Source organism: Hemiscyllium ocellatum, chromosome 16 (genome assembly GCF_020745735.1).
Source record: "Hemiscyllium ocellatum isolate sHemOce1 chromosome 16, sHemOce1.pat.X.cur, whole genome shotgun sequence".
NCBI lineage: Eukaryota > Metazoa > Chordata > Chondrichthyes > Orectolobiformes > Hemiscylliidae > Hemiscyllium > Hemiscyllium ocellatum.
This window is the reverse complement of record NC_083416.1, coordinates 8,324,235-8,468,097: the sequence shown is the minus strand read 5'-3', so window position 1 is coordinate 8,468,097 and position 143,863 is coordinate 8,324,235. Positions and strand designations below refer to the sequence as shown.

The 143,863-nt window shown below is 47.4% G+C and overlaps 1 protein-coding gene across 4 annotated transcripts; it reads left to right on the top strand.

Annotated features, from left to right (window-relative positions):
- The first annotated feature begins 24,735 nt into the window (after window positions 1–24,735).
- LOC132823141 (myelin-associated glycoprotein-like) lies at window positions 24,736–139,410 on the top strand. 4 transcript variants are annotated; one of them, XM_060836701.1, is made up of 10 exons: window positions 24,736–25,049; window positions 30,721–30,784; window positions 30,893–31,011; window positions 41,190–41,552; window positions 46,736–47,044; window positions 49,976–50,254; window positions 67,982–68,236; window positions 127,592–127,702; window positions 134,812–134,873; window positions 136,503–139,410. In XM_060836701.1, the coding sequence occupies exons 3-10, from the start codon at window positions 30,960–30,962 to the stop codon at window positions 136,635–136,637; spliced, it is 1,566 nt and encodes a 521-aa protein (XP_060692684.1). In that variant the 5' UTR covers window positions 24,736–25,049; window positions 30,721–30,784; window positions 30,893–30,959; the 3' UTR covers window positions 136,638–139,410. The 4 variants fall into 4 exon arrangements, with proteins under 4 accessions (XP_060692684.1, XP_060692683.1, XP_060692686.1 ...); XM_060836700.1 differs by lacking the exon at window positions 30,721–30,784; XM_060836703.1 differs by lacking the exons at window positions 30,721–30,784; window positions 67,982–68,236.
- The last annotated feature ends 4,453 nt before the right edge of the window (window positions 139,411–143,863 follow it).

Sequence of the window (143,863 nt, the reverse complement as noted above, 5' to 3'; positions counted from 1 at the left end):
AAAACAAGCTTCTGAAAATGTCTTTTCTGACTCCTTCCCTTGTGCGTGTGTGTGTGTTTTGTGTCTGTGCGTGTGTGTGTGTCTGTGTAATATTCAAGGACAACATTGCAATCATTGTCAGATTTATGATTTTTATACCCGTGCCTGATACTGATCTTAGTAAAACAAAGGTCGTGTGTCGGATGAACTGCCAGAGGAAGTGGTGGATGCAGATATGGTGACAACGTGTAAAAGACATTTGGGTATGTGCATGAATAGGAAAGGTTTGCAGGGATATGGTCGAGATTAGTTTGGTTTGGGAATGTGATTAGTGTGGACTAGTTGGACCAAAGTGTCTGTTTCCAAGTAGGACTTGATAAAGTTGGAGAAAGTGAGGACGGCCGATGCTGGATATCAGAGTCGTGACTGTGTTGCTGGGAAAGCACAGCAGGTCAGGCAGCATCTGAGGAGCAGGAGAATCGATGTTTCAGGCATAAGCACTTCATCAGAAATCCTGATGAAGGGCTTAGGCCCAAAATGTCGATTCTCCTGCTCCTCAGATGCTTCCTGACCTGCTGTGCTTTTCCAGTCATACACTCTCGACTCTGACTCTGTAAAGTTATGTGGGACAGTGCAATTTCAAACGATTACTAAAAGGCATTATTTCTCCAGGGGAATGACAATGATGCTGCTGATCAAATAATAATGACCGTTTAGATAATGCTTCACAAGTTGAGGGTTTGTGAGTGTTGTGTGTTTGGTGCTGTGATAATGTTTGCTTATTATCAATGGTTTCTTTGAGCTGTCATTAGTTGAGTCATACAGATAGGAGAGGAGCCTATCGCTTGCCAAGATCTGATCAGATTCAGCCCCTGTAAGTGAAAGGGTTTGCTCTGAACCATGTGGCACTTGTAAAGGTTGTGGCAGGATCAGATTGATGGGCTTTCCAATGTTGGCCTGCTTTAAATGTCGCCGATATGCCATCATTGTATCCTGACACAAGCAAAGTACAACTGACGCTGGAAATCAGCAGTTAAAAATCAGAAATTGCTGGAAATATTCAGGAGTCAGGCAACATCTGTGAAGATAGAAACACTCCCAGGTATTACACAGAGGGACATGAGGTTTTCAGACGTTTTGAACCTTTGTTCAACAAACTCTGTTTGGAATACAGCCAAAGCACGGGTAAATGTTTGCCATCTCCTGCGGGTTAGTGATGATGATCGTAGACTCGCAGCTGCTGATGTCTTTTTGTCTATCAAAAAACGCACCTCTCTTACACAGTACACAGTCCGGAGAGAAATGGGCACACAACATTCTCCCAAGGTGGGAGTGTGCTGAGTCTCACGAGCAGGTGCAGCAGCAGTGATGGAAACAGAGTCTGCTCCCCCCTGCCCCGGTGAGACTCATACAGGGGGGAGAGAGAGTCCAGTGTGGGACAGCGAGCCCGGCGTGGAGGAGAGTGAGGCCTGAGGTGAGGTAGGCCCGACACCAAAAATGGAGCCTGAGGATTGACAACTTTGTCATTGGCTGGGTCCAGCGCTGTTGGAGGGAAGACACCACGGCAACATCGACCACGGTGATAGACTCTGACGTTGGTGTGCCCGGCCGGGTGATGAGTCAGCCCAGCCACAAAAGCTGGCACCTGAGGATCAGCATCTTCCATGCGAGGTGAGTCTGGCAAAGGTGGTGGTGATTCTGGATTGGCTCTGAACTCGTATGTAGATGGACTTCTCTTTAAACTTCACCTTTTCATTTCCTTTCACTCTTACACTAACAAAGTGGTGCTGGATTACGGTGGCAAATGAAAGCTTTTCACCTTTGAAGGGCTTATCCCCAAAACGTCGACTCTCCAGCTCCTTGGATGCTGCCTGACCTGCTGTGCTTTCCCACTTTTGTATTTCACTGTAATTTACGCATGATAATAAACCCTTCATTCATTCACACGCTAAGTCTCTAAGGCAGTCAACTTCTATCAGATTACTGAGGAAAAATGGGACATTTAATAGATCAGCCCTTGCTCAGTACTGTGTTGTAATCGCTGCTTACGTTATCATCTGTGTGGATTTTTACAATGTTAGTTGCACGAGGCAAATAGAAGGAGAGAGTGAGGACTGCAGATGCTGGAGGTCAGAGTTAAAAACGTGTGGCGCTGTAAAAGGAAAGCAAGTCAGGCAGCATCCCAGGAGCAGGGGAATTGACATTTTGGGCATAAACCCTCCAATGGGAATAAGTTTCCTGATGAAAGGCTTAAATCCGAAATGTCGACTCTCCTGCTCCTCGGATGCTGCCTGACCTGCTTTGCTTTTCCAGCGCCACACTTTTTGACTGAGGTAAATACAAGCTGATGTTGTTGGACCCGTGTGCACTTTTCTAAAAAAAAGTGTAGAGTAGTGACGAAATTCAAAAACTGATAAATAATCAAACATTTTGCAAAATTCATTGGTTTTCAATGGCTTACACAGCCCCAACAGCGAGGTTGTATGACGGATTTGCTGTCACCTACTATTTAGATTAGATTAGATTACTTACAGTGTGGAAACAGGCCCTGTGGCCCAACAAATTCACACCGACCCGCCGTAGCGCAACCCACCTATATCCCTACATTTACCCCTTACCTAATACTACGGGCAATTTAGCATGGCCAATTCACCCTAACCTGCACATCTTTGGACTGTGGGAGGAAACCGGATCACCCGGAGGAAACCCACACAGACACGGGGAGAATGTGCAAACTCCACACAGACAGTTGCCTGAGGCGGGAATTGAACCCGGTCTCTGGCACTGTGAGGCAGCAGTGCTAACCACTGTGCCACCGTGCCACCCATATTTCTATCAGTAGGAGCAAAAACGTTAAATTGAAAGTCAGAATTCCAATCTTCACTCAGATTCATAGTGCTCTACAGTACGGAGACAGGCCCATTGGCCCAAACTGGTCCATGCCAACCAAAATATCCACCCAGGCTAACCCCATTTCCTTGCACTTGAGCCATATCCTTGTAAACCTTTCCTATCCATGGTATTTGTCCCAATGCCTTTTACATGTTGCTAATGTCCCCGCCTCAACCACTTCCCCTGGCAGCTCATTCCATATGTGTACCACCCTCTGTGTAAAAAAAGTTGCCTCTCAGGTTCCCTTTAATTCTTTCCCCTCTCACCTTAAACTGATGCCCTCTAGTCCTCGATTCCCCAACCCTGGGAAAAAAGACTGAGTGCATTTGCCCTGTCCACGCATCTCATGATCATATACACTTCTATAAGATCCCCCCCCACCTCAGTCTCCTATACTCTAAAGAAAAGGTCCTAGGTAAAGTGGGGATCAAACCCTGCAAATTCTGGTCCAGGAATGACACCACAACATCAAGGGCTCAATCTTTCTTTTGTATTAACACATTCATGAGATGTGGGTGTGGCTGGCAAGACATTTATTGCCTCTCCCCTCATAATTGTTGACAAGATGTTAGTAAGCTGCCTTATTGATTTGCTGCAACCCATGGGTGGTGTATGAGGTACTGTTGTGCTTATTGGAAAGCAGCTCTGGCCAACGACAGTGAAGGAGCAGTTATATTGTTCAAAGTCGGGATGGTGTGTGATTTGGAGGGTAACTTGGAGGTGATGGTGGTGCCTTCCACCCTTGTTTTTCTGGGTGGTAGAGGTTACAGGTTTTATGAAGTTGGCAAAGGAGCCTTGGTGAGTTCCTGCAGTATTTCTTGTGGATAGTACAAAATATTGCTACTGTGACTGAATATTGCAGGTAATGGAAAAGGTGCTAGTCAACCATGTTGCTTTAATCTGGAGGCTGTCAAGATTTTTGAGGGTTGTGTCCCCATCCAAGCAACTGGAGAGTATTCTGTCACACATTTGGTTTGTGGCATGTATGGTCAGTTCTGGTATAACGTGCGTTACTTCAACGCAAATTTGCTTTAACACAATTGAAGAATTTTGACCATTATTTGTAGAACTCAAACTTTCCTTATCTGTACTGGCTATAACGTGGTTCTAGCCCCATGGCACGGCTACTGTGTATTTTCCTATAACACGAGATCACATGAGAACGAACAATCGTATTATTTCAGTGCCGATTGTAGATGCTAGTCAGCCTCTGGGGTGTCAGGAGGTGAAGCACTCACTGTGGAATTCCCAGTTTCCGACCTGCTCTTGTAACCACAGAATTTATGCGATTGGACAAAGTGAGGACAGCAGATGCTGGAGAGTCAGATCGAAAAGCGTGCCCTGGAAATGAGGGTCAGGCAGCATCCCAGGAGCAGGATAGTCAATGTTTCGGACATGTGCCCTTCATCAGGACTGAGCAAATCTGTGCTCAAAAACGGCATGAATTTATGTAAGACTCTGTGATCTCACTTTTTAGATGAGAATCAATCTAAACATCATGGCATAGACAGAGAGCACAGGGGGCCAACACCTTCAACATATTCCGGATCAGTGGTGCTGGAAGAACACAGCAGTTCAGGCAGCATCCAAGGAGCAGTGAAATCGACGTTTCGGGCAAAAGCCTTTTTTATTCCTGATGAAGGGCTTTTGCCCGAAACGTCGATTTCGCTGCTCCTTGGATGCTGCCTGAACTGCTGTGCTCTTCCAGCACCACTAATCCAGAATCTGGTTTCCAGCATCTGCAGTCATTGTTTTTATCTTCAACATATTGTCTAACTATCACCCATTGTTACAGCTAACCTGAGAATGCAACTTTTTTTTAAAAAGGGTCTTGTGATTTACACATGAAAGAAGTGAAACTATCACTGTATTCTAACAGATGAAAGACTTAACAGACAATCAATTTTTCAATGTATAATTTCTGTTACATCACACTGTAAATTTTTGCTATAAATTCTGTGTGTTAGGATTGAACCGTCCACTACCACCTGATGAAGGAACGTTGCTCCGAAAGCTAGTGTGCTTCCAATTAAACCTGTTGGACTATAACCTGGTGTTGTGTGATTTTTAACTTTGTACACCCCAGTCCAACACCGGCATCTCCAAATCATCAGGAATATTTAAATGGAACGTCCAGTTCAGTTTCCAGTCAATGATAAGTTCCAGTTGATACTGCGGGGATTCAGTGATGGCAACACCATTGAATGTCGAGGAAAGGTAGTTAGATTCTCTCTTATTGGAGATGGTCAGTGCTGATACTGTGTGTCACTAAATGTTCCTGATCCTTTTTCCCCCCCATACTGAATGTGTCCAGGTCTTGCTGCATATGGACATGAACTGCTTCTATACATGAAGCGTCGCAAGCTGGAACTTCCTCACCAATCCAAAACTGTGGTTGTGTGAAAATCCCAGAATTCCCCTCCAAACAGGACTGCAGGGCTATCTATGCACCAAGGACTGCAGGTACACAAGAAGGCAGCTTAAAAGAGCAATTGTGGATTGGTATTAAGTTACTGACATGCATCGTGTGTACAGACACTTTAACGAATCTTTTACAGATACATCAAGAGTATTGGAAAATGCAGCCTTTAAATGAAATCCAGTAGAACTGAAAAATGCAGCACTCACTTTCCAGCTCTCGCACCACTCCCCAGATTCAAATTATAGCTCTGCTATACGTGGAGCTCTCGGGAGCTTGATCCTCATTGTAGATCAGCAAGATACAGGTCACAATTGTCTTTTGTTTAAATCAGAAGGCAACACAAAGGCATCTCTCTGTTTGCACAGTATGCTGTAAACTTTACACTTCAGTGCACCCATCCTTAATCCGAAACCAGTCTGAACTGTTTAATGTTTACCAGCTGTATCTTGAGCAAGTAACTGCATACATCTGTAAATGTTATCAGTTTTGGTGCAGTCGCGAAGTGCAGTGAGAGTTAGCCTTAGAACACGGGACCAACGAGAGGAAAGCTCCCTGTGAGGACAACAACCTACTGTTCTTACTGAAAAATAATCATATTCCCAACAGATGGGGGATGGGGGATTTCAAGACTAGGGGGAGCAGCATTTTTAAGGTGAAAAGAGAGAGATCTAAAGAAAAGGTGTAATTCTTTTACACAGAGGGTGGTTCGCATGTGGAATGAACTTACTGAGGAAGTGATGGATGTGAGCACAGTTACAACACTTGAATAGGAAAGATTTGGAGGATTATGAGCCAGCAGAAGGCGGGTGGGGCTGGTTTAGTTTGGGATCATGGTCAGCATGGACTGGTCAGACTGCAGGGTCTGGGTCTGTGCTGTGTGACTCTGTGACTCTGTGACATTCCTAGCCCTGGTCTCACCAAACCACTCAACACAGTACACCCCATTTCAAATTGTTGTACCAATGCATCAAAGCTCCTTTGTCCTCAGGGTTTAAGGTTTCCATTATGGCGAAACTAGTTTTCAAACGCAAAAGTCCTTCAGACCAGAGAAACACAGAGACACACCTTGGTAGTTATTGCTATATCTGTACCTTGCTTTCAAGAGAGTTGTGTCCTATTTGTAACACAATGTTATCGCTCTGTTGGGAGTTTTCAAATGAAAATAGAAAGCTCAGCATCTGGTCACATCTTCAGAGAGAGGAGCAGACAGTGCCTTTGAGCTGCTATGAAGACTATCTGGAAGTAAGTTAGCTCGCTGAGCTGGAAGGTTTGTTTTCAGATGTTTCGTCACCATGATTAGGTAACATCATCATTGAGAACCTCCAGTGAAGCGCTGGTGGTATGTCCTTTTGTAAATAGAGAGGTGGGACATACCACTAGCACTTCACTGCAGACTCCCACTGATGATCTTACCTAGTCATGGTGACAAAACGCCAGTAAATAAACCTTCCAGCTCAGCGAGCTAACTTACATCCATACCATCAACCTGAGCTACAATAATCTTCTCAAAACTCGCTATAAAGACTATTTGCTACTCCACCACATGAAGTGATCAACAAACCAGCATTAGACACTGGAAACGAGACAAATACATGTTTCATACCATCAACATCCACATCATTGTTCACAATGCTTCCAAAAAATTCAAATCATCTATTTCCAGAAAAATGGTGTCTCTTCATTATTGGCAACGATTGACAATTGACAAGGGACAATATGCCACTCCGGTCAGTTCTGAAAAAGTATGTACCAAGGCATGGGGAGTCATGATCAAATGTACAAAAGTACAAATGTAAAACTTTCCACCAGCAACAGTGTGTGGTGGCTCAGTAGTTAGGGACCTGGGTTCGATTGCACCCTTGGTAACTGTTTGTGAGGAGTCTGTACATTCTCTCCATGTCTTTGTGGGTTTCCTCTCAGAGTTTCATCCCACAGTCCAAAGTTGTGCAGGTTAGGGGATGGACTGGTCATGGCAAATTGCCCACAATGCTCATGGGAGTATAGGCTAGATGGGAATGGCAGGGTGGGTCTGGGTGGGATTGACTTTGAAGGGGGTCAGTGTGGACTCAGTGGGCTGAATGGTCTGCTTCCATACTGTAGGATTCTATGATTCTAACTCCATGCACAGGGTCAATCATGCTGGAGTGCATGTACGTTCAATCAGAGTGGATATGACAAATATCTTACATCCTAGTCACTGCTGGACCAGCATTTGCAGATATACCAGCATACAGTGACTGAACATTAGTCACAACCTATGGAATCAGTCAGGCATTAAAGACTCAGCAGTAAGTAACACATACAGAACTGAATATGAAAGGTGACTACAGCACTTTCTTCTGAATTAGTGGAGCTAAAATCTTGGTTCTTTTACATTGAGAAAGAAATGAAAGTTTAAGAGGAAAAGGCTGCATTGTTAGTTCAGGGTATTTTACCATCTCTGGGATGACAAAGTCTTTAGGAGATGCCTCTGCTCAGTTGGCAAAGTAAGTGAAGAGCTGAAAGAGGAAGGAAGGAAACAAAATGGATTACAACTTCTGCAGGTCGACAAAATCATGAAGGGTGTAGCCAGGGTAAATAGAGATAAGCTTTCTTCTGGGGTGAATGATTCAATAATGAGACGTCCCACTTTCAAGGTGAGAGCTGAAAAGTTTAAGGGGGATAATACACACGGCAAGTATTTTACAGAGAGTGGTAGGTGCCTGGAATGCATTGCCAGCAGAGATAGAAGAGGCAGGCACAGTAGATTTATTTAAGATGCATCTGGACAGATACATGAGTAGGTGGGGAGCAGAGGGATACAGATGCTTAGGAATTGGGCGACAGGTTTAGACAGTGGATTTGGATCGGCTCAGGCTTGAAGGACCAAAGGGCCTGTTCCTGGGCTGTACATTTTCTTTATTCTTTTGTTCTTTCTTCTTTATCAAGAATCCAATTAAAGGATTGATGGCTGGTCGAAAAATATGAAGCAATAAACACTGAAAATGGATCAGGTTCAGCAGGAGCAGCTACAGAAACACTGGGCTCAAAGCAATGTTGGAGAAAATGACATACCTACAAAGCCATGCGGGGATGCACATAGCTACATAACAGTCAGTTATGAGCCACTCATTCATCAGTCCCTTCAGAAACAAGTGCTGGTCATGATACTGCAGTGAAAGGACCCAAGCAGGTTTCTAGAGGAAACCAAACAACCACAGAAATCACAAGCGGAAAGGTCCAGACTTCAGAGGAAACAAAAATAAAGCAATGAAGAAAGTTGGACCCATCACAGCAGGTTATGAAAGAGAAAATGTACCAGACTAATGAAAGGTTAAAGCTTTGATAGAATTAGACCAATCCAGTGTGTAAGAACAGAAGATTCAAAATCAGCTGGAAGCTCTTGAAAGACAAAACAATAAATGGTCGCAACCACTCAAAGTGTCTTGTAGAATGAGATCAGTCAGTGGTTAATCTGGAGTAAAGCTCAGCTGTAATCCATCAGGACAGACACTTTCGAGAACAGCAACCTCTGTCCATGAAATTAAAGCTTGACAACAAAACAGGAATGACAGACAATATCACTGATAACTGTGGAAATCAATGGAACATTCTGACAAAAACATTACCACAAGCTCGAGATCTATTTGCAAATCATCCAGAGATTCATAGCCTTGCCGATAATAGCTGAGAATAAGAATCAATGTTTGACTTTGTCAAATGAACGATCGACCAGGCAAACTTACTTCACTTTTCTTCAGTAAGAAATGTGTCCCATATTCTATTTCCTTGGCATCAAGGAAGGTCAGGATATTTCAGCGCTGTTCAACATGTTCACTGAACTAACAGCTTCATGGTCATTTTCACCAATACAAGCTTTTTATTTTCAGATATTTTCAAAAAAAAAAGTTCAGAAAGATTTAAAAGACAACTTTTTTCACACAGAGGGTGATGTATGTATGGAATGAGCTGCCAGAGGAGATGGTGGAGGCTGGTACAATTACAGTATTTAAAAGGCATTTGACTGGGTATATGAATAGGAAGGGTTTAGAGGGATATTGCCAAATGCTGGCAAATGGGACTAGATTAACTTAGGATGTCTGGTCAGCATGAGCTAGTTGGACCGAAGGGTCTGTTTCCAAGCTGTACATCTCCATGACTATAATTACATATTTTAAAAATAAACACAGTGGTGAGATTTGAACTTGCCCTGTCTAGTTTGTTAGCCCAGCAGTGCCTCTGCAACAAGAATGCAACAGCCATTTAAGGATTTCTCTAGCCTGCTTAAGAACGGATACACTTCGATGAAGTGAGCACTCTTTGTTGAAGATATCTTCAAATCCCCATCTGTCTGTTCCTCCCACCATCTCCCTCGCTGTCTAATTCCAAGTGCTGCCAGGAGAAGGAGGTCAGTCTTCAGACAGGCAGGGATATGCAACTGAGCTGCATAGGATACCTGGCACCATTTCAAGATGGTACACTTTGCATGGGAGGTGGGCATTTCACTTTTCCCATGACAAAAGGGCAAAGTCAATAGAAGGACAATCAACCAATCCATCAGTAACTAAATAATTATTCACTCTGCCCACACTGTGCATTACCTATCGAATGCCAGAATGAATGGTCGTTGCCTTCTCCCGAGGATGGAGGATTTCAAGACTCGGGGCACATTTTTAAGGTGGGAGGAGAAAGGTTTTGAAAAAGACATGAGGGGCAAATGTTTTCACAGAGGGTGGTTCAGCCTTTTCCCTTGGGGTTGGGGAGTCTAAAACTGGAGGGCATAGGTTTAGGGTGACAGAGGACAGATTTAAAAGGGACCTATGGGTCAAATCTGTCATGCAGAGGGTGGGGCGCATATGGAATGAGCTGTCAGAGGAAGCAAGAGGGGACATAGCTTTAAATTGAGGGATGATAGACATAGAACAGATGTCAGAGGTAGCTTCTTTACTCAGAGAGTAGTAGGGATGTGGAATGCACTGACTACAACAGTAGTGGACTCACCAATTTTAAGGGCATTTAAATGGTCATTAGATTGTCATATAGAACATAGAGTAAAAAGTGAGGTCTGCAGATGCTGGAGATCAGAGCTGAAAATGTGTTGCTGGTTAAAGCACAGCAGGTCAGGCAGCATCCAAGGAACAGGAAATTCGACGTTTCGGGCCAGAGCCCTTCATCAGAAATTTTCTATAGAACATAGAAAATAGAACAATACAGCGGCTGGTACAATTACTTTTAAAGGGCATGGGTATAAGAATAGGAAGAGTTTAGAGGGATGTGGGCCAAATGAGGGCAAACTGGCCTACATTAATTTAGGACATCTGGTCGGCATGGACAAGTTGGTCTGAAGGGTCTGTTTCTGTGCTCTACATCTCTATAACTTATGACTATAATACGAAGATAACTGCCTCTTTGCAGGATTTCCCTCAGCCCTGACCCCTTCCACCAAGAAGCAGAAAGAGAGAAGTACATTAAAAAAGCATGACATAACATTCCTTCAAGTTAAATTCTTTCCTGATTGTCATTGTAGTTCCTTTATTGTCACTGGATACTGTGAAGTCAAAGCAAGGTTTGAGGGTTGGTTCTCAGAATGTCTGTTCTACTAGTCTCATTATCTTCAGTATGAAAAGGATTGGCATGTGTGTGGAAACCTTTCTTCAGTGCCCATTACCATCATCAAACATTTGATGCCATCCTATTCAGATGGAGGCGTTTGTAGACTCATCCATAAGGTGAGACAGGAGGGGTATGGAGGAGGGTTGGATGGTCACACAGTACCACTATTCTCAAGAATCCCTCTGGATGACAGTCAATTATTTAGAAACTTTGCGAGCAATTTAAAACCATAACTCAAAACAATGTTAGAGAGAAGAAGGCTGAGAAGTGACTTAATTGAGATGCATAAGATAATAAGAGGGTTAGATAGGTTGGATAGTGAGACCCTTTTTCCTCAGATGGCAATGGCGAGCAAGAGTGGACATAACTTTAAATTAAGGGGTGATAGTTATAGAACAGATGTCAGGTAGTTGCTTTACGCAGAGAGTAATAGGGGCATGGAATGCACCACCTACAGCAGAAATAGACTCGCCAATTTTAAGAGCATTAAAATGGTCATTGGATTGGCATATAGAAAATAGAACATAGAACAATACTATGCAGAACAGGCCCTTCGGCCCTCGATGTTGTGCCGACCTGTGAACTATTCTCAGCTCGTCCCCCTACACTATCCCAAAATCATCCATGTGCTTATCTAAGGATTATTTAAATCTCCCTAATGTGGTTGAGTTGACTACATTAGCAGGTAGGGCATTCCACGCCCTTACCACTCTCTGAGTAAAGAATTTGCCTCTGACATCTGTCTTAAATCTATCACCCCTCAACTTGTACTTATGCCCTCTCGTACACGCTGACATCATCATTCTAGGAAAACTACTTTCACTGTCTACCCTATCTAATCCTCTGATCATCTTGTATGTCTCTATCAAATCCCCTCTTAGCCGCCTTCTTTCCAATGAGAACAGGTTCAAGTCTCAGCCTTTTCTCATAAGACCTTCCCTCCAGACCAGGCAACATCCTGGTAAATATCCTCTGCACCTTTTCCAGTGTTTCCGCATCCTTCCCGAAATATGGCGATCAGAACTGCACACAATATTTCAAATGCGGCTGCACCAGTGTTTTGTATAGTTGCAGCATGATATTACAGCTCCAGAACTCAATCCCTCCATGAATGAAACCTAACACACCATATGCCTTCTTAACAGCACTATCCACCTGGGTGGCAACTTTCAGGGATCTATGTACATGGACTCCAAGATCACTTTGCGCATCCACACTACCAAGAATCTTTCCATTGATCCAGTACCCTGCCTTCCTGTTATTCTTCCCAAAGTGCATCACCTCATATTTAGCTGCATTGAACTCCGTTTGCCACCTCTCAGCCCAATTCTGCAGTTTATCCAAGTCCCCGTGCAGCCTGTAACATTCTTCCAAACTGTCCACTAATCCACTGACTTTAGTGTCATCTGTAAATTGACTAATACATCCACCTATGCCTGCGTCTAAGTCATTTATAACAATGACAAACAGCAGTGGTCCCAAAACAGATCCTTGTGACACACCACTAGTAACCGGACTCCAGGCTGAATATCTTCCATCGACCACCACTCGCTGCCTTCTTTCAGAAAGCCAGTTTCTAATCCAAACTGCTAAATCACCCTCAATTCCACACCTCTGCATTCTCTCCATCAACCTACCATGTGGAACCTTATCAAAGGCTTTACTGAAGTCCATGTATACCACATCACCTGCCCTACCCTCATCTACATGCTTGGTCACCTTCTCAAAAAACTCAGTGAAGTTTGTGAGACACAACCTGCCCTTGGTGAAAACGTGTTGACTATCTGAAATCAAATTGTTGCTTGCTAGATGATTATAAATCTTATCTCTTATAATACTTCCCAAAACCTTTCCTACAACAGAAATAAGGCTCACTGGTCTATAATTACTTGGGTCATCTCTACTGCCCTTCTTGAACAAAGGTACAACATTTGCAATCCTCCAGTCCTCTGGTACCAAATCTGTAGACAATGACGACTCAAATATCGAAGCCAAAGGCTCAGCTATCTCCTCCCTAGCTTCCCAGAGACCCCTTGGATAAATCCCATCTGGCCCAGGGGACTTGTCTACTTTCACTCCTTCTAGAATTGATAACGCCTGTTCGTAACTAACCTTGATCATTTCTAGTTAAATATCTCGTACCTCATTCTTCTCCTCTGCAATATTCTCCTTTTCCTGTGTGAAAACCAATGAGAAATGTTCATTTAGCACCTCTCCGATCTCCACAGTGTCCCCCTTCTGTCTTTGATTGGCCCTATTCCTACCCTAATCATCCTTTTATTCCTCACATACCTATAGAAAGCTTTCGGGTTCTTCTTTATTCTATTTGCTAAAGACTGCTCGCGTCCTCTCTTTGCTCTTCTTAACTCTCTTTAAAATCTTCCTAGCTGATCTGTAACTCTCCATCGCCTCATCTGACCCATCTTGTCTCATCAAGACATAAGCCTCCTTTTTCTTCTTTACAAGAGATGCAATTTCTGTTGTAAACCACGGTTCCCTTATCTTATCACTTCCTCTCTGCCTGGCAGGGACATACCTATCAAGGACACGCAATATCTGTTCCTTAAACCAGCTCCACGTTTCCATTGTGTGCATCCCCTGCATTTTGCTACCCCATTCTATGCATCCTAATTCTTGCCTAATTGCATTATAATTGCCCTTGCCCTATCGATAACTCATGCCCTGTGGCATGTACCGATTCCTTTCCATTGCTAAACTAAACGTAACTGAATTATGGTCACTCTCTCCAAAGTGCTCACCTACAACTAAATCAGACACCTGGCCTGGGTCATTACCAAGCACCAGATCCAGTGTGGCCTCCCCTCTTGTCAGCCCTTCGACATACTATGTCAGGAAACCCTCCTGTACACATTGGACAAAAAATTATCCATCCAACATACTAGAGTTATAGCATTTCCAGTCAATGTTGGGGAAGTTAAAATCCCCCATAATGACCACCCTATTCCTTTCACTCCTACCCAGAATAATTTTGCTAATCCTCTCTTCCACTTCCCTGGAACTCTGTGGAGGCCTATAAAAAGCTGCAAGCAGTGTAACCTCTCCTCTCCTGTTTCTAACCTCAGCCCACATTACCTCAGTAGACGAGTCCTCGTCAAAATTTCTCAGCCACCGTTACACTATACTTGACTAACAAGGCCATACCTCCCCCTCTTTTATTGCCTTGCTTGTTCTTAATGAAAAATCTAAACCCTGAAACCTGCAACATCCATTCATCACCCTGCTCTCGCCAGGTCTCCGAAATGGGTCACAACATTGACCCAGGTACCTATCCATGCTGCAAGCTCACCCATCTTATTTCAGATACTTCTGGCGTTGAAGTAGACACACTTCAAACCAGTTTGCTGTCTGCCAGCACATTCCTGTGATCCCGAAACCCTGTCCCTGTCCTTCCTACTGTCATCCTCCTGTGCACTGCAGCTACACCTCCAGTTCCCATCCCCCTGCTGAGCTAGTTTAAACCCACCTGAATAGCACCAGCAAATTTCCCACCCAGGATATTAGTACTCCTCTGATTCAAGTGAAGACTGTCCTGTTTGTACAAGTCCCACCTTCCCCAGAATCAGCCCCAATTATTCAAACACCTGAAACCCTCCCTCCTGAACCATCCTTGCAGCCACATGTTAAGCTGATATCTCTCCCTATTCCTTCCCTTGCTATCATGTGGCACGGGTAACAAACCAGAGATAACAACTCTAGCTCTCAGCTTCCACCCTAGCTCCCCGAAATCCTGCCTTACATCCCTATCTCTCTTTCTATCTACGCCATTGGTACCTACACGGACAACGACTTGAGGCTGATCACCCTCTCCCTTCAGGACCCCAAAGATACGATCTGAGACATCACAGACCCCGGCACCTGGGAGGCAACACACCAACCGCGTGTCTCATTCGTTCCCAACATATGGATGATAATGGAACAGTGTAGTTGAGATGAGCTTCAGATTGATTTCACAAGTGGGTGCAACATCGAGGGCCGAAGGGCCTGTACTGCATTGAAATGTTCGATGTTCTATGTACAAACCATAAGTTAAAGAAGAGAATATCCAACGCTCCTATATATATATGATAAGTTTATGCTTCTTTAACAAGGTAACTTTCAATGCCCTCACTTTCTACCATACCCTTCATATTGGTTGTGATATTGACGCATTCTCTTCCTTCTTTAGCACTAGAGTGCCTCCTCATTTAGGTCCACGCACCCCACCAACCTAGCCTCCATTCCCAGCACCATCCCCTGCCATCACCCACACCTTCCCCTTCACCTCCATCCAAGGCCCCAAAGGATCCTTCCACATCCAGCTGAGATTTTCCTGCACAACCAAACACCTCATCTACTGCATCTGTTGCTCTCAGTGTGGTCTCCTCTACATTGGGGAGACACAGCACCAACTGGCACAACATTTCAGAGCACATCTCCTGGATATATGCACCAAAAAAAGCTCCATCGTCTCGTGACCGAACACTTTAACTCCTCTTCCCATGCCGCCAAGGACATGCAAGTCGTGGGCCTCCTCCATCTCCAAATCTTTGCCACCCAATACTCTAAAGAAGTATGCCTTATCTTCCACCTTGGGACCCTGGAACCACAGGGAATCAAATGTTGATTTCACCAGCTTTCTCATCTCCTCTCTCACAAAGCCAACCCTCCAGCTGGGCATTGCTCTCCTGAACTGTCCCACCTGTCCATCTTCCTTCCCACCCATTCACTCCACCCTCCATTCCGACCTATCATCATCACCCCCCACCTGCATTTACCTATCGCCTTCCCAGCTAGCTTCTGCACTGCCCCATCCCCTCCATAATGGGAACCTCCCTCATTCTGATGAAGGCCTTATGATTGAAACATCGATTCTCCTACTCCTCAGATGCTGCCTGACCTGCTGTGCTTTTCCAGCACCACATGTTTTGACTCTGATCCCCAGCATCGGCACACTTTCTCCTGCCTCCTCATTGTGTCTATCCGGCATGAGGTCGGTGTCAGTTAAAATCATCGAATCATATAGTACGGAAACAGACCCTTTGTTCCAAACCAGCCATGCTGACCATGGTCTCATACTACACCAGTCCCATCTGCCTGTGCTTGGCCTATATCCCTCCAAACATTTTTTACTTATTTACTTATCCGGACATCTTTTAAATCTTAGTTGAGAGTGCGGTGCTTGAAAAGCACAACGGGTCAGACAGCATCTGAGGAGCAGGAGAATTGACACTTCGGGCATAAGCCTGTCATCAGGAGTGAGGCTTGTGGGCTGGGGGGAGGGCTGAGAGATATATGGGAGGGGGTGGGGCTGGGGTAAGGTAGCTAGGAATGTGATAGGTGGATGAAGATGAGGGAGAAGGTGATAGGTCAGAGAGGAGGGTGGAGCGACTAGGTGGGAAAGACGATGGACAGGTCAGGAGGGCGGTGCCGAGTGGGAGGATTGGCACTGAGATAATGTGGGGGGAGCGGAAATGAGGAAACTGGTGAAATCCACATTGATCCCGCGTGGTTGCAGGGTCCCACAGCAGAATATCTTTTAAAGTTTGTGTGAAGATTTGTAGCTCGGGTGCTTGTTGTAGTGGTTCTGTTCGCCGAGCTGGAAGTTTTTGTTGCAAACGTTTCGTCCCCTGGCTAGGAGACATCATCAGTGCTGTGGAGCCTCCTGCGAAGCGCTTCTTTGATGTTTCTTCCGGCATTTATAGTGGTCTGTCCTTGCCGCTTCCGGGTGTCAGTTTCAGCTGTCCGCTGTAGTGATTGGCATATTGGGTCCAAGTCGAAGTGTCTGTTGATGGAATTTGTGGATATATCTTTTAAACCTTATAACTGTACCAGTATTCACCATTTTCTCAGGTGTGAAACACTCTCTGTGGAAATAAAACCAGCCTTCATGTCTTATCTAAATCTCTTTCCTCTCAGTAACAGCAGCCTATCCAGCTGCGATAAGATTGACAAAGTATTGGGATTGAAGTCAGCTAAGAGTTAAATTTTGCGTATTGTTTTGTGAAAACAAGTATTTGCATTCACTGATTAAGGAATTGGCACTGAGCCTTCCCTTAGCTCACCCATGTTCTGCACTAACTGCCAAAACACAATAAATCACCTTTATTTACATAGTTGCCTCACTTTTATTTAATAAGGCAATCAGTTTGTATTGTTTCAACTGTGGTTCCAATTAAATGAATGAATTAGTTACCATCAGTTGTAAATTGAGTTCCATGGAACCAGCATTTTTGGCACACACAGCTGAGCAATCTGTACATGTGGTTCACAAATTTCCGCTGTGCGTTTTTGGATCTGTGAGTGCACTCAAATGTAAGGCTTCAGTGAACATTAACAAGGAGGGAAAAGCTGATGGGAGGAGAATGAAGGAACATGGAGAGACGTAACAGAAAACAAGAGGCTGAGTCTAGAAACTGACACCGAGAAGGGCGTCAGAGGCAACTGAACATAACAAAGTTAAAAATCACACAAAAATTCCTGATGAAGGGCTTATGCCCGAAACATCGAATTTCCTGTTCCTTGGATGCTGCCTGACCTGCTGCGCTTTTCCAGCAACACATTTTCAGCTCTAAAAATCACACAACACCAGGTTATAGTCCAACAGGTTTATTTGGAAGCACTAGCTTTCGGAGCGCTGCTCCTTCTCCAGGTGGTTGTGGCCCTTCGAAAGTTAGTGCTTCCAAATAAACCTGCACGACCATAACCTGGCGTTGTGTGATTTCTAACTTTGTACACCCCCCCGACCAACACCGGCACCTCCACATCATGAACATAACAATCCAAAATAATCAACACTGGGCAGAGTCATTTTCACCTTCAACTGGTTGGAAGTTGGCAATAGTGGATCACTCACTGCCACACTCTGCTCACATGCAGAGAAATTTCTAATCGCCCTGTTCAGAGTTGTTATTACACACATCTGGAGCAGGTAGAGACTTGAACCCAGGCTCAGAGAAACACTACCACCATGCAACAAGAGCCCTCTAGCACATCCATAGTGTGCCCACTTTATATTTTCTATTGACAGCTGATTGTGCTTAAATCTTGAGCTTAATTGTATGCTTTGCTCTGTTCCATTACCCAAATGAACTTTGTATGGTATGATTGGCGTGTGCTCCATGTAAAACAAAACATTTCACTGTACCAAAGTACATGTGACAATAATAAATCAAATCAAATAATAAATCAAATCAAATCAAAAAAGGTCCTGAGGGAAAGTAATGAGGTGAGCAAATGGTGGCTCAAGGTGGTTAGCACTGGTGCCTCATAGTGCCAGGGACTTGGGTTCGATTCCAGCCTTGGGCAACTGTCTGTGTGGAGTTTGCACGTTCTCCCTGTGTCTGTGTGGGTTTGCTCTGGTTTCCTCCCATGGTCCAAAGATGTGAAGGTCAGGATGAATTGGCCAATCTAAATTGCCCATAGTGGTCAGGGATGTGTAGGTTAGGTGCATTAGTCAGGGGTAAATGTAGAATAAGAGGTAGGTGAATGGACCTGGGTGTGTTACTCTTCGGTGGGTTGGTGTGGAGTTGTTGGGCTGAAGGGCCTGTTTCCACACTGTAGGAATACTATGATTCTACAAAAACAAACAGAACTAAACTTAGACTCCACTGTGACTTAGTACTGTATGCTATTGAAAAACCCACAGCCTGTGTGGGATATTACATTTTTTTGCAATGTTATTACGAGGTCAAAAATTTTAAAAAAGCACACAGAAGTATTTGGTTGGATAGGATCCCAGGACAATTTAAACGATTAACACGTTCAGATGGATTTGACGATAAGCTACTGTAATTAGCCTCAGCTCACAGTCTGGAAGTGGCCTAAACTCTCAATCAGCCTTCAGTGATTTATTAGGAAATGTCTACACATGGTGAGCAAGGAAGGGTACATTCGAGGTCGGCTGGATTGCAGCATGTGAATATTTAGCTGATAGTGATTAACGCTCATCCTTCAGTACGAGGAACAGGCATGTGCAGTGAATGTCCATTTGGGCTGTCAATAAGTGATGTTCAGCAATGAACAGGAACAGAAGGGAAAAAATGTTCATAAAAATCCAACGCTTCTGCTTTTCAAACCAGCTGACATGTGCCACAGTGGCTCGGCAGTTAGCACTATTTCCTCACACTGCCAGTGACCTGGGTTCGATTCCACTCTCGCGCCACTGTCTGTGTGGAGTTTGCATGCTCTCCGCATGTCTGTGTGGGTTTCCTCTGGTTTTCCCACGCTAGAACATTTTAGCACAGTACAGGTCCTTCAGCCCTCAATGTTGCACCGATCTGTGAAATCAATCTGAAACCCATCCAACCTACACTACTCCATTTTCACCCTTATGCCTTTCCAATGGTCATTTAAATGTCCTTAAAGTCGTTGAGTCTGCTACTGTTGCAGGCCGGGCATTCCATGCCCCTACTACTCTCTGAGTAAAGAAACTACCTTTGACATCTGTCCTATATCTATCACCCCTCAATTTAAAGCTATGACCCCTCGTGCTAGCCATCCCATCCAAGAAAAAAGTCTCTCACTGTCCACCCTATCTAATCCTCTGATCATCTTCTATGTCTCAACTAAGTCACCTCTCAACCTTCCTCTCTCTAACAAAAACAGCTCTGGTTTCCTCCCACAGTGCAGGTTAGGTGGACAGGCAGGAGGCTGGAGGAACACAGCAAGCCAGACAGCATCAGAAGGTGGAGAAGTTAACATTTCAGCTGTAACCCTTCTTCAGGACTGAGGGTAGGGATAGGAGGAGCTGCAGATGAAGGGGTGGTGGGGGCAGGGTGATGAGGTGGGGAGAGGTGAAGACAGGAAGAGGGTGCGACCTGGTTGGTCAATGGGAGGATTGAATCCAGTTGGTGGCAGAGAGGAGTGGAAGGGAGGGGGAGGGGCTGGGAAGGGAGTCATGGGATGGGAAGGGAGGTTATTTGAAATTGGAGAACTCGATATTGAGCCTGCCCAGGTGGAAGATGAGATGTTGTTTCTCCAATTTGGAGAATGGGCATGTTGGAAAGGGAGTGGTAGAAGGAATTGAAATGGGCGTTCACCGGGAGGTCCGGTCATTCCCCGTGGACCCAGCTCTGATACTTGGTGAGCCATTCTTTGACTTTACATCCAGTCTGCCTGATGGAGAGGTGGATTGGCCAGGCTAACTTGTCCATTGTGTCCAGGGGATGTGCAGGCATGGCGGATGATGGGAAATGCAGGATTACAGGGAATAAGTTTATGGGTGAGACTGAGAGGGATGCTCTTCAGAGCATTGGTACAGACTCAATCGGCCAAAAGGCCTGCTCCCACACTGTGCTGATTGTGTGCAAAAAGCTTCTATTATTTCACATCGAAAAATAGCAGGAGGAGACCCTTCGGCCCCTCATCCTATTCTGCCATAAGGAAATCACGGCCAATATGTGACCTAACTGGTATGTTTCTGTGCTGTACATCTCTATGAATCTATGAGTCTAACTCTACATTCATTCCTTGGCCTATGTATTCCCTATTACCTTTGAGCTAACTGAAATCAATCAATTCCAGATTGGCAACAGACAACAGCCTTGATTGCTGTTAACAGAAAAACAGATCAAGGTCTAGCGTTCTGTGCATGGAGGAAAGTTTCCTCACCCCAATCCTGGATGGTCTGGTGTTAATGTTGAATTACACTGCTTGTCTTAGAGCCTCCAAACTGACCCATCCTAGCTATTCTACACAATATCTTGCAATCCTCAATCAAATCGCACCTTCATCTTTGAAACTAAAGGGAACACAATTACGATCACCACCACGTAGTTTAACTCTTGACATTACTTCATCTCGGGAATGCGTGTGTTTTATTCATCAGTTCCTAGCTTGTGGACCTTGCTGCAAGGTATTTTTTTTCTGCCTATCTCTAACATTCTTTAAAAGGATGCTTGTGGACCACCTTCTTAAACCAGTGTTATCCATGTGGACCATTGTGGTAAGGTTGGGCATTGCAAGGCTTTGACTGTCAGATAATGACCTTTTGTCTCCTTGCCTCTTCCACCCACCACATTTCATCTTGCTCTTTAACATTCTGCCTCAACTTCTAACCCTGGAAGTGATCGGTCCAGCCCCACAACCCTCTGCCCTTCTGTCCTCTGTTCAAACTCTCATACATTTAGATTTGTCACTACACATCTGTGACAAAAAAACACTATTTCTGATACTAATTCTTGACTCCTCACTGATTGGAGACATCTGCATCTATTAACCTCAAGGGATCAAACGGGAGATGGTGGGATCACACTGAATGACAGGGCAGACTTAAAGGGCTTAATGGCCCACTCCTGATCCTATTTATTATGTTTATGTGTAAACTCATGCCATTCCTTCCAAATTTAAAATGTGCTCTAACTGAGGTCCAAAATGGATCTGTTGTTGACAGAAGACAGGAATGAGCTGCCAGAGGAAGTGGATGAGGCATAGAGTCATAGAGGGTAGAGATGTGCAGTATGGAAACAGACCTTTCAGTCCAACCCGTCCATGCTGACCAGATATCCCAAACCAATCTAGTTCCACCTGTTAGCACCCGGCCCATATCCCTCCAAACCCTTCCTATTCATATACCCATCCAAAAGCCTTTTAAATGTTGCAATTGTACCAGCCTCCACCACTTCCTCTGGCAGTTCATTCCAAACACGTACCACCCTCTGCGTGGAAAAAGTTGACCCTTAGTTTCCCCTCTCACCCTAAACCTATGCCATCTAGTTCTGGACTCCCCAGGGAAAAGACATTGTCTATTTACCCTATCCATGCCCCTCATAATTTTATAAACCTCTATGAGGTCACCCGTCAGCCTCCGACGCTCCAGGGAAAACAGCCCCAGCCTGTTCAGCCTCTCCCTATAGCTCAAACCCTCCAATCCCGGCAGCATCCTTGTAAATATTTTCTGAACCCTTCCAAGTTTTGCAATATCCTTCCGGTAGGAAGGAGACCAGAATTGCACGCAATATTCCAATAGTGGCCTAACCAATGTCCTATACAGTCTCAACGTGACCTCCCAACTCCTGTATTCAATACTCTGACCAATAAAGGAAAGCATACCAAACGCCTTCTTCACTATCATACCCACCAGCGTCTCTACTTTCAAGGAGCTATGAACCTGCACTCCAAGGTCTCTTTGTTCAGCAACACTTACCAGTGAGTGTATAAGTCCTGCCCTGATTTGTCCTTCCAAAATGCAACACATTGCATTTATCTAAATTAAACCTTATATAATTGCAACATTTAAAAAGCATTTGGACAGCTACATGGATCGGGAAGGTTCAGAGGGATAAGGGTCAAGTGCAGGCAAGTGAGACTCATTCAGTTCAGGAAACCTGGTTAGCATGGATGAGGGCTGAAGGGCCTGTTTCTGTGCTGTATACCTCTCTGACTCTAACTGGATTTTTTTTATCTAGATGCTGTCATCAGGTTTGTACAATAGATTTGATTTGAATTGGTTTAATTTACTATTGTCCCTTGTCCCTAAGTACAGTGAAAAGTTTTGATTTGTGTGCAGTACAGGCAGATCACAATATACAAAGACACAAAAATCAAGGGTGATAGAACAGAGTGAGGAATGCAAAGTTACAGTGACAAAGAAGGTGTACAAAATGCTAAGTCAACAATAGATGTGCTTCTAACACAGGGTAGCACAGGAGGGGTTTGGAAAAGATTTACATGGATGTTGCCAGGCTTGGAGGGTTTGAGCTATTGGGTATAGAACATAGAACATAGAACATAGAAAAATACAGCGCAGTACAGGCCCTTCGGCCCTCGATGTTGCGCCGACCGAAGCCTACCTAACCTACACTAGCCCAATAACCTCCATATGCTTATCCAATGCCCGCTTGAATGACCATAAAGAGGGAGAGTCCACCACTGCTACTGGCAGGGCATTCCATGAACTCACAACCCGCTGAGTAAAGAATCTACCCCTAGCATCTGTCCTATACCAACCCTCCCTTAATTTAAAGCTGTGTCCCCTAGTAACAGCTGACTCCATACACGGAAAAAGGTTCTCACTGTCAACCCTATCTAAACCCCTAATCATCTTGTACACCTCTATCAAATCTCCCCTAAACCTCCTTTTCTCCAATGAGAACAGCCCCAAGTGCCTCAGCATTTCCTCATACGATCTTCCTACCATGCCAAGCAACATCCTGGCAAACCTCCTCTGCACCTGTTCCAATGCCTCCACATCCTTCCTATAGTATGGCGACCAAAGCTGCACACAATACTCCAGATGAGGCCGCACCAGAGTCTTATACAACTGCAACATGACCTCAGGACTCCGGAACTCAATCCCTCTACCAATAAAGCCCAGTACGCCAAATGCCTTCTTCACAGCACTATTTACCTGGGTGGCAACTTTCAGAGATCTGTGTACATGGACACCAAGATCCCTCTGCTCATCCACACTACCAAGTAGCCTACCATTAGCCCAGTAATCCATCTTCTTGTTACTCTTACCAAAGTGAATGACTTCACACTTAGCTACATTGAACTCCATTTGCCACCTTTCTGCCCAGCTCTGCAACTTATCTATATCCCGCTGTAACCTGCCACATCCTTCTTCGCTGTCCACCACTCCACCGACTTTCGTATCATCCGCAAACTTGCTCACCCAGCCTTCAAGCCCCTCCTCCAGGTCATTTATAAAAATGACAAACAGCAATGGTCCCAAAACAGATCCTTGTGGAACACCGCTAGTAACTGCACTCCAAGATGAACCTTTACCATCAACTACTACCCTCTGTCTCCTTCCAGCCAGCCAATTCCTAATCCAAACCTCTAATGCACCCTCAATGCCATACGTCCGTATTTTTTGCAGTAGCCAACCATGGGGTACCTTATCGAACGTGGACTTATCTATTTTCACCCTTTCCAGAATTCCCTGGACCTCTTCCCTACATAACTCAAAGCCATCCATTCTAATCACTTGTGACTCAATATTCACATCAGCAATAATGTCCTGTTCCTGAGTGAATACTGACGAAAAGTATTGATTTAGTGTCTCTCCAATCTCCTCTGCCTCCACACACAACTTCCTACTACTATCCTTGACTGGACCGATACCTACCCTAGTCATCCTTTTATTCCTGTTTGAGCTATGTATATTGAGCTATGCTGAAAATGTGTTGCTGGAAAAGCGCAGCAGGTCAGGCAGCATCCAAGGAACAGGAGATTCGACGTTTCGGGCATAAGCCCTTCTTCAGGAAAGGCTTATATTGAGCTATGTTGAGTTGAACAGGCTGGGGTTGTTTTCCCTGGAGCATTGGAGGCTGAGGGGTGACCTTATAGAGGTTTATAAAATCATGGGGGGCATGGATAGGGTGAATAGCCAAGGTCTTTTCCCTGGGGTGGGGGAGTCCAGAATTAGAGGGCATAGGTTTAGGGTGAGAGGAGAACGATTTAAAGAGATCAGAAGGGCAATTTTATCTTGCAGAGGGTGGTGCATGTATGGAATGAGCTGCCAGAGGAAGTGGTGGAGGCTGGTACAATTGCAACACTTAAAAAACAGCTGAATGGGTACATGAATAGGAAGGGTTTAGAGGATCAAGTGCTGGCAAATGAGACTAGATTAATTTAGGATATCTGATCAGCATGAACAATTTGGGACAAATGGTCTGTTGCTGTGCTATTCATCTCTATGACCCTATGACTCTAAGATGGTGGGGAGCACTGAATAATGGTCACCTAGTACATGTGTTACACTCTACTGTCACCATCAATGAGGGAGCAGGTTGAAACAAATCCAACAGCTAGACCGCTCAAAACTGTGATCCACTTTGAGAACTACAGGCTGACTTCACCAGAGCAGGCGATGCCAGGGACAAACCGAGAGCTGGGGGAAGGATTAGCTCTGACCAGGGGCTGCATTGTCTTGAACACACAGAGGCTGCGCCTGCACTAGGCAGGACAAACAGTTGATTGAGAGTGGCCCACTCTTGGACGCACTCTCCCTCGCAAGCTGGAGTGTGCCCATCATGCAAACTGTGCCTCTATTGTGGATCCTTCTCACATTTCAGAAGTCTTTCTTTGTGAGTGGTGCGGAGTCAGTGGTGTGACACGCTGTCTGCATTGTACTATGCACACCCAACAATTCTAACAATTCCTTAAGGTGTTGGACATTCTACACCGCAGACGTGGACAATCTCCGAAGCATCCTCGTCAGGTTGGGAATTCTTATCATTTTGTGTTTTTTTTGTTTGTTTTATGTTAGCTGAAAAAGGTTGTAAATTTGAAAGAAAACAAGAATTTGAAAATGAGTGAGAACTTTTAGGTAACACCACAACATAGGATCAGTGTCAGAACGATTGATGCTATCTGTTATTATTTAGTTAACTGGGAAGGAAATTCATGTCAAAAGATAATTTAATGTGGAAAGATCAGAGTGAATTAGTGATTTCTGTTCAGCTCTGGCTAAGTGGAAAGAAGCTCTAAGTTCATTGACTAAACAAGGGAAGAAGTCTTGCTTTGTCTGTTTGTTCAAGACTGCAAAATGTCAAACTTCTGTGCAGAATTTCCATTTCAAAATCTCTCAGTGAATGGCCATTTTTATTCTGCGGTTTGCATTGATTTTGTTTCCCTGGTACATGGAAGGACTTACTCAGCCTTTTTGACCTTTGAAGTTATGACCAGTTGCTCAATCAATACCTCATGCAGCAGACAAGGAGACCATTCAGCCTTCATTACTGTGCCTTGGGATGAGAGTTTTCCCCCCACCCTACCCTCAGCACTTCTCTCTACAACTGTCCACTTCTTTTACTTATCTTTTACTTCTCCGAAATCATTTTAAATCATGCTTCTGTGAGTATAATTTGCAGTTTTACATGTCAGAAGCTGTTTTTTTTTAAACTTTAAGGGAAGCTATGTGTTTTTATGTAAATCTGATTAATCCTGCTTCCATCGGCAATGTTGGATTCACATAATCAGAAAATTTGGCTTCAGTTTTATTCTCTTTTCAATGCAATTTTATGCCTTGTGCTCATTTGTATCAAAGTGTACGTCCTCCCGATTGTGAAAAAATGCTGCGTGTTTGAACAGATCATCTTGTGATTGATTGAGACTGCTGGTGGCTAAAGGAAGACTTGCATTGATATAGCGTCTTGACAGGTCTCAGGACGTCTCAATGTTCATTATGACCATTGATTTTTTTTTTCTTGAATATAGTCACCACTGTGAATGTTGGGTATGTGACAGCCAGTTTACACAAGGCAAGATCCCATAAGCATAACCATGATCAGAGAGGATATTGGTTGAGGGTTAATGTTGACCAAGTCTCGACAGAGTGATCTTCCTCAAAACAGCACCATGCAGTCCTTCAGGTTGATACAAGCAAATTAGTTCGACTTGATCGAATGTTCAAAAGACAGATTCCAAAATCTACCCAGATTCAACCAAAATCCTAATGAATCAGAGAAGGGAGTGCTACCAATTGATACATCCATGATATCAGCTCTCCTGGTGAGATTAAACCAATGTCCCCATTGGAGCGTGTGGATCTAATAGGTTACTAATCCAGCAGCATTATCAATACTCCATCACCCAAATGGAGAAAATGTGCTACTTAGTAAATTTGACAGGTAAATGAATGACTTGCTTTTATAAAGTGACGTTCACAAACACAGGACGTCAACCTTCACCTTCCCAACCAGCGACAATAGTTACTCTCTCAATCATCTGTAACAACTTAATTTTGAAGTTGAAGTCTGTCTACCTGACTGCCTTGGACATCCCGAGCTGAAGAATAGTCAACCACATTGTTTTACAATGGGTGATGGAATTGAGTTTACTGTTGAAATGCCCGTCCAGATTGTAGTAGTCTACCACAACCAAATACATGACCTATCAATGCAACATGGGATGAGTGATACATTTCTGGGCAAGAGAATGGGAGTAATCATCGCTCCATCATTTTCACAATTAGAATGGAATTCCCAAAATATCAGATATTGTAATACCACTGCTTTCACAGATAAATGAGAGGGTGAGAATGCATGGGCCCCAAAGCTGTGTAAATGAAGAGCCTTAAAAATATAAAAATAACACGCTTTATTTGGGACAGTTTTCAGAAACAAAATATTCTTGAACCAATCGATCAGAAAAGCTCACGTTCATTTCACTGAAGAGGAATGGGTCCGAATTAGTAACCAATCTCTCTCTGCAATGCCTGAAGACTTTATTAACAGTCACTAGAACCTGAAGGACTTTGATATCTTTCAAGGCAAAGTGAAAACTAAGGCTTTCAATTTCGGGGAAGGTGAACCTTGGAGGAATGAGATAGAAATTGACAGTAGTTTGAATGTAAGGTGAATGCATGGATAAAACTGCAAGATGAATACTTGAAGCTGCTTGAATGAATATTGGTTACGTACATGACCTTTGCGTAAGCTTACTGGGCGAAAACACCATTTACTTATTAGGATAAATGAGCTGGTGTGAAACTGTAAGAAAAGATTTATGTGAATTGTACCAATTGTATTGCAAAACTAAGATTGTTTTCCATTAAATTTGAAAGGTTAACAGGTGATTTGATCAAACGTTTCAATATTTTAAAGGGAAAAGTTAGGTGTGATATCGAGAAACTATCTTCACTGACTGGCAATTCCAGGATCTAAACACTTGAGCAATAAGTGAAATTAGGAAACATTCCTTCACACAATATGGAGATGCCGGTGTTGGACTGGGGTGTACAAAGTTAAAAACACACAACACCAGGTTATAGTCCAACAGGTTTAATTGGAAGCACACTAGCTTTCGGAGCGACGCTCCTTCATCAGGTGATTGTGGAGGGCTCGATCGTAACACAGAATTTATAGCAAAAATTTGCAGTGTGTTGTAACTGAAATTATACATTGAAAAATTGATTGTTTGTTAAGCCTAACAGATGAAAGGCCTAACAATCACTTTTTCAATGTATAATTTCAGTTACATCACACTGCAAATGTTTGCTATAAATTCTGTGTTACGATCGAGCCCTCCACTATCACCTGATGAAGGAGCGTCGCTCCGAAAGCTAGTGTGCTTCCAATTAAACCTGTTGGACTATAACCTGGTGTTGTGTGATTTTTAACTTCACACAATAGGTGGTAAAGGCTTTTTAACTCCTGCAAACAGCTAAGCAGATCAATGGAAACGTTTAAAACTTTTTTTCTCTATTATCCTGATGTCTGAGTAATAGAGAGTAAAAGGATGTATGGAGTTAATTACAGATTAGCTATGATTTTATTGAATGGTCAGACAGGTTTCAGGAAGAGCTTCTCTTTCTCTGTTCTTAATACATCATTCTTGACTCTTCTGCATTAGCAGGTTACTTATCTGTATTGGATGAGCAAAAACTTTCCCCAATTAATTGTTGGCCAGACTGTAACCATCAATGCTGTCCCTGCTCCCAACTTGACTCCCACACTGTTGACTCTGGACCTCCCCCCAGCAGTGGGTCAGTTGTTAGTACTGTTCCCTCCCAGCACCAAGGGAGCCCTGATTCGATCCCGGCTTCAGATAACTGTCTGTGTGGAATTCGCATACTCTCCCTCTGCCTGGGTGGGTTTGCTCTGGCATCCTCCCACAGTCCAAAGATAAACCGGTTAAGTAGATTGGCCATGTTAAATTGCCCCATAATGTGCGGGCTCGGTGGATTAGGCATGGGAAACATAGGGTAAAGGGCTGGGATGCTCTTTGGAGGCTCAGTGTGGACTGGATGGGCTGAAAGGCCTCCTTCCACACTGCTCTAATCAAAGAGTAGCCCAAAGATTTTGGGCAACTTCACATTAGATTTTTTAAAAACTCCATCCTTTTAAAACCCCTCCACGATCTTTCATGTCCCTATGTCTGCAATCTCCTCCAACCCTGCAGGGCTCGGTGATATCCGCAACTCTGTCATTTTGGCTGTTTCTACATCCCTGAGTTTAATTGCAGCATCTTTGATGGCCAGACCTTCCGTTAGCCAGACTCTGAGCTCTGGCATATCGCTCCCCACTTTCTACCTTGCTGACAAGACATAAAAACCTACATCTTTAACCAAATCTTCTTCTCACCCAACCCTAACTTCTCCGTATTTGACTCAGTGGTATGTTTTTGTTTTATGATGCTCCTTTGAAAACACCTGAAAGGCCTGATTGCATCAAGTTGCTGTTGAGATCCGTAGCTTGGACTATTTAAACCTGGTCTCATCCTGTAATGCTTTCACTTCCACAGTATTCTGGAGATGAAGTCATGTTACCTGTTATCAGTGTCAAAAATAGAAGCAAAGTGCTGAAAGAACACTTCTTTATTTATTTTAATTAGTATATTGGTCTTTGCATTTTAAACGTTAAATATAAAAAAACTGTGAAGTCGAGCACCTGATGGTCATATCAGCAAAGCACAGAAATACTCAGCAGCTCAGACAGCAACTATGGAAAGGAAATCAAAGTGAACCTTTCCAATGAACCTTTCAGTGGCTCGGCTCAAAATATTAACATCCTTAACTGATAATAGCTCATTTTAACCTTTCTGTGTAAATGGCTCCTGCAGCTCAGCTGAAGTTTCCCTCGGGTTACTGTTAGGGTTAGTGATAGAGTTAGAGTTAGTGTTAGGTTTAGGGTTAATGTTAACATTAGAGTTAGGGTTAGTTGTTAGGGTTAGGTTTAAGGTTAATGTTAAGGTTAGGGTTAGGTTTAGGGTTAACGTTAATGTTAGGGTTAGGGTTAGTGTTAGGGTTAGGATTAGGGTTAGGGTTAGTGTTAGTGTTAAGGGTATGGTTAGGGTTAGTGTTAGGGTTAGGATTAGGGTTAGGCTTAGTGTTAGGGTTAGGGTTCGTGTTTGGGTCAGTGTTAGGGTTAGGGTCAGTGTTACGCTTAGGATTAGGGTAAGGCTTAGGAAGACAAGGTTGGACAGATTTTTAATTGGTAATGTGTTGTAGGGTTATGGGGAGATCACAGGAAAATGAAGGAGAGGAGCATATTAGATATGATCGAATGGTGGAGCAGACTCAATGGGCTGAATGGCCTTGTTCTGCTCCTATATCTTATGAACTTATGAATTTATACAGTTCAGTGATCCTTGATCAAGGAATCTATTGTACTGTTCGAACTGAGGTCACTCATTTGCAGGCTTAGATCAGATTCAGAGAAGGGTCTTGCGCTCAGTAGCAAAGATCTAAATGATCAACACGTACTGTATAATGCACAGACAGTTAGCAGCACACTGCTTAACTTTGTGTCACTTACCCCAACCCTAACTCTAACCTTAACCCTAACTCTAACCCTAACTCTAACACTAAACCTATTGCCTGTTAGCAGCTCACTGCTTAACCTTACGTTCCTAACCCTAACCTTAACCCTAACTCTAACCCTAACCCTAACTCTAACTCTAACACTAACCTTAACCCTAACTCTAACCCTATCATGAAACCTAACCCAAACCCCTAACACTAACCCTATATGATGCACAGCCAGTTCTTCCTTAAATGTACTCACTGTCCCAGCATCCACCACACTTTGGGGTAGTGAATTCCATAGATCCACAACCCTTTGGGAGAAGTAATTTCTCTTCAACTCTGTTTTAAATTTACTATCCATTATTCTAAGGCTAAAACTGAACATTATCCAGTTACATTATGTGAATGGGTAGGCTACAACCCGACTGGGCTGTGAGTCCCCCACAGTTGAATTGCCTGAGTGGTTGTCGAAGGGATCCACTCAGTTTCAGGCACGACACAGTCAACCCTACCCAAGCTGCAGGCACGGGGAGGACCTCAGCTGGAGAATATCTGATGGCAGGAAAGCACAACGCTGTTTTTTGTTTCGCAAAAAATATGTATTTGTAAAGTTTCCCTTTTAGCAAAATGTTTATTATTTCAGTCCCTGCAGTTCTGTGTCCGCAGGCCTTGCGAAAGGAGACAGGGGAGAGCAGCGAGAGCACAATGTGAGTTCAGTTCTGGTTCTGACAGATGTGGGAGTTCACTCAGCATCCATTGTTAAGCCTGTTGTAAATCATCTCTTTGTTCACTGTGGTCCCTTGTCTATTGTGCAGGTGTCAATGAGTCTGATTGTCCCCGTCTGCTGCGTGTACATGTCCCATCGAGGGTGAGATCTGCACCATGACCACATCACACTGGACCCTGGCACTTATAGTTCTATGTCTCATCCAGGGTGAGTATCCAATTCCACCAATAACTGTTCCGAGATACCAGGGTGCTATTGCATAGAAGACTATTCGACTCTTAGAAAGTTGCTACTTAGTCTCGCTGCCCTCTTCTCCACATTCTCCCATTTTCTCAGAGTTGAGCCAAAGACAGCACAGGGCACCACAGCTTCACAGTGCCAGGGAACCGGGTTCGATTCCAGCCTCGGTTAACTGTTTGCATGGAGTTTGAACATTGTCCCCGTGTCTGAGTGGTTTCCTCCGGGTGCCTTGGTTTCCTCCCACAGTCCAAGGATGCGCGGATTAGATGGATTGGCCAAGCGAAAAACAGGGTTCCAGGGATAGGGTAGGGGATGGGTCTGGGATGGGAACCCCTTCAAAGGGTCAGTTTGGACAAGTCTTCCCCTGTCAAGTGTGCTCTCTGTTTCCTTTCTGAAACTTACAACTGAATATATGAACGGTGCATCCCTGATCAAGACAATGACTCCATGAAAAACATATTACCTAACTATGCTCATCGGCTCTTTTGATGGCTACCTTTAATCTTATCCTTTATTTACTGGTATTTCTGCTTTCTGGCCCTTCATTATGATGGTGCAGTGTGCAGCCTGCAAGACAGAATGTTGGTGGAATCAGATGCAAGCTTTAAAGACGGAGTTTGATATACGCTAGAAAATGAGATTGTCAGCAAGGGAGTGGGTTAAGTGCAGGTTGTGGGAGACTAGGGCTAATTTGGTAGCTCAATAAAGGGGCTTGGACAACCATGATGAGCTAACCTCTGCTCTGTAAGACTCAATGATACTCCGATAGACTCCAAAAACCCCTCTGAATGCTGAAGGCTCCTTCTAAATCCCAAACGTCTTTGCTCTAAGAAGGAGAATCCCAGATTCCACATTCTCTTCATGTTCACGTTTCCTTTTGCTGCCACCCCCTTCCTGTCCTGACTGTTCCTGAGGTACAGCCCCATGGTTTATGATCACCTCTGCCTCTGTGGCCATTCTGACACATGTTGGCTGGAGATGGATGGGCTCATTCAAGAGAGGAGTCAAAAACCAGAGGTCTCAGATTTAGCTAATTGGCAAAAAAAAAACAATGACCGCATAAACAAAACTTTTTTTTTCATTGCAATAAGTGATTAGTTTCTGGGTTACGTTGTCCTCAAGGAGAGCTACGACCAACTGATGCACTCAAGAAGAAATCTTATCATTATCTGAAATGGGAAAAGATACTTCCAGGACCTGGGGAGAAGAGAAGTGATATGAGCTGAATTGCTCCTTCACAGATACAGGCATATCTCCTGTACAGAAACCATTCCTGAGTCTGAGAAAACTCAGAGCCTTAGCAGGGCCTGGCAGTGAAATCTGGGATCTGGGACCATAACTGAGAATTTCTATCCACCTCTTTCCCCATCCAGCCAGCCTTGCTGGGATGTCTGGGATTGTGCTGCTGATACATTACATGAGGACCAGACTACATCCAGATCATAGAAACATAGAAGATAGGAGCAGGAGAGGCCATTCGGGCCCTTGAGCCTGCTCTATCGTTCATCACGATCATGGCTGATTGTCTAACTCAATGGTCGAATTCTGCTTTCTCCCCATAACCTTTGATCCCATTCGCTCCAGGTGCTGTATCTAGATGCCTCTTAAATACATTCAAAGTTTTGGCATCAACTACTTCCTGCAGTACTGAATTCCACAGGCTCATCATTCTGTGGGTGAAGAAATATCTCTTCATCTCCATCCTAAATGGTCCACCCCAAAACCTTAGACTGTGACCCCTGGTTCTGGATGCACTCACCATCGGGAACACCCTCCCTGCATCTATTCTGTCTAGTCCTGTTAGAATTTTATAAGTCTCTATAAGATCCCCCCTCCCCCCACTCGTCTGAACTCCTGTGAAAACAATCCCGACCCAGTCAATCTCTCCTCACACGTCAGTTCTTCCATCCCCAGAATCAGCCTGAGAAACCTTCGCTGCACTCCCTCGAGAGCAAGAGCATCCTTCCTCAGAAAGAGAGACCAAAACTGTGCCCAATATTCCAGGTGTGGCCTCACCAAGGCCCCGTATAACTGTAACAGCACATCCCCACTGACTAATAGACTTCGTCAAAGGGCTGTTCTCCCTGAGGGGTTACACACTAAAAGGAGAAAGGATGGAGAAGAGAAATGCTAATTATTTTGTTGTTGTCAATTATTTAGTAGTTAATTACACCCTAAGGATTATGGGAGGTCCCCACTGGCTTCCAAAGGGCAATTAGGGATAAGTAATAAGATTAGCCCTGGTTTACAATGCTCACATCCTGCATAATAATTGAGTATTTCACTGTATTTTGGGTTGGGCATTAACAGGGGATTCACTTGTCCTTTGTATATAATAGTATAGTGAAACTGTGGTGGTGGTTTTGGAGATAAGAGTCATACAGAGGTATAGCACAGAAGCAGACCCTTCGGTCCAACTCATCCACGCCAACCAGGTATCCTCAACTCAACTAGGCCCTATTGCCTGTGTTTGGTCCACATCCCAGTTATGTGCATGTAAAGTGTATCTGAGCACATAAAAGCTTAACGTGTCCGTAAAAAGTGGGCTCCAATTCTATTGGCTCCCATCTGCTTCCTGGAAAGGAACAAAGATGGCAGACAGGCTGAGGTGCCAGTAAGACAATGGACTTCAACTAAGTTGGAATCTGCTTCTGGAGGGCGTTGGTAGAAAATGATTCAATGCTGCATGGATTTTGAAGGTCTTTAAATCATTGAACGTGGAAGGAACGGTACTTAGATTTATTAATAGAGACATAGATTACAAGATCAGCAAGGTGATGTTGAACTTGTACAAAACAGCTGAGGAACAAATATGGAGGGAGATCTCAGATATATGTAAGAATAATAGGGTTGTAATAGTAGGGGATTTTAATTCTCCAGACATTGACTGGGACCGCCATAATCTTAAGGGATTGAATGGTGAAGCATTTGTTAAATGTGTTCAAGATCATTTTCTTTATAAATATGTAAATGTACCTACTAGATAAGGAGTAAAACGTGATCTTCTCTTGGGAAATAAGGCAGGGCAAGTGACTGAAGTGTTAGTGGGGGAACACTTAATTCTGTTAGTTTTAAAACAACGATGGGAAAGGATAGACATTCCATAAAAGTTACAGTTCTTTATTGGAGTAAAGCAAATTTTGATGGTATAGGGCAGGAACCTTCGAAACTTAATTGACGTAGACCGTTCACAGGTGAAGGGATAACTGACAAGTGGGAGGATTTCAAAAGTGAGATGACAATAGTTCAGAGACAGTCTGTTCCTCGTAGAATGAAGGGTAAGGCTGGTAGGAGTAGGGAACAATGGATGAATAACGATATCAAGCTGCTCATTAAATATAAGAGTCATGCATTAGACATAGACAGAAGGGATCAAATGAATGTCTTGAAGCCTGTCTGCCATCTTTGTTCCTTTCCAGGAAGCAGATGGGAGCCAATAGAATTGGAGCCCACTTTTTACGGACACGTTAAGCCTTTATGTTGAGTTATTCTTAAGAGGGCAACCAAGAGATCAAAAAGGGAATGCGAGATAGCTTTGGCTGATAAGGCTAAGGATAAACCAAACATGTTCTCTAAGTACATTAAGAGCAAAAGAGCAACTCAGGAGAGAATAAGACCTCTTAAAGATCAACAAGGTCACATACAGATTGAACGTCCGGAGATGGGAGCCATACTAAATGAATGTTTTGTGGTAGTTTTTACTGTGGAAAAAGAAATGGGAACTTGGGGAAATAAGTATTGATGCTTTGAAAACCATGTCAAGAGTATATGCTGGAAATACACAGCAGGTCAGGCAGCATCTGGAGCAGGAGAGTCGATATTTTGGGCACAAGCCCTTCATCAGCTCCTGCTCCTCAGATGCTGCCTGACCTGCTGCGCTTTTCCAGCACCACACTCTCGACTCTGATCTCCAGCATCGGCAGTTTCTGCATTTTCTCCGCTTTGAAAACAGTGTACATTACAGAAGCCGAAGTGCCGCAGGTCTTAGAAAACACAAGGGTGAATAAATCTCCAGGACCTGATCAAGTGTACCTCAGGACGTTGTGGGAAGCTAGGGAAGAAATTGTAGGGCCCCCTAGCAGAGATATTTGTGTAATCTATAACCACAGGTGAAGTACCAAAGCACTGGAAGGTAGCTAACATTGTGCCATTATTTAAGAAAGGCTATAAGGAGAAGCCTGAGAACTATAGACCTGGGAGCCTGATGTTACTGATGGGTAAGTTGTTGGAGGTGATTCTGAGAGGTAGGATTTACATGCATTTGGAGAGATAAGGGCTGATTAAGGATAGACAACATGGCATTGTGAGAGGGAAATCACATCTCACAAACTTGTTAGAATTTTTTCAGGAAGAAACCAAAATGATTGATAAGGACAGAGCAGTAAATGTTGTTTCCATGGACTTTAGTGAAGTCTGCATGGTAGACTAATTAGTAAAGTTAGATAATGTGGGATTCAGGGAGAGCTTGCCAACTGGATATAAAATTGGCTTCATGATAGGAGACAAAAGGTGGAGGTGGGGAGTTGTTCTCAGACTAGAGGCCTCTGACCAGTGACGTTCCACAGGCTAGGAACAAATTACTATGGACGCTGGAATCTGTACTCACAGCAAAAAATGCTGGAGACCACAACGGTCAGGCAGCATCCATGGAAAGAGAGCAAGCTAATGTTTCGAGTCAAGATGTCTCTTTATCAGAGTTGAAGTGAAGTATGAAGCATGATCTCCAGCATTTTTTGTTCTCAGCGTTCCACAGGGATCAGTGTTGGGTCCACCTTTGTTTGTCATTTATACAAACGATTTGGATGAGAATTTAGGAGGCATGGTTAGGAGTTTTGTGGATGTCACCAAAATTGGTGGTGTGGTGGACAGAGACAATGACTATTAAAGACTATGATGTGGAGGTGCTGGTGTTGGACTAGGGTGGACAATTTTAAAAATCACACAACACCCAAGGTTATAGTCAAACAAGTTTATTTGGAAGTACAAGTAACGACCCGACAAAAGAGCAGCGCTCCAAAAGCTAGTGCTTCCAAATAAACCTGTTGGACTATAACTTAGTGTTGTGTGATTTTTAATGCTGTCCACCCCAGTCCAACACCAGCACCTCCACATCATAACCTTAGATAGCCATCTTCACTGTCCACCACACCACCAATTTTGGTGTCATCCACAAACCTCTTAATCATGCCTCCTGGTGTTGTGTGATTTTCAATGTTGTCTAAGATTACATCTTGATCATTGGGGCCAGTGGGCTGAAGAGTGGTCAATGGAATTTAATTTGGATAAATGCAAGGTATTGCATCTTGGTAAAGCAGGATTTATACAAGTAATAGTCGGTCTTGGGTAGAGTTGTTGAACAGAGAGACCTGGTGGTTCAGGTACATAATTCTTTGATACTTGCGCCACAGGTAGGGTGGTTAAGAAAATGTTTTGCATGCCTAATTTCATTGCTCAGACCTTTGAAGTATAGGAGTTGGGATGTCATGCTGAGGTTATATAGGACATTGCTGAGGCCCCTTCTGGAGTACTGTGTCCAGTTTGGTCGCTCTGTTATGGGAAGGATATTACTAAGTTGGAGAAGAATCAGAGTCGAGAGTATATCCTGGAAAAGCACAGCAGGTCAGGCAGCATCCAAGGAGCAGGAGAATTGACGTTTCAGGCATAAGCCCTGAGCCCTGAGGAATGACGCTTGTGGGTCAGGGCTGAGAGATGAATGGGAGGAAGTGAGGTTTGGTGGGTAGGTAGCTGGGAAAGCGATAGGTGGATAAAGGTGAGGGATAGGTGATAGGTCAGAGAGGGGAGTGATGGACAGATCCGGAGTGCGGTGCCGAGTTTATCAGAATGTTGACGAATGGCGAATGCCGCCGGGACATTAACTGCCTCAACCTGTCTACCCCCCTCCCCCACTCCAACCTCTCACCCTCACAAAGCGCAGCCCTCCAATCCCTCTGCTCCAATCCCAACCTCACCATCAAGCCAGCAGATAAAGGGGGCACAGTGGTAGTCTGGCACACTGACCTCTACACCGCTGAAGCCAGACGCCAACTCGAGGACACCTCTTCCTACCTCTCCCTCGACCATGACCCCACCCCCCATCACCCAAACCATCATCTCCCAGACCATACAAGACCTCATCACCTCAGGAGATCTCCCACCCACAGCTTCCAACCTCATAGTCCGGGAACCCCGCACTGCCCGGTTCTACCTCCTTCCCAAGACCCACAAGCCTGACCACCCTCGCCGACCCATTGTCTCAGCATGCTTCTGCCCCACTGAACTCATTTCTACCTACCTAGACACTGTCCTATCCCCCCTAGTCCAGGAACTCCCCACATATGTTCGAGACACCACCCACACCCTCCACCTCCTCCAAGACTTCAGTTTCCCCGGTCCCCAATGCCTCATCTTCACCATGGATATCCAGTCCCTCTACATCTCCATCCACCATGACCAGGGCCTCCAAGCCCTCAATTTCTTCCTCTCCCCACGTCCCCAACAGTACCCTTCCACCAACACTCTCATTCATTTGGCCGAACTGGTCCTCACCCTTAACAATTTCTCCTTCGAATCCTCCCACTTCCTCCAGACCAAAGGGGTAGCCATGGGTACATGTATGGGCCCCAGCTCTGCCTGTCTCTTTGTTGGCTACGTAGAACAGTTGATCTTCCGTAATTACACCAGCACCACTCCCCACCTCTTCCTCCGCTACATTGATGACTGCATCGGTGCCACCTCGTGCTCCCACAAGGAGGTTGAGCAATTCATCAACTTCACCAACACATCCCACCCTGACCTTAAATTCACCTGGACCATCTCTGACACCTCCCTCCCCTTCCTGTACATCTCCATCTCCATTAATGACGACAAACTTGACACCGACATTTTTTACAAACCCACCGACTCCCACACCTACCTGGATTACACCTCTTCCCACCCTACCTCCTGCAAAAATGTCATCCCGTATTCCCAATTCCTCCACCTCCACCGTATCTGCTCCCAGGAGGACCAGTTCCACCACAGAACACACCAGATGGCCTCCTTCTTTAGAGACCGCAATTTCCCTTCCCACGTGGTTAAAGATTCCCTCCACCGCATCTCGTCCACATCCCGGTCCTCCGCCCTCAGACCCCACCCCTCCAACAGTAACAAGGATAGAACGACCCTGGTGCTCACCTTCCACCCTACCAACCTTCGCATAAACCAAATCATCCACCGACATTTCCGCCACCTCCAAACGGACCCCATCACCAGGGGTTTCCCTCCGCATCCCTTTCCAACTTCCGCAAAGACCGTTCCCTCCATGACTACCTGGTCAGGTCCACGTCCCCCTACAACCCACCCTCCTATCCTGGCATCTTCCCCTGCCACCGCAGGAATTGCAAAACCTGCGCTGACAACTCCTCCCTCACCTTCATCCAAGGCCCTAAAGGAGCCTTCCACATCCATCAAAGGTTTACCTGCATATCCACTAATATCATTTATTGTATCCATTGCTCCCGATGCGGTCTCCTCTACATTGGGGAGACTGGGCGCCTCCTAGCAGAGCGCTTTAGCGAACATCTCCAAGACACCCGCACCAATCAACCACACCACCCTGTGGCCCAAAATTTCAACTCCCCCTCCCACTCTGCTGAGGGCATGGAGATCCTGGGCCTCCTCCACCGCCACTGCCTCACCACCAGACACCTGGAGGAAGAACATCTCATCTTCCGCCTCGGAACACTTCAACCCCAGGGCATCAATGTGGACTTCAACAGTTTCCTCATTGCCCCTTCCCCCACCTCACCCCAGTTCCAAACTTCCAGCTCAGCACTGTCCCCATGACTTGTCCTGCCTGCCTATCTTTTTTATCACCTATCCACTCCACCCTCCTCCCTGACCTATCACCTTCATCCCCACCCCTATCCACCCATTGTACTCTTTGCTACCTTCCCGCACCCTCCCCCCTGACCTATCACCTTCATCCCCACCCCCTCACCTAATGTATTCTACGCTACTTTCTCCCCACCCCCACCCTCCTCTCATTTATCTCTCTACCCTTCAGGCTCTCTGCCTGTATTCCTGATGAAGGGCTTTTGCTGAAATGTCGATTTTACTGCTCCTCGGATCCTGCCTGAACTGCTGTGCTTTTCCAGCAGCACTCTAATCTAGACTCTGGTTTCCAGCATCTGCAGTCATTGTTTTTACCGAGTTTGAGTTATAAGGAGAGGCTGGATAGGCTGAGACCTTTTTATCACTGGAGTGTAGGATGTTGAGGGGTGACCTTATATAGGTTTATAAAATCATGAGGCGTGTAGATAAAGTGAATAGCAAGGGGCCTTTTCCCTGGGCTGGGGGAGTTCAAGACTAGGGAGCACATTTTAAAAGTGAAAGGAGAAAGATTTAGAAAGGAAATGAGGGGCAATCCTTCTACACAGAGAGTGGTTCGTACATGGGCTGTTAGCGGAAGTTGTGGATGCAGGTACAGTTACAACATTTAAAAGACATTGGATATGTGCACAATCAGGAAAGGTCGAGAGGGTTTTGGATCGAACACTGGCAAATGGGACCAGTTTAGTTTGAGGGTATGGCTGGCATGGACATGTTGGTGTGTTTCCATGCTCTGTCTTTGTCTGACCTTTGTTAGATCTTAGATGGAGTCTTGAGTACAGGTTGAGGGCATAGCATTATAGGAAAGATATGAACGCATCAGACAAGAATGGTTCCAAGAATAAGAAGCTTCAGTGGTGAGGATAGATTGAAGAATTAGGGACAGAACTCCAGACCTGTCCATCACTCCCCCCTCTGACGTATCACCTTCTCCCTCAACTTTATCCACCTATCGCTTTCCCAGCTACCTTCCCCACCAAACCCCACTTCCTCCGTGAACAGAAGAAGCCTGAGAAGAGATGTGATTGACATTCACAAAATCTGCTTTGAATAGACAGAGAGCTGTTGTTCTCAGTGGTAAAATGATAAAGAGGTAAGAGGACGCAGATCTGAAGAGATGTGCAAATTTAAGTTAGGGTGATGTGAAGAAAAGAAAACTTTTTCACTCAGCGAATAGTTATGGTCTGGAAAGTACTGCCGGGAAAGGTAATGGAGACAGATTTAAGAGGATATTCGATGATGATTTGAATATAAATAATGTGCAGGGCTTTGGTGAAAAGGCAAGAGATTGGGACTGGGAAATAGAATGGGCCAAATAGAGTTATAGAGATGTACAGCACGGAAACAGACCCTTCGGTCCAACTCGTCCATGCCGACCAGATATTCCAACCCAATCTAGTCTCACCTGCCAGCACTCGGCCCATATCCCTCCAAACCCTTCCTATTCATATACCCATCGAAATGCCTCTTAAACATTGCAATTTTACCAGCCTCCACCACATCCTCTGGCAGCTCACCCCATACACGTACCACCCTCTGTGTGAAAAAAGTTGCCCCTTAGACCTCTTTTATATCTTTCCCCTCTCACCCTAAACCTATGCCCTCTAGTTTGGGACTCACTGACCCCAGGGAAAAGACTGTGTCTATTTATCCTATCCTGCCCCTCATAATTTTGTAAACCTCTATAAGGTCATCCCTCAGCCTCCAACGCTCCAGCCTGTTCAGCCTCTCCCTATAGCTCAATGAGTCCTACAGCACAGGGACTGGCCTGTTGGCCCAAACTGGTCCATGCCAAACAAAATGTCCATCAATGCTACCCCCAATTCCCTGTACTTGGCTCATATCCCTCTAAGGAGGAGAAAGTGAGGATTGCAGATGCTGGAGATCAGGGCTTAAAAATGTGTTGCTGGAAAAGCACAGCAGGTCAGGCAGCATCCAAGGAACAGGAGATTCGACATTTCGGGCATAAGCCCTTCCTCGGGAATGTTCGGGCATAAGCCCTTCAGAAGGGCTTATGCCCGAAACGTCGAATCTCCTGTTTCCTTGGATGCTGCCTGACCTGCTACGCTTTTCCAGCAACACGTTTTTAAGCTCATATCCCTCTAAATCCTGTCCATCCATGCATGGCCTCCTTTGTCCTATATTTATTCTGTGATTCAGCGAGTCAGACCAGCACCCTTTTATAGAATGTTGTCTCACACAGAACAGACAGAATCGCACTGAATCAAAGCCAATTGAGGAATACGTTGGATGACCTTCCTGTTTTATCCTCTCAGGGTCTGTCTGCCAGTGGTCTGTCTGGGTCGATGACGCTGTTCAAGCTTGGGAAGGAGAGTCCGTGATATTGAACTGTTCGTTCCAGTACCCTGATCCGATCCGAGACCCCTCCACCGTAACCGCCAGGTGGCTGAAGAACTCCCCCTTCCCCAATAACCACCAGGCTGCGGAAATATACAACAGCAGGGAGCTGGAGAATGTCTCTCCCGATGTGCAGCTGATCGGAGATCTGAATGAGAGGAACTGCTCACTCCAAATCGAAAACATCCACAAAGCAGACACCGGGATTTACTACTTCCGGTTCGAACTGGGCCAGGGCAACAACTGGTCTGGAGAAAATGGGATCAATGTCCAAGTATATGGTAACCTGGAATTTGTGCATCAAATTAGTTCGGGCATTTATGTAGTACCCTGCGCATCCAAAAACAACTGCAACATCTCCCAAAAAGATTAGATTAGATTACTTACAGTGTGGAAACAGGCCCTTCGGCCCAACAAGTCCACACCGACCTGCCGAAGCGCACCCACCCAGACCCATTACCCTACATTTACCCCTGCAACTAACACTATTGGCAATTTAGCATGGCCAATTCACATAACCTGCACATTTTTGGACTGTGGGAGGAATCCAGAGCACCCAGAGGAAACCTACACAGACAATGTGCAAACTCCACCCAGACATTCGCCCGAGACGGGAATTGAACCCGGGTCTCTGGCGCTGTGAGGCAACAGTGCTAACCACTGAGCCACCGTGCCACCCACAGATCTATGACTGTTCTTCAAAAGTGTGGAACGAAAACAGAAATTGCTGTAAGTTTCTGGTTTCGTTTCTGATTGACAGCGTCCACAGTGTTTTCGGTTTAAAAGAGTGGACCTTACTACAGGTCGTGCTGCTGTAACACATCAGTTACGTTCCTCAGCAACTGCACGCTGTTAAAAAAAATCACGCTGTGGAAAACCGTTACAGAAAATCACGCCGCAGAAGATCGCTATATCCGTTCAGTAGAAAGTTATCCAAACAGCATCACACAATTCATCGATCACACTATAGACAAATCACATTGATCACATTGATGAAATGTGTGTTACACCAGTAATGGCCTGTAAAATGTAGGAACAAGTAGAATACAGCAAAGTGACTGACGGGATAACCTGTTTTGAATAATGTTGTCTCTGTGTGTGACTCTTCTTGACCAGTTCTGGGATCTGTAGTGTAGTCTTCTGTGATATTTGACGCTGACTTAGTTGGTCAGTCTGAACCTGCTAACATTTTATTTGAAAGGTCTTCGACAGTGCAGTGTGCCCGCAGGGTCACTAGGCTTACAGCCCGGTTTTCCGCTCAATATCCAGAATAGGAACTGGATGGCACAATGGCTCAGTGGTTAGCACTGCTGCTTCAGTGCACCAGGGACCTGGATTTGATTCCCACCTCGGGAGACTGTCTGTGTGGAGTTTGCACATTCTCCCATTTTCCTCCGGGTGCACCAGTTTCCTCCCACACTCCAAAGATGTGCAGGTTAAGGTGGATTGGTCAGGTTAAATTGTTCATAGTGTTCAGGGAGGTGTAGGTTAGGTGCATTAATCAGGGAGAAATGTAGGGTCGGGGGAATGGGTCTGGCTGGGTTATGCATTGGAGGGTTGGTATGGAACGTTGGGCCTAAGGGCCTGTTTCTACACTGTACTGATTCTAAGATCTCACTTTCAGAATCACCCAATCATCTAAACTATGGCCGATGCTCTTAATGTGGGAAAGGAGGGGATCAAGTGTCAGGCATTTTCAAAGAGTTTCCACACAGCTATGGATTTTCTACTATGACTGTAGTTAATGGCAGCACGGTTGCAATCCAGGCCTTCTCAATTTCCGTCCCACCAGCATCCATATTCAATGGATCATTAGCTGCCATTTCTGCCACCTCCAGCAGGATGCCACATCCAAACACACAGTTCTGAGGAAGGGTCACTGGACCCAAAACGTTACCTCTGATTTCTCTTCACATATGCTGCCAGACCTGCTGAGCTTTTCCAGTGATTTCTGTTCCTGCTTCTGATTTACAGCATCCACAGTTCTTTCAGTTTTTTTAATGACATATTCCCCTCCCTTCTCCTGTCAGCATTCCACGGGGACTGTTCCGTCCTTCACTCCTAGCACCTCCCCACACCCCTACGCCACCTTTCAATGCCATTGCAGGAAGTGTAATACTTGTTTGTTTCACTCCTCCCTCCTCAGTATCCAAGGGTCCAGACACACCTTCCAGACGTAGCAGTGATTTACCTGCTCTTCACTTTGTCATGTTTACAATATTCGCTGCTCACAATGTGGTCTCCTCTACATCGGTTGATGAAATACAAACTATCTGGCTGCTTTGAGGAACATTTCTGCTCTGCCTGTAAAAGTGACCCCCCCCCCCACACACACACACACGCACACACACACACACAACCCCCACACCCAAGTTTCCAGTTGCCTGGTACCTCAAAACCCCATCACATTGCCATGGCAACATTTCAGCCTCAGGCCTACTTCCATGCTCCATGTGGTTCCACACGAGCTGGATGGACAATACCTCATCTTCCGCCCCAGGTACCTTATAGCCTTCAGAACTCAACATCGAATTTGACAACTCCAGAACGTGAACACACTCTTCCTTGTTCATTACCTACCCGCACCATTCCCATGTCTTGTTGTATCTGAGTTTGTCCCAACTAAGCCAACACATTTCTGAGCATTTAGACTTCTCATAAGGATCCTCAAGAACATTTATCACCCTCACAGCTTATCATCAGCAATCGCTTTGATGTCTCTCATTTTCACTTTCTCTCAGCACGGTCTTCATGCACTCTATTCACACATTCTCCAACCCTGACCCAAATAAATTCTGCACTTTCCGAATTCTGCTGAAGGGTAACTAGGCTCGAAACGTTAATGCTGTTTTTCTCTCTCCAGACTTGCTGGGTTTCTCCAGCACTGACTGCTTTTGTTTCAAAATTGACTGGAGATTACTGGCAACGTGCTGTTTTCCTGTGTCAACCTGTAGGAACTGCTCAGGATTTCAGCTGCTGGTTGGTGAATGAAGCACTGAGGTGATACATGGGGCCATGTGCTGGGTCCTCACTTAGGCTAGACACAGGCAGGAGGAGCTGGAAGAACACAGCAAGCCAGGCAGCATCAGGAGGTGGAGAAGTCAACATTTCGGGTGTAACCCGTGGGTCCTCATTTAGATCCAGGGGGACAATTCAGGGGATAGCAAAATGATATCGTAAGAAATATCACGGCACCTTTTAAAAACCTTGAAAAAGAGAAGCATTTGGGTGCCGCGGTGGCTCAGTGGTTAATACTGCTACCTCACAGTGCTTCAATTCTACCCTTGAGTGACTATCTGTGTGGAGTTTGCATATTCTCCCCATGTCTGAATTTCCTCTGGGTGCTCTGGCTTGCCCCTCATTGTCCAAAGATGTGCAGGTTAAGTGCATTGGTCAGGCTAAATTACCCCAGAGTGTCCAGGAATTTGCAGGCTAGGTGGATTAGCCATGAAGGAGGGGGTTACATGTACAAGGTTGGGGGGATGGTGGGATGCTCTTCGGCGGATCAGCATAGACTCAATGGGCTGAATGGCCTCTTCCTACACTGTAGCAATTGTATGTTTCTTTTCAGCTTTCCATTGGAGAAGTTGAGCGAAGAGAAATCCAAGGTATGATCAGAATCCCACATTAGACAATGGCACAGACAGGGAGGAGCTATTTCCCAACCCATCTCCCCATCTGTCTCCATCAGCATCTCACTGTGCATGCCAGGAGATTGTCAAAGATGGACTCAACAGGTGATTGGCACTCTTATTATCCGCATGGTACCTATAGGTATCCGAAAGGCAAAGGCCACAGTTCCACACCTGGGCTTCTGTTGACCCATGTCCTGTGAACCAACCCCCACCATAGCAAGTGTATCAGCTCTGCCCAACCACATCAGCAGATCTGCTTGGTGTATGTGACCAGTCAAGGTCCGTTTCAGTTGTTGGGGGGGTCACCTTGGCTTTCCAGCATTCATTCTTTTCATAGTGATTTTCCTCATGCTTCCAATGAGGCAGCCACCCAGCATTCAGGCTGCTCTGGTATTTCTGTAGCATTGTGGTGACCATTTGTTACATCCCCTTTAGAAAAGCAGCCTGACCTTGAATGGACGTGTAACCAAGTTGTACGGCAAATTCATGCAGAGTTAATCAGGAATAATTGTCCAGTGGAATAGAATATTGGGAAATGGCATTTGGGACATTGCTGCTGCCAGATCAATATTCCAAATGTTCTTTATCTATAGTAAACCACATGCTTCTGGTACTCATTAGTCAGTAGTGGTGGAACACTTCCAGCAGATCAGAAACCCAATGCTTGATTTACTTCAGTATACTAGATCATATTTATCAGACCACTTCGAGTACAGCTCCCTATAACTCTGATGTACTTGGACGCATGCTGTAATCTATTATGTCAGCTCTACGTGTCAACTCCAACAGCTAACGTGTAGCCTCTGACCATATGCTGATCAATTAAAGTGACCACTCATGGTATTGGTGTGCTCAGGAAGTAAACTGTTCATTTGAAATCCATCATTTTAATTCTCGATTCTAACTTTTCAGCTGAGTTCGCGCCAAACATTTATGCCATTTACCCTTGAGAAAAAAATTGCGTAATCATACAACATAGAGAAGACCATTCAGCCCATCCAGTTTGTGCCTGCTCTTTTGGAAAGCATTTCCATTTGTCCCACTCTGTTATGCCTTCCTTACATAACCTGCAAGTCCTTCTCATTGACGGTTTTATCCAGTTCCCTTGTGATACCATCTGCACTACTCTCAGACAATGGATTCTAAAACCTAACTGGCCTTTGCATAATGTGACGCACAGATAGAGTCAGTGGTAGTTGTCTTCTCCCTAGAAAAGAGAATTTCAAGACGGGGGGATGGGGATACTTGTAAGGTGAGAGGAGACAGATTTAAACAAGACAGAAGGGGCAACGTTTTGACACAGGGGGTGGTTCATGTGTGGAATGAATTTCCTGAGAAAGCGATGGATGTGGGTATAATTACAGAGTTTAAAGGACATTTGGATAAGTACACGAATAGGAAAAGTTTGGAGGGATATGGGCCAGGAGCAGGGCAGGTGGGACTAGTTTAGTTTGGGATTATGTTTGGCATGGACTGGTGGGACTGGAGGATCTGCTTCCATGTTGTCTGACTCTATGACTCTATGAGACGTCTGGATGCAAGTGACTTGTATTTTGCCTTTAGTGTCGCTAGCCCATCTCAGGGGATATTCACAATTAACTAGGTATGCTGAAATGGGGCATAGACCAGAAATATTCCCATAAACACTATCCAATAGTAACCAACTGCAATACCAGATCTAAAGCCTAGACCTCTGTTGTACATCAGCTGCACGTTCAGAACTGAGAATGTTATCTTCAATATCTTCAGTGCTTCACTGTTTCTCTGGATTAATAGCTTTGTGAAGTATCTATTGTTCCATAAGTGTGTTTCACTTTCTTACTCTCCAGGTCGCCCCACAAAGCCGGAAATACGTGTCCCAGAAGAAGTGATTGAAGGTGACGAAATGGTGTCTTTGGTCTGTTCCTCCACGAACATTGATCAAAGAGGCCGAGCCACTCTGAGCTGGGAAGGTATCTCCGATCTGACGGACTGGGTCCCCAGAACTGAAGAACAATGGGCTGGATACTCCTGGTCATTGACGAGTAATTTTGCATTCACCCCATCCTACCAGCACCACAACACGGCCATCAAATGTGTGGTCAATTACATACCATACCCATACTCAGATGAAACTGATGTAACACTACAAATAAGATGTAAGTTCAAGTGACTTTCAATTATAGACAATCTGGGGCATATTAATGGCTTGGATTCCAACGTCTTCTGTAAAGACTATTAATGGTTTGCTTATTTTATACCAACAAAGAATAAGAGTGGGCTACTCAGACTCCATGATTCAATAAAATCATGGCTGACCCGATTTTAATCGCAACTCTGCATTCCCACACACCCCTGATAATCTTTCGTCCCCTCGGTAATGAAAAATATACAAGAGAAATGTTTTGGAAGATTGATCACAATAGACACATACATCCTAGGACATGAGAATTCCGAGAGGCCTGGCATTCTAACCAGAATTCCATCCATAAACACAAGGATTTAGACCCCATCTACCTTCCCTTGAAAAAAAGAACCGGAAATGACATCACCCACCTTAAGAAACCAAGACCTATAAACAGAGAGGCGGGACATGCCACCAGCGCCTCACCAGAGAGTCTCACTGATGATGTTACCTAGGATGGTGTCAAACATCTGAAAACAAACCCTTCAGCCCCAACAGATTAATGTTGAGTAAATAGTCAATGCTTGCTTTTGAACTCTGGAATGGTTATCCCTGATTAATCATGTTGAATACTGATTTGTGCTGTTCCGGAAGTCAGCCCACTTTAAAAAAAATTAATCATATAACCATTTGTTGGATATTTTTAAAGGACATATTTGTGTTAGACAAGGGAATAAGATGTTATTGAGGAGAAGTGAGATTAGTCAAAACACAAGTAGACCCACCCTAATCTTTGACAGAGATGGCACTGTGGCTCAGTGGTTAGCACTACTGCCTCACAGAGTCAGAGAGCCGGGTTCAATTCCCACCTCGGGCAACAGTCTGTGTGGAGTTTGCACGTTCTCCCCGTGTCTGCATGGGTTTCCTCTGGGTACTCCGGTTTCCTCCCACAGTCTAATAATGTGCAGGTCAGGTGAATTGGCCATGCCTAATTGCCCATAGTGTTAGGTGAAGGGGTAAATGTAGGAGAATGGGTCTGGGTGGGTTGCTCTTCGGAGGGTCGGTGTGGACTTGTTGGGCCGAAGGGCTTGTTTCCACACTGAAATTAATCTAATCTATAAAGAGGGGCCTCAAGGCTCCTATTTCATGGTTATATGTGTTATGGTCAATGCTACAAAGAGCAGGCTTTGGAAAGCAAGTGGGCAGATATTAAAGAGGGGAATTAATTTGGAAGGAGGAAATAGTGTGCAACAAACTAAGAGAGAAAGCATACTTATATATTGGGACACAAGCCTCAGCAAAAGAGGAAGCGAATATCTCTCAGTTATAAATTCAAAAGAGTTATTAATAGATCCAAGAGGGAAATACGGAGGACTGGTTTCACCCTGTGAATTGTTAGAATGTGAACCAGAAAACCTTAAAGCAAATTGTTTCAATACCTTTAGAAGGAAATCAGGTGAGTGCCCAAGAGATATACTGAAAGGCTGGGAGAATGGAGGGAGATGCATTTGAATATCGACAACAGCAGAGTGGTTGGGCCAAAAACCTGTAATCAAATAAACACGCAAAAAAATCAGAAGTCATACAATAGCAGGTTATAATCCAACAGGTTTATTTGAAATCACAAGCTTTCAGACCTCTGTTCCTTCCATAAGTGAAGTGACTTCACCTGATGAAAGAGCAGTGCTTCAAAAGTTTGTGATTTCAAATGAACCTGTTGGGCTATAACCTGGTGTCATGTCACTTTGTCCACCCCAATCCAAAACAGGCACCTCCACATCACATAAAAATGTAGTGCTATCTTTAGTCGTGAGTGTAAGTATACTGTGGTGTCTTTGGTTTGGTTGGTACAATGTAGATGGGAAATGTCAGAAACATTGAAATTCATGGTTACAAGAAGTCAAAAGCCTATCTGATTTTGTACCTATTGCGATCTTTTCCCACAACTGGCACCTTGTGGCATGTGCCACCTCTACTGGTATGTGGGTCAGGGTAAAGGTTGTTTGAGTTAGTTCATTGCCCTCAATCTTCCTTTATGTTTGCATTAACTTGGGCTACTAAGTGCAGAATATCTACAGCAGAAGCACTGTTCTTAGATTACAAGAAGGTTTGTTGCACAAGAACATTAAGTATAACTACATTTAGTCATGCTTGCTTGCCCAGACCATCGCACAAACCAACCTTCCATCCACTGACTCCATCTACACTTCTTGCTGGCTGGGAAAGGCAGCCTATATCATCAAATACCCATCCTACCCCAGTAATACTCTCTTCCAATCCCTTCCATCAGGCAGAAGATACAAAAGCTTAAACACACGTGCCAACAGATTCAGGAGCAGCTTCTTCCTTGCTGTTACTAGACTTCCGAATGGACCTCTCAAATTTCAAATCTAATGTTGACCTTGTTTTTTACGCACCTTCTCTGCCACCGTAACTTTGTATTCCTCGCTCTGTTCAATCACCCTATGATCCTTGTATGTTATGACCTGCCAGTAGTGGGCACTAAACACAACATCTCATTGTACTTAGGTTCGTGCGACAATAATGAATCAAAATAAATCAAATCAAAACACTGGAATCTTAGGGAGCTGGTATAGAGACTAAGCCAGAGTGAGAGCAAAATTCCTTGTCTCCATCTGCAACTGTGTGACATCAGCAGAATAGGTATAACAGGAATATTAACCCTTTCAAAACCATTATCTTACACAGTATCTCTGACAGTCATAATGGTGATGCTGACACTTCATAGCTATAAGACCACAAGACATAGGAGTGGAAGTAAGGCCATTCGGCCCATCGAGTCCACGCCGCCATTCAATCATGGCTGATGGGCATTTCAACTCCACTTACCAGTAGCCCTTAATTCCTTGTGACTTTTTCTTAAACAAAAAAAAATTGCATAACACAGTGTTCCACATACTTTAAATATCACTGATCAGTGGTTGTTCTTTTTTTATACATTTAGACCCTCCAAAAAGCACAGTTCTTCTCGTGAATGCATCACAGGAAGAAATAAAAGAAGGTGACTGTGTTACACTTGTATGCGTTGGCAACAGCTTTCCTGAAGCTAACTATACCTGGTACAAGAAAGATCGATTCACAAATAGAACGGAAATTCTAAGTACAGTAAGCAGCAATGTATTATTCCAAAAAATATCAAGGAAGAACTCTGGATTCTACAACTGCATGGCCACAAATTATTTGGGAAGCAGTTTGTCTTCAGAAGTCGAAATCGATGTGCAATGTGAGTACTTGGATTTTCAAGTTTCCTGTGTTTAAAGGAGATATATCAAGGAAATGGTAACAGTAGAGATGAAGGTTATGCCTCTCTCTGTCTAAGCACCTTATAATGTGTATGTCCTTGTGTACTACGCTTGCAAAACAAAACTTTTCACTGTATGTAGATACACTTGACTAAAACAAATCAAATCAAATCACTATCTCATCGTATGCAAGTTGACTTAATTCCATCAGGTAATGTTCAGGAGAATGATAGTGAAACATGTTGAATTGCTGGTATACCCCCTGAACTGCTAACTCCCATCCTTTGCTTGCTGAAGACTATGCAAATCTCCCACTCTTCTGCCCTATCAGAATTGACTTTGTATTGAGGACTGTCCGAGAGCCTTTGTCAGTAAAACCCTGCCAGCTGGCAACAAACAGGTATACAGGCATTGAGACCATCAGAACAAGCAAACCATGGGAGCTCATCTAATGCAGCTTCATGTAGCCCAAGCATCCAGTCCAGGGCAGAATGTACACTGTTTACCAGTAGTCAGAGGTTGGAGGAGCAACTTTGTTTGAGATAGGAGCATTTGGCTTTCACTTCCTGCAAATAAACCTGCAAATAACCCCACAGAGGATCAATACTGTTCTGGATGTAGGTTTGCTCACTGAGCTGGAAGGTTCTTTTGCAGATGTTTCATCACCATACTAGGTAGCATCTTCAGTGAGCCTCCAGATGAAACACTGGTGGTGTAGCCCCACTTTCTATTTATATGTTTGGATTTCCTTGGGTTGGTGATGTCATTCCCTGTGATGACATCATTTCCAGCGGTGATGTCATTTCCTGTTCTTTTTCTCAGGGGGTGTTAAATGGGATCCAAGTTAATGTGTTTGTTGATAGAGTTCAGGTTGGAATGCCATGCTTCTAGCCAGTGATTCGTCTGGCAGCACACTGAAAACGTTTCCTAGTGTGGTGACGAAACGTCTGAAAATGAACCTTCCAGCTCAGCGAGCAAACCTACATCTAGAATCTCAACCTGAGCTACAAATCTTCTCAAAACTCAATTCTGTTATTTAGGGAAATGGTAACGCCACTGGGCCACGAATCAAGAGACCAAGGCTGATACCCTGCATCAATACAGATTGAATGAATAAATCTGCAATTGAAAGCTAGTTTCAATGACAGAAACTTCAAAACTCGAAGCAGGTGCAAGCCAATCAGTCAATTTAACCTGCTCAACCATTCAATGTGATCGTGGCTGCGCAATATTCATGGCCTTTTTCCCGCTCACTCCAAATAAACCTTTAACATCGAACAAAATCTATCTCTTTCTTTATTATATTCAGTAACTTGGTCTCCACAGCCTTGTGAAACAGAATTCCTCCGGTTCGCCAGCATTTGAGTGAAAAACTCTTTCCTCATCTCAGTTCTGAATGGCCTACTCAGTATCATGAGTCAAAAGTGAAGACTGCAGATGCTGGAGATTAGAGTCAAGAATATGGCGCTGGAAAAGCACAGCAGGTCAGGCAGCATCCGAGGAGCAGGAGAGTTGACGTTTCGGGCCAAAGCCCTTCATCAGGAATTCCTGCTCCTCGGATGCTGCCTGACCTGCTGTGTTTTTCCAGCACCACACTCTCGAATCTGATCTCCAGCATCTGCAGTCCTCACTTTCTCCTATTTTGTTAACATAGCAGACCCGTCAGCTCCTCAAACAGATAACCCAGATTTTGTCTCTGCAGTACACCATTGAGGTTCAATGCACTCAAGAACAATACCAGGTAATGTTGTTTTCTATTATTTTGTTCCCACTTGGGCTTACAATCATAAATGCTCCAAGCATTTCAACTCCACACTATGACAAAAAAAAATTAGATCATGAACAAACAAAGGATGAGTAACTGGCATTGAGAAGAACCTTCATTTTGCATTGCTTGAGTCAGTTCTATTTCTTACTCACTATTTGTGGTATATGTCGCAACCATTAGCTTATTCATATATTCCCCACAAAACATTAGACTTCCTGTGAGTAGTTTTCAGAATGATGAGTAACCTGAAAGAGTAACTGAGACAGTCCTCAACACATTCCATTCAACAGTGGTTCCAAATACTCTTAGATTTGTATTTATAGTTACATACGGCACAACTCTCTTTGAGTTCTTGGGTTCAATCCCACCTGAACCACACGGGCTACCATTCAACTTGAGTACTGACAGAGCATTCCTCTTGGTGGCACAGTGGTTAGCACTGCTGCCTCACAGCGCCTGAGACCCGGGTTCAATTCCCGACTCAGGCGACTGACTATGTGGAGTTTGCACATTCTCCCCGTGTCTGCGTGGGTTTCCTCCGCGTGCTCCGGTTTCCTCCCACAGTCCAAAGATGTGCGGGTTAGGTGAATTGGCCATGCTAAATTGCCCGTAGTGTTAGGTAGGGGTATGGGTGGGTTGCGCTTCGGCGGGTCGGTGTGGACTTGTTGGGCCGAAGGGCCTGTTTCCACACTGTAAGTCTAGTCTAAATTAAAAAAAAGTTCCAACCATTCTTATCTTGAAGAATATCAGGAGAGATGTCCAGGCCAGTACCGATAGGATTAAAGCAACAGGCTGGTTATTATTATAGAGTGGGGTCTTGCCTTGAGAAATGAGCTGTTGTGTTTCCAACATTATCAAGTTATTGGAGTTGAAGAGTACTTAATTGGCTGTAAAGTGCTTTAGCATGCCCTGAGGTTGCAATAAGGACTGTGGTTTCTTTTTAACCAAAATATATGTCGATGAAAAAATTGCCTTTTGTCAAAATGCTTCATCTTGCACTCATCAGGACAATTTGCAAGAAATACTAAAGGGAAAACACGGTTTGTGCTGTGTGAGAAGGGAGTGCTGATTGATTGGCAAGTCGAATGGTCATTGTAAATGGACCAGTTAATGATGATTGACATTTAACTGCCAATTTGTCATAGAGCGTGCACCAGTTAATGATAATTGACATTTAACTGCCAATTTGACATGGAGAATGCACCAGTTAATGATGATTGACATTTAACTGTCAAGGTTTTGTTTACATTTTAAACTAGGAAGGCTGATTGGTCAACTCATTTCCATGTGAAATGAAACAGAGAATGGCTGCCACCTGTTTTGTTGAGTTGAAATGGGTGCAACGTGTGGACATGTCCTTACATGTCATTGAAATGATTAGAGATTAATTGGTTTCAAATTGTGTATGCTATTGCAGCAATTATTTAACGGGGCTGTTTTGTAACCTGTTCAAGATCCGGATAGACCGAATGCCCCTATCTACACTGCAAGGATTCTATGAACATCTAATACAACTCTGGCCTTGCCAGAGACACTCATAGGTCGAGAGTGTGATGCTGCAAAAGCACAGCAGGTCAGGCAGCATCCAAGGAACAGGGGAATCGACATATTGGACATTAGTCCTTCCTGTTGTCAGCATGGTCATGATGTAACTGTTGGTTCATAAGTCTTTAAGTCTATTGCTCAGCTTTCGTTGGAGCAGTCAGTGTTAATACTGAGTTGGGTTTATGACCACGTACCTGGGGTCAGGGATTTGCAAATGGAATGTAAAGGCCAAATTAGAAGCCAAGTTTGTTAGGTCATTCATAATTCCTTCCTGCATTGTTCTTGCAGCTTGTACTGTACAGCTGATCAGTTCCAGGGTTGCAGCACGTTAATGTGAGATAACCAAATCCTGTTCTGCAATTCAGGAACGTGCAAGGATTATCCACACTTGCAAAGGGCAACATCGAGAATGCAAAAAGCAGTGAGTTCACAGGAGCACCATCCTGTTCAATGTTCCTTTCAAGAAATGCAGGGTCTGGCTTGTGTGTATGTGAATAAGGAACATGAGTGGGCCACTCAGAATTCAAATCTCGCCCTGCCATTCAATAATGATCTGATTACACCATTTTCCCATCTATTCCCCATAACACATCGCCCTCTTGCTTATCAAAATTCTAACTAAGTCTAAAAGATATCAAAGACTCTGCTCATGTCACCTCTTGAAGAAGAGAGTTTCTACAAAACACAACTTTCTGTAGGAAGAAAGGTTTTCAACACTGTTTCAAGCAGGCAAGCTGTTAGTTTTTCAACAGCAACCCCTATTTTTAGATTCTCTTACAAGGGGAGAGGTCCTATTCATGCCCACCTTAGCAAGACTGCTCAGGAGCTTAGATGTTTCAATCCAGTCATATTCTCATCTTCTCTTGTTGCTGCTTCCTTTTCATGGCTGGCTGAATATCTGGACTCCCTTAATCTGAGGACCTCATTCTCATATGCTACAACTCAAAAGAAAGGTCACCAGCACTTTCTTGAGGGCAGCACAGTGGTTCAATGGTGATCAATGATACCTCACAGCACCAGGGACCTGGGTTTGATTCCCGCCTCGGGTGACTGTGTCTGTGTGGAGTTTGTGCATTCTCCCTGTTTCTGCGTGGGTTTCCTCCAGGTGCTCCAGTTTCCTCCCACAGTCCAAAGATGTGCAGGTTAGGGTGGATTGTCCATGGGAAATGAGGGGAGATGGTCTTAGTAATCTGGATAGACCAAATGGCCTCTATCTACACTGCAGAGATTCTATGAACATCTAATACAACTCCGGCCTTGCCAGAGACACTCTAAGTCGAGAGTCTGGTGCGGGAAATTCTCAGCAAGTCAAGCAGCACCCAAGGAGCAGGAGAATCGATGTTTCAGGCATAAGCCCTTCATCAGGAATGAGGAACCATACTCTCGACTCTGATCTCCAGCATCTGCAGTCCTCATTTGCTCTTCAAGCCACTCATAACCCGAGAATGATTAACAAAAACCCCCTTACATGGTAGAAAGTCCTGCTCATACTTTCACAAGACTTCGTAGTTCATAACGAGGTTCTTTGTGGGCACGGCCAAGGAGGAAACATTGCTTGCTGATGATTCAGGAGTCTCCCCTTCACGGTTGATGGCATTTGCTGATATTCACCTTGCACTTTTTCCCCCCATTCCGTTAGGTCCCAGGCACTGACACAGGGGCTGAGAGTAGCAGCAAGTCCTCACCTCAGCGGATACAATGTAGTCCCTGAAAAATACAAAATGATTATTAACAAAATTAAAGCAAAATATTGGAGATGCTAGGAACCTGCAATAAAAACGAAATGCATCAGGTCAGGATTTGAACTGTTCGCCGCTGCACTCTGCCTCTTAGACAATTCAAAGTCCATGCATCCACACGAGGGTTGAGGTGACATTACATCAAGCTCCTTATATACACTCACACACATAACATCGACCCCATTACTCACATTAATCTCCACTCTGACATCACCAAATACCTCAGTTGTGTTTGCTGACAAGATTTGTTCTTGATAAATCCACACTGGCTGCTAGTTATTTTTTCTGCATGTAGCAGTTAGTTTTGTATTGAATTACAGGATGGAATTCATTCCTTCCAACCCGGCAGGACAACTCAGATGGTCAGGGTGGGCTCATGTGATTGAGCTGGAGGGTGTAGATTGGCAATCCTGGTGCTTACCCACTTTCCAACCTTCATGTACCCACTATCTGGTTTACATACAACCTTGTGGCAAAGCTGGTTTGACCCTCATTTCAGAGGTCTCTGTGCTGACTGAGAGGAGATGCGTTCAAAGGAAGATAATCCAGACACTCACTGCTGACCTATTCCCAGTTCTCATTTATGGTTTTAGCTGCTGACATAGTTTACTTTATCTCTGGACAGATCCAGCTCAAACTCTGAATCCTTACAGAATATTGGCACTTGCCCAATAATTGCTGAAAAGCTATTCCATCTATAGAATCTATAAAAATGAAGCATGAACCTTAATTGGATAATTGCTACCATCTTCTCAGTATCATTTGTCAAATGATGATCTAGAACAAGAACCATTGCTCTTTTCGACCTTTAATAAACAGATCATTATTGATAAAGGTGGTTCTCTCATTGCAGCTCAGACTAAGATTAACTAGTTGACCCTGGATTTGGATATTCTGAGAAAAAAGGATTGGACTCAAAACACTACTTATGTTTCTCTCTCCAGAGTTGTGTTTCTTTTTTCATCATTGACTGTCTGGATACCAGACTCCAGAGGGTCCAAAGGAACTTTTTGATGCTTGTTATAGTGTTACACATTATGCAGTCTGCTTTAGGTTGAAAATCTGAAACATTCTCAGGGAATGCTGGATAGACTGAGCAGGTCTGGCAGATTCTGTGGAAAGATTTCGAGGTGCCGGTGTTGGACAGAAGTGTACAATGTTAAAAATCATACAACACCAGATTATAGTCCAACAGGTTTAATTGGAAGCAGTAGCTTTTGCACCACTGCTCCTTCATCAGGTAGCTACCTCAGAAAGTCGGCACAGTGGCAAAGTGGTTAGCACTGCTGCCTCACAGTGCCAGAGACCTGGGTTTAATTCCCAACTCAGGTGACTGATTGTGTGAAGTTTGCACGTTCTCCCCGTGTCTGTGTGGGTTTCCTCCCACAGTCCAACAATGTGCAGGTCAGATGAATTGCATGTAGTGCTAGGTAAAGGGGTATGGGTGGGTTGTGGGTCGGTGTGGACATGTTGGGCCGAAGGGCCTTTTTCCACACTGTAAGTAATCTAATCTAAAGCTAGTGCTTCCAAATAAACCTGTTGGACTATAACCTGGTGTTGTGTGATTTTTAACTTTGTACACTCCAGTCCAATACCTGCATCTCCAAATCATGCTGTAGATTGACCAGTGACTGGCCTACCCTCCAAACTTTCACAAGACACTGGTCGAAGGAATTCTTTCACGGCTAATGTTTATCCTTCCGACTCCATCGCTGAAAAGCAATTATTTGCTCCTTTCTACTCTTTTTGGGATGTTGCTGTGTAAATATGGTCTGGCGCATTTCCTCAGAACATAAGAACCAGGAGCAGGAGTAGGCCGTCTGGCCCTTCGAGCCTGCCCCCACATTCAATAACATCATGGCTGATCTTTTCGTGGGCTCAGTTCCACTTACCATCCTCTCACTATAACTCTTAGTTCATTTACTGTTCAAAAGTCTATCTATCTTTACCTTAAAAACATTCAACAAGGTAGCCTCAACTGTTTCACTGGGCAGAGAATTCCACAGATTCACAACCTCTGGGTGAAGAAGTTCCTCCTCAATTCCGTCCTCAATCAGCTTCCCCTTATTTTGAGGCCGTGCCCTCAAGATCTAGTTTCATCCACCAATGGAAACAACCTTCCTGCTTCTACCTAATCTATTCCCTCCCTAATTTTATGTGTTTCTATGAGATCCCTCCTCATTCTTCTAACTTCCAATGAATTTATTCCCAGTCTGATCAATCTCTACTCACAAGCCAACCCTCTCAACTCCAGAATCAACCGAGTGAACCTCCCCTGCACCCCTGTCCAATGCCAGTACATGCTTTCTCAAGGAAGGAGATATTGCAAATCAGCAGGAACTACATTTCAGTGTACTTCCCCAGCTTTGAAACACTTTTTCAATGGCTTGAAGTCTTGAAGGTGCTACAGAATGGCAATCCTTTACTTCCTCCTTGCCGCATAGTATCCTTATTCTACGATCTCATTGAATGAATTGGTGCATTGCTGAAGATGTAATGATATACATCAGCAATGCTATTGGTGGCTCATTTCTGCATCTGTGTAATTTAATACCTTGGAACGTTTGCGTTATGAGCTCACAAATGTCAGATCTAAACGTCTGACTGGAGAAAACTCATTTCGCTTTGTGTCAAAATTCCATCAGCAAACATGAAATATTTCTGTCCATTTTAATTTCCCCTCCCTACTTCCTTTCTGACATGACCTTTCTCAGCCTCCTCCATTACCACAGGAAATCAGACCGCAAATTAGAGGAACAACGCGTCATCTTCCGCCTGGGCAGCCTACTAAGTTTTCCAATTTCAAGTAACCTCCCTTCCCATCCGCTGATTCCCTTCCCAACCCCTCCCCCTCCCTCCATTCTCTGTCACCACCTGGATTCATTCCTCCCATTGACCTATCAGGTCATACCATCTTCCTGTCTCCACCTAGCCCCACTACACTACCCTGCCCAGCTTCCCCCTTTATCTGCAGCTCCTCCCACACCCACCCCCAATCATAGAGTCATAGAGATGTACAGCATGGAAACAGACCTTTCAATCCAACCTGTCCGTGCTGACCAGATATCCCAACCCAATCTAGTACCACCTGCCATCACCTCGTCCATATCCCTCCAAACCCTTCCTACTCATTTACCCATCCAAATGCCTCATAAATGTTGCAATTGTACCAGCCTCCAGCACTTCCTCTGGCAGCTCATTCCATACACATACCGCCCTCTGCGGGAAAAAGTTGCCCCTTAGGTCTCTTTTATATCTTTCCCCTCTCACCCTAAACCTATGCCCTCTAGTTCTGGATTCCCCCACCCCAAAGAAAATACTTTGTCTATTTATCCTATACATGCCCCTCATAATTTTGTAAACCTCTATAAGTTCACCTCTCAGCCTCCAACACTCCAGAGAAAACAGCCCCAGCATGTTCAGCCTCTCCCTATAGCTCAAATCCTCCAACCCTGGCAACATCCTTGTAAATCTGTTCTGAACCCTTTCAAGTTTCACAACATCTTTCCGATAGGAAGGAAACCAGAATTGCACGCAATATTCCAACAGTGGCCTAACCAATGTCCTGTACAGCCGCAACATGACCTCCCAACTCCTGTACTCAATACTCTGACCAATAAAGGAAAGCATACCAAGCGCCTCCTTCACTATCCTATCTACCAGTGACTCCACTTTCAAGGAGCTTTGAACCTGCACTCCAAGGTCTCTGTTCAGCAACACTCCTGAGGACATTACCATTAAGTGTATAAGTCCTGCTAAGATTTGCTTTCCCAAAATGCAGCAACTCGCATTTATCTGAATTAAACTCCATATACCACTTCTCAGCCCATTGGCCCATCTGGTCCAGATCCTGTTGTAATCTGAGGTAACCCTCTTCGCTGTCCACTACACCTCCAATTTTGGTGTCATCTGTAAACTTTCTAACTGTACCTCTTATGTAAATGATGAAAAGTAGAGGACCCAGCATCGATCCTTGTGGCACTCCACTGGTCACAGGCCTCCAGTCTGAAAATCAACCCTCCATCACCACCCTCTGTCTACCCAAATGGCTAGTTCTCCCAGCATTCCATGAGATCTAACCTTGTTAACCAGTCTCCTATGGGGAACCTTGTTGAACGCCTTACTGAAGTCCATATAGATCACATCTACTGCTCTGCCCTCATCAATCCTCTTTGTTATCTGTTCAAAAAGCTCAATTAAGTTTGTGACTCACGATTTCCCACGCACAAAGCCATGTTGACTATCCCTAATCAGTCCTTGCCTTTCCAAATACATGTACATCCTGTCCCTCAGGATTCCCTCCATCAACTTGCCCACCACCGAGGTCAGGCTCACCGGTCTATAGTTCCCTGGCTTGTCTTTACCACCCTTCTTAAACAGTGGCACCACGTTTGCCAACCTCCAGTCTTCCGGCACCTCACCTGTGACTATCAATGAGACAAATATCTCAGCAAGGGGCCCAACAATCACTTCTCTAGCTTCCCACAGTTTTCTCGGGTACACCTGATCAGGTCCTGGGGATTTATCCACCTTTACCCATTTCAAGACATCCAGCACTACCTCCTCTGTAATCTGGACATTTTGCAAGATGTCACCATCTATTTCCCTATAGTCTATATTTTCCATATCCTTTTCCACAGTAAATACTGATGCAAAATACTTGTTTGGTATCTCCCTCTTTCTCTGTGACTCCACACAAAGGCCGCCTTGCTGATCTTTGAGGGGCCCTATTCTCTCCCTAGTTACCCTTTTGTCCTTAATATATTTGTAAAAACTCTTTGGATTCTCCTTAATTCTATTTACCAAAGCTATCTCATGTCCCCTTTTTGCCCTCCTGATTTCCCTCTTAAGTATACTTCTACTTCCTTTATACTCTTCTAAAGATTCACTCGATCTATCCTGTCTATACCTGACATATACTTCCTGCTTTTTCTGAATAAAACCCTCAATTTCTTTAATCATTCAGCATTCCCTATACCTACCAGCCTTCCCTTTCACCCTGACAGGAATATATTTTCTCTGGATTCTTGTTATCTCATTTCTGAAGGCTTCCCATTTTCCAGCCGTCCCTTTACGTGTGAACATCTGCCTCCAATCAGCTTTCAAAGGTTCTTGCCTAATACCGTCAAAATTGACCTTTGTCCAATTTAGAACTTCAACTTTAAGATCTGGTCTATCCTTTTCCGTCACTAATTTAAAACAAATAGAATTATGGTCGCTGGCCCCAAAGTGCTCCCCCACTGACACCTCAGTCACCTGCCCTGCCTTATTTCCCAAGAGTAGGTCACGTTTTGTACCTTCTCTAACAGGCACATCTACATAATGAATCAGAAAATTGTCTTGTATGCACTTAAGAAATTCCTCTCCATCTAAACCTTTAACACTATGGCAGTCCCACGCAATGTTTGGAAAGTTAAAATCCCCTACCATAACTACCCTATTATTCTTACAGATAGCTGAGATCTCCTTACAAGTTTGTTTCTCAATTTCCCTCTGACTATTGGGGGGTCTATAATACAATCCCAATAAGGTGATCATCCCTTTCTTATTTCTCAGTTCCCAAATAACTTCCCTGGATATATTTATGGGAATATCCTCCCTCAGTACAGCTGTAATGCTATCCCTTATCAAAAATGCCACTCTCCCTCCTCTCTTGCCTCCCTTTCTATCCTTCCTGTAGCATTTGTATCCAGGAACATTAAGCTGCCAGTCCTGCCCATCCCTGAGCCATGTTTCTGTAATTGCTATGATATCCCAGTCCCATGTTCCTAACCATGCCCTGAGTTCATCTGCCTACCCTGTTAGGCCCCTTGCATTGAAATAAATGCAGTTTAGTTTATTAGTCCTGCCTTGTCCCTGCCTGCCCTGATTGTTTGACTCACGTCTGTTCTCAGCTGTACCCGTCTCAGATCGATCTCTTTCCTCACTATCTCCCTGGGTCCCAACCCCCGTCTCACTAGTTTAAATCCCCTTGAGTAGCTCTTGCAAATCTCCCTGTCAGTATATTAATCCCCTTCCAATTTAGGTGCAATCTGTTCTTCTTGTTCAGGTCACTCCTACCCCAAAAGAGATTCCAATGATCCAAAAATGTGAATCCATCTCCCACACACCAGCATCTCAGCCATATATTCATCTACTCTATCCTCCCATTCCTGCCCTCACTAGCTCGTACCCTTGAGGATCTCCTTTTTAAAATTCTGCCTAACTCTCTGTAATCTCCCTTCAGAATCTCAACCTTTTCCCTTCCTATATCGTTGGTTCCAATGTGGACAATGACCTCCTGCTGGCCCCTCTCCCCCGTGAGACCATTCTGCACCCTCTCTGAGACATCCTTGATTTTGGCACCAGGGAAATAACACACCATTCTGCTTTTTCTCTGCTGGCCACAGAAACATCTGTCTGTTCCTTGGACTGCAGAAGCCCCTAACACAATTGATCTCTTGGAAGCCAACGTACCCCTTGTTGCATTAGGGCTAGTCTCAATACCAGAAACTTGGCTGTTTGTTCTGAAGAACACACCCAAAACATCAACTTCTCCACCTCCTGATGCTGCCTGGCTTGCTGTGTTCATCCAGCCTCCTGCCTGTCTATTCCGGATTCCAGCATCTGCAGTTTTTTTGTCCCTAGCATGAAGCATTGGCTGAGATGAAAACCAATCTGTTAATTTACCAATCAAATCTCTGACTTGGTGTGAATTAAACCAAGTTTCCTAGATAAGGGCTTATGCCTGAAACGTCGATTCTCCTGCTCCTTGGTTGCTGCGCTTTTCCAGCAACACATTTTCAGTCTGATCTCCAGCATCTGCAGTCCTCACTTTCTCCTCGTGAATTAAACATAGGTTGAATCAATCAACAGGAATGCGTTAGCTGCTGAAATCTGAGAGTGAGGAAACACGATCACCTTCTCAATCAAAGCAACCGATTCAGAACCTGAAGCTGAACAAACAAGCAACTTGAATGCAGAATGAGCTTCCTAAGCATTTACAGGATACAAGCAACTTCTTAGAACCCCGACAGTGTGGAAGCAGGCCATTCTGCCCATCTAGTCCATGCCTTGACATGTGTAAGACTCGAAGCATTTACAAGATGTTAAAATTCAATGTAAAATGCTACCTGCTCAGACCTATGAGCTATCCCCTTGTTGAAAATTGCAAGGTATGGCCAAGCATACATATCCCTACACAGAATATAGGCAATTTTAGGATGGCACGATGGCTCAGTGGTTAGCACTGCTGCATCACAGTGTCAAGGACTTGGGTTTGATTCCATCCTCACATGACTCTGTGGTGTTTGCATGTTTCCCCCGTTACTGCGAGGGTTTCCTCCCACAGGCCAAAGGCATGCAGGTGAGGTGGATTGACCACGGGATTACAGGGAAAGTGTATGGTAGAGAGGGAGTGTGGGTCTGGGTGGGTGTTCTTTGGAGGGTCAGTGTGGACTCAATGGGCCAAATGGTCTGTTTTTGCACTGTAGGAATTCTATGATTCCATAAATTATGAAAACACTTGTGATGTGTAATGCATGCTAGCATTTGGTAGTGATATAACATACTAAAATAAAACATTAGACATGAAGTAGTAACCTCATTAAGTCTATGTTGTGGAAATTAAATCGACTCAGCTGTTAGCAAGAGCAAAGAAAAGAGTTTTTAATTCAGATTCTGCAGAGCCGACCCAATACATTCGGCCAGATGACTCATGTAAGGGGCACTTGAGCATAACTCAAATACTCTTCTTATACCATTCTTATCGCACTCCCAAGGACAAAGACTGGGAAAACCACATTGTTATTTTTCCATCCCCTGGTCGTGGACAGAACTGTTCTTATGCTTTCCTCAGCTTTCGCTGAATTCGACTGTCGCAAGGTCAAGTTGAATACAAACAAAGCCAAGCTGTCTCCTGGCTGCAGAACTTAGCAAAATATTGTTTGCAAATCTCAGCACAGCATTAAGTTTAGAAACGCATTCTCTTTCAGATTTCACAGTCAATATTAAATTTGTTAATTTTCCATTACAGGCTACAATGACAGTGATGTAGAAAACCACACAGCACCAGGCTGTACTCCAACAGGTTTACTTGAAAGCACTAGCTTTCAGAGTGCTGCTGATGAAGGAGCGACGATCCAAAAGCTAATGCTTCCAAATAAACCTGTTGGATTATAACCTGGTGTTGTGTGATTTTTAACCTTGTCCACCCCAATCCAACACTGGCACCTCTACAGCAGTAATGTAAAAAAAAAAGTTTCTTTTCCTGTATGTTGGGAAGTATTGAATTACAATGAAGTAATCATTTTGATACTCTCAAAATATTATAAATAAATTAGTGATAGCTGGTTCAAGCGAGGTAGAGTGGAGCCAGTCAGGATATTTACGACACTCTGTTCAACTCCAATGACTTTCCAACTTCTTAACTCCCTTACGGATGATTACATTTTCATTATGTCTCTTAGCAACTGATTCAAAAAAGCTCACACCTGGTTCAAGGATACTATATTTTGTTTGTGTAAGATAAGGGCTGGCTGAGATTAGCCAGAGTGCAACCAGGAGTATTGAGTGATGAAAGATAGAGCCATAAGGAATTGAATACAGTTGATGGGACATAGAGTCATTGAAATGTACAGCTTGGAAACAGACCCTGCGCTCCAACTCATCCATCCGACCAGATATCCCAACCCAATCTAGTCCCACCTGCCAACACTTGGCCAATATCCCTCTAAACCCTTCCTATTCATATACCCATCCAGATGCCTTTTAAATGCTGTAATTGTACCAGCCTCCACCACATCCTCTGGCAGCTCATTCCATACCCGTATCACCCTTTGCGTTGAAAGGTTGCCTCTTAGGTCTCTTGTATATCTTTCCCCTCTCTCCCTAAACCTATGCCCTCTCCCACCACAGGGAAAAGACCTTGTCTATTTACCCTATCCATGCCCCTCATGATTTTATAAACCTCTATAAGCTCACCCCTCAGCCTCCGACACTCCAGGGAAAACAGCCCCAGCCTATTCAACCTCTCCCTATAGCTCAAATTCTCCAACCCTGGCAACATCCTTGTAAATCTTTACTGAACCCTTTCAAGTTTCATAACATTTTTCCGACAGGAAGGAGACCAGAATTGCACGCAATATTCCAAAAGTGGCCTAACCAATGAAGAAAGCACAAACATGTTGTTGCATTGTTGTCTAGACACTTAGATGCAATGTGAATGACTTTGATTCTGTTGACTGTTGCTTGACTAATACGCACAACTGATTCTAATATGGCCTCACTGTACACAATTGGCTTTTCCAAGCTAATAGGCTTAGGTAGTTAAAAATCACGCAACACCGGGTTCTCGTCCAACAGGTTTATTTGGAAGTATAGTTGGACCATAACCTGGTGTTGTGTGATCTTTAACTTTGTTCATTCCAGTCCAACATCAGCACTGCCACATCAGGTTAAGTGTCCCCAACATAACAGAGCCTGACAAAAAACTGACTGGGGAATTTAAATATTGAAACAGACTTTTTTTTCCATCAGCACTGATACTTTGCTTCATACCCAATTAGGTGTTACCCTTGTGAATCATAGCAAACTGGTTCAACGTCTCTCCTTTGCATTTTAGCCAACTGATAGAGTTAAAGTCGATTGTATTTTGGATCTAGCCGTCAAACATTTTGGAACTGGAAAGCTTTGTTTTTAAGATGAGTGAGGGAGTTACAGTTTGGGGAGAGGTGAAGCCTTTAGGTTTATAAAGAGCTCCTCCTGATATTTTCAAATTCAATTATAGATTGGGGGCGTGGCTGGCTAGGCCAGTATTTATTTCCCACCCCTAATTGCCCAGAGGCCAGTAACTGTCAACCACATTGCTGTGGGTCTGGAGTCACATGTATGCCAGACCAGGTAAGGATCATAGATTCCTTCCCTAACGGGCATTAGTGAACCAGATGGGTTTTTCCAACAATCGACAATGGGTTCACGGTCATCGTTAGACTCTTAATTCCAGAATTTTTCAAAATTGAATTCAATTTGCACCATCTGCTGTGACAGCATTCAAATCTGGGTCACCAGAACATTACATGGGCCACTGGAATTTTTAATACCACTAGGCTATCGCCTACCCATAGCAGTGATTCAATGCAATTACGATATGCATAAACTTTATCTGAGCAATCTTTTATAAGAGACATTGTTTATCTATCAGCAGGATATATTCATGGATTGTACTGATATTGGGGAAAACACTTTCAGACGGTGAATGGTTACTTTCTGGAATGTGCTGCTTGCGTCCATAGAGGAGCTAGGGTCAGTTGAGGCCTTCAGAAGCAGATTAGATTGGTACCTGATAAAGAAGAATGTAAAGGTATCTGGAGAGAAGGTGGGAGAGTGGAGTTAAACTACTCCTTCAGAAATCCAGCACAGATATGATGGACTGATTGGCCTCGTTCTGTACTGTAATCATTCTGCTAACACTGTAGATTAACTTCATCATCCACATTAGGAACAGGAGTTAATCAAGAAATGCTTCCCTGTCTTTTAAAAATTTCTTGGCCGGGCTCTGTGGCTCACTGGTTAGCACTGCTGCTCCACAGCGCCAGGGATCCAAGTTCAATCCCAGCCTCAGGCGATTGTCTGTGTGGAGTTTGCACATTCACCCCATGTCTGTGAGGGTTTCCTACCACAGTCCAGAGATGTGCTGGTTAGGTGGACTGGCCAAGCTAAAATTGTCCTGTAGTACCTTATGTCTTATGCTGCGCAGCCACCTGGAAGCCTGAAGAAGAGCTCATGCCTGAAACGTCGATTCTCCTGCGCTTTTCCAGCAACACATTTTCACCTCTGATCTCCAGCATCTGCAGTCCTCACTTTCTCCCATAATAGACAGGCTAAGTGGGTTAGCCATGATATATGCTGAAAATGTGTTGCTGGAAAAGCGCAGCAGGTCAGGCAGCATCTAAGGAACAGGAAATTCGATGTTTCGGGCATAAGCCCTTCATCAGGAATGAGGAAAGTGTGTCCAGCAGGCTAAGATAAAAGGTAGGGAGGAGGGACTTGGGGGAGGGGCGATGGAGATGTGATAGGGAGAAGGAGGTCAAGGTGAGGGTGATAGGCTGGAGTGGGGTGGGGGCGGAGAGGTCAGGAAGAAGATTGCAGGTTAGGAGGGCAGTGCTGAGTTCGAGGCAATTGACTGAGACAAGGTGGGGGGAGGGGAAATGAGGAAACTGGAGAAATCTGAGTTCATCCCTTGTGGTGGGAGGGTTCCCAGGCGGAAGATGAGGTGCTCTTCCTCCAACCATCGTTATGTTCTGGCAATGGAGGAGTCCAAGGACCTGCATGTCCTTGGTGGAGTGGGAGGGGGAATTAAAGTGTTGAGCCACGGGGTGGTTGGGTTGGTTGGTCTGGGCGTCCCAGAGGTGTTCCCTGAAGCGTTCCACAAGTAGGTGGCCCGTCTCCCCAATATAGAGGAGGCCACATCGGGTGCAGCGGATGCAATAGATGATGTGTGTGGAGGTGCAAGTGAACTTGTGGCGGATATGGAAGGATCCCTTGGGGCCTTGGAGAGAAGTAAGGGAGGAGGTGTGGGCGCAAGTTTTGCATTTCTTGCGGTTGCAGGGGAAGGTGCCGGGAGTGGAGGTTGGGTTGGTGGGGTGAGTGGACCTGACGAGGGAGTCACGGAGGGAATGGTCTTTTCGGAACACTGATAGGGGAGGGGAGGGAAATATATCCCTGGTGGTGGGGTCTGTTTGGAGGTGGCGGAAATGACAGCGGATGATACGCTGTATACGGAGGTTGGTGGGGTGGTAGGTGAGAACCAGTGGGGTTCTGTCCTGGTGGCGGTTGAAGGGGCGGGGCTCAAGGGCAGAGGAGCGGGAAGTGGAGGAGATGCGGTGGAGGGCATCGTCGATCACGTCTGGGGGGATTCTGCGGTCCTTGAAGAAGGAGGCATCTGGGCTGTGCGATGTTGGAACCGGTCCTCCTGGGAGCAGATGCGGCGGAGACGAAGGAATTGGGAATATAGGATGGTGTTTTTACAAGGGGCAGGGTGGGAGGAGGTGTAGTCTAGGTAGCTGTGGGAGTCAGTCGGTTTATGGAAGATGTCTGTGTTGAGTCGGTCGCCCGAGATAGAAATGGAAAGGTCTAGGAAGGGGAGGGTGGAGTCTGAGACGGTCCAGGTGAATTTGTGCTCGGGGTGGAAGGTGTTGGTAAAGTGTTCAACCTCCTCATGGGAGCACGAAGCAGCGCCAATACAGTCATCGATGTAGCGGAGGAAAAGGTGGGGAGTGGTGCCAGTGTAGTTGCGGAAGATGGACTGTTCCACAGTCGCCCAAATGGCCTCTCTCTCTGCACCATAGGGATCCTCTGAAATGTATATTGCATATCAAGTCTTGTTCTTTATTTGAAGTTTTTCTTGTAACACATAGACTTGCACAGACACATAAATATGTTTTCACATCACCCAGGCACACCGATGCAGGAAACAAGTCATTCCCTCATGATCAGTAAAGCAAATTTTTTTTGTATTTTTTTCTGTCAAAAGCTTTGACTGTTGCTTTGATTCCAACCGATGAATTCAATTTCAGGACCAAGATTCCATTCTAGGGTCTCTTGGCATTAACCTGCTCAGCGACTGATTTGTTCACACTGAGTAAGATCTCCAATGGATTTTATTTCCTTTCTTCTAGATAAGCCTGACAAGGTAACAATCAGCCAGGAAGTCCTGTACAAGTGCATTGCTGAGGCCAGTCCTCCTGCTGTCATCACATGGAAGATCAGTGATGAAAGTATAAACCTCACTGATCCCAGGGTCAGTATAAAGTCAGAATTCAATGGCACACATTCAGTTAGTACACTGAGACTGGACACAACAGCAAGCTTTTGTGTTTCGTGCCTAGCTCAGAATAAACATGGAGTATCGGTTACAGAGAGGTGCCCACCTGGTAAGTACAAAAGCAGTTCTCTGGTTGAACAAAATGTAAGTATGCCTAATCTGTTAATCTTATGATGTGGCGGTGCCGGTGTTGGACTGGGGTGAACAAAGTTAAAAAGTCACACAACACCAGGTTTTTTTAGATTAGATTACTTACAGTGTGGAAACAGGCCCTTCGGCCCAACAAGTCCACACCGACCCGCCGAAGCGCAACCCACCCATACCCCTACATTTGCCCCTTACCTAACACTACGGGCAATTTAGCATGGCCAATTCACCTGACCCGCACATCTTTGGACTGTGGGAGGAAACCGGAGCACCCGGAGGAAACCCACGCAGACACGGGGAGAACGTGCAAACTCCACACAGTCAGTCGCCTGAGGCGGGAATTGAACCCAGGTCCCTGGCGCTGTGAGGCAGCAGTGCTAACCACTGTGCCACCGTGTCACCCTTAAGTGGCACCGTGTCGCCCTTATAGCCCAACAGGTTAATTTGGAAACACTAGCTTTCGGAGCGCTGCTCCTTCAAGCGCATCCATTACAATCACCTGATGAAGGAGCAGCGCTCCGAACGTTAGTGCTTCCAAATAAACCTGTTGGACTATAACCTGGTGTTGTGTGACTTTTTAACTTTACTCATCTTAATTAATCCTCCGATTGTGAGCCCTTCCTGAATAGTTCAACTTACCTGGCTGGCTTTCTTATTTCAGTCAGAAGACATACAACACCAGGTTATAGTCCAACAGGTTTAATTGGAAGCACACTAGCTTTCGGAGTGACACTCCTTCATCAGGTGATAGTGGAGGGCTCAATCCTAACACAGAATTTATCGCAAAAATTTGCAGTGTGATGTAACTGAAATTATACATTGAAAAATTGATTGTCTGTTAAGCCTTTCATCTGTTAGAATACAGTGATAGTTTCACTTCTTTCATGTGTAAATCACAAAACCTTTTTTTTAAAGTTGCATTTTTGGGTTAGCTGTTAACAATGGTGATAGCTAGATAATATGTTGAAGGTGTTAACCCCCTGTGTTCTCTGTCTATGACCTGACGTTTAGATCGATTCTAATCTAAAAAGTGAGATAACAGAGTTTTACATAAATTCATGCAGTTTTTGAGCTCAGAGTTCTACATGAATGCATGCAGTTTTTTGAGCAAAGTACAATGTAACCCTACAAGTACAAATTCCCCCCTCAAAATATATGTGTGCATGGGGGTCTTTGTCTGTCTGTGTGTGTGTGTCTGTCTACGTTGGGGGTCATGAGTGTGAGAAAGTGTATGCGCATGTATAGTGGGTGCAGAGTGTCTTAAGTCTGTGAGGGGGTGCATGTGTGAGTGTGTGTGTTTGTAAGGGTGTGTGTGGTTGTCTGTATGCACGTCAGTGTGTATGTATGTGTGTATAGGAGTGCCTGTGTGTGTGAGAGAGTGTGTGTGTGTGTGTGTGTGTAGGAGTACCTGTGTGTGTGTGTGTAGTGCAATGGTGATCACCTGTAATGTGACATGAACCCAAGGTCCCGGTTGAGGCCCTCCCTATGGGTACCGAACTTAGCTATCAGCCTCTGCTCGGCCACTTTCCTCTGCTGCCTGTCCCGAAGTCCACCTTGGAGGATGGTCACCCGAAGGTCCGAGGCTGAATGTCCTGGACCACTGAAGTGTTCCCCAACTGGGAGGAAATCCTCCTGTCTGTTGATTGTTGTGCGGTGCCCATTCATCCGTTGCCATAGCCTTTGCTCGGTTTCCTCAATGTACCATGCCTCCGGGCATCCTTGCTTGCAACGTATAAGATAGACAACATTGGCTGAGTCACATGAGTACCTGCCATGTACAAGGTGGGAGGTGTCCCCACACGTAATGGCGGTATCTATGTCCACAATCTGACACGTCTTGCAGCGTCCACCATGATAGGGTTGTATGGAGTTGTCCTGAGAGCCGGGCAGCTTGCTAATAACAGCAATCTATTTGAGGTTTGGCGGTTGTTTAAAGGCAAGTAGTGGAGGTGTGGGGAAGGTCTTGGTGAGGTGCTCATCCTCATTGATAATGTGTTGCAGGTTACGAAGAACACAGTGTAATTTTTCAGCTCCTGGGAAATACTGAACAACGAAGGGTACCCTGTCGGTTGCAGCACGTTTCTGTCTCCTGAGGAGGTCATTACAGTTCCTTGCTGTGGCACGTCGGAATTGGCGGTCGATGAGTTGAGCATCGTATCCCGTTCTTATGAGGGTACATAGACAGAGAACACAGGGGGCCAACACCGTCAATAGATTGTCTAGCTATCACCATTGTTAACAGCTAACCCAAACATGCAACTTTAAAAAAAAGGGTTTTGTGATTTACCCATGAAAGAAGTGAAACTATCACTGTATTCTAACAGATGAAAGGCTTAACAGACAATCAATTTTTCAATGTATAATTTCAGTTACATCACACTGCAAATTTTTGCTATAAATTCTGTGTTAGGATTGAGCCCTCCACAATCACCTGATGAAGGAGCGTCGCTCCGAAAGCTAGTGTGCTTCCAATTAAACCTGTTGGACTATAGCCTGGTGTTGTGTGATTTTTAACTTTGTGCACCCCAGTCCAACACCGGCATCTCCAAATCAAGGTTATAGTCTGACAGATTTATTTAAAATCACAAGTGTGTAATTTCAAATGAACCTGTTACACTCTAACCTGGTGTTGTGTGACTTCTGACCTTGTCCACCCCAGTCCAACAGCAGCACCTCCACATCATTCCTATTTCAGATTCTATCTTGATATACTGAAATCAAACTGTAATTGCCCCAGGAAATTATAATTACATTGTTCCTATCATGTTTAGAATACAGACCAAAAATAAGGACTTAGAAGCAATAGTTTTCAGTGCCATGTTGGTCTGAGTGGAAAACAAAGTTAAATTTAACTCTCCGTAATTGAGGTAGCTTTATTTACAGTTGTGACTTCAAATTACAAAAAGTTTATTAAGTCATTGGTTACAAACTTCTGCTTGTACCAGTTTGAGTTGCTCAGGGTTTCATTCTTAGGAAAAAGGAAGACTGATAAAGGAAACAGGCAAAGTATTGAAGAGGCGCGTGGAAAGTGCTGTAGAACCACAGCAGGGGAGAATTAGAATTAGCTTTGTAATCACATGAACTTACATGAGTACAGTGAAAATTTAAGAAATCGCCACGTTCCACGCTATCTTAGAATCAAAGGTACCCAGGCACTGAGTCTGATGTAGAAATTCTTTGGAAATATTTGAAAAATAAAGAAATTTTAAAAACTTGCATGACTGACATAAGAAAAAAAGTTAAAATTCATGGGAATAAATTAGAAAAATATAGATGTGTAAAGTTCAGAATAAGATACCTTTCAACACAGTTTGCACTGTCTCCAAACGGTGCTGAGGGTTGAACTTGAGAATTTCAAGACTGGGACAGCACAATGAGACTGGGAATCCGGACAGAGACTGGGAATCTGTGCTAAGGCTGGGGGTCCGTGCTGAGATTAGGAGTTTTTGCCGAGACAGGGAGTCTGTGCTCAGACTAGGAATCCCTGCTGGGATTGAGAGTCCGGACAGAGACTGGGAGTCTGTCCTGAGACTGGGAGTCTGTGCTGAGACTGGGAATCTGTGCTGGGACTATAAATTTGTGCTGAGATTGGGAGTCTCTGTGGATATTGGGAGTCCAGGCTGAGGCTGGGATCCGTGCTGAGATTGGGAGTCCATATTGAGAAGGGAATCCGTAATGAGTCAGGGGGTCTGTGTTGAGACTGTGAGTCTTTCTTGAAATTGGGAGTCTGTGCGGAGACCAGGAAACTCTCCTTAGATTGGGAGTCTGTCCTGTGATTGGAAATCCAAGCTGAGACTGGGAGTCTGTGCTGAGATTGGGAGTCTGTGATGAAACCGGATTTCTGTGCTGGGACTGGGATTCTGTGTAGGGACTAGGAGTCTGTGCTGAGATTGGGAATCTGTGCTGAGACTGGGAGTCTGTGCTGAGACTGGGTGTCCCTGCTGAGATTGGGAATCTGTGCTGAGACTGGGAGTCTGTGCTGGGGCTGGGAGTCTGTGTAGGGACTAGGAGTTTGTGCTGAGACTGAGAGTCTGTGCTGAGACTGGGAGTCTGTGCTGGGACTGGGAGTCTGTGCTGAGATAGAGATTCCCTGCTGAGGCTGGAAGTCCGTGCTTCGATTAGGAGTCTGTTCTGAGGCTAGAAGTCTGTGATGAATCTGGTTTTCTGTGCTGGGACTGGGAGTCTGTGCAGAGACTGGGAATCTGTGTTGAGGCTGGGAGTCAGTAATGAATCTGGGTTTCTGTACTGGGAATGAGGTCGGGGTGTGATTGGGAGTCTGTGCAGAGAATGTCTGTCCATGCTGAGATTGGGAGTTTGTGCTGAACCTTGGATTCTGTTCTGAGACTGGAAGCCTGTTCTGAGACTGGGAATCTATACAGAGTCTGGACATCTGTGCTGGCACTAGGAGTTTGTGATGAGACCAGGATTTTGTCCTGAGACTGGAAGGCTGTGCTCAGTTTGAATGTCTATGCTGGGAGTCTTTGCTGAGAGTGGGATTCTGTGCTGAAACTAGGATTCTGTCCTCAGATTGGGAGCCTGTGCTGAGATTGAGATTCTGAGATGGGACTCGGAGTTTGTGTTGAGACTGGGAGTCTGTGCTGAGATTGGAAGTCTGTGCTGAGACGGGGACTTCGTGCTTAGACTCGGAGTCTGTGCTGAGACTGGGAGTCAGTGATGAATTTGGGTTTCTGTGCTGAGACTGGATTCCATGCTGGGAATGAGGTCGGGGTATGATTGGGAGTCTGTGCAGAGAATGTCTGCCCGTGCTGAGGTTGGGAGTGAGTGCTGAGACTGCAAGTCTGTGGTGAGATTGAGTGTCCCTGCTGAGGCTGGGAGTCTGTGCTGAGACTGGGACTCAGAAAACAGAAAACAGCCAGGGAATTCCTAGAGGCATGGCACTCATCCACAGATTCAATCAACAAATATATCGACCTGGACCCAATATACCGGCCACTGCAGCGGACAGCAAGAACTGACAACCGGAAGCGGCAGAGACAAGCCACTATAAAGGCCGGAGGAAACGTCACAGAAGCGCTTCACAGGAGTCTCCCAAGCACTGAGGATGTCACCTAGACAGGGGACGAAACCTTCGCAACAAAAACTCCCAGCTCGGCAAACAGAACCACAACAATGAGCACCTGAGCTACAACTCTTCTCCCAAACTTTGAATCTGTGCTGTTACTGGGAAACCATGCTGAGATTTGGAGTCTGTGCTGAGACTGAGAGTCTATGCTGAGACTGGAAGTCTGTGCTGAGATTGAGAGTCCGTGCTGAGAATGGAAGTCTGTGCTGAGACTGGGAATCTGTGCTGAGAATGGGAGTCTGTGATGAGATTGGGAGTCTGTGCTGAGATCGTTAGTCTGTGCTGAGATTTGGAGTCTGTGCTGAGTCAGGGAGTCTGTGCTGAGATTGGGAGTCTGTGATGAATCTCGGTTTCTGTGCTGGCCCTGGGAGTCTGTGTAGGGATTAGGAGTTTGTGCTGAGACTGGAGGTCTGTGCTGAGACCGGGGGTCTGTGCAGAGACTGGGAGTCTGTCCTGAGACTGGGGGTCTGTGGTCAGTTTGAAATTCGATGCTGAGACTGGGAGTTTGTGCTGGGACTGGGAGTCTGTGTTGGGACTGTGCGTCTGTGTTGGGACTGGCAGATTGTGCTGAGACTGGAAGTCTATGCTGAGACTAGAAATCTGTGCTGAGACTGGGAATCTGTGCTGTGACTGGGAAACCGTGCTGATATTGGGAGTCTGTGCTGAGACTGTGAGTCTGTGCTGAGACTGGAAGTCTGTGCTGAGATTGCGTGTCCGTGCTGAGATTGGGAGTCCGTGCTGATACTGGGGGTCTGTGCTAAGACTGGTAGTCTTTGCTGAGAATGGGAGTCTGTGTTGAGACTGGGGGTCTGTGCTGAGATCGTTAGTCTGTGCTGAGATTTGGAGTCTGTGCTGAGACTGGGAGTCTGTGCTGAGACTGGAAGTCTGTGCTGAGATTGGGAGTCTGTGCTGAGATTGGGATTCCGTGCTGAGACTGGGGATCTGTGCTGAGACTGGAAGTCTTTGTGAAAATGGGGCTCTGTGCTGAGACTGGGAATCTGTGCTGAGAATGGGGGTCTGGGCTGAGATCGTTAGTCTGTGCTGAGATTTGGAGTCTGTGCTGAGACTGGGTGTCTGCGCTGAGACTGGGAGTCTGTCCTGAGACTGGGAATCTATTTTCAATTTGAAAGTGTATGCTGAGACTGGGAGTTAGTGCTGGCACTGGGAGTCTGTGTTGGGACTGGCAGATTGTGCTGAGAATGGGAGTCCGTGCTGACATTAGGAGTCTGTGATGGATCTCGGATTCTGTGCTGGCACAGAGAGTCTGTGTAGGGACTAAGAGTTTTTGCTGAGAATGGGAGTCTGTGCTGAGACTGGGAATCTGTGCTGAGATCGTGAGTGAGTGCTGAGGTTTGGAGTCTGTGCTGAGACTGGGAGTCTGTGCTGAGATTGGGAGACTGTGATGGATCTCGGTTTCTGTGCTGGCATTTGGAGTCTGTGTAGGGAGTAAGGGTTTTTGCTAAGACTGTGAATCTGTGCTGAGATTGTGAGTCGGTGCTGAGATTTGAAGTCTGTGCTGAGACGGGGGGTCTGTACCGAGATTGGGAATCTATGCTGAGACTGGGAGTCTGTGCGGAGACTGGGAGTCTGCCCTGAGAATGGGAGTCTGTGCTGAGACTGGGAATCTGTCCTGAGAATGGGAGTCTGTGCTGAGACTGGGAATCTGTCCTGAGAATGGGAGTCTGTGCTGAGCTTTGGATTCCATGCTGAAAATGGAGTCTGTCCTGAGACTGGGAGTTAGTGCTAGCACTGGGAGTCTGTGTTGGGACTGGCAGATTGTGCTGAGAATGGGAGTCTGTGCTGAGACTGGGAGTCCATGCTGAGACTGGGAGTCCGTGCTGAGATTGGGATTCTGTGATGGATCTCGGTTTCTGTGCTGGCACAGGGAGTCTGTGTAGGGACTAAGGGTTTTTGCTGAGAATGGGAGTCTGTGCTGAGACTGGGAGTCTGTGCTGGTAAAGGGAGTCTGTGCTGAGAATGGGAGTCTGTTCTGCGACTGGGAGTCTGTGCTGTGATCGTGAGTGGGTGCTGAGGTTTGGAGTCTGTGCTGAGACTGGGAGTCTGTCATGAGACTGGGAGTCTGTGCTGAGGCTAGGAATCCGTGTTGAGACTGGGAGTCTGTGGTGGGACCGAGAGGCTGGGCACAGACTGGGGTCCGTGCAGAGAAAGGCAGATTGTGCTGAGACTGGGAGACTGTGCTGAGGCTGGGAGTCTGGGCTGACTCCCAGTCTGTGCTGTGACTAGGAGTCTGTGTTGAGGCTGGGAGTCTGAGCTGAGGCTGGGAGACTCTGCTGAGACTGGGGCTCTGTGCTGTGATTGGAAGTCTCTGATGAGATTGCGAGTCTATCCTGAGACTGGGAGTTTGTCCTGAAAGATGAGAGTTTGTCCCGAAACTGGGAGTCTGTGCTGAAATTGGGAATCGGTGCTGAGACAGGGAGTCTGTGTTGAGATTGGGAGTCTGTGCTGAAATTGGGAGTCTGTGCTGAGACTGGGAGTTAGTGCTGGCACTGGGAGTCTGTGTTGGGACTGGCAGATTGTGCTGAGAATGGGAGTCCGTGCTGACATTAGGAGTCTGTGATGGATCTCGGATTCTGTGCTGGCACAGAGAGTCTGTGTAGGGACTAAGAGTTTTTGCTGAGAATGGGAGTCTGTGCTGAGACTGGGAATCTGTGCTGAGATCGTGAGTGAGTGCTGAGGTTTGGAGTCTGTGCTGAGACTGGGAGTCTGTGCTGAGATTGGGAGACTGTGATGGATCTCGGTTTCTGTGCTGGCATTTGGAGTCTGTGTAGGGAGTAAGGGTTTTTGCTAAGACTGTGAATCTGTGCTGAGATTGTGAGTCGGTGCTGAGATTTGAAGTCTGTGCTGAGACGGGGGGTCTGTACCGAGATTGGGAATCTATGCTGAGACTGGGAGTCTGTGCGGAGACTGGGAGTCTGCCCTGAGAATGGGAGTCTGTGCTGAGACTGGGAATCTGTCCTGAGAATGGGAGTCTGTGCTGAGACTGGGAATCTGTCCTGAGAATGGGAGTCTGTGCTGAGCTTTGGATTCCATGCTGAAAATGGAGTCTGTCCTGAGACTGGGAGTTAGTGCTAGCACTGGGAGTCTGTGTTGGGACTGGCAGATTGTGCTGAGAATGGGAGTCTGTGCTGAGACTGGGAGTCCATGCTGAGACTGGGAGTCCGTGCTGAGATTGGGATTCTGTGATGGATCTCGGTTTCTGTGCTGGCACAGGGAGTCTGTGTAGGGACTAAGGGTTTTTGCTGAGAATGGGAGTCTGTGCTGAGACTGGGAGTCTGTGCTGGTAAAGGGAGTCTGTGCTGAGAATGGGAGTCTGTTCTGCGACTGGGAGTCTGTGCTGTGATCGTGAGTGGGTGCTGAGGTTTGGAGTCTGTGCTGAGACTGGGAGTCTGTCATGAGACTGGGAGTCTGTGCTGAGGCTAGGAATCCGTGTTGAGACTGGGAGTCTGTGGTGGGACCGAGAGGCTGGGCACAGGCTGGGGTCCGTGCAGAGAAAGGCAGATTGTGCTGAGACTGGGAGACTGTGCTGAGGCTGGGAGTCTGGGCTGACTCCCAGTCTGTGCTGTGACTAGGAGTCTGTGTTGAGGCTGGGAGTCTGAGCTGAGGCTGGGAGACTCTGCTGAGACTGGGGCTCTGTGCTGTGATTGGAAGTCTCTGATGAGATTGCGAGTCTATCCTGAGACTGGGAGTTTGTCCTGAAAGATGAGAGTTTGTCCCGAAACTGGGAGTCTGTGCTGAAATTGGGAATCGGTGCTGAGACAGGGAGTCTGTGTTGAGATTGGGAGTCTGTGCTGAAATTGGGAGTCTGTGCTGAGACAGGGAGTTTGTGTTGAGATTGGGAGTCTGTGCTGAGACTGGAAGTCTGTGCTGAGAATGGCAGTCTGTGCTGAAACCTGAAGTCTGTGTTGAGATCGTGAGTCTGTGCTGAGACCGGGTGTCTGTGCTGAGATTGGGAGTCCTTGCTGAGACTGGGTGTCTGTCCTGAGTCTGAGAGTCTGTGCTGAGGCTAGGAATCTGTGCAGAGACTGGGAGTCTGTGCTGAGCCTGGGAACCTGTGCTGACACTGGGAGTCTGTACTGAGATTGGGAGTCTGTGATGAATCTCAGTTTCTGTGCTGCAACTATGAGTCTCTGCAGGGGCTAGGAGTTTGTCCTGAGACTGGGAGCCTGTGCTGAGATTGGGAGCCTTTGCTGAGATTGGGAGTCCCTGCTGAGTCTGGGGGTCTGTCCCGAGGCTAAAAGTCTATGGTAGGACTGGGAGTCTGTGCTGAGGCCAGGAGTCTGTGCTGAGACTGGAAGTCTGTGCAGAAAATGGGAGTCTGTGCTGAAACCTGGAGTCTGTGCTGAGATCGTGAGTCTGTGTACAGTTTGAAAGTCTATGCTGAGACTGGGAGTTTGTGCTGGGACTGGGAGTCTGTGTTGAGACTGGATGTCTCTGTTGGGACTAGCAGATTGTGCTGAGACTGGGAGTCTGTGTAGGGACAAGGAGTTTGTGCTGAAATTGGGAATCTGTGCTGAGACTGGGAGCTTTTGCTGAGATTGGGAGTTCCTGCTGAGACTGGGAGTCTGTGCTGAGACTGGGACTCTGTGCTGAGACTGGGATTCTGTGCTGACACTGGGAGTCTGTGCTGAGATTGGGAGTCTGTGATGAATCTCAGTTTCTGTGCTGCGACTGTGAGCCTCTGCAGGGACTAGGAGTTTGTCCTGAGACTGGGAGTCTGTGCTGAGATGGGGAGCTTTTGCTGAGATTGGGAGTCCCCGCTGAGACTGGGGGTCTGTCCTGAGTCTGAGAGTCTGTGCTGAGACTGGTAGTCTGTGCTGAGGCCAGGAATCTGAGCTGAGACTGGGAATCTGTGTTGAAACTGGGAGTCTGTGTTCAGTTTGAAAGTCTATGCTAAGACTGGGAGTCTGTGCTGAGACTGGGAGTCTGTGTTCAGTTTGAAAGTCTATGCTGAGACTGGGAGCCTGTGTTGAGACTGGGAGTCTGCTCTGAGATTGGGAGTTTGTGCTGCGATTGGGAGTCTGTGCTGAGACTGGGATTCTGTGTTAAGAATGGGAGACTGTGCTGAGACTTGGAGTCTCTACTGAGACTAGGAGTCTGTGTTCAGTTTGAAAGTCTATGCTGAGACGGGGAGTTTGTGCTGAGACGAGGAGTTTGTGCAGGGACGAGGAGTTTGTGCTGAGACTGGGAGTCTGTGCTGAGAATGGTAGTCTGTGCTGTGACTGGGAGTCTGTGCTAAGATCAGTATCTGTGCTGAGATTTGGAGTCTATGCTGAGACTGGGAGTCTGTGCTGGGGCTGGGAGTTTGTGCTGAGACTGGGAATCTGTGCTGAGATTGTGAGCATGTGCTGAGAATGGGAGTATGTGCTGAGACTAGGAAACCGTGCTGAGATTGGAGGCCTGTGCTGAGATTGGGAGTCTGTGCTGAGATTGTGAGTCTGTATTGAGATTTGGAGTCTGTGCTGGAACCGGGAGTCTATCCGGAGATTGGGAGTCAATGCTGAGACTGGGAGTCTGTCCTGAGACAGGCAACCTGTGCTGAGATCGTGAATCTGTGCTGAGATCATGATTCTGTGCTGAGGTTGGGACTCTGTGCTGGGACTGGGAGTCTGTGTTCAGTTTGAAAGTCTATACTGAGACTGGGAGTTTGTGCTGGAACTGGGAGTCTATGGTGGGACTGTGAGTGTGTGCAGAGAATGGGAATCCATGCTGGGAATGGCAGTGTGTGCTGAAACCTGGAGTCTGTGCTGAGATCGTGAGTCTGTGCTGAGACTGGGTGTCTGTGCTGAGATTGGGAGTCTGTGCTGAGACTGGGAGTCTGTGATAAATCTCAGTTTCTGTGCTGCAACTGTGAGTCTTTCCAGGGACTAGGAGTTTGAGCTGAGACAGGGACTCTGTGCTGAGATTGGGAGTCTGTGTTGAGATGGGAGCCTTTGCTGAGATTGGGAGTTCCTGCAGAGACTGGGGGTCTGTCCTGAGTCTGAGAGTCTGTGCTGAGATTGGGAGTCTGTGTTCAGTTTGAAAGTCTATGCTGAGACTGGGAGTCTGTGTTGAAACTGGGAGTCTGCTCTGAGACTGGGAGTTCGTGCTGAGATTGGGAGTCTGTGCTGAGACTGGAAGTCTGTGCTGAGCATGAGAGTCTGTGCTGAGACTGGGAATCTGTGTTAAGACTGGGAGACCGTGCTGAGACTTGGAGTCTCTACTGAGACTAGGAGTCTGTGTTCAGTTTGAAAGTCCCTGCTGAGATTGGGAGTCTGTGATGAATCTCGGTTTCTGTGCTTCGACTGGGAGTCTGTGTAGGGACTAGGAGTTTGTGCTGAGACTGGGAGTCTGTGCTGAGATTGGGAGTCTGTGTTGGGACTGGCAGATTGTGCTGAGACAGAGAGTCCATGCTGAGATTGGGAGTCCCTGCTGAGACTGGGAGTCTGTCCTGAGTCTGAGAGCCTGTGATGAGATTGGGAGCCTGTGCTGAAGCCAGGAATCTGTGCTGAGACTGGGAGACTGTGGTGGGACTGTGAGTGTGTGCAGAGAGTGGGAGTCCATGCTGGGAATGGCAGTCTGTGCTGAAACCTGGAGTCTGTGCTGAGACCGGGTGTCTGTGCTGAGATTGGGATTCTGTCCTTAGATTGGGAGTCTGTGCTGAGACTGGGAGTCTGTGACGAAACTCGGTGTCTGTGCTGCGACTGGGAGTCTGTGCTGAGATTGGGAGTCCGTTCTGAGAATGGGAGTCTGCGCTGACACTGGGAGTCTGTCCTTAGATTGGGAGTCTGTGCTGAGACTGGGAGTCTGTGATGAATCTCGGTGTCTGTGCTGCGACTGGGAGTCTGAGCTTAGACTGGGAGTCTGTTCTGAGACTGGAAGTCTGTGATGAATCTCAGTTTCTGTGCTGCGACTGTGAGTCTCTGCAGGGACTAGGAGTTTGAGCTGAGACTGGGACTCTGTGCTGAGATTGGGAGTCTGTGCTGAGATGGGAGCCTTTGCTGAGATTGGGAGTCCCTGCTGAAACTGGGGGTCATTCCTGAGTCTGAGGGTCTGTGTTGAGACTGGGAGTCTGTGCTGAGCTTGTGAATCTGTGCTTAAATTTGGTGTCTGTGCTGGGACCGGGAGTCTGTGCTGAGATTGGGATCTGTGCTGAGGCTTTGAGTCTGTGCTGCGACTGGGACTCTGTGCTGAGACTGGGAGTCTGTGCTTAGACTGGGAGTCTGTGCTGACACTGGGAGTCTGTGCTGTGATTGGGAGTCTGTGATGAATCTGAGTTTCTGTGCTGCGACTGTGAGTCTCTGCAGAGACTAGGAGTTTGAGCTGAGACTGGGACTCTGTGCTGAGATGGGGAGCCTTTGCTGAGATTGGGAGTCCCTGCTGAGACTGGGGCCTGTCCTGAGTCTGAGAGTCTATGCTGAGACTGGGAGTCTGTGCTGAGACTGGAAGTCTGGACAGAAACTGGGAGTCTGTGCTAAAACCTGAAGTCTGTGCTGAGATCGTGAGTCTGTGCTGAGGTTGGGAGTCCTTGCTGAGACTGGGGGTCTGTCCTGAGTCTGAGAGTCTGTGATGAGACTGGGAGCCTCTGCTGAGGCCAGGAATCTGTGCTGAGACTGGGAGTCTGTGGTGGGACCTGGAGTCTGTGGTGGGACCTGGAGTCTGAACTGAGACTGTGAGTCTGTGTTCTGTTTGAAAGTCTATGCTGAGACTGGGAGTTTGTGCTGGGACTGGGAGTCTCTATTGGGACAAGGAGTTTGTGCTGAAATTGGGAGTGTGTGCTGAGATTGGGAACTTTTGCTGAGATTGGGAGTTCCTGCTGAGACTGGGAGTCTGTTCTGGCCAGGAATCTGTGCTGAGAATGGGAGTCTGTGGTAGGACTGTGTGTCTATGCTGAGACTGGGAGTCCTTGTTGAGATTGGGAATCTGTGTTGAGATTGGGAGTTCGTGCTGAGACTGGGAGTCTGTGCTGAGACTGGAAATCTGTGCTACGACTGGGAGACTGTGCTGAGACTTGGAGTCTGAACGGAGACTGGGAGTCTGTGTTCAGTTTGAAGGTCTATGCTGAAACTGGGAGTCTGTGCTGAGACTGCGAGTCTGTGCTGAGATTGCGAGTCTGTGCTGATGCTGGGAGTCTGTGCTGAGACTGGGAGTCTGTGCTGCAAATGGGAGTCTGTGCTGATGCTGGGAGTCTGTGCTGATGCTGGGAGTCCGTGCTGAGACTGCGAGTCTGTGCTGAGATTGCGAGTCTGTGCTGATGCTGGGAGTCTGTGCTGAGACTGGGAGTCTGTGCTGAGATTGCGAGTCTGTGCTGATGCTGGGAGTCTGTGCTGAGACTGCGAGTCTGTGCTGAGATTGCGAGTCTGTGCTGATGCTGGGAGTCTGTGCTGAGACTAGGAGTCTGTGCTGAGATTGCGAGTCTGTGCTGATGCTGGGAGTCTGTGCTGAGACTGCGAGTCTGTGCTGAGATTGCGAGTCTGTGCTGATGCTGGGAGTCTGTGCTGAGACTGGGAGTCTGTGCTGAGATTGGGATCTGTGCTGAGGCTTGGAGTCCGTGCTGCGATTGGTATTCCAAATCTCAGCACAGACTCCAGGTCTCAGCACAGACTCACAATCTCAGCACAGACCCCAGGTTTCAGCACAGACTGCCAATCCCAGCATGGACTCCCATTCTCTGCCCACACTCACAGTCCCACCACAGACTCCCAGTCTCAGCACAGATTCCTGGCCTCAGCACAGGCTCCCAATCTCAGCACAGGCTCTCTGACTCAGGACAGACTCCCAGTCTCAGCAGGGACTCCCAATCTCAGCATGGACTCCCCATCTCAGCACAATCTGCCAGTCCCAACACAGACTCCCAGTCCCAGCACAAACTCCCAGTCTCAGTATAGACTTTCAAACTGAACACAGACTCCCAGTCTCGCGACAGAAGCCCAATCTCTGGACAGACACCCAGTCTCAGCACAGACTCCCAAACCCAGCACAAACTGCCAGTCCCAGCACAGACTCCCAGCCCTAGCACAAACTCTACAGACTCACGATCTCAGCACAGACACCAAATCTCAGCACAGACTCCAAATCTCAGCACAGACTCCCAATCTCAGCACAGACTCCCAGTCTCAGCAGGGACTCCTAATCTCAGACACAGACTCCCAGTCTCAGCACAGAGTCCCAGTCTCAGCACAGACTTTCAGTCTCAGCACAGATTCCCACTCTCAGCACAGTCTCCCAGTCTCAGCACAGTCTCCCAGTCTCAGCACAGTCTCCCAGTCTCAGTATAGACTTTCAAACTGAACACAGACTCCCAGTCCCAGCACAGATTTCCAGTCTCAGAACAGACTCCCAATCTCAGCAAAGGCTCCCAATCACAGCACAGACTTCCAGTCTCAGCACAAACTCCTAGTCCCTCTACAGACTCCCTGTCACATCTGTGATGAGACTGGGGGTCTATTCTGAGACTGGGAGCCTTTGCTGTGACTGGGAGTCTGCGGTGGGACTGGGAGTCTGTGCTGCGACTGTGAGTCTCTGCAGGGACTAGGAATTTGAGCTGAGACTGGGAGTCTCTGCTGAGATGGGGAGCCTTTGCTGAGATTGGGAGTCCCTGCTGAGACTGGGGGTCTGTCCTGAGTCTGAGAGTCTGTGATGAGACTGGGAGCCTCTGCTGAGGCCAGGAATCTGTGCTGAGACTGGGAGTCTGTGGTGGGACCTGGAGTCTGAACTGAGACTGTGAGTCTGTGTTCTGTTTGAAAGTCTATGCTGAGACTGGGAGTTTGTGCTGGGACTGGGAGTCTCTATTGGGACAAGGAGTTTGTGCTGAAATGGGAGTCTGTGCTGAGATTGGGAACTTTTGCTGAGATTGGGAGTTCCTGCTGAGACTGGGAGTCTGTTCTGGCCAGGAATCTGTGCTGAGAATGGGAGTCTGTGGTAGGACTGAGTGTCTTTGCTGAGACTGGGAATCCTTGCTGTGAGATTGGGAGTTCGTGCTGAGACTGGGAGTCTGTGCTGAGGCTGGAAATCTGTGCTACGACTGGGAGACTGTGCTGAGACTTGGAGTCTGAACGGAGACTGGGAGTCTGTGTTCAGTTTGAAGGTCTATGCTGAAACTGGGAGTCTGTGCTGATGCTGGGAGTCTGTGCTGAGACTGGGAGTCTGTGCTGATGCTGGGAGTCTGTGCTGAGACTGCGAGTCTGTGCTGAGATTGCGAGTCTGTGCTGATGCTGGGAGTCTGTGCTGTGACTGGGAGTCTGCGCAGAGATTGCGAGTCTGTGCTGATACTGGGAGTCTGTGCTGAGACTGCGAGTCTGTGCTGAGATTGCGAGTCTGTGCTGATGCTGGGAGTCTGTGCTGAGACTGCGAGTCTGTGCTGAGATTGCGAGTCTGTGCTGATGCTGGGAGTCTGTGCTGAGACTGGGAGTCTGTGCTGAGATTGCGAGTCTGTGCTGATGCTGGGAGTCTGTGCTAAGACTGGGAGTCTGTGCTGACACTGGGAGTCTGTGCTGAGATTGGGAGTCTGTGCTGAGGCTTGGAGTCCGTGCTGCGATTGGTATTCCAAATCTCAGCACAGACTCCAGGTCTCAGCATAGACTCACAATCTCAGCACAGACCCCAGGTTTCAGCACAGACTGCCAATCCCAGCATGGACTCCCATTCTCTGCCCACACTCACAGTCCCACCACAGACTCCCAGTCTCAGCACAGATTCCTGGCCTCAGCACAGGCTCCTAATCTCATCACAGGCTCTCTGACTCAGGACAGACTCCCAGTCTCAGCAGGGACTCCCAGTCTCAGCATGGACTCCCCGTCTCAGCACAATCTGCCAGTCCCAACACAGACTCCCAGTCCCAGCACAAACTCCCAGTCTCAGTATAGACTTTCAAACTGAACACAGACTCCCAGTCTCGTGACAGAAGCCCAATCTCTGGACAGACTCCCAGTCTCAGCACAGACTCCCAAACCCAGCACAAACTCCCAGTCTCAGTATAGACTTTCAAACTGAACACAGACTCCCAGTCTCGCGACAGAAGCCCAATCTCTGGACAGACTCCCAGTCCCAACACAGACTCCCAGTCCCAGCACAGAGTCCCAGCCTCAGCACAGACTTTCAACCTCAGCACAGAATCACAATCTCAGCACAGACTCCCAGTCTCAGCAAAATATGCCAGTCCCAGCACAGACTCCCAGTCCTAGCACAACCTTTACAGACTCACGATCTCAGCTCAGACTCCAAATCTCAGCACAGACTCCCAATCTCAGCACAGGCTTCCAGTCTCAGCACAGATTCCCAGCCTCAGCACAGACTCCCAATCTCAGTACAGACTTCCAGTCTCAGCACAGACTCCAAATCTCAACACAGACTCCCAGTCTCAGCAGGGACTCCTAATCTCAGACACGGACTCCTAATCTCAGCCACAGACTCCCAGTCTCAGCACAGAGTCCCAGTCTCAGCACAGACTCCCATTCTCAGCACAGACTTTCAGTCTCAGCACAGACTTCCAATGTCTGCACAGACTCTCAACCTCAGCACAGACTCCCAGTCTCAGCACAGATTCCCACTCTCAGCACAGTCTCCCAGTCTCAGCACAGACTTCGGCGGCACGGTGGCACAGTGGTTAGCACTGCTGCCTCACTGCGCCAGGGACCTGGGTTCGATTCCCGCCTCAGGTGACTGACTGTGTGGAGTTTGCACGTTCTCCCCGTGTCTGCGTGGGTTTTGTCCGGGTGCTCCGGTTTCCTCCCACAGTCCAAAGATGTGCGGGTCAGGTGAATTGGCCATGCTAAATTGCCCGTAGTGTTAGGTAAGGGGTATATGTAGGGGTATGGGTGGGTTGCGCTTCGGCGGGTCGGTGTGGACTTGTTGGGCCGAAGGGCCTGTTTCCACACTGTAAGTAATCTAATCTAATCTGATCTAATCCCAGTCTCAGCACAGTCTCCCAGTCTCAGCACAGTCTCCCAGTCTCAGTATAGACTTTCAAACTGAACACAGACTCCCAGTCCCAGCACAGATTTCCAGTCTCAGAACAGACTCCCAATCTCAGCAAAGGCTCCCAATCATAGCACAGACTTCCAGTCTCAGCACAAACTCCTAGTCCCTCTACAGACTCCCTGTCACATCGGTGATGAGACTGGAGGTCTATTCTGAGACTGGGAGCCTTTGCTGAGACTGGGAGTCTGCGGTGGGACTGGGAGTCTGTGCTGCGACTGTGAGTCTCTGCAGGGACTAGGAGTTTGAGCTGAGACTGGGAGTCTGTGTTGAGATGGGGAGCCTTTGCTGAGATTGGGAGTCCCTGCTGAGACTGGGGGTCTGTACTGAGTCTGAGAGTCTGTGCAGAGGCTGGGAATCTGTGTTGAGACTGGGAGTCTGTGCTGAGACTGGGAGTCTGTGCAGAGGCTGGGAATCTGTGTTGAGACTGGGAGTCTGTGATGAGACTGGGTGTCTGTGCCCCAGCACAGACTTCCAGTCTCAGCACAGACTCACAATCTCAGCACAGACTCCAGGTTTTCAGCACAGACTGCCATTCCCAGCATGGACTCCCATTCTCTGCACACACTCACAGTCCCACCACAGACTCCCAGTCACAGCACAGATTCCTGGCCTTAGCACAGACTCCCAATCTCATCACAGGCTCTCTGACTCAGGACAGACTCCCCGTCTCAGCATGGACTCCCCGTCTCAGCAGGGACTCCCCGTCTCAGCTCAATCTGCCAGTGTCAGCACAGACTCCCAATCTCAGCACAGACTCCCAGTCTCAGTATAGATTTTCAAACTGAACACAGACTCCCAGCCTCAGCACAGACTCCCAGTCCCAACACAGATGCACAGTCCCAACACAGACTCTCAGTCTGTGCTGAGACTGGGAGTCTGTGCTGAGACTGGGAGACTGTGCTGAGCCTGGGAGTCTGTGCTGAGACTGGGAGACTGTGCTGAGACTGGGAGACTGTGCTGAGATTGGGAGTCTGTGCTGAGACTGTGAGACTGTGCTGAGACTGTGAGACTGTGCTAAGACTAGGAGTCTGTGCTGAGACTGGGAGTCTGTGCTGAGATGGGGAGCCTTTGCTGAAATAGGGAGTCCCTGCTGAGACTGGGGGTCTGTACTGAGTCTGAGAGTCTGTGCTGAGACTGGGAGTCTGTGCAGAGGCTGGGAATCTGTGCTGAGACTGGGAGTCTGTGATGAGACTGGGAGTCTGTGCTGAGGCTAGGAATCTGTGCTGAGACTGGGAGTCTGTGATTAGACTGGGAGTCTGTGCTGAGACTGGGAGTCTGTGGTGGGACTGGGAGTCTGTGATGAGACTGGGTGTCCGTGCACAGGCAGGGGTCTGCGCAGAAAATGGGAGGCTGTGTTGAGTCTGGGAGACTGTGCTGAGACTGGGAATCTGTGCTGAGACTGGGAGACTGTGCTGAGACTGGGAGTCTGTGCTGAGACTGGGAATCTGTGCTGAGTCTGGGACTCTGTGTTCAATTTGAAAGTCTATGCTGAGACTGGGAGTTTGTGCTGAGACTGGGAGTTTGTGCTGGGACTGGGAGTTTGTGTTGGGACCTGATGTCTCTGTTGGGACTAGCAGATTGTGCTGAGACTGGGAGTCTGTGATGCGACAAGGAGCTTGTGCTGAGAATGGGAGTCTGTGGTGATCATGAGAGTCTGTGCTGAGGCGTGGAGTCTCTACTGAAACTGGGTGTCTGTGTTCAATTTGAAAGTCTATGCTGAGACTGGGAGTTTGTGCTGGGACTGGGTGTCTCTTTTGGGACTGGCAGATTATGCTGAGACTGGGAGTCAGTGCTGAGACTGGGAGTCTGTGCTGAGACTGGGAGTCTGTGATGAATCTCGGTTTCTGTGCTGCGACTGGGAGTCTGTGTAGGGATTAGGAGTTTTTGCTGAGACTGGGAGTCTGTGCTGAGATTGGGAGCCTTTGCTGAGATTGGGAGTCTGTGTTGGGACTGTGCATCTGTGTTGGGATTGGCAGCTTGTACTGAGACTGGGAGTCTATGCTGAGACTCGGAGTCTATGCTGAGATTGGGAGCCTTTGCTGAGTTTGGGAGTCTTTGCTGACATTGGCAGTCTGTGCTGAGACTGGAAGTCTGTGCTGAGAATGGGAATTTGTGATGAGACTGGGACTCTGTGCTGAGAATGGGAGTCTGTGCTGAGACTGGGACTCTGCGCTGAGAATGGGAGTCTGTGCTGAGACTGGGAGTCTGTGATGTATCTTGGTTTCTGTGCTGACTCTGTGAGACTGTGTAGGGACTAGGAGTTTGTGCTGAGACTGGGAGTCCCTGCTGAGACTGGGAGTTAGTGCTGAGACTGGGGGTCTCTGATGAGACTGGGAGTTAGTGCTGAGGCTAGGGGTCTGTGCTGTGGCTGGGAAACCGTGCTAAGATTGGGAATCTGTCCTGAGATTGGGTGTCTGTCTTGAGATTGGGAGTCTGTGGTCAGTTTGAAAGTCCATGCTGAGACTTGGCGTCTGAGTTGGGACTGGGGAGTCTGTGTTGGGACTGGCAGATTGTGCTGGGATTGGGAGTCAGTGCTGAGGATGAGAATCTGTAATGAAATTGGGGCTCTGTGCTGAGACTGGGAATTGTGATGTACATCGGTTTCTGTGCTGCGACTGGGAGTCTTTGTAGGGACCAGGAGTTTGTGCTGAGACTGGGTTTCTGTGCTGTGACCCGGGGTCTCTGATGAGACTGCAAGTCTTTTCTGTGACTGGGAGTTTGTTCTGAAACATGAGAGATTGTCCTGAGTCTGGCAGTCTGAGCTGAGGCCAGGAATCTGTGCTGTGACTGGGAGTCTGTGCGGAGACTGGGGGTCTGTGCGGAGACTGGGGGTCCATGCTGAGATTTTTTAGTGTGTGCTGAGTCTGACACTCTGTCCTGAGATTGGGAGTCTTTGCTAAGATTGGGAGTCCGTGCCGAGACTGAGACTCTGTGCTGAGATTGGGAGTCTGTGCTGAGATTCGGAGTCTGTGCTGAGACTGGGAGTCTGTGCTGAGAATAAGAGTCTGTGCATAGACTGGGAATCTGTGCTGAGATTGGGAGTCTGTCCCAAGATTGGGAGTCTGTGCTGAAACTGTGAGTTTGTCCTGAGGCTGGGAATCTGTTCTGAGATTGGGTGTCTGTCGTGAGACTGGGGGTCTGTGGTCAGTTTGAAAGTCGATGCTGAGACTGGGAGTTTGTGCTGGGACTGGGAGTCTGTGTTGGGACTGGGAGTCCGTGTTGGGACTGGCAGATTGGGTTGAGATTGGGAGTCTGTGCTAAGGATGAGAATCTGTAATGAAATTGGGGCTCTGTGCTGAGGCTGGGAATTTGTGATGTATCTTGGTTTCTGTGCTGAGACTGGGAGTTTGTGTATGGACTAGGAGTTTGTGCTGAGACTGGGTTTCTGTGCTGTGACCCGGGGTCTCTGATGAGACTTCAAGTCTGCTCTGTGACTGGGAGTTTGTTCTGAAACATGAGAGATTGTCCTGAGACTGGCAGTCTGTGCTGAGGCCAGGAATCTGTGCTGTGACTGGGAGTCTGTGCTGAGACTGGGGGTCCGTGCGGAGATTAGGAGTCAGTGTTGACACTGGGAGTGTATGCTGAGACTGGGAGTCCGTGCTGAGATTGGGACTCTGTGCAGAGAATGGGAATCCGTGCTGAGTCTGGGAATCTACGCTGAGACTGGATTCCATCCTGGGAATGATGTTGGAGGTGTGGTTGAGAGTTCATGTTGAGAATGTGTGTTCGTGATGATTCTGGGAGTCTGTGCTGAGACTGGGAGTCTGTGTTAGGACTGGGAGTCTGTGCTGAGACTGGGAGTCTGTGCTGAGATTGGGAATCTGTCCTGAGACTGGGAGTCTATGTTCAGTTTGAAAGTCTATGCTGAGATTAAGAGTCTGTGTTGAGACTGGGGGTCCGTGCAGAGATTGGGACTCTGTGCTGAGAATAGGAGTCTGTGCTGAGACTGGGAATCTGTGCTGAGTCTGGGAATCTATGCTGAGAATGGGAGTCTGTCCTGAGATTGGGAGTCTGTCCTGAGACTGGGATTCTACGTTCAGCTTGAAAGTGTATGCTGAGACTGGGAGTTAGTGCTGGCACTGGGAGTCTGTGTTGGGGCTGACAGATTGTGCTGAGAATGTGAATCTGCGCTGAGACTGCAAGTCTATGCTGAGAATGGGGGTCTGTGCTGAGACTGGGAGTCTGTGATGTATCTCAGTTTCTGTGCTGACTCTGTGAGACTGTGTAGGGACTAGGAGTTTGTGCTGAGACTGGGAGTCCCTGCTGAGACTGGGGGTCTCTGGTGAGACTGGGAGTCAGTGCTGAGACTAGGGGTCTGTGCTGTGGCTGGGAAACCGTGCTGAGATTGGGAGTCTGTGCTGAGATTCGTGTCTGTCGTGAGACTGGGAGTCTGTGTTCAATTTGAAAGTCCATGCTGAGACTGGGTGTCTGTGCTGGGACTGGGCGTCTGTGTTGGGACTGGCAGATTGTGCTGAGATTGGGAGTCAGTGCTGAGGATGAGAATCTGTAATGAAATTGGGGCTCTGTGCTGAGACTGGGAATTTGTGATGTACATCGGTTTCTGTGCTGCGACCGGGAGTCTTTGTAGGGACTAGGAGTTTGTGCCGAGACTGGGTTTCTGTGCTGTGACCCAGAGTCTCTGATGAGACTGCAAGTCTTTTCTGTGACTGGGAGTTTGTTCTGAAACATGAGAGATTGTCCTGAGACTGGCAGTCTGAGCTGAGGCCAGGAATCTGTGCTGAGACTCTGGGTCCGTGCTGAAATTAGGAGTCAGTGTTGACACTGGGAATGTATGCTGAGTCTGGGAGTCCCTGCTGAGATTGGGACGCTGTGCAGAGAATGGGAATCTGTGCTGAGTCTGGGAGTGTTCGCTGAGATTGGATTCCATCCTGGGAATGATGTCGGTGGTGTGGTTGAGAGTCCATGCTGAAAATGTGTGTTCGTGCTGATTCGGGGAGTCTGTGCTGAGACTGGGAGTCTGTGCTGAGATTGGGAGTCTGTGCTGAGACTGGGAGTCTGTGCTGAGATTGAGAGTCTGTGCTGAGACTGGGAGTCTGTGCTAAGATTGAGAGTCTGTACTGAGACTGGGAGTCTATGTTCAGTTTGAAAGTCTATGCTGAGACTGAGAGTCTGTGTTGAGACTGAGAGGTCCGTGTTGAGACTGGGAGTCTGTGTTGAGACTGGGGGTCCGTCCTGAGATTGGGACTCTGTCTGTGCTGAGATCGTGAGTGTGTTCTGAGATTTGGAGTCTGTACTGAGACCGGGAATCAGTCCTGAGATTTGGGAGTCTATGCTGCGACTGGGAGACTGTGCTGGGACTGAAAGTCTGTGCTGAGACTGGGAGTCTATGCTGCGACTGGGAGTCTGTGCTGGGACTGGGAGTCTGTGCTGAGACTGGGAGTCTGTGCTGAGATTGTGAGTCTGTGCTGAGATTGAGCGTCTGTCGTGACACTGGGAATCTGTGTTCACTTTGAAAGTGTATGATGAGACTGGGTGTTTGTGCTGAGACTGGAAGTCTGTGCTGACAAAAAGAGACTGTGCTGAGAATGGGAATCTGTGCTGAGACTGGGAGTCTGTGCTGAGATTGGGAGTTTTTGCTTTTATTGGGAGTCTCTGCTGAGGCTGGGAGTCTGTCCTGAGATTGGGCGTCAGTCGTGAGACTGGGAGTCTGTGTTCAGTTTGAAAGTCTATGCTGAGACTTGGAGTCTGTGTTGGGACTGGGCGTCTGTATTGGGACTGGGAGTCTGGGCTAAGATTGGGAGTCTGTGCTGAGGCTGGGAGTCTGTGCTGAGACTGGGAGTCTGTGCTGAGATTGGGAGTCTGTGTTGGGACTGTGCATCTGTGTTGGGATTGGCAGCTTGTACTGAGACTGGGAGTCTATGCTGAGACTCGGAGTCTATGCTGAGATTGGGAGTCTGTGCTGAGACTTGGAATTTGTGCTGAGTGAGACTGGGAATCTATGCTAAGATCATGAGTCTGTGCTGAGATGTGGAGTCTGTGCTGAGACTTGGAATTTGTGCTGAGTGAGACTGGGAATCTATGCTAAGATCATGAGTCTGTGCTGAGATGTGAAGTCTGTGCTGAGACTTGGAATTTGTGCTGAGTGAGACTGGGAATCTATGCTAAGATCATGAGTCTGTGCTGAGATTTGGAGTCTGTGCTGAGACCGGGATTCTGTCCTGAGATTGAGCGTCTGTCTTGACACTGGGAGTCTGTGTTCAGTTTGAAATTCCATGATGAGACTGGGAGTCTGTGCTGATGACTGGGAGTCTGTGCTGAGATTTGGAATCTGTGCTGATGCTGGGGGTCTGTGCTGAGATTGGGAGTCTGTGATGTATCTTGGTATCTGCACTGGGACTGGGGGTCTGTGTAGGGACTAGCATTTTGTGGTAAAACTGGCAGTCTGGGCTGAGGCCAGGAATCTGGGCTGAGACTGGGAGTCTCTGGTGGGACTGGGAGTCTGCGCTGAGATTGGGAATCAGTGCTGAGTCTTGGTGAGTGTGATGAGATTGGGAGTTTTTGCTGAGATTGGGAGTCCCTGCTGCGACAGGGTGAGTCTCTGCTGAGACTGGGAATCTGTGTTGAGACTGGGAGACTGTGCTGAGACTGAGAAACTGTGCTGAGACTGGGAATCTGTGCTGAGATTTGGAGTCTGTGCTGTGATTGGGAGTTTTTGCTGAGATTGGGAGTCCCTGGTGATATTGGGGGTCTATGCTGAGACTTAGAGTCTGTGCTGATACTGAGAGCCTGTGCTGAGACTGGAAGTCTGTATTGAGAATGGAAATCTGTGCTGAGACTGGAAATCTGTGCTGAGATTGGGAGAATGTGCTGAGACAGGAAATCTTTGCTGAGATCGTGTGTCTGTGCTGCAATTGGGAGTCTATGCTGTGACTGGGTGTATGTGCTGGGACTGGCAGTTTGTTTTGGGACTGAGCATCTATGTTGGGACATGCAGATTATGCTCAGGCTGGGAGTCTATGCTGAGGCTGGGAGTCCATGCTGAGGCTGGGAGTGTATGCTGAGATTGGGAGAATGTGCTGAGATTGTAAGTCTGTGCAGAGAATGGGAGTCTGCGCTGAGACTGGGAGACTGTGCTGGGATTGGGAGTTTTTGCTGAGATTGGGAGTCCCTGCTGCGACAGGGTGGGTGTATGCTGATACTGGGAGTCTGTGCTGAGACTGAGAGTCTGTGCTGAGACTGGGAATCCATACTGAGATTGGGTGTCTGTGCTGAGACTGGGAGTCTGTGCTGAGACTGGGAAACTGTTCTGAGATTGGGAGTCTGTCCTGAGACTGGGAGTCTGTGCTGAGACTGGAAGTCTGTCCTGAGAATGGGAGACTGTGCTGAGGCTGGGAATCTGTGCTGAGATTGGGAGTCCATGCTGAGAATGGGAGTCTGTGCTGAGACCGTGAGTCCATCCTGAGATTTGGAGTCTGTGCTGAGATTGGGAATCTGTGCTGAGATTGAGGGTGTGTGCTGAGACTGGAAGTCTGCTGAGATCATGAGTCCACACTGAAATTTGGAATCTGTGCTGAGACCGTGAGTCCGTCCTGACATTTGGAGTCTGTGCTGAGATTGGGAATCTGTGCTGAGATTGAGGGTCTGAGCTGAGACTGGAAGTCTGCTGAGATCGTGAGTCCATCCTGAGATTTGGAGTCTGTGCAGAGACCGGGAGTCTGTCCTGAGATTGGGAGTCTATGCTGAGACTGGGTGTCAGTGCTGAGATTGGGCATCTGACGTGAGACTGGGAGTCTGTGTTCAGTTTGAATGTCTATGCAGAGACTGAGAGTTTGTGCTTTGACTGGGAGTCTGTGCTGAGATTGGGAGTCTGTGTTGAAACTGGGAGTCTGCGCTGAGACTGGGAGTCTGTGCAGAGTCTGGGAATCTGTGCTGGGACTGGGAATCTGCGCTGAGAATGGGAGTCAGTGCTGTGACTGGGAGTCTGTCCTGAGATTGAGAGTCTGTGCTGAGACTGGGAAACCGTACTGAGATTGGGAGTCTGTGCTGAGACTGGGAGTCTGTCCTTCGATTGGGAGTCTGTCCTGAGACTGGGATTCAATGTTCAGTTTGAAAGTGTATGCTGAGAATGGAAGTCAGTGCTAGCACTGGGAATCTGTGCTGAGCCTGGGAGTCTGTTTCTGAGATTGGGATTCGGTGCTGAGGCTTGGAGTCCGTGCTGAGATTGGGAGTCTGTAATGTATCTCGGTTTCTGTGCTGTCCCTGGGAGTCTGTGAAGGGTCTCGGAGTTTGTGCTAAGTCTGGGAGTCCCTTCTGAGACTCTGTGTCTGTGCTGAGATTGGGAACCTGTCCTGTGATTGGGAGTCTGTGCTGAGACTGGACGTCTGTCCTGACAATGGGAGACTGTGCTGAAACTGGGATTCTGTGCTGAGATTGGGTGTTTTTGCTGAGATTGGGTGTCCCTGCTGAGACTGGGGGTCTATGCTGAGACTGAGAGTCTGTGTTGAGACTGGAAGTCTGTGCTAAGAATGAGAGTCTGTGCTGAGACTGGGAATCTGTGCTGAGATAGTGACTCCGTGCTGAGAATGGGAGTCTGTGCTGAGACTGGGAGACTGTGCTTAGATCATGAGTCTGTGCTGAGACGTTGAGCCCGTCCTGAGATTGGATGTCTGCCCTGAGATTGGGAGTCTCTCCTGAGACTGGGGGTCTGTGTTTAGTTTGAAGGTCTATGCTGAGACTGGGAGTTTGTGCTGGGACTGGGAGTCGATGTTGGAACTGTGCGTCTGTGTTTGGACTGGCAGATTGTGCTGAGACTGGAAGTCTGTGTCGAGACTGGGAGTCTGTGCTGAGACTTGGAATTCGTGCTGAGACTGGGTGTACATGCTGAGAATGGGAGTCTGTGCTGAGACCGTGAGTCCGTCCTGAGATTTGGAGTCTGTGCTGAGATTGAGGGTCTGTGCTGAGACTGGAAGTTTGCTGAGATCGTGGGTTTGTGCTGAGATTTGGAGTCTGTGCTGAGACCGGGATTCTGTCCTGAGATTGGGAGTCTATGCTGAGACTGGGGGTCAGTGCTGAGATTGGGCATCTGTCGTGAGACTGGGAGTCTGTGTTCAGTTTCAATGTCTCTGCTGAGACTGGGAGTTTGTGCTTTGACTGGGAGTCTGTGCTGAGATTTGGCATCTGTGTTGTGACTGGGAGTCTCTGCTGAGATTGGGAGTCTGTGCTGAGACAGGGAGTCTGTGGTGAGAGTGGGAGTCTCTGCTGAGACTGGGGGTCTGTGCTGAGACAGGGAGTCTGTGGTGAGAGTGGAAGTCTGTGTTGAGACTGGGAGTCTGCGCTGAGACTGGGAGTCTGTCCTTAGATTGGGAGTCTGTCCTGAGACTGGGATTCAATGTTCAGTTTGAAAGTGTATGCTGAGAATGGAAGTCAGTGCTAGCATTGGGAATCTGTGCTGAGCCTGGGAGTCTGTTTCTGAGATTGGGATTCGGTGCTGAGGCTTGGAGTCCGTGCTGAGATTGGGAGTCTGTGATGTATCTCGGTTTCTGTGCTGTCCCTGGGAGTCTGTGAAGGGTCTCGGAGTTTGTACTAAGTCTGGGAGTCCCTTCTGAAACTCTGTGTCTGTGCTGAGATTGGGAACCTGTCCTGTGATTGGGAGTCTGTGCTGAGACTGGAAGTCTGTCCTGACAATGGGAGACTGTGCTGAAACTGGGATTCTGTGCTGAGATTGGGCGTTTTTGCTGAGATTGGGTGTCCCTGCTGAGACTGGGGGTCTATGCTGAGACTGAGAGTCTGTGTTGAGACTGGAAGTCTGTGCTAAGAATGAGAGTCTGTGCTGAGACTGGGAATCTGTGCTGAGATAGTGACTCCGTGCTGAGAATGGGAGTCTGTGCTGAGACTGGGAGACTGTGCTTAGATCATGAGTCTGTGCTGAGACTTTGAGCCCGTCCTGAGATTGGATGTCTGCCCTGAGATTGGGAGTCTCTCCTGAGACTGGGGGTCTGTGTTTAGTTTGAAGGTCTATGCTGAGACTGGGAGTTTGTGCTGGGACTGGGAGTCGATGTTGGAACTGTGCGTCTGTGTTTGGACTGGCAGATTGTGCTGAGACTGGAAGTCTGTGTCGAGACTGGGAGTCTGTGCTGAGACTTGGAATTCGTGCTGAGACTGGGTGTACATGCTGAGAATGGGAGTCTGTGCTGAGACCGTGAGTCCGTCCTGAGATTTGGAGTCTGTGCTGAGATTGAGGGTCTGTGCTGAGACTGGAAGTTTGCTGAGATCGTGGGTTTGTGCTGAGATTTGGAGTCTGTGCTGAGACCGGGATTCTGTCCTGAGATTGGGAGTCTATGCTGAGACTGGGGGTCAGTGCTGAGATTGGGCATCTGTCGTGAGACTGGGAGTCTGTGTTCAGTTTCAATGTCTCTGCTGAGACTGGGAGTTTGTGCTTTGACTGGGAGTCTGTGCTGAGATTTGGCATCTGTGTTGTGACTGGGAGTCTCTGCTGAGATTGGGAGTCTGTGCTGAGACAGGGAGTCTGTGGTGAGAGTGGGAGTCTCTGCTGAGACTGGGGGTCTGTGCTGAGACAGGGAGTCTGTGGTGAGAGTGGAAGTCTGTGTTGAGACTGGGAGTCTGCGCTGAGACTGGGAGTCTGTCCTTAGATTGGGAGTCTGTCCTGAGACTGGGATTCAATGTTCAGTTTGAAAGTGTATGCTGAGAATGGAAGTCAGTGCTAGCACTGGGAATCTGTGCTGAGCCTGGGAGTCTGTTTCTGAGATTGGGATTCGGTGCTGAGGCTTGGAGTCCGTGCTGAGATTGGGAGTCTGTGATGTATCTCGGTTTCTGTGCTGTCCCTGGGAGTCTGTGAAGGGTCTCGGAGTTTGTGCTAAGTCTGGGAGTCCCTTCTGAAACTCTGTGTCTGTGCTGAGATTGGGAACCTGTCCTGTGATTGGGAGTCTGTGCTGAGACTGGAAGTCTGTCCTGACAATGGGAGACTGTGCTGAAACTGGGATTCTGTGCTGAGATTGGGCGTTTTTGCTGAGATTGGGTGTCCCTGCTGAGACTGGGGGTCTATGCTGAGACTGAGAGTCTGTGTTGAGACAGTGAGTCTGTGCTGAGACTGGAAGTCTGTGCTAAGAATGAGAGTCTGTGCTGAGACTGGGAATCTGTGCTGAGATAGTGACTCCGTGCTGAGAATGGGAGTCTGTGCTGAGACTGGGAGACTGTGCTTAGATCATGAGTCTGTGCTGAGACTTTGAGCCCGTCCTGAGATTGGATGTCTGCCCTGAGATTGGGAGTCTCTCCTGAGACTGGGGGTCTGTGTTTAGTTTGAAGGTCTATGCTGAGACTGGGAGTTTGTGCTGGGACTGGGAGTCGATGTTGGAACTGTGCGTCTGTGTTTGGACTGGCAGATTGTGCTGAGACTGAAAGTCTGTGTCGAGACTGGGAGTCTGTGCTGAGACTTGGAATTCGTGCTGAGACTGGGTGTACATGCTGAGAATGGGAGTCTGTGCTGAGACCGTGCGTCCGTCCTGAGATTTGGAGTCTGTGCTGAGATTGAGGGTCTGTGCTGAGACTGGAAGTCTGCTGAGATCGTGGGTTTGTGCTGAGATTTGGAGTCTGTGCTGAGATTGAGGGTCTGTGCTGAGACTGGAAGTCTGCTGAGATCATGGGTTTGTGCTGAGATTTGGAGTCTGTGCTGAGACCGGGATTCTGTCCTGAGATTGGGTGTCTATGCTGAGACTGAGGGTCAGTGCTGAGATTGGGCATCTGTCGTGAGACTGGGAGTCTGTGTTCAGTTTCAATGTCTCTGCTGAGACTGGGAGTTTGTGCTTTGACTGGGAGTCTGTGCCGAGATTTGGCGTCTGTGTTGTGACTGGGAGTCTCAGCTGAGATTGGGAGTCTGTGCTGAGACAGGGAGTCTGTGATGAGAGTGGGAGTCTCTGCTGAGACTGGGAGTCTGTGCTGAGACAGGGAGTCTGTGGTGAGAGTGGAAGTCTGTGTTGAGACTGGGAGTCTGCGCTGAGACTGGGATTCTGTGCTGAGATTTGGAATCTGTGCTGATGCTGGGGGTCTGTGCTGAGATTTGGAATCTGTGCTGATGCTGGGGTCTGTGCTGAGATTGGGAGTCTGTGATGTATCTCGGTTTCTGCGCTAGGATTGTGGGTCTGTGTAGGGACTAGGAGTTTGTGGTAAAACTGGCAGTCTGGGCTGAGGCCAGGAATCTGGGCTGAGACTGGGAGTCTCTGGTGGGACTGCGAGGCTATGTTGAGACTGGGAGTCTGTGGTGAGATTGGGAGTCTGTGCAGAGCCTGGGGAATCTGTGTTGGGGCTGGGAATCTGCGCTGAGATTGGGAGTCAGTGCTGTGACTGGGAGTCTGTCCTGAGATTGGGAGTCTGTGCTGAGACCAGGAGTCTGTCCTTAGATTGGGAGTCTGTCCTGAGACTGGGATTCAATGTTCAGTTTGAAAGTGTATGCTGAGAATGGAAGTCAGTGCTAGCACTGGGAATCTGTGCTGAGCCTGGGAGTCTGTTTCTGAGATTGGGATTCGGTGCTGAGGCTTGGAGTCCGTGCTGAGATTGGGAGTCTGTGATGTATCTCGGTTTCTGTGCTGTCCCTGGGAGTCTGTGAAGGGTCTCGGAGTTTGTGCTAAGTCTGGGAGTCCCTTCTGAAACTCTGTGTCTGTGCTGAGATTGGGAACCTGTCCTGTGATTGGGAGTCTGTGCTGAGACTGGAAGTCTGTCCTGACAATGGGAGACTGTGCTGAAACTGGGATTCTGTGCTGAGATTGGGCGTTTTTGCTGAGATTGGGTGTCCCTGCTGAGACTGGGGGTCTATGCTGAGACTGAGAGTCTGTGTTGAGACAGTGAGTCTGTGCTGAGACTGGAAGTCTGTGCTAAGAATGAGAGTCTGTGCTGAGACTGGGAATCTGTGCTGAGATAGTGACTCCGTGCTGAGAATGGGAGTCTGTGCTGAGACTGGGAGACTGTGCTTAGATCATGAGTCTGTGCTGAGACTTTGAGCCCGTCCTGAGATTGGATGTCTGCCCTGAGATTGGGAGTCTCTCCTGAGACTGGGGGTCTGTGTTTAGTTTGAAGGTCTATGCTGAGACTGGGAGTTTGTGCTGGGACTGGGAGTCGATGTTGGAACTGTGCGTCTGTGTTTGGACTGGCAGATTGTGCTGAGACTGAAAGTCTGTGTCGAGACTGGGAGTCTGTGCTGAGACTTGGAATTCGTGCTGAGACTGGGTGTACATGCTGAGAATGGGAGTCTGTGCTGAGACCGTGTGTCCGTCCTGAGATTTGGAGTCTGTGCTGAGATTGAGGGTCTGTGCTGAGACTGGAAGTCTGCTGAGATCGTGGGTTTGTGCTGAGATTTGGAGTCTGTGCTGAGATTGAGGGTCTGTGCTGAGACTGGAAGTCTGCTGAGATCATGGGTTTGTGCTGAGATTTGGAGTCTGTGCTGAGACCGGGATTCTGTCCTGAGATTGGGTGTCTATGCTGAGACTGGGGGTCAGTGCTGAGATTGGGCATCTGTCGTGAGACTGGGAGTCTGTGTTCAGTTTCAATGTCTCTGCTGAGACTGGGAGTTTGTGCTTTGACTGGGAGTCTGTGCTGAGATTTGGCGTCTGTGTTGTGACTGGGAGTCTCAGCTGAGATTGGGAGTCTGTGCTGAGACAGGGAGTCTGTGGTAAGAGTGGAAGTCTGTGTTGAGACTGGGAGTCTGCGCTGAGACTGGGATTCTGTGCTGAGATTTGGAATCTGTGCTGATGCTGGGGGTCTGTGCTGAGATTTGGAATCTGTGCTGATGCTGGGGTCTGTGCTGAGATTGGGAGTCTGTGATGTATCTCGGTTTCTGCGCTAGGATTGTGGGTCTGTGTAGGGACTAGGAGTTTGTGGTAAAACTGGCAGTCTGGGCTGAGGCCAGGAATCTGGGCTGAGACTGGGAGTCTCTGGTGGGACTGCGAGGCTATGTTGAGACTGGGAGTCTGTGGTGAGATTGGGAGTCTGTGCAGAGCCTGGGGAATCTGTGTTGGGACTGGGAATCTGCGCTGAGATTGGGAGTCAGTGCTGTGACTGGGAGTCTGTCCTGAGATTGGGAGTCTGTGCTGAGACCAGGAGTCTGTCCTTAGATTGGGAGTCTGTCCTGAGAATGGGATTCAATGTTCAGTTTGAAAGTGTATGCTGAGACTGGAAGTCAGTGCTGGAACTGGGAATCTAGTGTTGTGACGGGGCGTCTGCGCTGAGACTGAAAGTCTGCGCGGAGACTGCGAATTTGTGCTGAGCCTGGAAGTCAGTTTCTGAGGTTGGGAATCGGTGCTGAGGCTTAGAGTCCGTGCTGAGATTGGGAGTATGTGCTGAATCTCGGTTTCTGTGCTGAGAATGGGAGTCTGTGAAGGGTCTCTGAGTTTGTGCTGAGACTGGGAGTCTCTTCTGAGACTGAGTGTCTGTGCTGAGATTGGGAACCTGTGCTGTGATTGGGAGTCTATGCTGAGACTGGAAGTCTGTCCTGACCATGGGAGACTGTGCTGAAACTGGGATTCTGTGCTGAGATTGGGCGTTTTTGCTGAGATTGGGAGTCCCTGCTGAGATTGGGTGTCCCTGCTGAGACTGGGGGTCTATGCTGAGACTGAGAGTCTGTGTTGAGACTGTGAGTCTGTGCTGAGACTGGAAGTCTGTGCTAAGAATGGGAGTCTGTGCTGAGACTGGGAGACTGTGCTTAGATCGTGAGTCTGTGATGGGACTGTGAGCCCGTCCTGAGATTGGGAGCCCGTCCTGAGATTGGGAGCCCATCCTGAGATTGGGAGTATCTCCTGAGACTGGGGGTCTGTGTTCAGTTTGAAGGTCTATGCTGAGACTGGGAGTTTGTGGTGGGACTGGGAGTCTGTGCTGAGACTGGGAATCTGTGCTGAGACTCGAGCTCTTTGCTGAGAATGAGAGTCTGTGCTGGGATTGGGAGTTTTTGCTGAAATTGGGAGTCCCTGCTGCGACAGGGTGGGTTTATGCTGAGACTGGGAGTCTGTGTTGAGACTGGGAGTCTGTGCTGACACTGGGAAACCGTACTGAGATTGGGAGTCTGTCCTGAGAATGGGAGTCTGTGCTGAGATTGGGAGTCTGTGCTGTTATTGGGAGTTTTTGCTGAGATTGAGAGTCCCTGATGATATTGGGGGTCTATGCTGAGACTGAGAGTCTGTTCTGAGACTGGAAGTCTGTGCTGAGAATGGGAGTCTGTGCTGAGACCGTGAGTCCATCCTGAGATTTGGAGTCTGTGCTGAGATTGGGAATCTGTGCTGAGATTGAGGGTCTGTGCTGAGACTGGAAGTCTACTGAGATCGTGGGTTTGTGCTGAGATTTGGAGTCTGTGCTGAGACCGGGAGTCTGTCCTGAGATTGGGAGTCTATGCTGAGACTGGGTGTCAGTGCTGAGATTGGGCATCTGTCGTGAGACTGGGAGTCTGTGTTCAGTTTCAATGTCCCTGCTGAGACTGGGAGTTTGTGCTTTGACTGGGAGTCTGTGCTGAGATTTGGCATCTGTGTTGTGACTGGGAGTCTCTGCTGAGACTGGGAGTCCGTGCTGGGAATGGGAGTCTGTGCAGAGTCTGAGAATCTGTGCTGGGACTAGGAATCTGTGCTGAGCCTGGGACTCTGTGTCTGAGATTGGGAATCAGTGCTGAATCTTAGAGTCCGGGCTGAGATTGGTAGTCTGTGATGAATCTCGGTTTCTGTGCTGGCATTGGGAGTCTGTGTAGGGACTAGGAGTTTGTACTGAGACTGGGATTCCCTTCTGAGACTGGGTGCCTTTGCTGAGACTGGGTGTCTGTGCTGAGATTGGGAGTCTGTGCTGAGACTGGGAGACTGTGCTTAGATCGTGAGTCTGTGCTGAGACTGTGAGCCCGTCCTGAGATTGGGAGCTTGTCCTGAGATTGGGAGCCCGTCCTGAGATTGGGAGTCTCCCCTGAGACTGGGGGTCTCTGTTCAGTTTGAAGGTCTATGCTGAGACTGGGAGTTTGTGCTGGGACTGGGAGTCAGTGTTGGAACTGTGCTTCTGTGTTTGGACAGGCAGATTGTGCTGAGACTGGGATCTGTGCTGAGACTTGGAATTCGTGCTGAGACTGGGAATCTGTGCTGAGACTGGGAATCTGTGCTGAGACTCGAGCTCTATGCTGAGAATGAGAGTCTGTGCTGGGATTGGGAGTTTTTGCTGAAATTGGGAGTCCCTGCTGCGACTGGGTGGGTTTATGCTGAGACTGGGAGTCTGTGTTGAGACTGGGAAACCGTACTGAGATTGGGAGTCTGTCCTGAGAATGGGAGTCTGTGCTGAGACTGGGAATCTGTGCTGAGATTGGGAGTCTGTGCTGTTATTGGGAGTTTTTGCTGAGATTGGGAGTCCCTGATGATATTGGGGGTCTATGCTGAGACTGAGAGTCTGTTCTGAGACTGGAAGTCTGTGCTAAGAATGGGAGTCTATGCTGAGACTGGCAATCTGTACTGAGATTGGGAGTCCATGCTGAGAATGGGAGTCTGTGCTGAGACCGTGAGTCCGTCCTGAGTTTTGGAGTCTGTGCTGAGATTGGGAATCTGTGCTGAGATTGAGGGTCTGTGCTGAGACTGGAAGTCTGCTGAGATCGTGGGTTTGTGCTGAGATTTGGAGTCTGTGCTGAGACCGGGAGTCTGTCCTGAGATTGGGAGTCTATGCTGAGACTGGGGGTCAGTGCTGAGATTGGGCATCTGTCGTGAGACTGGGAGTTTGTGTTCAGTTTCAATGTCCCTGCTGAGACTGGGAGTTTGTGCTTTGACTGGGAGTCTCTGCTGAGACTGGGAGTCCGTGCTGGGAATGGGAGTCTGTGGTGAGATTGGGAGTCTGTGCAGAGTCTGAGAATCTGTGCTGGGACTAGGAATCTGTGCTGAGCCTGGGACTCTGTGTCTGAGATTGGGAATCAGTGCTGAGTCTTAGAGTCCGGGCTGAGATTGGGAGTCTGTGATGAATCTCGGTTTCTGTGCTGGCATTGGGAGTCTGTGTAGGGACTAGGAGTTTGTACTGAGACTGGGAGTCCCTTCTGAGACTGGGTGTCTTTGCTGAGACTGGGTGTCTGTGCTGAGATTGGGAGTCTGTGCTGAGACTGGGAGTCTGTGCTGAGACTGGAAACCTGTTCTGCAAATGCAGACTGTGCTGAGACTGGGAATCTGTGCTGAGACACGGAGTCTGTGCTGAGACTGGGAAACCATACTGAGATTGGGAGTCTGTGCTGAGACTGGGAATCTGTGCTGAGACTGGGAATCTGTGCTGAGACTGGGAAACCGTACTGAGATTGGGAGTCTGTGATGAGACTGAGGGTCTGTGCTGAGACTGGAAGTCTGTGCTGAGAATGGGAGTCTGTGCTGAGGCTGGAAGTCTCTGTTGAGATTGGGAGTCTGTGCTGAGACTGGGAATCTGTGCTGAGATTGAGAGATTTTGCGGTGATTGGGAATTTCTGCTGAGACGGTGTGCTTATGCTGATACTGGAATTCTGTATTGAGACTGGAAGTCTGTCCTGAGAATGGGAGATTGTACTGAGATTGAGAATCTGTGCTGAGATCGTGTGTCTGTGCTGAGATTGGATTCTGTGCTGAGACCTGGAGTCCGTCCTGAGATTTGGAGTCTGTGCTGAGATTGAGGGTCTGTGCTGAGACTGGAAGTCTGCATTGAGACTGGAAGTCTGTCCTGAGAATGGGAGATTGTACTGAGATTGAGAATCTGTGCTGAGATCGTGTGTCTGTGCTGAGATTTGGATTCTGTGCTGAGACCTGGAGTCTGTCCTGAGATTGGGAGTCTGTGCTGAGACTGGGAATTTGTGCTGAGACTGGAAACCTGTGCTGCGAATGCAGACTGTGCTGAGACTGGGAATCTGTGATGAGACTGGGAGTCTGTGCTGAGACTGGGAAACCATACTGAGATTGGGAGTCTGTGATGAGACTGAGAGTCTGTGCTGAGACTGGAAGTCTGTGCTGAGAATGGGAGTCTGTGCTGAGACTGGGAGTCTGTGCTGAGATTGGGAGTCCATGCTGAGAATGGGAGTCTGTGCTGAGACCGTGAGTCCGTCCTGAGATTTGGAGTCTGTGCTGAGATTGAGGGTCTGTGCTGAGACTGGAAGTCTGCTGAGATCATGAGTCCGCCCTGAGATTTGGATTCTGTGCAGAGACCGGGAGTCTGTCCTGAGATTGGGAGTCTATACTGAGACTGGGAGTCAGTGCTGAGATTGGGCGTCTGTCGTGACACTGTGATTCTGTGTTCAGTTTGAATGTCTAAGCAGAGACTGGGAGTTTCTGCTTTGACTGGGAGTCTGTGCTGAGATTGGGAGTCTGTGTTGAGACTGGGAGTCTGCGCTGAGACTGCGAGTCTGTGCTGAGAATGAGAGTCTGTGCAGAGTCTGGGAATCTGTGCTGGGCCTGAGAATCTGCGCTGAGAATGTGAGCCAGTGCTGTGACTGGGAGTCTGTCCTGAGATTGGGAGTCTGCCCTGAGACTGGGATTCAATGTTCAGTCTGAAAGTGTATGCTGAGATTGGAAGTCAGTGCTGGCACTGGGAATCTGTGCTGAGCCTGGGAGTCTGTTTCTGAGATTGGGATTCATTGCTGAGGCTTGGAGTCCGTGCTGAGATTGGGAGTCTGTGATGAATCTCGGTTTCTGTGCTGTCCCTGGGAGTCTGTGTAGGGTCTCGGAGTTTGTGCTAAGTCTGGGAGTCCCTTTTGAGACTCTGTGTCTGTGCTGAGATTGGGAACCTGTCCTGTGATTGGGAGTCTGTGCTGAGATTGGAAGTCTGTCTTCACAATGGGAGACTGTGCTGAAACTGGGATTCTGTGCTGAGATTGGGCGTTTTTGCTGAGATTGGGAGTCCCTGCTGATATTGGATGTCCCTGCTGAGACTGGGGGTCTATGCTGAGACTGAGAGTCTGTGTTGAGACTGTGAGTCTGTGCTGAGACTGGAAGTCTGTGCTAAGAATGGGAGTCTGTGCTGAGACTGGGAATCTGTGCTGAGATTGTGAGTCTGTGCTGAGAATAGGAGTCTGTGCTGAGACTGGGAGACTGTGCTTAGATCGTGAGTCTGTGCTGAGAGTGTGAGCCCAGCCTGAGATTGGGTGTCTGCCCTTAGATTGGGAGTCTCTCCTGAGACTGGGGGTCTGTGTTCAGTTTGAAGGTTTATGCTGAGACTGGGAGTTTGTGCTGGGACTGGGAGTCGATGTTGGAACTGTGCGTCTGTGTTTGGATTGGCAGATTGTGCTGAGACTGGGAGTCTGTGTCGAGACTGGGAGTCTGTGCCGAGACTGGGAGTCTGTGCTGAGACTTGGAATTCATGCTGAGACTTGGAATTCATGCTGAGACTGGGAGTCCATGCTGAGAATGGGAGTCTGTGCTGAGACCGCAAGTCCGTCTGAGACTTGGAGTCTGTGCTGAGATTGGGAATCTGTGCTGAGATTGAGGGTCTGTGCTGAGACTGGAAGTCTGCTGAGATCGTGAGTCCGCCCTGAGATTTGGAGTCTGTGCAGAGTCCGGGAGTCTGTCCTGAGATTGGGAGTCAGTGCTGAGATTGGGCGTCTGTCGTGAGACTGGGAGTCTGTGTTCAGTTTGAATGTGTATGCAGAGACTGGGAGTTTGTGCTTTGACTGGGAGTCTGTGGTGAGATTGGGAGTCTGTGCTGAGACTCGAGCTCTGTGCTGGGAATGACAGTCTGTGCAGGGATTGGGAGTTTTTGCTGAGATTGGGAGTCCCTGCTGCGACAGGGTGGGTTTATGCTGAGACTGGGAGTCTGTATTGAGACTGGGAGTCTGTGTTAAGAATGGGAGTCTATGCTGAGACTGGGAATCTGTGCTGAGATTGGGAGTCCCTGCTGATATTGGGGGTCTATGCTGAGACTGAGAGTCTGTGCTGAGACTGTGAGTCTGTGCTGAGACTGGAAGTCTGTGCTAAGAATGGGAGTCTGTGCTGAGAATGGGAGTCTGTGCTGAGACCGTGAGTCCGTCCTGAGATTTGGAGTCTGCGCTGAGATTGGGAATCTGTGCTGAGATTGAGGGTCTGTGGTGAAACGGGAAGTCTGCTGAGATCGTGGGTTTGTGTTTGAGATTTGGAGTCTGTGCTGAGACCAGGAGTCTGTCCTGAGATTGGGAGTCTATGCTGGGATGGGAGTCAGTGCTGAGATTGGGAGTCTGTTGTGAGACTGGGAGTCTGTATTCAGTTTGCATGTCGCTGCTGAGACTGGGAGTTTGTGCTTTAACTAGGAGTCTGTGCAGAGATTTGGCATCTGTGTTGTGACTGGGAGTCTGTGGTGAGATTGGGAGTCTGCGCTGAGACTGGGAGTCCGTGCTGAGATTGGGAGTCTGTGCTGAGACTGGGAGTCTGTGCTGACATTGAGAGTCTATGCAGAGACAGAGAATGTTTGCTGGGACTAGGAATCTGTGCTGAGCCTGGGATTCTCTGTCTGAGATTGGGAATAGGTGCTGAGGCTTGGAATTCGTGCTCAGATTGGGAGTCTGTGATGAATCTCGGTTTCTGTGCTGGCATTGGGAGTCTGTGTAGGGACTAGGAGTTTGTACTGCGACTGGGAGTCCCTTCTGAGACTGGGTGTCTTTGCTGAGACTGGGTGTCTGTGCTGAGACTGGGAATCTGTGCTGAGACTGGGAATCTGTGCTGAGATTGGGAGTCTGTGCTGAGACTGGGAATCTGTGCTGAGACTGGGAATCTGTGCTGAGACTGGGAGTCTGTGCTGAGATTGGGCGTCTGTCGTGAGCCTGGGAGTCTGTGTTCAGTTTGAATGTCTATGCAGAGACTGGGAGTTTGTGCTTTGACTGGGAGTCTGTGGTGAGATTGGGAGTCTGTGATGAATCTCGGTTTCTGTGCTGGCATTGGGAGTCTGTGTAGGGACTGGGAGTCCTTTCTGAGACTGGAAACCTGTGCTGCGAATCTGTGCTGAGATTGAGAGATTTTGCGGTGATTGGGAGTTCCTGCTGAGACGGGGTGCTTATGCTGAGACTGGGAGTCTGTGTTGAGACTGGGAGTCCGTGCTGAGATTGGGAGTCTGTGCTGAGACTGGGAGTCTGTGCTGACATTGAGAGTCTGTGCAGAGACAGAGAATGTTTGCTGGGACTAGGAATCTGTGCTGAGCCTGGGATTCTCTGTCTGAGATTGGGAATAGGTGCTGAGGCTTGGAATTCGTGCTCAGATTGGGAGTCTGTGATGAATCTCGGTTTCTGTGCTGGCATTGGGAGTCTGTGTAGGGACTAGGAGTTTGTACTGCGACTGGGAGTCCCTTCTGAGACTGGGTGTCTTTGCTGAGACTGGGTGTCTGTGCTGAGACTGGGAATCTGTGCTGAGACTGGGAATCTGTGCTGAGATTGGGAGTCTGTGCTGAGACTGGGAATCTGTGCTGAGACTGGGAATCTGTGCTGAGACTGGGAGTCTGTGCTGAGATTGGGCGTCTGTCGTGAGCCTGGGAGTCTGTGTTCAGTTTGAATGTCTATGCAGAGACTGGGAGTTTGTGCTTTGACTGGGAGTCTGTGGTGAGATTGGGAGTCTGTGATGAATCTCGGTTTCTGTGCTGGCATTGGGAGTCTGTGTAGGGACTGGGAGTCCTTTCTGAGACTGGAAACCTGTGCTGCGAATCTGTGCTGAGATTGAGAGATTTTGCGGTGATTGGGAGTTCCTGCTGAGACGGGGTGCTTATGCTGAGACTGGGAGTCTGTGTTGAGACTGGAAGTCTGTCCTGAGAATGGGAGATTGTACTGAGACTGGGAATCTCTGCTGAGATCGTGTGTCTGTGCTGAGATTTGGAGTCTGTGCTGAGACCTGGGGTCTGTCCTGAGATTGGGAATCTGTGCTGAGACTGGGAATCTGTCCTGAGATTGAGCGTCTGTCTTGACACTGGGAGTCTGTGTTAATTTTGAAATTCCATGATGAGGCTGGGAGACCGTGCTGAGATTTGGAATCTGTGCTGAGACTGGTAGTCTGTGATGTATCTCGGTTTCTGTGCTAGGACTGGGAGTCTGTGATGTATCTCGGTTTCTATGCTGGTGTTGGGGGTCTGTGTAGGGACTAGGAGTGTGTGCTGAGACTGGCAGATTTGGCTGAAGCCAGTAATCTGGACTGGGGCTGGGAGTCTCTGGGGGGACTGGGAGTCTGTGCTGGGACTGGGAGCTGTGCTGGGACTGGGAGTCTGTGCTGTGACTGGGTGTCTGTGCTGGGACTGGGAAACCGTACTGAGATTGGGAGTCTGTGCTGAGACTGGTAGTCTGTGTTGAGACTGGTAGTCTGTGCTGAGACTGGAAGTCTGTGCTGTGATTGGGAGTTTTTCCTGAGATCGGGAGTCCCTGCTTCTATTGGGTGTCTATGCTGAGACTGAGAGTCTGTGCTGAAATCATGAGTCTGTGCTGAGATTTGGAATCTGTGCTGATGCTGGGGGTCTGTGCTGTGTTTGGGTCTCTGTGCTGAGACAGGGAGTCTGTGCTGGGATTGGGGGTCTGTGTAGGGACTAGGAGTTTCTTGTCAGACTGGCAGTCTGGTCTGAGGCCAGGAATCTGGGCTGAGACTGGGACCCTCTGGTGGGACTGGGAGCCTGTGCTGGGACTGGGACTCTGTGCTGAGATTGGGAGTCTGTGTTGAGAGTGGGAGTCTGCACTGAGACTGGAGTCTGTGCTGAGATTGGGAGTTTTTGCTGAGATTGGGAGTCCCTGCTGCGACAGGGTGGGTGTATGCTGAGACTGGGTGTCTGTGTTGAGACTGGGAGTCTGTGCTGAGACTGTGAAACCATACTGAGATCGGGCGTCTGTGCTGAGACTGGGAGTCTGTGCTGAGACTGGGAAACTGTTCTGAGATTGGGAGTCTACCTGAGACTGGTAGTCTGTGCTGAAAATGAAAGTCTGTCCTGAGAATGGGAGACTGTGCTGAGACTGGGAATCTGTGCTGAGATTGGTAGTCTGTGCTGTGATTGGGAGTTTTTGCTGAGATTGGGAGTCCCTGCTGATATTGGGGGTCTATGCTGAGACTGAGAGTCTGTGCTGAGACTGGAAGTCTGTGCTAAGAATGGGAGTCTGTGCTGAGACTGGGAATCTGTGCTGAGATTGGGAGTCCTTGCTGAGAATGGAAGTCTGTGCTGAGACCGTGAGTCCATCCTGAGATTTGGAGTCTGTGCTGAGATAGGGAATCTGTGCTGAGATTGAGGGTCTGTGCTGAGACTGGAAGTCTGCTGAGGTCATGAGTTCGTCCTGAAATTTGGAGTCTGTGCAGAGACCGGGAGTCTGTCCTGATTGAAGATTTGTAGCTCGGGTGTCCGTTGTTGTGGTTCTGTTCGCCGAGCTGGAAGTTTTTGCTGCAAACGTTTCATTCCCTGGCTAGGGAACATCATCAGTGTTATTGGAGCCTCCTGTGAAGCGCTGCTTTGATGTTTCTTCCGGTATTTATAGTGGTTTGTTCTTGCCGCTTCCGGATGTCAGTTTCAGCTGTAATAGTTTGTATGTGGGGTCCAGGTCGATGTGTCTGTTGATGGATGTTCTTGCCGTTTCCGGGTGTCAGTTTCAGCTGTAGTGGTTTGTATATGAGGTCCAGGTCTATGTGTCTGTTAATGGAGTATTTGGATGAATGCCATGCCTCTAGGAATTCCCTGGCTGTTCTCTGTCTGGCTTGTCCTATGATGGTAGTATTTTCCCAGTCAAATTCATGTTCCTGGTTGTCTGAGTGTATGTGAGACTGTGCTGAGACTGGAAGTCTGTGCTAAGAATGGGAGTCTGTGCTGAGACTGGGAATCTGTGCTGAGATTGTGAGTCTGTGCTGAGAATGGGAGTCTGTGCTGAGACTGGGAGACTGTGCTTAGATCGTGAGTCTGTGCTGAGACTGTGAGCCCGTCCTGAGATTGGGAGTCTGCCCTGAGATTGGGAGTCTCTCCTGAGACTGGGGGTCTGTGTTCAGTTTGAAGGTCTATGCTGAGACTGGGAGTTTGTGCTGGGACTGGAAGTCGGTGTTGGAACTGTGTGTCTGTGTTTGGACTGGCAGATTGTGCTGAGACTGGGAGTCTGTGTCGAGACTTGGAGTCTGTGCTGAGACTGGGAGTCTGTGCTGAGACTGGGATCTGTGCTGAGACTTGGAATTCGTGCTGAGACTGGGAATCTGTGCTGAGATTGGGAGTCTGTGCTGAGACTCGAGCTCTATGCTGAGAATGAGAGTCTGTGCTGGGCTTGTGAGTTTTTGCTGAAATTGGGAGTCCCTGCTGCGACAGGGTGGGTTTAAGCTGAGACTGGGAGTCTGTGTTGAGACTGGGAGTCTGTGCTGACACTGGGAAACCGTACTGAGACTGGGAGTCTGTGCTGAGAATGGGAGTCTGTGCTGAGACTGGAAGTCTGTGCTATGAATGGGAGTCTATGCTGAGACTGGGAATCTGTACTGAGATGAGGTGTCCATGCTGAGAATGGGAGTCTGTGCTGAGATTGGGAGTCTGTGCTGAGACTCGAGCTCTGTGCTGAGAATGAGAGTGTGTGCTGGGCTTGGGAGTTTTTGCTGAGATTGGGAGTCCCTGCTGTGACAGGGTGGGCTTATGCTGAGACTGGGAATCTGTGCTGAGTCTGGGAAACCGTACTGAGATTGGGAATCTGTCCTGAGAATGGGAGTCTGTGCTGAGACTGGTGATCTGTGCTGGGATTGGGAGCATGTGCTGTGATTGGGAGTTTTTGCTGAGATTGGAAGTCCCTGCTGATATTGGGTGTCTATGGTAAGACTGAGAGTCTGTGTTGAGACTGGAAGTCTGTGCTGAGAATGGAAGTCTCTTGCTGAGACTGGGAATCTGTGCTGACACTGGAAGTCTCTGCTGATATTGGGAGTCTGTGCTGAGATTGAGAGATTTTGCGGTGATTGGGAGTTCCTGCTGAGACGGGGTGCTTATGCTGAGACTGGGAGTCTGTGTTGAGACTGGAAGTCTGTCCTGAGAATGGCAGATTACTGAGACTGGGAATCTGTGCTGAGATCGTGTGTCTGTGCTGAGATTTGGAATCTGTGCTGAGACCGGGAGTCTGTCCTGAGACTGGAAGTCTGTGCTGTGATTGGGAGTTTTTGCTGAGATTGGGAGTCCCTGCTTCTATTGGGGGTCTATGCTGAGACTGAGAGTCTGTGCTGAGATCATGTGTCTGTGCTGAGATTTGGATTCTGTGCTCATGCTGGGGGTCTGTGCTGCGATTGGGACTCTGCGCTGAGATTGGGAGTCTGCGCTGAGACTGGGAGTCTGTGCTGAGACGGGGAATCTGTGATGTATCTCGGTTTCTGTGCTGGGATTGGGGGTCTGTGTAGGGACTAGGAGTTTGTGGTCAGACTGGCAGTCTGGGCTGAGGCCAGGAATCTGGACTGAGACTGGGAGTTTCTGGTGGGACTGGGAGCCTGTGCTGGGACTGGGAGCCTGCGCTGAGATTGTGATTCTGTGCTGAGATTGTGAGTCTGTGCTGAGAATGGGAGTCTGCGCTGAGACTGGGAGTCTGTGCTGGGATTGGGAGTTTTTGCTGAGATTGGGAGTCCCTGCTGCGACAGCGTGGGTGTATGCTGAGACTGGGTGTCAGTGTTGAGACTGGGAGTCTGTGCTGAGACTGGGAAACCGTACTGAGATTGGGCGTCGGTGCTGAGACTGGGAGTCTGTGGTGAGATTGGGAGTCTGTGTCGAGATTGGGAGTCTGTGCTAAGACTGGGAGTCTGTGTTGAGACTGGGACTCTTTGTTGAGACTGGAAAACCATGCTGAGATTGGGAGTCTGTGTTGAGACTTGGAATTTGTGCTGAGTGAGACTGGGAATCTGTGCTGAGATCATGAGTCTGTGCTGAGATTTGGAGTCTGTGCTGAGACCGGGATTCTGTCCTGAGATTGAGCGTCTGTCTTGACACTGGGAGTCTGTGTTCAGTTTGAAATTCCATGATGAGACTGGGAGTCTGTGCTGAGATTTGGAATCTGTGCTGAGACTGGTAGTCTGTGATGTATCTCGGTTTCTGTGCTGGGACTGGGTGTCTGTGATGTATCTCAGTTTCTATGCTGGGACTGGGAGTCTGTGATGTATCTCGGTTTCTGTGCTGGTGTTGGGAGTCTGTGTAGGGACTAGGAATTTGTGCTGAGCCTGGCCGTCTGGGCTGAAGCCAGGAATCTGGATTGAGACTGGGAGTCTGTGCTGAGACTGGAAGTCTGTGCTAAGAATGGGAGTTGTGCTGAGACATAGAACCTGTGCTGAGATTGGGAGTCATTGCTGAGACCGGGAGTCTGACGTGAGACTGTGAGTCGATGTTCAGTTTGAATGTCTATGCTGAGACTATGCGGAGTTTGTGCTTTGACTGGGAGTCTGTGCTGAGATTGGGAGTCTGTGTTGAGACTGGGAGTCTGTGCTGAGATTGGGAGTCTGTGTTGAGACTGGGAGTCTGCGCTGAGATTGGGAGTCCGTGCATGAGATTGGGAGTCTGTGCTGAGACTGGAAGTCTGTGGTGAGATTGGGAGTCTGTGTTGACACTGGAAGTCTGCGCTGAGAATGAGAGTCTGTGCAGAAACTGGGAATCTGTCCTGAGATTGGGAGTCTGTCCTGAGATTGGGAGTCTATGTTCCGTTTGAAAGTGTATGCTGAGACTGGGAGTCAGTGCTGGCACTGGGAATCTGTGCTGAGCCTGGGAGTCTGTGCTGAGATTGAGAGTCTGTGCTGAAACTGGGAAACCGTACTGAGATTGGGAGTCTGTGCTGAGACTGGGCTTCTGTGCTGAGACTGGGAGTCTTTGCTGAGATTGGTAGTTTTTGCTGAGATTGGGAGTCCCTGCTGAGATTGGGAGTGCCTGCTGAGACTAGGTTTCTATGCTGAGACTGAGAGTCTGTGTTGAGACTGGAAGTCTGTGCTAAGAATGGGAGTCTGTGCTGAGATTGGGAGTTCGTGCTGAGAATGGGAGTCTGCTGAGACTGGGAGACTGTCCTGAGATTGTGAGTCTGTGCTGAGACTGTGAGCCCATCCTGAGATTGGGAGTCTGTGTTCAGTTTGAAGGTCTATGCTGAGACTGGGAGTTTGTGCTGAGACTGTGCGTCTGTGTTGGGACTGTGCGTCTGTGTTTGGACTGGCAGATTGTCCTGAGAATGGGAGTCTGTGTCGAGACTGTGAGTCTGTGCTAAGACTGGGAGTCTGTGTTGAGACTGGGACTCTTTGCTGAGACTGGGAAACCATGCTGAGATTGGGAGTCTGTGCTGAGACTTGGAATTTGTGCTGAGTGAGACTGGGAATCTGTGCTAAGATCATGAGTCTGTGCTGAGATTTGGAATCTGTGCTGAGACCGGGATTCTGTCCTGAGATTGAGTGTCTGTCTTGACACTGGGAGTCAGTGTTCAGTTTGAAATTCCATGATGAGACTGGGAGTCCGTGCTGAGATTTGGAATCTGTGCTGATGCTGGGGTCTGTGCTGAGATTGGGAGTCTGTGATGTATCTCGGTTTCTGCACTGGGACTAGGGGTCTGAGTAAGGACTAGGAGTTTGTGCTGAGAATGGGAGTCTGGGCTGTGGCCAGGAATCTGGACTGAGACTGGGAATCTCTGGTGGGACTCGGAGTCTGTGCTGGGACTGGGAGTCTGTGCTGAGATTGGGAGTCTGTGCTGAGAATGAGAGTCTGTGTTGAGACTGGCAGTCTGTGCTGAGATTGGGAGTCCCTGCTGCGACAGGGTGGGTGTATGCTGAGACTGGGTGTCAGTGTTGAGACTGGGAAACCGTACTGAGATTGGGCATCTGTGCTGAGACTGGGAGTCTGTGCTGAGACTGAAAGTCTGTCCTGAGACTGGTAGTCTGTTCTGAGACTGGGAATCTGTGCTGAGACTGGGAGTCTGTGCAGTGATTGGGAGTTTTTGCTGAGATTGGGAATCCATGCTGATATTGGGGGTCTATGCTGAGACTGAGAGTCTGTGCTGAGACCGGGAGTCTGTCCTGAGATTGGGAGCCTATGTTCTGTTTGAAAGTGTATGCTGAGACTGGGAGTCAGTGCTGGCACTGGGAGTTTGTGTTGTGACTGGGAATCTGTGCTGAACCTGGGAGTCTGTGTCTGAGATTGGGAATCGGTGCTGAGGCTTGGAGTTCGTGCTGAGATTGGGAGTCTGTGATGTATCTTGGTTTCTGTGCTGGCACTGGGAGTCTGTGTAGGAACTAGGAGTTTGTGCTGAGACTGGGTGTCCCTTCTGAGACTGGGGGTCTTTGTGAGACTGGGTTCCTGTGCTGAGACTGGGAATCTTTGCTGAGACTGGGCGTATGTGCTGAGATTGGGAGAATGTGCTGAGATTGGGAATCTGTGCAGAGATTGGGAGGCCGCACTGAGATTGTGAGTCTGTACTGAGACTGGGAATCTGTGCTAAGATTGAGAGATTTTGCGGTGATTGGGAGTTCCTGCTGAGACGGGGTGCCTACGCTGAGACTGGGAGTCTGTGTTGAGACTGGGAGTCTGTCCTGAGAATGGGAGACTGTACTGAGATTGGGAATCTGTGCTGAGATCATGAGTCTGTGCTGAGATTTAGAGTCTGTGCTGAGACAGGGAGTCTGTCCTGAGATTGGGAGTCATTGCTGAGACTGGAAGTCGGTCCTGACAATGGGAGACTGTACTGAGACTAGGAATCTGTGCTGAGATTGTGAGTCTGTCCTGAGATTGGGAGTCTATGCTGTGACTGGGTGTATGTGTTGGGACTGGCAGTTTGTTTTGGGTCTGTGCATCTGTGTTGGGACAGGCAGATTATGCTGAGGCTGGGAGTCTACGCTGAGACTGGAAGTCTGTGGTGAGATTGGGAGCCTGTGCTGAGACTGAGAGTCTGTGCTGAGATTGGGAGTTTTTGCTGAGATTGGGAGTCCCTACTGAGATTGGGAGTGCCAGCTGATACTAGGGGTCTATGCTGAGACTGAGAGTCTGTGCTGAGATTAGGAGTCTGTACTGAGACTGGGAGTCCGTGCTGAGAATGGGAGTCTGTGCTGAAACTGGGAGTCTGTGCTGAGATCGGGAGTCTCTCCTGAGACTGGTGATCTGTGTTCAGATTGAAGATCTATGCTGAGACTGGGAGTTTGTGCTGGGACTGTGCGTCGGTGTTGGGACTGTGCGTCTGTGTTTAGACTGGCAGATTGTCCTGAGAATGGGAGTCTGTGTCGAGACTGGGAGTCTGTGTCGAGACTGGGAGTCTGTGCTAAGACTGGGAGTCTGTGTTGAGACTGGGACTCTTTGCTGAGACTGGGAAACCATGCTGAGATTGGGAGTCTGTGCTGAGACTTGGAATTTGTGCTGAGTGATACTGGGAATCTGTGCTGAGATCTTGAGTCTGTGCTGAGATTTGGAGTCTGTGCTGAGACCGGGATTCTGTCCTGAGATTGAGCGCCTGTCTTGACACTGGGAGTCTGTGTTCAGTTTGAAATTCCATGATGAGACTGGGAGTCTGTGCTGAGATTTGGAATCTGTGCAGGGACTGGGGGTCTGTGATGTATCTCGGTTTCTGTGCTGGGATTGGGGCTCTGTGTAGGGACTAGGAGTGTGTGCCGAGACTGGCAGTCTGGGCTGAGGCCAGGAATCTGGGCTAAGACGGGGAGTCTCTGGTTGGACTGGGAGTCTGTGCTGAGATTGGGAGTCTGTGTTGAGATTGGGAGTCTGCGAGGCTGTGATGTGTCTCGGTTTCTGTGCTGGCACTGGGAGTTTGTGTAGGGACTAGGAATTTGTGCTGAGACTGGGAGTCCCTGCTGAGACTGGGGGTCTGTGCTGAGACTGGAAGACTGTGCTGAGAATGCAGACTGTGCTGAGAATGGGAATCTGTGCTGAGACTGGGAGTCCATGTTGAGATTGGGAGTCTGTGATGAATCCCGGTTTCTGTGCTGGCACAGGGAGTCTATGTAGGGACTAGGAGTTTGTACTGAGACTGGGAGTCCCTGCTGAGACTGGGGGTCTTTGCTGAGACTGGGTGTCTGTGCTTAGACTGGGAATCTGTGCTGAGATTGGGAGTCTGTGCGGAGGCTGGGAGTATGTGCTTTGACTGGGAGTCTGTGCTGAGACTGGAAGTCTGTGCTGAGAATGGGAATCAGTGCTGAGACTCGGAGTCTTTGCTGAGATCCTGTGTCTGTGTGAGATTTGGAGTCTGTGCTGAGACAGGGAGTCTGTCCTGAGATTGGGAGTCTATGCTGAGACTGGGAGTCTGTCCTGAGATTGGGAGTCTATGTTCAGTTTGAAAGTGTATGCTGAGACTGGGAGTCAGTGCTGGCACTGGGAGTCTGTGTTGTGACAGGCAGATTGTGCTGAGAATGGGAGTCTGTGCTGGGAATTGGAGTGTGTGCTGAGACTGAGAATCTGTGCTGAGATTGGGAGTCTGTGCTGAGATTGGGAGTCCCTGGTAAGACTGGGAATCTGTGCTGAGAATGGCAGTCTCTGCTGAGATTGGGAGTGCATGCTGAGATTTGGAATCTGTGCTGAGACTGGAAGTCTGTGATGTATCTCGGTTTCTGTGCTAGGACTGGGGGTCTGTGATGTATCTCGGTTTCTGTGCTGGGATTGGGGGTCTGTGTAGGGACTAGGAGTTTGTGCTGAGACTGGCAGTCTGGGCTGAAGCCAGGAATCTGGGCTAAGACTGGGAGTCTCTGGGGGGACTGGGAGTCTGTGCTGAGACTGGAAAACTGTACTGAGATTGGGAGTCTGTGCTGAGACTGGAAGTCTGTGCTGAGAATGGGAGTCTGTGCTGAGAATGGGAGTCTGTGTTGAGACTGGGACTCTTTGCTGAGACTGGGAGTCTGTGCTGAGATTGGGAGTCTGTGCTGAGACTTGGAATTTGTGCTGAGTGAGACTGGGAATCTGTACTGAGATCCAGTGCTGAGATGGAGGCCTGTGCTGAGATCGTGAGTCTGTGCTGAGATTTGGAGTCTGTGCTGAGATCGGGAGTCTGTCCTGAGATTGGGAGTCTATGCTGAGACTGGGAGTCTGTGTTCAGTTTGAAAGTCTATGCTGAGACTGGGAATTTGTGGTGGGACTGGGAAACCCTGCTGAGAATGGGAGTTTGGGGTGAAAATGAGAGTCTGCTGAGACTGGAAGTCTGTGCTGAGAATGGGAGTCTGTGCTGAGACTGTGAATATATGCTGAGACTGGGAGTCTGTCCTGAGACTGGGAATATATGCTGAGATCGTGAGTCTGTTCTGAGATTTGGAGTCAGTGCTGAGGCTGGGAGTCATTGATGCGATTGGGACTCTTTGCTGGGACTGGGAGTCTGACCTGAGATTGGACGTCTGTGTTCAGTTTGAAAGTCTATGCTGATACTGGGAGTTTTTGCTGGGAATGGGAGTGTGTCTCATATGTGGTGGGGACTGGCAGCTTGTGCTGAGACTGAGTGTCTATGCTGAGACTGGGAATCCTTGCTGCGATTGGGACTCTGTGCTGGGACTGAGAGTCTGTGTAGGGACTAGGAGTTTATGCTGAGATTGAGAGTCAGTGCTGAGATTGGGAGTTTTTGCTGAGGTTGGGAGTCCCTCTAAGAATTGGGGTCTACGCTGACGCTGGGAGTCTGTGCTGAGAACGGGAGTCTGTGCTGAGATTGGGAGTTCGTGCTGAGACCGGGAGACCGTCCTGACATCGGGCATCTGTCCTGAGACTGGGATTCAGTTTGAAAGTCTATGCTGAGACTGGGAGTTTGTGCTGGGACTGGGCGTCTGTGTTAGGACTGGGTGTCTTTGCTTAGACTGAGAGTCTGTGATGTATCTCGGTTTCTGTGCTGAGACTAGGAGTCTGTGATGAGGCCAGGAATCTGTGCTGTGACTGGGGGTCTGTGGTGAGACTGGGAGTCTGTGGTGGTGCTGGGTGTCCTTCCACAAGCTGGGGTCCGTGCAGAAACTGGTAGACTGTGCTGAGACTGGGAGACTGTGCTGAGACTGGGAGACTGTGCTGAGACTGGGAATCTGTGCTGAGACTGGGAATCTGTGCTGATATTGGGAATCTGTGCTGAGAATGGGAGTCTCTGTGCTGAGGCTTGGAGTCTGTGCTGAGAATGGGAGTCTATGATGAATATCAGTTTCTTTGCTGGCACTTGGGAGTCTGTGTAGGGACTAGGAGTTTGTGCTGAGACTGGGAGTCCTTGCTGAGACTTGGGAGTTAGTGTTGAGACTGGGAGTTTGTGTGGAGGCGGGGAATCTGTGCTGAGAATGGGTGTCTATGCTGAGACTGGGAGTCTGTGTTGGAACTGTGCATCTGTGCTGGGACTGGCAGATTGTGCTGAGACTGGGAGTCTGTGCTGAGAATGGGAGTCTGTATTGAGACTGGGAGTTTTTGCTGAGATTGGGAGTTCCTACTGAGACTTGGGGTCTATGCTGAGACTGGGAGTCTGTGTTGAGACTGGGAGTCTGTGCTGAGAATGGGAGTCTGTAGTGAGATTGGGAGTCTGTGCTGAGACTGGCAATCTATGCCGAGGCTGGGAATCTGTGCTAAGATGGGAGTCTGTACTGAGATTGGGAGTCCGTGCTGAGACTAGGAATCTGTCTTGAGATTGGGAGTTTTTGCTGAGATTGGGTGTCCCTGGTGAAACTGGGGGTCTATGCTGATACTAGGAGTCTGTGTTGAGACTGGGAAAACAAACTGAGATTGGGAGTCTGTGCAGAGACTGGAGGTCTGTTGAGCATGGGAGTCTGTGCTGAGACTGGGAATCTGTGCTGAGATTGAGAGCCCATGCAGAGATAGGGAGTCTGTGCTGAGGCCGGGAATCTGTGCTGAGACTGGAAATCTGTGCTGAGAATGGGAGACTGTACTGAGACTGGAAATTTGTACTGAGAATGGGAGTCTGTGCTGAGACTGGGAGTCCCTGGTGAGACTGCGGGTCTGTGCTCAGAGTGGGAAAACCTTCTGAGATTGGGAGTCTGTGCTGAAACTGGTAGTCTCTGCTGAGCATGGGAGTCTGTGCTGAGACTGGGAATCTGTGCTGAGACTGGAAGTCTGTGCTGAGATTGTGAGTCCGTCCTGAGAATGGGAGTCTCTGCTAATCATGGGAGTCTGTGCTGAGACTGGGAATCTGTGCTGAGACTGGAAGTCTGTGCTGAGAATGGGAGTCTGTGCTGAGACTGGGAATCATTGCTGGGACAGGGAAACCGTGCTGAGATTGGGACTCTGTGCTGAGACTGGGAGTCTGTGATGTATCTCGGTTTCTGTGATGGGACTCGAGTTCTGTGTAGGGACTAAGAGTTTGTGCTGAGACTGGGAGTCTGTGATGAGAGTGGGAATCTGTGCTGAGACTGGAAGTCTGTGCTTAGAATGCAGAATGTGCTGAGACTGGGAGTCTGTGCTGCGATTGGGAGATTGAGATGGGGTGGTCTATGTTGAAATTGGCGGTCTGTGTTCAGACTGAGAGTCTGTGTTGATTCTGGGAAACCGCGCTGAGATTGGGAGTCTGTGCAGAAGTTGGGAGTCTGTGCTGAGACTGGAAGTCTGTCCTGAGAAGGGGAGCCTGTGCTGAGACTGGGAATCTGTGCTGAGACAGGGTGTCCATGCTGAGGTTGCAAGTCTGTGCTGAGACTAGGAATCAGTGCTGAGCCTGGGAATCTGTGTCTGAGATTGGGAGTCTGGGATGAATTTCGGTTTCTGTGTTGGCACGGGGAGTCTGTGTAGGGACTAGGTATTTGTGCTGAGACTGGGAGTCCCTTCTGCGACTGGGGGTCTTTGCTGAGCCTGGGAATCTGTGCTGAGATTGGGAGTCTGTGCTGAGACTGGGAATCTGTGCGGCGACTGGGAGTCTGTGCTGAGACTGGGAATCTGTGCGGCGACTGGGAGTCTGTCATGACACTGGGAGTCTGTGCTCAGTTTGAAAGATGAGACTGGGATGTTTGTGCTGGGATTGGAAGCCGGTGCTGAGAATTGGAGTCTGTGCTGAGACAGGGAATCTGTGCTGAGACTGGGAGTCTGTGCTGAGACTGGGAGCCTGTGCTGAGACTGGGAATCTGTGCTGAGATTGGGAATCTGTGCTGAGATTGGGAGTCTGTGCTTAGATTGGGAGTCCGTGCTGAGATGAGGAAACTGTCTTGAGATTGGGAGTCTGTGCTGAGACTGAAAATCTGGGCTGAGACATGAAATTTGTGCTGAGATTGGGAGTCTCTGTGCTGAGGCTTGGAGTCTGTGCTGAGAATGGGAGTCTGTCCTGAGATTGGGAGTCTGTGCTCAGGTTAGAAGTTTGTGCTGAGACAGGAAGTCTGTGCTGAGACTGGGTGTCTGTCCTGAGAATGGAAGTCTATGCTGAGACTCGAAGTCTGTGCTGTGACTGGGGTTCTGAGCTGACACTGTGAGTTTGTCCTGAGACTGGGAGTCTGTGCAGAGACTTATACTGATACTCGAGGCCATGCTGAGGCTGGGAATCTATTTAGAGATTGGGAGTCTGTGCTGACATTTGGAGTCTGTTCTGAGGCTGAGAGTCCATGCTGCGATTGGGAATCTGTATTGAGACTGGGAGTCTGTGATGTATCTCGGGTTCTGTGTAGGGACTAGGAGTTTGTGCTAAAACTAGAGGCCTGTGCTAAGGCCAGGAATCTGTGCTGAGACAGGGAGTCTGTGCTGAGACTTGGAATTTGTGCTGAGATTGGGAATCCGTGCTGAGAGTGGCAATCTATGCTGAGACGGAAAGTCTATGCTGAGACTTGAAATTTGTCCTGGGATTGTGAATCTGTGCTGAGACAGGGAGTCTGTGCTGAGTTTGGGAGTCCGTGCTGAGATTTGGAGTCTGTGCTGATTCCAGGCGTCTGTTCTGAGATTGCGAGTCTATACTGAGACTGGGAGTCTGTGCGGAGACTAAGAGTCTGTCCTGAGACAGGGAATCTGTTTACAGTTTTAATGTCTATGCTGAGACTGAAAGTCTGTGCTGAGACTTGGAATTTGTGCTGGGATTGGGAGTCTGTGCTAAAACTGGGAGTCTGTGCTCAGATCGTGTGTCTGTCCTGAGAATGGGATTCAATATTCAGTTTGAAAGTGTATGCTGAGACTGGGAGTTAGTGCTGGCACTGGGAGTCTGTGCAGAGACTGGAAGTTTGTGCTGAGGTTGGGAGTCTGTGCTGAGATTTGGAGTCAGTGCTGAGACCGGGAGTCTGCCCTGAGAATGGGAGTCTGTCCTGAGATTGTGAGTCTGTGCTCAGGCTAGAAGTTTGTGCTGAGACAGGAAGTCTGTGCTGAGACAGGGTGTCTGTCCTGAGAATGGAAGTCTGTGCTGAGACTCGAAGTCTGTGCTGTGACTGGGGTTCTGAGCTGACACTGTGAGTTTGTCCTGAGACTGGGAGTCTGTGCAGAGACTTATACTGATACTCGAGGCCGTGCTGAGGCTGGAATCTATTTAGAGACTGTGCTGACATTTGGAGTCAGTTCTGAGGCTGAGAGTCCATGCTGCGATTGGGAGTCTGTACTGAGACTGGGAGTCTGTGATGTATTAGATTAGATTTTTTTAGATTAGATTACTTACAGTGTGGAAACAGGCCCTTCGGCCCAACAAGTCCACACCGACCCGCCGAAGCGCAACCCACCCATACCCCTACATATACCCCTTACCTAACACTACGGGCAATTTAGCATGGCCAATTCACCTGACCCGCACATCTTTGGACTGTGGGAGGAAACCGGAGCACCCGGAGGAAACCCACGCAGACACGGGGAGAACGTGCAAACTCCACACAGTCAGTCACCTGAGGCGGGAATCGAACCCAGGTCCCTGGCGCTGTGAGGCAGCAGTGCTAACCACTGTGCCACCGTGCCGCCCCTATCTTGGGTTCTGTGTAGGGACTAGGAGTTTGTGCTAAAACTGGAGGCCTGTGCTGGGGCCAGGAATCTGTGCTGAGACAGGGAATCTGTGCTGAGATTGGGAGTCTGTGCTTAGATTGGGAGTCCGTGCTGAGATGAGGAATCTGTCTTGAGATTGGGAGTCTGTGCTGAGACTGAAAATCTGGGCTGAGACTTGAAATTTGTGCTGAGATTGGGAGTCTCTGTGCTGAGGCTTGGAGTCTGTGCTGAGAATGGGAGTCTGTCCTGAGATTGAGAGTCTGTGCTCAGGCTGGGAGTCCATGTTGAGGCTGGGAGTCTGTGCTGAGAATGGATGTCTGTCCTGAGATTGGGAGTCTGTGCTCAGGCTGGGAGTCTGTGCTGAGATTGGGAGTCTGTCCTGAGATTGTGAGTCTCTGCTCAGACTAGAAGTTTGCGCTGAGACTGGAAGTCTGTGCTGAGACTGGGTGTCTGTCCTGAGACAGGACTCTGTGCTGAGACTGGAAGTCTGTCCTGACAATGGGAGACCGTACTGAGACTGGGAATCTGTGCTGAGACTGGAAGTCTGTGCTGAAAATGGGAATCTGTGCTGAAGTTCGGAGTCTTTTATGAGATTTGGAGTCAGTGCTGAGATGAGGAATCTGTCTTGAGATTGGGAGTCTGTGCTGAGACTCGAAGTCAGTGCTGTGACTGGGGTTCTGAGCTGACACTGTGAGTTTGTTCTGAGACTGAGAGTCTGTGCAGAGACTTATACTGATACTCGAGGCCGTGCTGAGGCTGGGAATCTATTTAGAGACTGGGAGTCTGTGCTGACATTTGGAGTCAGTTCTGAGGCTGAGAGTCCATGCTGCGATTGGGAGTCTGTCCTGAGACAGGAAGTCTGTGCTGAGACTGGGTGTCTGTCCTGAGACAGGAAGTCTGTGCTGAGACAGGGTGTCTGTCCTGAGAATGGAAGTCTGTGCTGAGACTCAAAGTCTGTGCTGTGACTGGGGTTCTGAGCTGACACTGTGAGTTTGTCCTGAGACTGGGAGTCTGTGCAGAGACTTATACTGATACTCGAGGCCGTGCTGAGGCTGGGAATCTATTTAGAGACTGGGAGTCTGTGCTGACATTTGGAGTCTGTTCTGAGGCTGAGAGTCCATGCTGCAATTGGGAGTCTGTACTGAGACAGGGAGTCTGTGATGTATCTCGGGTTCTGTGTAGGGACTAGGAGTTTGTGCTAAAACTAGAGGCCTGTGCCGAGGCCAGGAATCTGTGCTGAGACTGGGAATCTGTGCTGAGACAGGAAGTCTGTGCTGAGACTTGGAATTTGTGCTGAGATTGGGAGTCTGTGCTGAGGCCAGGAATCTGTGCTGAGAATGGGAGTCTCTGCTGAGACAGGGAATCTGTGCTGAGATTGGGAATCTGTGCTTAGATTGGGAGTCCATGCTGAGACTGGGAATCTGTGCTGAGACTGGGAATCTGTGCTGAGACTGGGAGTCTGTGCTGAGACTGGGAATCTCTGCTGAGAGTGGCAATCTATGCTGAGACTGGGAGTCAATGCTGAGACTGAAAGTCTGTGCTGAGACTTGAAATTTGTCCTGGGATTGGGAATCTGTGCTGAGACAGGGAGTCTATGCCGAGATTGGGAGTCCGTGCTGAGATTTGGAGTCTGTGCTGATTCCGGGCGTCTGTCCTGAGATTGAGAGTCTATACTGAGACTGGGAGTCTGTGCGGAGACTAGGAGTCTGTCCTGAGACAGGAGATCTGTTTACAGTTTGAATGTCTATGCTGAGACTGAAAGTCTGTGCTGAGACTTGGAATTTGTGCTGGGATTGGGAGTCTGTGCTGAAACTGGGAGTCTGTGCTCAGATCGTGTGTCTGTCCTGAGAATGGGATTCAATATTCGGTTTGAAAGTGTATGCTGAGACTGGGAGTTAGTGCTGGGACTGGGAGTCTGTGCTGATTCTGGAAGTTTGTGCTTAGAATGGGAATCTATTCTGAGGCAGGGAGTCTGTGCTGAGACTGGAAGGCTGTGCTGAGAATGGAATTCTGTGCTGAGGTTGGGAGTCTGTGCTGAGATTTGGAGTCAGTGCTGAGACCGGGAGTCTGCCCTGAGAATGGGAATCTGTCCTGAGATTGGGAGTCTATGCTGAGACTGGAAGTCTGTGTTCAGTTTGAAAGTCTATGCTGAGACTGGGAATTTGTAGTGGGACTGGGAAACCCTGCTGAGAATGGGAGTTTGGGGTGAAAATGAGAGTCTGCTGAGACTGGAAGTCTGTGCTGAGGCTGGGAGTCTGTGCTGAGGCCAGGAATCTGTGCTGAGACTGGGAGTCTATGGTGGGACTGGGAATCTCTGCTGAGACTCGAAGTCTGTGCTGAGATTGGGAGTCTGTGCTCAGGCTGGGAGGTCACGTTGAGGCTGGGAGTCTGTGCTGAGCTTGGGAGTCTGTCCTTAGATTGGGAGTCTGTGCTCAGGCTAGAAGTTTGTGCTGAGACTGGGAATCTGTGCTGAGACAGGGTGTCTGTCCTGAGAATGGAAGTCTGTGCTGAGACTGGGGTTCTGAGCTGATACTGTGAGTTTGTCCTGAGACTGGGAGTCTGTGCAGAGACTTATACTGATACTCGAGGCCGCGCTGAGGCTGGGAATCTATTTAGAGACTGGGAGTTCCATGCTGAGACTGGGAGTCTGTGCTGAGACTGGGAGTCTGTGCTGACATTTGGAGTCTGTTCTGAGGCTGAGAGTCCATGCTGCAATTGGGAGTCTGTACTGAGACTGGGAGTCTGTGATGTATCACGTGTTCTGTGTAGGGACTAGGAGTTTGTGCTAAGACTGGGGGCCTGTGCTGAGGCCAGGAATCTGTGCTGAGACTGGGAGTCTGTGGTTGGACCGGGATTCTGTGCTGAGACTGTGAGTCCGTGCTGAGATTGGGAGTCTGTGTTAAGACTGGGAGTCTGTGCTGAGACCGGGAAACCATGCTGAGATTCGGAGTCTGTGCTGAGACTTGGAATTTGTGCTGAGACTGGGAATCTGTTCTGAGATCGTGTGTCTGTGCTGAGATTTGGAGCCTGTGCTGAGACCGGGCGTCTGTCCTGAAATTGGAAGTCTATGTTCAGTTTGAAAGTGTATGCTGAGACTGGGACTTAGTGCTGGCACTGGGAGTCTGTGTTGAGATTGGGAGTCTGTGCTGAGGCAGGGAGTCTGTGCTGAGACTGGAAGTCTGTGCTGAGAATGGGAATCTGTGCTGAGGTTGGGAGTCTGTGCTGAGACTGGGAGTCTGTGTTCAGTTTGAAAGTCTATGCTGAGACTGGGAATTTGTGGTGGGACTGGGAAACCCTGCTGAGAATGGGAGTTTGGGATGAAAATGAGAGTCTGCTGAGGCTGGAAGTCTGTGCTGAGAATGGGCGTCTGCGCTGAGACTTGGAATTTGTGCTGGGATTGGGAGTCTGTGCTGAAACTGGGAGTCTGTGCTCAGATCGTGTGTCTGTGCTGAGTCCGGGCGTCTGTCCTGAGACTGGGAGTCTATACTGAGACTGGGAGTCTGTGTTGGGACTGGGCATCTGTACTGGGACTGACAGATTGTGCTGAGACTGGGAGTCTGTGTTGAGACTGGGAAACCGTTCTAAGATTAGGAATCTGTGCTGAGACTGGGAAACCGTGCTGAGATTGGGATTCTGTGCTGAGACTTGAAATTTGTGCTGAGACTGGGAATCTGTGCTGAGACTGGGAGTTTGTGCTGAGACTGGGAGTCTGTGCTGAGGCTGAGGGTCTGTGTTGCAATTGGGACTCTGTACTGAGACTGAGAGTCTGTGATGTATCTCGGGTTGTGTGTAGGGACTAGGAGTTTGTGCTGAGACTGTGAGTCTGTGCTGAGATTGGAAATCTCTGCTGAGACTGTGAGTCTGTGCTGAGGTTGGCAGTCTCTGCTGAGACTGTGAGTCTGTGCTGAGGTTGGAAATCTCTGCTGAGACTGGGAGTCTGTGCTGCACCTTTGATGAGAAATGAAGTCTCTACTGAGGCTGGGAGTCTATGCTGAGATTGTGAGGCTGTGCTATGACTGGGAGTCTGTGCTGATGCTGAGAGTCCGTACTGAGATTGGGAGTCCTTGCTGAGAATTGGAGTCTGTGCTGAGGCTTTGAGTCTGTGTTGAGACTGAGTGCCCATGCTGCGTCTGGGAGTCCGCATTGAGTTACACCAGATCCCTTGCTGTTTAAGAACACTACCCCTCGGCTCCTCCATCCCAAGGAAGGCTCCATGCTGATCAGTTAAGTGCCTATTCGGGCCCTTATATTCAGCTTGTCCTCCATGATGGAGTGGTCAGTGCTCTGGTCAAAGCCTAATGTTTGTGCCCAATGTTTAGGAGAATGAGGCAATAGAGAAGCAGCCCTCTTAGCCCTCCATCCCATGTTGGTTTTTGGTGGACTTTTCCAAATAATCACACTTCATCCCTCTTCCCCCTTTAATCTTTTCTCTTCTAGTGTTTATCCAGGTCTTTTGAGAAGCCTGACTCAATTACCTTCCACCACCCAATCAGCCATGGTTCCCAATTACAAATGGACTTTCTGCAGAGTAAATGTTTTCCTTCATATTGACTAATTCTTTTTTCCCATTATGTCATAGCTGTCCGCTTCCATCACTGACAATTTTGCCTTAGTTATTCTTTTAAAACCAATCATGTTTTGGAACATGGCTACAGATATTTGATGTGGACTTAGTGAGCTGAAAGGCCTGCTTCCAGACTGTAGGGATTCTAAATAATGTTTGATGCATATATGGTGGGAAAGGGAATGAGTAATGTGGGTTCAGGAGATAATTGAAGGAGGAAGAGGTTAGGCTGATATGGAGCATAAATTCTAGCATAGACTAGTTAGACCAAATGGCCCTAAGTCTCTTCCCTGTAGATTCCAAGTTGTGAACAGTTCTTAATAATACTGAAGGGAAACTTCTCTGGATGCTGCTTTTCGTTCTTTTCTGGGAGATGAGGAATCAGTGGATTTGCTTCCACTAATTTAGTTTTCCTACTATCTATAGTCCCCTCGTAGAAATCAAAGAGGTTGATCAGATCTTCCCCATTTATATTCTCATTGGCAATGTTCAATTAAGGAGAAAGTGAGGACTGCAGATGCTGGAGATCAGAGCTGAAAATGTGTTGCTGGAAAAGCGCAGCAGGTCAGGCAGCATCAAAGGAGCAGGAGAATCGACGTTTCAGGCATGAGCCCTTCTTCAGGAATGAGGAGAGTGTGCCAAGCAGGCTAAGATAAAAGGTAGGGAGGAGGGACTTGGGAGAGGGGCTTTGGAAATGCGATAGGTGGAAGGAGGTTAAGGTGAGGGCGATAGGCTGGAGTGGGGGTGGGGGCGGAGAGGTCAGGAAGAAGATTGCAGGTTAGGAAGGTAGTGCTGAGTTCGAGGGTTGGGACTGAGACAAGGTGGGGGGAGGGGAAATGAGGAAACTGGAGAAATCTGAGTTCATCCCTTGTGGTTTGAGGGTTCCTAGGTAGAAGATGAGGCGCTCTTCCTCCAGCCGTCATGTTGCTATGGTTTGGCGATGGAGGAGTCCAAGGATCTGCATGTCCTTGGCGGGGTGGGAGGGGGAGTTGAAATGTTGAGCCACGGGTTGGTTGGGTTGGTTGGTCCGGGTGTCCCAAAGGTGTTCTCTGAAACGTTCCGCAAGTAGGTGGTCTGTCTCCCCAATATAGAGGAGGCCACATCGGGTGCAGCGGACGCAGTAAATGATGTGTGTGGAGGTGCAGGTGAATTTGTGGTAGATATGGAAGGATCCCCTGGGGCCTTGGAGGGAAGTAAGGGGGGAGGTGCAGGCGCAAGTTTTGCATTTCTTGCGGTTGCAGGGGAAGGTGCCGGGATTGGGGGTTGGGTTGGTGGGGGGTGTGGACCTGACGAGGGAGTCACGGAGGGAGTGGTCTTTTCGGAACGCTGATAGGGGAGGGGAGGGAAATATATCCCTGGTGGTGGGGTCTGTTTGGAGGTGGTGGAAATGACGATGGATGATACGATGTATATGGAGGTTGGTGGGGTGGTAGGTGAAGACCAGTGGGGTTCTGTCCTGGTGGCGATTGGAGAGGCATAGCTCAAGGGCGGAGGAGCGGGAAGTGGAAGAGATGCGGTAATTAATTAAAACACAGACCTATCATTGGAATGAATTTCATGATTGAACCCCATTGACCTTCAAGAGTAACTGGCTCTAGCATGGGATTAGAGTTAACCCATGTATTAGAATGTCACTGCTCTGTTAACTTAGGCAGCTCCACTAACATAAGAACAATGGGCCTTGCCGATCAGATTGCATTTGTGGAAACATTTGGTTTCTTTTTATGGTAGCAACTGAAAACATCCATATTGAAGAATGGAAACACCTATAAAACGCAATGCTGCATATCTATAAAACACAGAGAGGAGCTGGGGTGGGGAAATGGAGGCTCCTCCTCTCAATAATAGTGGCAGAAAGCTCAGCGAGACCATGGACACCAGTTTATAACACATACCAATCCTTTTATGTAACTCTAGGAAGTATGGATTCCATTTCTCTGTCCACATGCATTGTCCTCAACTGAGTATATCCTAACTCCAGCCTCTGGTGTTTTGATTAACAGGTACATTCACCAAGACATTGTTGGTGGCGGTTGGGGTCATTGCCAGTGGAGTGGTTGTCATCATCATTTTCGTCATTGTTGCCTGGAGAAAAAAGAAGGAAGTGATTGGAGGTAGGATTGCTGGTTCATTCTCCGGGACAGCACAGTGTGACACCAATCAATTTTGCACATATCCAGGGCCTAATCGCAGGAAACAGATATCCCTTGTTTTAGTTAGCTTGCCAGAAAGTGAAGGTCTGGATTAAACCTCTTCCCTAACATTTGAGTGTCCACTTAGGTGATAGAACTTTGCTTGAGGTGTAAGTTAAATCAGCTCGAGTCAAATCAATGAAATATGGCTAATACAGCTGCCTATTGATACCTCGTGCAATATTCCTGCATCTTATGACTCACTGAGGATTGCACAGACTGACATCTAGAATTGTTTTTTGTTCTTTTCCCAATGATGGGATTTGGATATCGTAGATGAAGCAATTTGTTACCTGCCTATTATCACTCTTGCGAGGCCATTTTAGAGGATAATTAAGAATCAATCCAATTTCTGTAGACTGGATAAAGACAGCAGTCTTCCGACCCAAAGAGAATTAGTTTTTCTTTAATTTATTCACGGGATGAGGGTGACTCTGGTTGGGCCAGCATTTATTGCCCATCCCTAATTACACTTAAGAGTCAACCACATCGTTGTGGGTCTGGAGTCACAAGTAGGCCCAGACTGGGTAAGGATGACGGTTTCAATGGACATTAGTTAACCAGATGGGTTTTCCAACGATGGGTTCGTGGTTGTCATTAGACTCTTAATCCCAGATTTCTATTGAATTCATATTCCACCATCTACCATGTCTGGATGTGAATCCAGGTCCCCGGAACATTACCTGCGTCTCTGGATTAACAATAACATTAGACCATTGCCTTCCCTCAAAATCTAGTAAACCTAGTGGGATAGATTTTCACATAGGTCATAATTTTGTGAGATTTTAGTGAGAGGCAATAAATTGCTTCATCTATGATATCCAAATCCCATCAAAGGGAAAAGAACAAAAAAACAATTCTAGATGCCAGTCTGTGCAATCCTCAGTGAGTCGTAAGATGCAGGAAAATTGCACGATATATCAATAGGCAGCTGCATTAGTCATATTTCATTGATTTGACTCTAGTTGATTTAACTTACACCAAAAGCAAAGTTCTATTGAGATGAACTTAAGATTCCAGATTTATTAATGCCACCAGCATTTTAACATCATGGCACAGAGAATTAGCAGGAACACCTGGATTATAGATCCAGGGACATACCCATTGTGCCATCATCTCCCTTGTCCTTTGCTGAGAAATGCTTTAACAGATTAAAGCTCCTTCTGGAGACCAGAAATCCACGACCTATCGCATCACTTCAGGAAGGATGGTGAGACACTAGAATTCTTATTGCTTGTGAAACGTTGTGAGGAGTAGATTCAAATTCGGAGCTTCTGACATCTGTGAAGTGCTTCTATTTAGATTGTTTTAAGGTATTTTAGTTCAGTGCATCACAAACTAATCTTCGATATTTTCTCGTCCGCCTGTTCAGAGACGTTATTACACACCTCTGGGACTCAAACCCAATCCTCCTGACAAGCCATTCTTAAAACACATTGGATAATTAAACACGGGCTGAAGGCATTGCTCTGACTGTAATGTCTTCCATCTTTTAAAAGCACCACGTTAGCATCGTGGTCCCCAGAGATCACTTACCCACTGGGGTGAATGTCATATAGACATTGAAATGATGCTGGAGGTCAGAAACAAAAACAGAAATTGTTGGAAAAGCTCAGCAGGTCTGGCAGCATTCATGGAGAGAAATCAGAGTTAACGTTTCAGGTCCAGTGACCCTTCCTCAAAACATACACTCTGATTTCACTCCACCAATGCTGCCAGACTGCTTCTGTTTGTGTCTGTCGGGTGAATCTTTGCACTGAATTACTCATTTCACGTATGAAGGCACAGGCTATAGATGACAACGACTGATTGTGTGGAGTTTGCACGTTCTCCCCGTGTCTGCGTGGGTTTCCTCTGGGTGCTCCGGTTTCCTCCCACAGTCCAAAGATGTGCGGGTCAGGTGAATTGGCCATGCTAAATTGCCCGTAGTGTCAGGTAAGGGGCAAATGTAGGGGTATGGGTGGGTTGCGCTTCGGCGGGTCGGTGTGGACTTGTTGGGCCGAAGGGCCTGTTTCCACACTGTAAGTAATCTAATCTAATCTAAGCAGGCATGTCATGTATAAAATGGTGACCTCAGAATCTCAGCAATTACCTGTTTTCCATGCATTTGTGATTTACTAAATCCCCAACTCTCTTCATTTATGCACCATTTTCAATTCTCTTCACCTTCCATAAGAAGCTGGGCAGTGTAAACCCATCACATGTATATCAGAGCTGGTACTTGGTGACTGGAAATCACTAGATGCTTATCATGGTCACAATCACAACAGTGTGTAATCGACTAGGCCAGACCTCCTCAATACATTTCAAGAAAGTGGCCCAGACCCCAACTTTGCTCATTGTTTTAAGCAGGTCTGAGATGGATTTTCAGAGAGTGATGCAGCTGGTCAAAAATCCTCAGTTTTATACAAAACAGAATTTATTTACAGCGTATAGAATGAAACATAAACAAAAGAGAACAGAATATGAAATAACTTAACCCATGTGAAAACCTAACAGATTATCCCAACTAAATGTTGCTGTTCCAATTTCCTGCAACAATCCTCATAAACCCCTCGGCAAAATCAAACACAGGGTCTTAAAGGAGAAAGAGAGAGAGAGAGAGAGAGATAGCAGTGAGATTCAGCATGGGACTCATTCTTCCATGTAGCTGTCTATTTTGGATTTCCAGCAAACAACTGGCCAGCAGCTCAAAGCAGCCAGACTGCTAAAAACCAAACCAAACCAAACCAGAGAAAAGCTGAGCTGGGAGAACTTGCCACTGCCCTTTCATTGTACAAGTTTTATTTAAACTTAGAAGTTTCTTCAAGTAACTACACACAAACATAGCGGAACCTCTAGCTTTACGACCCCTCTGAAAGGAAACCCAAGGGCAACTGAATCTTGTTCAAGGAGCAGCAACATCATGTGTGTTCCTGCATGGATACCATCCAGTTATCGGAGTGCTGTCTGCCTCAGCCTGTTTTCATACTAGCTTTCTTGTTACGCACTGACTGGCTTACAGGATGCCAGCCTCTGTGACTTGCATTGTCTTGTTAGCATCATCGTCATCTGCGATTTCCTGTATGATAAACCACTCCCACTCTCAGGGTGAGTCCGTAGATGTTGGGGCTACTGCAGGCTCTGTTACACTTGGGACAGGCGGTGGTCAAGTGAAGGGGGTGACTGGGGCATTAGTGAGGGCAGCATGCTCCTTTCCCTGTTCCCGCCCGACTTTCGCTTGTTCCCAATGGCAAATCTTGATGCCTTCCTAGATGCTCCTCCTGCACTTTGGACGGTCTTGAGCCAGTGATTCCCAGGTGTGTGTGGGAATGCTGCACTTCCCCAGTGAGACCTTGTGAGTATCCCTGAAGCGCATCCCCTTCCCACCCCCGCAAGGCAGGCCTGCCGTTTCGGAGCTTGGAGTAAGGCAGCACACGAGGGACAGGCCGGCAGCTGAGGAGCACTGAACAATCCAGGAGCTGAATGCATCCCCATGCCAAGTCAGTGTCAGACTTACAGCAAAAGGTGCTTGCTGTTTCTATGGCAACACACTGTATGTGGGCTTCAGGTGAATGGTGCTGAGTGAACGCTAAATGCGGGTAGTTCTTTAGTGAGGTGAAAGAGGACTGTGGTTAGTCAGGGGTACCCACACATTCAGTTAAGGTTCTCATCTCATTCCAGTCAGCATCCCAGTGAATCCCCTCTGCATTCTCCCTAGTGCATCATATTCTTCACACAATACAGTGACCAGAACTGCATGCAGTACTTTAATTGACACCTATCTATAGTTTTGTGCTGTGCCAGGATAGTTTGTTTCCACTTATTATTCCATACCACAACAGACAATAGCAAACATCCCATGTGCCCGTCAACTGCGTGACCTATTACACTCAGGGATCTGTGGATATGTGGACTAAGCTTCCTCTGCTCTTCAGTCCTTTCCGGGTTTCCAGTAACGTGTAATCTCTTGCCTTGTTAGTCCACCCCATTTGTGCTACCTCATGTGTTTCTTGGTTGAAGACTATCAGTCCAGAGCATCCGTTCTGGTCAGAGACTGGGATCTACATCCTTACAGTCCAGTGATTGGGCCTCGGTCAGTCCTGCAGGCCAAGTGCAACCAGGTTAAGGATGGTAATGAGTGCTGTGGAGAGGTCAGTCTGGATGGGCAGGCCAATGAGTCAAAGGGAGGGAATTGAGTTTGATGGAAGCGGATGGAAGAGCAGTCAAGACTGAAGCAGGAAGAGGAGAGGAGGTGAAGTGTCCCAAGCGAGTGAGTAGAACGTACAGAGGACGGGAAAGGTTTGTAAATTGGGACCTTGAGGTGCAAAGAGATGTCAAGTGGACGGGCTGCTTGCAATAATGAGACTGATAGTCCATGAGGATGAGTGAAAGGCAAATGTAGTGGCATCAAGAACAGAAATTGCTGGAGAAACTCAGCAGCTCTGTCTCTGTGGAGACAGAAAGCCAAGTTAACGTTTTGGGTCCAGTGACCCCTTTTTCAGTCCCAAATGTAGCTGGGAAAAGGTTGGTATATATGCTGACAAAGGGGTTTGGGGGAGGAGTAAACGATCAGTGGAGATGAAGCCAAGAGAGAGAGGGCAGCCGTCAGGCAAACTAGGGAATGGGGATAGGTCAGCCTGGGAGAATGACCAGAGACAAAAAAAACTGCAGGTGCTGCAATCCAAAGTAGACAAGCAGGAGGCTGGAGGAATACAGCAAGCCAGGCAGCATCAGGAGGTGGAGAAGTTGAGGTTTCAGGTCTAACACGGCAGCTATTTTGGTGGTTTTGTTTTTTGTTTTGTGTAGTGGCATAGCTAGATTGAGCAAAAGCCCTGTGAGTGTGACATACCAGAGGGAAGATGCTATCACTTACCCTTGCAGAGCTGACAAGATCATTAACCTTCTTCCAGCACTACTATCTGTGTTGTTTCACCCAAGACATAGCAGTGGTCCAAGCTGATATGGTGGCATGGCCTCCTGTGGGAGTCTGCAGGGCGAGGGACTGCCTGCCTCTCTAGTGTTGCAACCACCAGCCCTTCAGGTTCCCGTTTGTGGAGTAGACAGTGAGTACTCCCTCCCTCTGGGTTTTGCCCACTGTGAAAATAGTTAAAGCAGTACTGTGTGAGGGCCAACACCTGGCTCCCTGCAACTGATTGGCTGTGCACATGATCTTTCAATATGGCACCAGCAGAGTGAATGCTGGGAAATCCCAGCCATGGTGGGCATGTCCTCCTCACCTGCCACATGATTTCACAGGAAAGGCACCCAAGTTACGTAATGAATGAGGGGACGAAACACTCTCACTGAAGATGGGAAACTGTCACCCGAGGGTAGGTTTTGATTTTGTGCGATGGAATAAGCAGCCTGCTTTACGTCCCTCTGTTACAGCTTGAACACCACAGTACCAAATCAGAACAAATGTCAACTTCAAATCCCAAATGTTGTATAATTGGACGAAGCCAAGATCCCCGGTACCGTTAGCAACAATGGAAACAGTGTCACACTCGCCATACTGGGGAGGTTGCGTAGGGGAGGTTGCGTTCAAGATATCTGGGGATGTGCTTCTAGTCTAACCCTGGCAAATGCCTTGCACTCCATTCCGTCTGTCTAAGGCTGGCATGGTGGTTCAGTGGTTAGCACTGCTGCCTCACAGCACCAGTGACCTGGGTTCGATTCCACGCTCGGTTGACTGTCTGGAGTTTGTACATTCTCCCCGTGTCTGTGTGGGTTTCTTCTGGGTGCTCCAGTTCCCTGTCACAGTAGAGGGATGTGAAGATCCAGGGATGTGCAGGTTAGGGTGGATTGGCTGAGCTAAAATGCCCCGTAGTGTCCAGGGATGTACAGATTAAGGTGGATTGACCATGGGAAATGCACAATTAGAGAGGTATAGGGAAGTGGATTTGGATGGGATGCTCTTCAGAGGATCAGTGAGGGCCAAATGGTCTATTTCCACTCTATCAGAGCAAAAGCTGCCAACTGACATCATGTGGATCTTTAGAGTTATCAAGCAGTTCTATGTGGCTGGACATTAAGTACACCACTTTTCGTTTCCTTCTCAAACTGTAAGGGAGAGAGTTGGGGGGTGGGGTGGGGGTTGAGGATGGGTGAGGCTGTTAGCTCTCCCGCCAGTCAGTTCACTAAGACCTAACGGGTGAGTGGGAATGGCTGACTTGCCCTTCGTAGGCTTCGGCACTCACCCTAGCCAGCAGCTACTGGGTCCTAGAACATGCCTGTTAGGCCAAATCCATGGGGAATCCAGAGGTGAGAAGGTAAGTTTTTATTCCAACCCATCACGGGGATGATGATGACTGTCATAGGAGCTGTAACAAGTGTCAGAAGCAAGTTAGGGGTTGGGGGGTTGGGGGGGCGGGGTTTGCATTCGAAGGCCAGCAGTTGACTTGATTTGTGTCTTTAATTGCCCCCAGATGGACACTTGGAGGTAACCCCTCCCCCTCCCCACCATCTCCCCCAACACAGCAGGCAGGTCTCCATGGTCTTTCAGTCAGGAAATGACTCCCAAGTCTCCTGAATTGAGGATCCCGTTCATTGACCCCTCCATGACCTTGCTGAGTCAAGAACAGTCGAGAATGGACCCCTCTTACCCAGCGCTGGCAAGACTGGGCGGAGTTTCTCACCAAGACCAAAGCTAACTGATTATTTCCCCTTCTCGTCACCTCCAGGAAGAGAAGTATTGCACCCTTACAATATGGTCCTGTTTATTGACTATAAATCGTTGCTGTAGGAGATTGTTCCAAACAATACAAGAAAGAATTTCGGGATAACCTCTTTATCCAGAGACTGGTTAGAATGTAGAACGTACTGCCAGACAGAATAGTTGAGGCAAATAAAATGGGAGGGCGAATGAGATGACTGCACGAGAGAGAAAGGAATGGAAGGGTATTCTACTGGGGTTCGATAGTGTAGAACATGAAGCATCTCATAACCTATCCAAACAGCACTCCAAGTGTGTATTATCCCTGGGAGTACAACAACATGCAAGTTACCCTTCGATCTTTCCTCACTAATTGGTTGATTTTGCATTGTCCCAGGGCAAGAGTTGGAAAGTGATTCCCAACCTGTGATCTACACTGAAGTGCAGACACCAAAAAAGGTTTGTAACAGTGCTTCCAATAAAGTCGGAACCTTTTCGCTGCATGTTTAATGTAGACAACCATCGCAACCCATTCCATAGAAGGAGCACGCAGTGATTAATACAAGGGCTGTATGCTAAATTTAGGATGACATAATGAACAAGTTGGAAAGCTATAGATCAAACCAGAGAATTTGAGTTGTTTAGAGAGAGTTGCCCAGATCATCAAACCAATGATGAAGCAGTCAGAGACGGACAGTGCAGAAAAACCTCAAATCAGAAGACTGAATGCTGTGGGAGGAGATGAGGTACAGAGGTTGAGGGGTTGAGGTACTGAGGTTCAGTGGATTGAGGAGACTCTTGGAAATGAGGGAGAGAGTTTTAATTTCATTGTGTACAAATTGATCATGTTTGATGATGAAAGGCAAAGATTCATCCAGTTTGCTTTCACCCATTCTGGTAGTCACATTTAAGCTACTCATTCATTGAATGTGTGTCAAGATTAGAATAGCGCTGGAAAAGCACATCATGTCAGGCAGCATCCAAGGCCTTGTAGAGAGAGGAGGAGAACTTCTAAAAGGTAGCATTCTTGGAAGGCATCCACTGAATGTGTGCGTCAATGAATAGACCAGCATTTATTTCCCATCCTGAAACACTCTGGAAAGGTAGTAGTGAGCTGCCTTCTTGAGACACTGAAGTGTTGGGACTTCTTTGTGTTTTTTGTTAATTCCTGCAGATATTTGTTTCAGAATCCTCACCATTTGGATCAAATCTCAATCACAAACTCCCTCCACAACAACAGCATGGGTGAACCTCCACCACACAGATGGCAGAGGGGCAGGAAGGGTCTGTGATCTCTACAGCAATGAGGGAGGACAATAAATGCAAGCCTGTCAAAACACCTTGTGTTTTAAAACCAGACTTGTACAGAAGATCCAAACCTTGACCTGAAAGGGTTTTTTAACGAGCCATTCAAAAGAGGAGAGAGATACAGAGAGGATGAGAGGTTGAACGAAGGAATTTCAAAGGTTTGGACCGAAATTGAAAATACAGTGTTTAAAATTAGGGTGCATGATCGTTCAGAGCTGGAAGAATATGGGTCTCAGAGGTTTGTAAGGTTGAAGGAGGTAACAGACGTGAAGATGGATGTGGCGATAGAAGGAATTGTTGAACAATTAAGATGATAATATTAGAACTAAGGCCATATTTACTAGAACTAGGGGGCATAGCCTCAAAATACAAGGAAGCGGATTTAGGATTGAGTTGAGGAGGAACTTCTTCACCCAAAGGGTTGTGAATCTGTGGAAGTCCCTGTCCAGTGAAGCAGTTGAGGCTGCCTCGATGAATGTTTTTAAGACAAAGATAGATAGATTTTTGAACAGTAAGGGAATTAAGGGTTATGGTGAGAGGTTGGATGAGTGGAGCTGAGTCCATGAAAAAATCAGCCATGATCTTCTTGAATGGGGGAGCAGGCTTCAAGGGCCAGATGGCCTACTCCTGCTCCTAATTCCTACTTTCTTCAGTTTTTATTTGAACTGGGAGCAACAAATGTAGGTGGTTGCTGGGTGAATGGGAACCATGCACTGGTTCAGATGTAAAAACAACTTGTTGTGGCATCTCAAATTTGTCCGTCCCTCTCTTGCCTTGCAGACTCAGGCAACTCAATCTGAGGCCAGTGGCAGACGAGAAAACGAATTTGCCTACGCTAACCTGCAGCAAGAATCAATCACACCAAGGCAGGCAAAAGCTCAGAGTGACAGAGTGGAGATCTTGGGGACTGTGTGAAAGAACGCGGACGGAATGCTGCAATCAGTTCATTGACACGAATGGCAGAGAATCGGCAAAACTGTAAACGACACTGAAAAAAAAATTGAGCGTGGTATTTTTTACGGGTAAAGTAATTTGGAAATGAACCCTAACTGTATTTTTTGTACAATGGAAGTAAAATAGTTACGGGCTGTCAAATGTATAAAGTATCAAACTCCTTGTGTGTTATGTGGACACCTGTAATTTACTTCCTGTCATGTTTTGTCACACTTGCTTTCCACTCATTTCCTCCAGTTGCCCATTATTTTTCCATCCCACTTCCCCTCTTTCTGCTTTTCCCTGTCATGTACCTCACAAACACTCAACATTCACTTGGCTTGCAAAATTCTTCCCCCTATTTTCTTAATAGCGTAGAAGCATTACCTGCTCTGTCTCACCGTGAGCAAAGCCTCAAGATATTTCACAAAATTTAATTTATTGTAAGCTGGAATATTGAAAATTCTTGAAGATCCATAGTGATTTTAGATTTCATCTGATCCCCCCCGATTTTATAGATTATCTCATCAAACAGATAGTGTTAAAATGTATGAAATCTGCATGACTAGATATTGCAATGTGACAGAGGGCTTCCATTCAAATACAAATACAGTCCACATGGATAGAAAGTCCTCTGATTGCAGGAGTACTATGTAAACTTTGACTCATCTTGTTCCATTTTATAGTGATCTTGAGCAAGCGGCACAAATAATTTAACCTAATTTCCAGTTTTTCTCAAAGACACAGTGTTCCTAGATGAGATTGTGCCAAAGTAGAGGAGGTCCAACAGCATCTTTACTCTTAGTCTAATCAAGCTATATCTGGCCCCTGAGTACATGATGCTAACACTTGAGAGCTGATGTTTCTGAATATGCACCAGGAAATCGAAGAGTACACAGGCAGAAAAGCAAGGGCACAGCTCATCAACACACTCACCAACCAGGAACATCTCCTTTCTTCCTGGAAGTTCTCCAACCTTGGTATCTGATGTCTTCCTGATGGCAAGTGCTCGTTCATCTATCCTCAGACCGACGTAAATAAGGTTCATGTGTCTGCCGTCCCACCTCGATCCGATGTTTGGTTTCCCCCCTGATCTTTAACAATCCTCGTGTTTTCTTCAACTCTCTCTGTCCGCCACTAAACTGATTGGCTTCGTGTTCTGGCTTTGCCAGCGCTGCCCAGGCATTTTCCGTGAGGTTTAAGCACACACCGTCATACTCCCTCCTCCAGTCGCTCAACAAGTCCACTTTGCCAATTAACCTTGGGAGAGTGAATGGATCTGGCAGAATCGTTCTTGACTGTCAATCAAACAGCCCCTTGTCCCACTGCCCAACATTCATTTTGTGGCCACATTGTTTTATCACTTGGACTTTGCACGTTTTCTCACAGCGTGTTCCTGGAGTGATCAGGACAGTCCAGGAAGGATAGCAACTGTAGTGTGGTGCTCTACCTTTGTCGCTTCCTACCCATCTTAGTCTATTCAATGAAGTAATTTCTCTCTATATCTACTTCCTAGTATATCTGTTTGTTTTTCTGTGTGTTTACCTCTCTCCCTTACGATCACTTTCCCTAACCTATCCCTCTCCCTACCCCTTGCTTTCTCTTTACACCATACAATCTTCACATCTGATGTATATCCATTTCTCTACTTCTATCAGTGTTTCTTCCTATCTATCTTGCTACCTCAGTCTTCTTTCCTTCCTTATCATTTCCTGTGTCTCACTGTTTTTAGATTAAATTAGATTACTTACAGTGCGGAAACAGGCCCTTCGGCCCATCAAGTCCACACCGACCCTCCGAAGAGCAACCCGCCCAGACCCATTCCCCTACATTTGTTGCAGCTTCTGATTTTCTCTCTTCCCAATGACATTTCCAATGAAGAGACTAGTGTAACATTTTATAGGTGAACTCATATTAAACTAAACTCAACACCCATTAAATAATTGCAATTAAAAAATTTTTGCCACAATAAAAGTAGGAATAAACCTAGAATTTAAAAAAAATAAACTAACAATACAAATACAGAGACCTAAATCAGCAGATAATGTTTCAACAGTTAATTAGCGTTATATCAGCTCGATATTAATCGCCTTAAGTTATTTTCTCTTACACTTGTTTAGATATGAAAACCAATTTTAGTTGTTCAAAGTGTTCAGAGTCACCAGGCACTGAATCTCAGGAATGAAACATACCACCACTTCTGTAAAAAAGCATTTCACAAACAAAATGTTGCTTTAAATATGCTGCATTTGTATAATTACAAATTGCTGAGAATGACAACTTGGTCTGCAGATAGGAAGTGGCGTATCCCTTCAGCAATATCTGGCTAGAGTGTAATGCAATGACATTGGGTCATCTGCATTTCAATGACAATATTAAGCTGTATAATATGAAGCACGGTCATTTTAACTTTAGAGAGGGCGCGATTGTATTAACCCTCTCAAGACGAAACAATTGGACAGAGATTACAACGGGCAGCAATTCAATAGCACCATCTCCCATTATTACAAATACCCCATTGATTTCTCTCACAAGCTGCCATCGGTTTATTGGGAGTTGGCGCCTGGGGATGTTCGGTATGTTACAATGTCCTTTTTTAAAAAAATATATATATTTAGTGAAAATACCTTTATGTCTGTACAGCGATGGGCTTTGTCTATGAATTTCACTATGTTCGTCCAAAACTTGTAATAAATATGTAAATCGAGTAATTGTGGATTAATTACTAACTGGAATATTCCACCCCAAGAATTAAATAAAGCACTTGGATTATTAGGAATTGCTGTGTTCAAAATGTGGTGATTCTTCACATGGACAGTCAGTGACATGGTTATTCAGGAAGAGTAAACAGGAAAAAGATTCCCTTTGGCTTAATTAGCCAAAGCTTGGGAGAAGCTGAACTCTATGAACTGTGCAATTCCAAATTTAATTCCCTGGGTTGCAATATGTTTGTCTCGCAGTATTATGTTGAGAAGTTAAGAATTCCTGTCGTGACTTTCACATCCTCAGGGCTTCCCAAAGTATTGAACAGTCTATGAAGTACATTTTTACAGTTTGGTATAAATGGAATTGGAAGGCATTGTGAATGCAGCAAAGTCCATAAATGGCACTGAGAGAAAATATCAATGAATTCAGAATCATAGAACCCCGACAGTGCGGAAAGAGGCCATTCTGCAGCAAGTCTGCACTGACCCTCTGCAAAACAAGCCACCCAGACCCACACCTGACTCCGTAAACCCACATTACCATAACTAATTCCTCTAGCCTGCACATCCCGGACACTACAGGGCAATTTAGCATGGCCAATCCCACCAAACCTGCACATCCCGGACACTACAGGGCAATTTAGCATGGCCAATCCCACCTAACCTGCAAATCCCTGGATACAACAGGGCAATTTTTTTTAGATTAGATTACTTACAGTGTGGAAACAGGCCCTTCGGCCCAACAAGTCCACACTGACCCTCCGAAGCGAAACCCACCCATACCCCTAACCTAACACTAGGGGCAATTTAGCATGGCCAATTGACCTGACCCGCACATCTTTGGACTGTGGGAGGAAACCGGAGCACCCGGAGGAAACCCACGCAGACACGGGGAGAACATGCAAACTCCACACAGTCAGTCACCTGAGGCGGGAATTGAACCCAGGTCCCTGGCGCTGTGAGGCAGCAGTGCTAACCACTGTGCCATGGCCAATCCCACCTAAACTGCACATCCCTAGATCCAACAGGGCAATTTAGCATGGCCAATCCACCCTAACCTGCACATCCCTAGATACAACAGGGCAATTTAGCATGGCCAATCCACCCTAACCTTCACATCCCTGGACACTATGGAGCAATTTGGCATGGCCAATCCACCCTAACCTGCACATCCTGAGACACTATGGGGCATTTTAGCATGACCAGTCCACCTAACCTGCACATTCTTGGATACTATGGGGCAATTTAGCATGGCCAATTCACCCTAACCTGCACATACCTAAACCTACAGGGCAATTTAGCATGGCCAATCTACTTAACCTTCACATTCTTGGACACTATGGGGCAATTTAGAATGGCCAATCCACCTAACGTGCACATCTCTAAACACTATGGGACAATTTAGCATTGCCAATCCACCCTAACCTGTACATCCCTAAGCACTATGAGGCAATTTAGCATGATTCATCCACCTAACCTGCACATCCCTGGACACTATAGGTCAATTCATCATGGCCAATTCACCAACCTTCACATCCCTAAAAGCTACAGGGCACTTTAGCATAAAGAATCCACCCTAATCTGCACATCCCAGACACTGCAGGACAATTTAGCATGGCCAATCCATCTAACCTGCACATCTCTAAGCACTATGGGACAATTTAGCATGGCCAATCCACCTAACTTGCACATCTTTGGAGGAAATCGGAGCCCCTGGTGAAAGACCACACAGACACAGGAAGAATGAGTAAACTCTGCACAGATTGTCACCCGAGACTGGAATTGAACTTGGGTTCCTGGTACTCTGAGGCAGCAGTGCTAACCACTGAACCACCCAAGTTGTCATTCGTTGTGTAAAAGTAAAATGCTGGAAATGTGAAAAATAAAATTAGCACATTCTGGAAACACTCAACAGTCCAGACCAATATCTTCAGAGCAAGAAAACGAGTGAAGGAGCTAAATCTGTCACTCTGGGTTGGAGTTCCTACTTCTGATGCAGAACCCTACACATTTGTTGCAAATGTTTCTCACAAACATGCCCCCTTTTTACAAAACTAGTTATTGTATTACTGCACGTACATATGAATATGGAGCAGAAGCTTGACGTTTTCTTCCTTCAAGTTTTCCTCCCACATTTAATTAAATTATGGGTGATCTAATTATAACCTGAAACTTGCACTCCCACCTACTCCAATAACCTTTGACCTCCTTGCCTGACAAGAATCTATTCACATCTACTGGAATAATATTCAGGGATTCTGCTTTCATTTGTCAAGAAGATGGTTCCACAGATTGTGAGCTTCTGAAGAAATTGCACTTCATCTCTATTTTCAACGGGTAATGCCTGATGCCTCTGTTTTATTCTTCCTTCCAAAATGAAAAACAAGAATCTCCTTATGAAGGTAGAGAGTGCACCAAGTTCCTTGCCCCCTGTCACGGTACCTTTGCTCCTGAGGACCATTGGCTGGGGCAAAGGAAAGCAGGAGTGTGTAACCCTGAGGATGCTGGGCCTGGCTCTCCATGACAACTACCACCCAGTCCATGGAGACAGCCACATGACTCACTGCACTGCTGCAGCTCCTGGGCACTGAGGCCCATTCCCTTCCACACTCCTTCTCACTGCTCTTGTCCCTCCCTGTGCACAAGGTTGAAATCCCTGATTCCTGACTCCACAGAGTCTCCTCCTAATCTGGGCCTGAGCAGGTGCATGGTCTCTGCCATCCCTCCGAGTGCCTGCGGCCTAGGGCATGTCTTCCTCAGCTGGCTGCGGAACTATCACGGAGAGAAATTACAGAGAATTGTGAATGCAACCATCACGCAAACCAGCCTTCCACCCATATGTTTGTGTGTGTGTGAATGTGCCTGTGCGTGTGTTTGTCCTTGTGTTTGTCTAGGGGTGTGTGTGTGTGTGTGTGTGTGTGTGTGTGTGTGTGTGTGTGTGTGTGTGTGTGTGTGTGTGTGTGTGTGTGTGTGTGTGTGCGCGCGCGCGTGTCATGGAGGTTTGTGTGTTATATGCATTTGTGTGTGTGCATGCATTTGTATGCATGTGTACATGCGCGTGTGTATGCATACAACTAAGAGCTGTTAAAACAGATAAAGCTGTTTAAAAGATCAATCAAAAGATCCTTTAAAAAAATTAGCATGTTCTATACGATCTTTTGTCAATTCTTTTTAAATTGCTGTTTTGAATCAGGAAATTAACCCTCAAAATAAGTATAACACAATGAAAACATCTTATGAAATTGAGTAAAGGATATGCCAAATGCGGGACCAATAAAGGGTTGGGGATGGGGGGCGCGGTGGGGAATGGGGATTGAATGTTGGTGACTATAAGAGTAGGATAAACTCCACCATCCCCCTCATCGCCCCCTCCTGTTGTGGGCAGCCACTGTCATTGTCACAACACTTGCGCATGCTAAAACAATACAATAGGTAAAGGCAAGGTAAGACTCCCAGGCATTCTCAGTCTCCCACAGTCTGGGGACATCAGGAATGAGAAATAGACAGAGAAAATTATGGGCTTTATTCACTCAATAAACAAGAGAGTTGCTCACTCTGCGAAGAGCCTTTTTCTTAGCAAAAGGGGAAAGGCCCATTAGCTTGGCTGAAGTAATGAGAGTATCATTAAAACTGCTGCATGTGACAAATTAGACAGAGACCTTATCAGGGAACCCGACACAGTTTCCTACAAAGATGTTTGAAAAGTGTTTGCTTTTAAGCCATAGATGAAGTAAACTACAGTCATTCCCTCTGTACCAGAGTGTACAAGATTATCAGAGGTTGACGAAGGAGGAAATGCCAGATCTGCTTAAAAAATACACATGCAAGGGTAAAATTTATTCACATAGGCCTGGGGTAGTAGGTAAAGAGATTACAATATTAAGGCACACAGGATCCTCTCAGTCTGTAATGCTGAGGGATGAGGAGATAGGTCTCCTGAGGGACTATTGTCAGAGAAGGTACTGGCAACAGAAATTCATGGTGAGACAAAAAGTGCTCGATTATGTAAAGTAAGGCTAGAGAGACCAGTGAAGAGTGGAGAATTGGTGGTAGGAGTACTGGACAAACTCTCAGCTCCCGGACTACAATTTTTCCTTGCAAATGATACAGCTGATCAATCGATAGGTGTGCTGCCTACTCCAGTTGAAAAGCCAGTGGAGATGTAGGCAACTGAAGAAATGAAGAATGTTTATCCAGGAATTTTCCCAAAACAAGATCACAGAGGCATAACTTGAAGCAGGAGAGATCAAAAGGGACAGATAAGAAAGCTGACAAAGCTTTATCCAAGACCTTCTTTGATCAGATAAGTGGAATAGAAAAGGAACAAATAGGTAAACATGTAAGCATCTTTAGCTCTGCTAAACTTACCATATTACAGAGAAGGAAAGCGAATGCACCCCTGTGTGCTATTACTCACATATGATGTCTTAATGAGGAAATGGAATCCATCACTAACTCAAGCAGATGATAAATGGGCAAAGATTCATGAAATATTTAATCAGT

Bases quoted from the DNA above. Each gene is read 5' to 3' on its own strand.
- LOC132823141 (XM_060836700.1), top strand. From the start codon at position 30,960: ATGACCACATCACACTGGACCCTGGCACTTATAGTTCTATGTCTCATC. The intron at 47,045-49,975 runs GTAAGTTCAAGT...TTATACATTTAG, and splicing joins TGTAACACTACAAATAAGAT to ACCCTCCAAAAAGCACAGTT. The intron at 50,255-67,981 runs GTGAGTACTTGG...CCTTTCTTCTAG, and splicing joins AGTCGAAATCGATGTGCAAT to ATAAGCCTGACAAGGTAACA.